This window comes from Sturnira hondurensis, unplaced genomic scaffold (genome assembly GCF_014824575.4).
Source record: "Sturnira hondurensis isolate 20B ecotype Veracruz unplaced genomic scaffold, ASM1482457v3 Scaffold0003874, whole genome shotgun sequence".
Lineage (NCBI taxonomy): Eukaryota > Metazoa > Chordata > Mammalia > Chiroptera > Phyllostomidae > Sturnira > Sturnira hondurensis.
The window spans coordinates 2,598,200-2,713,231 of NW_028076505.1; the positions used below are offsets into that span (position 1 = coordinate 2,598,200).

The window sequence follows — 115,032 nt, forward strand, 5'->3', positions numbered from 1 at the left end:
GGGGTCTGATGCTCATGCTAATTCAGGGGTAAAAGTGCCTCCTTTCTTTTGCACCCCAGTCAGAGGTGTTCTGAGTTGGGGGCAGAGTTCGTCATTACGTTTCCCCGAGAATATGTAGTTTCCCCAGTGCCTACGTTTCTGCAGGCACTTACCCTAGAAGGGGGACACCGTAAAGGTGCTCAGTAGTTGCAGAAGACGTGCACACCTGGTTCTATCTGGGGCTCACAAAGTTGGGGGTGACAGCACATATGTTGGAAGACATGACTGCCCCCATTCTGTAGATGGGGGAACTGGGGTGCAGGAAGGCTTGGGTTGCCCTGGGAAGGTACGTGCATTTCTGGTAAGCCCCCTCCCTGTGATGCTGACTGGGGTGGTCCTCACCGCCCACCCCACCCCCCCCCCCGAGGCACTGTTTCAGGTACAGAGGGCAGCCTGGATTGTGTGGGGAGGGGGACAAGACTACTTCAGTGTCTCCCAAGTCCAGCATTTTTACATTTTATGCAGCTCCTCTGAGGCTCTTTGTCACGACATTCCATCATTGCCAGTGTTCCCTGGAAGTAACCGGGCCCGGGCAGCCCCTTGGAGGTCAGGGCGCATCCCCAGCCCATCTGCAGCATCATCACCATCTATTGGCAAGGAACAGAGCGGTCCCCAGACCTCATGTTATCCCCACCCAGAACCACCCCCTTCCCATTCCCACATGCCCCTGAAGCCAGGACACCTGGTGGTGGTCTCACTGTGGGTTTCCATGCCTCCAAGACAGCCCCCGGCTGTGTGTTTCTGCCACTCATGCCTCTTCCTGTGCTCACCTCCTCTAACCAGTGGTCAGGTGACACAGGAGAACGGACAGCTCCTCTAGGCCAGCTCCGCCCGACAGACGGTAGTTGCCAGAGCTGGGTGTTGAACAGGTTTCCAGGAAAGAGGCTGTGAGCAACGAGCAATGTTACATGTGCCATGTCTACCCTAGATGACTGTTGTGAGCCGTGCAATGGCTGGCCATGCACCTCTGTCCTCCAGGACACCATCACCAACCCCCAGGAGAGCACTGGGGGTGTATGCAGTTTGGCTCAGAGGGTAACGGCAGACGTGATGTTATAGTAGAGTCTGTCAAATCTCTGTTCATAAGACGACAGAAATCAGGAGACTAGGTGAGAAAGGCCTCCTCCGTCCACAGGTGGAGAGAGCAGGCAGAGCTCAGCTTAGATATCGACACTGGAAGCAGAAAGCACAGTTCGGTTCACAGCCACAGAGACACTGGTTCCTGGGACAGGGAGCACGCGCATCCTGTGTGCTTGTGCCTGTGTGTGAGCATGCAGGGCAGTGTGCATCTGCACGTGCACTCGTGAGTGTGTGAGTATGCATGTGCCCGCATGCGTGTGCAGCATGTGTGTCTGCATATACACACCTACACACAGAAGTGTAAGTGTGCAAGTATGTGTGTCTGCACATCTACACGTTCATTTCAGTGTGAGAGAGTGTGGATGCATGCATGTATATGTGAGAGTGAAGGTGTGTGAATGTGTGCACAGGAGTGTGAGTATGCATGAGTGTGGGCATGCGTGATGAGCTTGTATGTATTTATACATATGAGAGTATAAGTGTAAATGTGTCTGTGTGCATGCATGAGTGTGAGTGTGCGTGTATCCTTGAATCTAGCACTGCACCATGGTGGCAGTCCCTAGTTTCCAGCCTTGGACACGGAGTGAACCGGGGATCTCTGCTGGGTGCACATGTGGCCGGACGCGACCTGCAAGTGATAGACAGGATGCCCTGGAGGGACACTCCTCTCCCCTTGGGGTTACAGTGCATGGTTACTTTCTCTTCAGAATGTTTCCATGGAAAGGGCAGACGTGGAAAATCCCTACTACAGTCATTACGCAGACAAACACGCCTCCGCGCTGGCTGGAGGAAGAGACCTCACTGCGGAGTAAACTCGCTCACACGTCCTTTCCCTGACTGAACGAAAGGGAGGCTGAGGGAGGACCAAGCTGGAACCAGACCACCAATTGGGAGGCCTTGTGGGGGTTTTTGGGTCCTATGAGTTATAACATAAAGAGAAAATATGTGCAATGACATTTTAGGGATCGTTCCAAATTAGCATGAAGTGCCCAGCTGGCTGGATGTCTCGGCTTGCTCCTCTCCCGGGGGCTGTGACTGGCTGTTCTCCTGGTTGGCACTGTGAGGGACAAGGAGTGGAGTGGAGCGGGAAGGACTCAGGCTCAGGGTCGAATCTCCCGCTCACTGGCTGTGTGGCCTCTCTGACCCTCGGCTTCTTTTTCTGTGCAATGGGGACAAGGCACCTCCTTCACAGGGTGGTCCTGAAGAGGAGGGGAAATGGGGCACAGCACCAATTTCCAGTTTAAAATGTATTATCATCCTTGATGTCATCTTCATATTTTCTAGAAATGGCCGTACACGATAGAAGCGAAAAGTTCTAAGAGGCGATGTAACAGAATGTCATAATACAGATTCAGCTCACATTTTTTAACAAATTCCCCTAAATTATAATATATTTTCTGCTAGGGCTAGTTAATTTTTATTTTCTTGAATATTATACTATAGCTTTGACACGTACTCCTCCCTTACTGAAACTTTTTTTAACCTCCACTCCAGCACACTCGGTGAGTGGAGCCTGCCTTCCTGGTTCCCTATGAAGGGTGCCATCCTTCCAGAAGACTCCTGCCCAGCCTCTTAACTCCGCAATTATCGACTCCCAGCTCTGGTTTCTTCGGTATTCCCGTCCCAGCAGGCGCCATTTAGCCATTAACCAGCCATGCGAATACAGCAGTGGTTCATCGCGGAGGTTAATCCACTGGGGATAAAAGACATGGCAACGTGGGTGCAAGCGCCGGGCCCCGAGCTCCCTTCGGGAAGACCTGTTTAGAATTTCTGACACTAGGGACTGAGACTTCTTAACCAACAGCCAACATGGGTCTTTGTCGCCCTATTTGGAAGTTTTCACAGCAGAATTAATGAGATGTTCATCTAACGTTAAAAGTCGTGCCTCAGTTTTCAGCCCCAAGCCCTGAAGTACAACCCAGCGGGGAATGAGAAGACAGCATGCACTGGGCAGCGCCTCACACAACATTTTAAAGTCCATTCCACAGACAACATGACGGCCACTGCAATAAAGTAGCGATCAGCCATCATGCAGTCCCCTTTCTTGGTGCTGGTCTTCATTCCCACGACCTTTCGGGATCCTGCCCACTGTTACATGGCCATACAGAGTCGTGGTCTCTCTGGGGACAGGCCTGCGTGAGCTCTACGTTGACTTGCACTGTGACACTGTTTTCCTATAGCCAGAAGTCTTCGGGTGAGCCTGCTCTGGTCTGTGGGACGTCACGGTCAGCTGCTTGGCTGTAACGTACCACCCGGTCCTCTGGCCATGGCTCGCTCACTGGGTTTCCGTGCTGAATCCTGACCTTGATGAGCATCTTGCCGGCCCCAGGCAGATGGGGCAGCAGCCTGCTCTGGGTTAAGGTTTCGGGACATTTTTTATGGCTTTTGATCTGTCCTGCCCACTCGTGGGAAGGATGCTTTTCTGAATCTGATGGACCACTTTGATTTGATGCTGTTTTCTCCTGCCAGCTCACAACGATAAGGTTCAGAGAATACTTTGGACTGGATGAGGGAGTCAGATTCAGGTCTGAAATGTGTTTTCTGCGTAACAACGAGATGGGGCCCAGAGATGCAGCCTGGCGGTTGGGTACTCATCTTTCCTCAGAGATGCCATCTGCCTGCAGTGAGAATGGGCTGTGACATGCAGGCGCCCCCCGGGGACCCGGCCGTGGCGGTGGCAGGCATTAACGAGCAGGCATAAGGGACTGCTCCCTGAGAGCACACCCCGTGAAGCCATTGCTACTCTTGGTGGCACAGGGGACAGAAGGGCCCCTTTTTCTGCCCGGGCGGCCAAAGCCCCTTTGTGCTTCTGCTCAGGAGAGGCCCAGAGCCGCCACCCCTGCCCAGCCATGCTCAGGACCCTGGGGCTGGCCCTGCTGCCCCTGCTTAGTGCCGTGGGCTCCAGCCAGGCCAGCGGCTTCACAGGTGAGGGGTTTAGGCTCCGTGTGGGTGATGCTGGAGGAGGGGCCCGCTGGGAGGGAGCCTCAGTGAGTAAGGATAGCAGCCTTGCTAAAAGCTGGGCAGGCAGAGATGCCTCTGCGTGGAGAGGTAGCATCAGCTCCTTCTCACCAAACTTTCTTGTAACCACAAAAGAGGTGGCATGTGTGCCCCTGAATCACCGGGGTGTCTGCAGGGTTACAGTGCAGAGCCCGAGTCTACGGGTTTGGGAGGGGGGAGGACCTGGAACTGCACGCGTTTCTGCCGGGGGCATGTGGGTGATGCAGGTCCACAGACCAGGCTGAGCAGATGCAGAACCGAGGTCTCCAAAATTTAGTGTCCTCAACGTAAAGAGAAGGAGATGGAGGCCCAGGTGGTCAGGAACTCACCCAAGGCCACACAGCCGGCTGTGGGGCAGAGTTTCCACCAGGGCCACCCCGACGGGGCAGCTCTCCGGCCAGCTGCCCCTCCGTTTGGGCTCTGCCAGCCCCCAAGTCCTCAGTGGTAAGTGAGGATGAAAGCGGCCCCGGGGTCTGGGGAGTGAGGGGCTGAGTGAAGGCACCTGTCCAAGGCCTTTGCAAGGCACATGGTCAGCTGCTAAAAAAAAAACTGGGTTTCCGAATCCCCAGATTTTAGGGAATTGAGATGGGAAAACTTTTAAACCATTTCCCCCCTGAAGTCTGTCTTATTCGGCTGGAACTCAAACAGATCCATGTGTTCCTATAATCAACTTCAGTTTTGTTCCAGTTTCAAGTTTTTCCACCCGTAAGTAGGATCTTGGTTTAATTGTGATGGTTTTTACATGATTTTTCCTTTGGAATCAGTGATGTGTAAACCACACAGCTCAGCTGCAGGACAGAATGGGGCGACCCCGAGTCTGGAGGAGAGAACTCAGGAGGAATTTCATGAGCCCCTCATTGTACCTGTGGGGACACGGGGGACAGAAGCTTGGGCATGCTTGGGGTCGCACACCTCTTTGGTCCTATAGGCTGGGTGTTGCCTTTTCAGGCATCGTTTCAGTTAAAGCTGTGACCCAGGGCGTAGCTAGTGCATGCAAGCGACAAGACCAGGTCCCTGGGAGGGCGTGAAATGGGCTCAGAATCACACAGCTGGTGTTTGTGAAGCTGGTGTGAACCTGGGTCTCCTGTCCCCAGGGCCCAGGCTCACTTGAGTGTGAGGATGCCCCACTTCCGAGATGGGAACCCAGGACCCCCAGCTCCCACGCTGACGGCTCTTGGAAAGATTTATTAGTGGCAGGGTCTGCTCAGACGGTTCTACTCAGGGCTCTGCCAAGAAGTCAGGCTTGAAGAGAATCCCACGGCCTCCGGGAGAATGTAAAGAGCAAAATAAGCCGCTCCCAAGTGCAGTTCTGCAGGCGCTGTGTGTGGTGTGTGTGTGCTCACGATCGTCTGGGGCCTTGATCAGATGGGGACTGGCGACTCTCCAGAGACGGGGACGTGTAACCTTCATTAGTGGTTGGCGCCTTGACTTAGGTTAAGATGGAAACAAAATCTAGGTCCGCTCGGCCCAACTCCCTGTGTGGGACATCCTTGTGCTTTGTCTCGTCAGTCAATCACTCCGTTACTGACAGCTGTCATGGGGGTCATTGTCCCGAGCCCCTCACCCAACTCATCTGTAAGCTCTGGGCCAAGTAACTCTGGTCTCAGAGGCTGGTTCTCCTGCCCCATCCACATAACAAGGGGCCTCTGGTCCCTTCCCAAAACTGATTGTGACCCACCCCTGTAGTGCAGACTGGCAGCAGGTGTCTCCATTCCCAGAGGCCCTGACACCCACAGTGGTGATGGGGAGGCAGCCACGTGGCTCGTGTGGCTGTGGGGAGGGCTTGCTCTGGGGTGGGGTGGTTCGGCACTTTATTCATCCCAGAGTAAGGCTGCAGGCTCTCTCATCAGCCCAGGCTTGAGGACCGGCTCAGTCCATTTCTTCCTGGGGATCCCTAGTACCCCCGCCCCTAGTCTCACTTTCTGCACACTTTGGGGCTGCTGTGAGGCCAAACGAGGGACCTACTGGTAGGCTGGACAGGCTCCTAAGGCTGGGAGCTCAGAGGATGAGAATCCGAAGGTGTGAAGCGTATTCAGGCCATGCATTCCTTCATCCTGCACTGAGCATCCCATGCTGGCTGCGTGAGTTCCCTGGGCCCACCTGGACAAGCACCACAAGCTGGGCGTTCGCACAGTGGAAATTTAGCCCCTTAAAGTATTAGAGGCCAGAAGTCCGAGATCAAGACGTCAGCAGGACCGCTTCCTCCTGGTGGCTGTGAGAGACTTGGTCCTGTCCTCTCCCCCAGCTCCTGCTGGTTTGCTGGCAACTTTAGGGTTCCTCAGCTTGTAGAAGTATCACCTCGAACTCTGCCTTCATCTTTGCATGGCCTTCCCCCTGCCTGCATCCCTGTCCCTGTGTCCAACCTTCTCCTCTTATAAGGACACCTGCCCTGTTGGGTGGGGGCCGCCCCACTCCAGTAGAACCGAATCTTAGCCGGTTCCATCTGCAAAATTCCTGTTTATAAACAAGGTCACATGCTAAGGTACTGGGAGTGAGGACTTCAACACACGAATTCCGGGTGGGCAGAGGACACAATTCAGCCCGTAACAGTCCTTGCTATGTGAGACAACAGAAGCTCCCCGGGCAGACGGCATGCCCCAGGGACACAGGGTCCCTGACAAAGAAACACAGGGCTGGTGGTGCTCATGGGTGTCACAGGAACCTACAGTGCCATCCTATACCCTCATCTCTCCATGGTGACGGTAAGGGTTGGATTGGCCTTCACCATCTCTAACCCCTCCAGTTTGCCTGAGACTTGTTTGTTTACCTCCCATTCATCCCATAGAGAGCTGCCATTGCCACCTGAGCCTGAGACACAGTAGACCTCCAGTACATAGTCATTGTGGGAATTGTCACTGATGCATTTCCCATGCGACAAGCTGGGCCCCATGGAGATTAAGAGGTGTGCACTCTGGCTGCAGAATCACAGACCTTGCAGCAGAAAATGGGGACCCGAGCCCCAAAAGTGACTCCTTCACGTCTCCCCTCTGTGTACCGTGTACTCCTGGGGCTGCGGGTCAGCGCGGCCCTGACTGGTGGCAGCGCCGCGTTCTGTGCAGGAGTGTTTCTTGGCGGCAGAGTCTCTGCTGACGCTTTTCCCTTCGAGTTTACATTGCTGCACTGATCTCTCAGCAGGCTGGTGGGCAGATTCCGAGGGTCTGCCCCAGTGCGGCGCAGGGCTTGGTTCCTTCGCTTCTGCAGAAGCTAAGAGAACCCACCCTCTGCAGCCATTGGACCCTGGCACTGGTTCCTTTTTTGGTTTGCCGATCCTCTTCCTCCCTCCTAGAGAAAGGCCTGTCCTTGCTGAGCTACCAGCTGTGCAACTACAGCGTGACCCAAAATGTCCAGAAAGTGGAGACCGTCCGAGTGTCCCACGTGACCTACGCCCCCTGCGGCGGATGGATCCCGTGGAGGCGGTGCCCCAAGACCATCTACAGGACCCGGTACCTGGCAGTGGATGCACCGGAGCCCCGGAACGTGACCGACTGCTGCGAGGGCTTCGAGCAGCTGGGCCTGTACTGCGTCCTGCGTGAGTTCAGGGCTGCAGGGGGCGTGGGGGGTGGGGACTGTGGGCCACCCCCTATTTCCTTCTCCCTGAGAGGCCTGCTGAGCTTCAGGAGAGTCACCATTCACACCTACTAGCTCTGAACTTCCTAGATCCTTCTGGAACACTATACTTAATCTTGAGTATTGGGATCCCTTGGGGGGCTTGTCCAAGCACAGATCACTGACCCCACTCCTAGACCTCAGACCAGGTGGGTCAGGACCGAAGTACAAGTTCTCAGGTGGTGCCGAGGCTGCGGCCCCGGGGGCCCCAGCTGGAGACCTGGCTGCACACAGAAGGGCCTGGGCAGCTGGAAGAGTGCCGATGCCTGGGTCCGCCATCAGGTTTTGTAATGGACATCACCTGGGGCATAGCCTGGGCGTGGGGGCGCTTTTAAAGCTCCCAAGCCACGGACCCATAGCTGAGTTGGAGAACCAATGTTGTAGTCCCCTCTATGTTGGGGGTCCCCCTTTTCTTTTAAAAAGTTGTAGTGGATGCTTTCTTTATCTGAAATCCTAATCTGAACTCTATTACGTGAAAGGGATGGAAGGGGTCCCCTCAGTCCCCTCTAACGGCCTAGAGGACCCCAAGTCCTCTCATTTCCTCCACGGGCTTCCGAAGATGCTTGAGGCAGTTACCAAGGAGACTGGTGAGGCTGTGTGGGGCAGCGCCTGAGTCCGTGCCCTGTATGGGTTCAGGGCTTAGCCCCTTGATGTGAACAATACTTTCCAGAAGGACCTCTTCCAGGGAAAGGGCGCCTACAGGAGCGTGTGTGGGTGGTGGTGACTGTGATATCTGAGTCAATACCAGATCTCAAAATTGAGTTTCTGAGCAGTCAGAAGGTCCCCCTGCCCCCACTCGGTCACAGAGGGGAAGTGGGTAGGGTGTGGCTCCAGGGAGTGTCTGCGGGGGTCACCCTGAGTTATGAGGGCTGCTGCGTCCAGCAGGCAGAAAACCCCAGCTCGGGTGTCCAGGAGGGGGATCCCGCCCAGGTGTGGCCTGAGGCCCAGGCGTGGACACTGCCTACCAGGGGTGCCCACCTCCTCTGGAACTGGAGGCGACAGGATGTAGTCTGTGCCCTGCAGGCCCCGCAGGCCCTGTGGAGGGCTGCGTGGGCTCCGCACGCTGAGTCACCCTGAGCCTGCCCTCCTCGGGTCCCCCACGTGGTGCAGCAGCCGATGACCTCAAATGGGAAGAGCATTATGCGGACACGTGTGATCATGTTTCTATTCTACATGATTTTTTCAATTTTTTAAAAATGAATGCTTTGGGATTGCAATGGTAACGCCTACTTTATTTTGCTTAACAATGCATCATTTTACTGTAACTACAAAGAGGGACACACGGGCCGTGCAGGAGGTCTGGACACAGAGCGGACTCACAGCGGACAGGGACACCAGAGACCCCATTCAGAGGGCCGGGCCCGGAGCTGTCCTGTCTGTCCACTCAGGGTGGCCTGTTAAAATGATGCCGTTAGCACTGACACCGCCCCCACCCGTAAAACCAGACAGGGCCCGCTGAGCTCGGGGCCGCGGCTCGGTGCCAATTGTACATGTCTGCCGACTCTCTAACGGGGTGCGCAAAGGGAAGGGCTGGCCTCTGGAGGGGCCGCCCAGCTGCCGGGTACAAGGAGTTCCTGCCTGTGCTGTAGCAGACCCTCCCTGCTTTCCCTGTCTTCAAGGGCCACATGCGCACGCACATGCACACAGGGGCGGCCAGCTCCGCGGCCGTCCCTGCGCCGGGGGCACCTCTCTTCCTGGAGGATGCGGGGGTCCCATTGTTTGTGGAGACCACAGCAGCTGGGTATGGAGCATCAAATCCAGTGAAAGAAGGCAGGTGTGGCCCTGCTCCATTTGCCTTCCCCTGTGAAGGCCACACGGCTGAAGACCTGTTGGTTGTGGTCAGGGCCAGTGAGGTCCCAGGCCCAGCAGCCGGAGGAGGACCCGGGACTGGCTGAGCCACAGCAGCTGCAGCCACTAAGGGTGACCTTTCTGTAAGGGCTGCTGGCCGGCCGAGCTAAACAAGTAAAGTCCCAAAGGAGAGGAGGCAGGGACGGCTGGTGTCCCTTCCCTGCCACCTGCTGCTCCTCTTTCTTCCCGTCAACAAACCAGCCTCCAAGAAGTGCCTCTCATGGGACATCGATCCCACTTTTAAAGCGTTGGCACCTTTAATTAGGAACTCACCGGGTGGGGAGAGGGCCCGAACATTCTCGTTAAAGAGTCCCTTGGGCAGGGCTGCCCTGGGGAGCTGCAGTGGGGCAGTGGCTGGAGTAGGGAGAGCGGGGACATGGGGGTCATGCTGAGCCCCTCTTCCCGCCCCCGCGCTCAGGGTCAATGCGTTGGCAGCTGGAACTGCCTGTGGTAAACACGTTTATACCTCGTTCATTGGCTGCACAACCTTCCCCACGTTAGCAGGGCTCCATCTGCAGGGCTCGACTGTTCGATCGCAGCTGCTTTAGAGAAGCCTGGTGACAGGCTGGCTCTTGGAACCGGCAGAGGGAAGTCTCTATAAGAGACCCCCAACCCACTGGTTGGTTCACACAGAACAGGGCAAAGGCAGACCCCTGGGTGTGGTAGCTACGGGGACAGCCGAGGCATTTGGGGAGGACAGGAGGGCCTTCGGGTGCTTCCGGGCATGGGGTGACTTGTGTCTCGGCACCTCGGTGCTCTCAGCTCGCAGGTCTCACCTCCAGGCAGCGGCGAGGCCTCAGACCAGCTTCCTCCTTCCCCTCCCACTCGACAGCCGCGTAACTGAAAAGGGAAGGGTGTTATGAGAACGTGCCCTTCAGTCTCAGTGACTTTCACTTTCTGAAGGTTTAGCATTTGGAATGCAACAACTCATACATTATTTCCTGTAGATGTATCTCTGTACTATCACTACAGAAACATATATGAGCCGTGCAGAAAATCTGGAACTGCAGACGTGAGCACAGGAACTTCGCCCGTAAGCTGCCCCCGCAAGCTTAGGTGTCATGAACATTTTCTTCTGTACTCAGAGCAGACATCTCACAAAAGTGTGGTCATCCCGTTCGAGGTTTTTCTGTAGCATGCTTACCATTTGGCAGTGTATCTGGGCCACGTTTCATGTCAATAAATATGGTCCTGCAGCAGGACTTAGCGGCCACATGGCATTACCTCATGTGGATGTGTCGGCATGGAGCAATCTCCTGCCATGTAGCATCTAGTTGGCTCCAAGTTTTCATTAGTAAACAAAACTCTGCCATGAGTGTCCTGTGGTGCAAACGCCCGCTATGCACAGGCTGGGTTATTTTCTCAGGAGGAGTCCCTGGGGGTGGAGCTGACAGCATCTTAGCAGCTGCTCACCCCCTCTGGTGACCCCTGGTTTCCACTGAGCCTGTCCTTACCACCGGCTGGCCATCATGGCAGAAGGGCCCCACTGCACCCGGAGACTCCCCCAAATCCCCATCCCCCCAGGCTGAGAACAGGACCCCTTTGGGGAAGGAGGACGCCTGGGAAGGAGGCGGGAGCAGGAATGCTGTTATGGAAGGATCGCTTTCCTCAGCCCAGGAGACCTCCGTGTTGCTGCTCAAGGAGCTCGCTGGTGGGCTGTCCCCTAGGATGGGGACTGACCTTGGGCTGCCAGGCACAGGCGGTCCTGTCTCACTGTTTGTGCTGAGACAGTGGAAGGAGAGGCAGATTTCTGACTTTCCACCGAGTTGGAACTGTTGACTGTTCTCTTGGGCTCTCAGTGAGTGTCAGCCCTATGGGAAGGAGGTGGGGTTCCCAGCAGTAGTCAGATCAAGACAAACTTGAACTTGAAAACATGTCTGTTGTGATTGACAACCATTTTTGGAAGCTGGCTGACTTTTCTTGGTGGCCTGCACTTCCCTTTCATGTATATAAGCCTCTGGTTTAGAATTATTTAGATTCTAAACTAAACTAAACAGACAAGTTGCAAAAAAAATAAAAAAAAAATAAACAGACAAGTTGCAAAGATGTGGAGGGAGTTGCTGAACCCCCTTCAACAGTGTCCCCTAGGGTTAGTGTCTTGTGTCACCATGGTGCACGTGTCCCTGCTAAGGAGCCAACGTTGGTGCATTGCTGTCAGTCCAACCTGACACTCTGTCTGGACTTTGCTTTCCTTCTAAGGTCAGTTTTCTGTCCCAGGCACCACCTCACCTTTACTCTATGTCTCCTTAGCCTTGAGGCCATTGGTTTTACAAGAGGGGAGGAAGCAAAGACCTTGGGATCCTTGCTTGGTGGCCCCACGGGGATGCTATGAACATCACTTCCATCCCAGTGGCTTGGCAGGCTGCACCACTCACCCATTTTTTTATGTCCCCAAAGCCAGTCCCCGTGTGGCAATTTCTTCAGGACGTTAGACATCGGAATGGTGCTGCCCAGGCCGTGGCATGGCCCGTGAGTGGCTGTACTGTGCACCTCCAAGAACCGCAGGGGGAGTCGGCCTTGGGAGGCACCCAGATGGGGGTCTGAGCGGCTCACCCAGGTTTTTACCGCTAATGTTGTTAACTGCTAACAACTTCCCCCAGCCCTGAATCGGTCTGAGGAGTTTGCATCAAGACCCGGGGCCTGCCCGAAGGTGGGGCAGGAAGCGGCCTCCTTGCCTTGCATCTTGGACGCCGACTGCCCAGGACTTCAGAAATGCTGCCCCTTGTCTTGGGGCCACCGCTGCGTGGCTCCCGCACCCCAAGGTAAGACTGAGACCTGGAGCGAAGGAGGTGTCCAGTTAGGCAGCCACCTGTAGGCTGGGGTCCCTTGCTGGCCTGGTGAAGGAGGGGGATGGAGCAATTTCCAGGAAACAGCAGACGTCACGATGTCACAGGGAGTCCACAGCTGTGTGCAAACACATCCTACTCAATGCAGTGTCTCTGCCAAAGTCTGGCCACTGACGTGTCGGGGGATGAGGGATGCTCACAGGTGCCCTGAGTGGGGACACGTTCCTGGCAGAGCAGCACCCCAACTTTCCCAAGTCGCCTGGGGAGACTAGAGCTCTGAGTGGCCCCTGTTGGATGCTGACCTGCTTTGTAGTGGGAAGGTGTGCAGCCGCTCCTGATACACCGACCACAGGGTCCCGAAATCCTGCTGGCAGCGTCTGGTTGGTGGGTCAGTGGCCCAGCCCTCAGGGCACGTCTGGCTGGTCTGAAGGGCTCTGGGCTTGACTGTGGCTGCCTCCAGGAGAACTGGTTGGTCAAGGTTCAGAGCTAGGGAAAAAATCATACATATATTACAATATGTTCTAGTATTATTATAAATAATGTGAAGTATTACATATCACATATTAATTATGCTATTTTACTATAAATATCACAGTATCCATATTCTAGAAGATTTGTATCACATACAATATTATCTAGTATGTGTTATCTACAGTAATATATAGTATATGAGGGGGAACCCCCAAATCGGGATTTATTTATAAGAAACTGTGTGCTTATTCTTACATGTTTAAACTTCAGTCACCTTCAAAGTCCTCTCCATTTGATGTAACACACCTATCAACGTTTTTTGAACTTGTTGATTTTGATGCCTTTTAGTGCTTCTGCCGTCTTTTTGTTTCACATCTTCCACATCGGCAAAATGCTACCCTTTGAGGACTTTGTTGCATAGAGGGGAAAAAAAGTCACTTGGGGTGAGATCAGGTGAATAGGGAGGTGGGACATGGGGGTCATGCCGTTTTTGGTCAAAAACTGCTGAACACTCAGCACAGTGTGGGCAGTCATGCTCATAAATCACCCGTCATGAAATGGCCAAATGCGTTGCAAGACTTAAAAAAAATTACTGAAGCCAAACGCAGCCTCTCACAACAATGCCAGCTGGCACACTGATGCTGATGGGTTCTTAGAACACTCACCTAGTGGAGGAAGCCAGTAGTACAAGGGGCCCACCTTCAGAAGATAATTTCAGTTTCTTGGGTCCCCCTCAAGTATAGGATTACATATATCATGTGAGAGAAGTATGAGACAGGAAGTGGGGGAAGTGTCTCACACCGGCCAGGTGGCAGCCCCTCTTACGTAGGAGAATAAATGCAGAAGGGCCAGCCTCCTGCCTCGCAGGCCTCCTGCCTGCCTTCTCACCCCAGGGCCTCTGGCGGCGCTGCCTGGTCCTGGTCCTGTAGCTCATCTGCATCTGCCCTCTTGCAGCTGTAGAGAGCACCTTAACCAGTTCCTGGTACAACGTGACCGTCCTGGTGAAAATGGACTTCCGGGAACTCCAGCAGGTGGACCCCAGGCTCCTGAATCACATGCGGCTTCTGCACTCTATGGTAGGTGAGGGGAGAGTGAGGCGCAGGCCGCCTGCCCTGCTGGTGCTTGGGGCTGGGGGGAGGTGGAGGGAGGAACACGGCGGGAACCCAGCTGACCTCAGAATGCCTAACTCTGAAGCAAATGTGATTTCTTATTTTAAAAATCAAAGCTCCAAAGAGGTATAATTTATACGCAAATAAAATGCATGCACATCGGTGTGCAGCTTGGAGTTTGACATACACAGCTCTGTGAGCCCCACCCCATCATGGTACAGGACATGGCACCCTCATCTTTTAACAGCCTGTTGCTTAAACCAAGGGTGCCCCAGCGTAGATGGCCTGGACCCAGAGCCTTGCCCTCCCTGGCCTCATGAAGACCCCCCATGTCCTGGGAAGCCCAGGGATGGGGGCCTTCAACCAGCACTGTGGACACCCAGGGCAGGGTAGCTCTCTGTTGCGGAGCTGCCCATCACCACAGAATTTCACAGCATGCTGGGCCTCTTTGCACAAGGACCCAGAAACATGCCTAACAGTTACAACCAGAAATGTCTCAGGATGTGGCCACTCATCCCCTTTTCCAGCTGGAAAGCCCCACTGTAGACACAGCTCACACCTTCTGACACTTCAGAGCCTTCCAGCCAGGACGTCTCCACCCAGTGGTAGACAGGGCGTTGCTCATCCTCATTACTTGGGGATCTCCCCAGGGTGATGGTCTGTCTGCGAGTGTCCTGTGTAGTTGCCCCAGGCTTACAAGAGCCCCACATTTTATGTTCTGTTGTTGCCTCTTGAAATACTTCCTACTCTTTGAATGCAGCCCCCCATTTTCCTTCTGTACTTGGCCTTGTACACCACATGGCTAGGGCCCTGCCCCACAGAACCACTGGCACACACACACACACACACTCACCTTGCTCTGGGCTGTTCAGTAAAGTGGCTCGAGAGATATTACGAAAGGTCACTGTCCTCTGAAAGCCTCCCTAACTGCCCCAGCTGGAGGTAGTTTTGTCTCCTCTGAGCTTGTTTGGGGCAAAGGAAGATGGCCCCCTTGCCAGTGAGAGCTCAGGGGCCAAACTGCCTGGGTTCAAATCCCAGTGCTGCCACTCATCAGCTGTGTGGCCTTCGGCAAGTTGCTTAGCCTCTCTGTGCCTTAGATACCACTTCCATGAACTAGAAGCAGTTATAATCCTACCGGAGACAGTGGCTGTGAGGTTTAAACAGCATGTGGGGAGAACTTAGATGAGAGTAAGCTGAAGCAAAAAGGATTTGTGTGAAATGAGATAAGGGATCACTGAAGCTAAAAAAATTCCGATATGCAACATGAGACCATGGCTTGATGTCCAGTTCTCCAGGTTCTGATCTAATTCTCTGTTATGAGCTGTGAGGGTGGGCGGGGACTGAGGGGCCCAGGGGTTGATCGGGGTGTTTTTCTGGAAGTGGCCGTGACAGAGGGCTGCGGGCCGGGGGCCATACGTAACAGACGTGTGCTCCCATAGGTCTGCGGGCTTGAGTCTGGAGAGTGAGGTGTGGGCAGGGCTGCTCCTTCTGAGGCTGTGAGGGAAGGGCCCCTCTCCTTGGCTTGTAGGTGGCGGTCTGCTCCCTGTGTCCCCGCAGCACTTCCTTCTATCGGTGTCTGTCTGTGTCCAAAGCTCTCCTTCGTGTAAGAACACCAGTCCGACGGGGCAAAGGCCCATCTGGATGACCTCAACTTTGATTATATCTGCCACGACCCTCTTTCCAAATAAGGACCTATGCTGAAGTCCTGGGGGTAGGACTCATAAGGTTTGGGGGTGGACACCCTTCAGCTCTTAGCAGCTGGTGCCACAGAAGTATTTATACTCTGGTTTGCAGGACTTTTACTGGGGTGATGACAGAAATAAACTATCGCAGAGGTTCCCGGCTGCAGACCAGACTGGCCCCTGTGCAATGAACTCACCAGGTCTCAGTCTCCCCATCTGTCTGATGGGGGCACTTTCCCTGAGTGATGCTCTCATTCTGGCTTCACAGGTCACCAGTGCCCTGCAGCCAATGGACACTGCTGTCCACCACCTGCACTCGGTCTGTGGGGACACTTCGACCACAGTGTCAAGGCTGCTGCTGGGCCTGCCACAGCCGGTGCCCGTGGACAACATCTCGGCCATGTTGGATGGCATCGTGAAGCGTGTCTATGAAGTGATCAACATCCAGGTGCAAGGTGGTGTTTCCCTTGACCCCCCCCGGGGGTGGGGCAGGAGTGGGAATATGATTTGGCAGGTGTGGGGTGGCTGACCCGTCTCAGCCCCTTCTGGCCCAAACCAAGTTTAATCTTCAAGTTCCCTCCCTGCATCTCCTCCACACCCTCATGCCAGGGTTTCTCCTTCCATCTAGGTGGGCTCTGGGGGACAGGGCCCAGAGAACACACAAATTTCTGTCTTCAGTTCTTGGGTCCTGCGTTTTCCTCTTGCCTATTTCCCACCCTCACCAAGAACATGCTGGTACCTAGGAGGCTTCATCAGCAGAATCTGTACAAAGATGAATTTGGTGAAGCACACAGATGTGACCTTGTTTCTGGAAGAAATTACCTGGTCCACCTTTTCTTTTTCTGTTTTTTGCTTTTCTACCTCCTTCCGTCCTGCCTTCCTGTCTTCTTCTCTCTTTCCCCCTCTTCCTGTCTTTCTTCTCTATGGCAGGGGCCCATAATTTTTTCCTGAAAAGTGTCAGACAGTAAATACTTCGGGCTGTGGGTCCTGACCACATAGTTCAGTTGGTTTGAGCATTGTCCCACTACCCCAAGGTTGTGGGTTCGATCCCCGGTCAGGGCACATACACCAAAGAAGCAATCAGTGGATGCATAAATAAGTGCAACAAGAAATCAATGTTTCTTTCTCTCTCTCCTTCTCACTCTCTAAACCTAAAAAGTAAAAAATATATTTAAACTTACGAGAAATACGTTGGGCTGGGGGCCACGTGGCCTCTGTCTCAAGTGCCCAGCTGCCAGGTGACTTGGGAGGGCCCCAGCACGTGGGGCAGGAACAGGCGGTTGGAGAGAGTCTGTTACAGAAGGTGGGCTTTGGCTGGGCAGTTTGGGGTCTGGGGAGCTTAGACCCAGGGCTTCGTTCTAGATTAGATGCTGTTAGAAGGTGAGGGGTCTCCGACTGGGTATCTCGATACATTTATTTATGGAGAAAGGCAAACTCGCCTGGAAATAAGCTCTAATGAGTAAAAAAAACTGAGTCACTCATCTTACCCATGGCAGCTGGTGACACTGTGTGGGTGACCTGGGGTCTTTTTCCGTCTGGCTTCGGTGACTGTGCAGTGGCATAGCTCTGTCTCACGTGACCCCGGCCCAGGCGTTGCCTTGTGAATTCTGTGAGACTGTTCCTGTTGGTAGGAGAGTGACCAAGGCCCCAGTGTGAGTGACAGGCCACTTCTGAATGTCGGGGGCTGCTCTGCTTTCCTTCTCAGTGCAGAAAGGTGCCTACCCACCAGATTGGTTCTCGGGTAGGGTGTTTGGACCCCCTCGTGTTGTGACCCATCAGACTCAGTGCAGCCCCAGAGCGACTGGCTCAGGCAACAACAGCCACCCAAGCGCCTGTGATGGCTGCAGGCGAGTGCATCGTGGGCCCAGAGACGTGGGCCTGGAGACGTGGGCTCGGAGACGTGGGCTCGGAGGCGGGCAGGGAAGCCACAGGCTCTCTGAGACTGAACTTCGAGAGGCACCTGGGGCTGCTGCCAGTTCACTTCCTTGGCTCATAGGACACACTCTTGGAGGTTAATGAGAATGACCAGCTGGTTACAACTCACCTGTTCTTTTCCACAGATGTAGATGAGTGTTTCCATGAGGAACTCAACACCTGCTCTGAGAGGGAACTGTGTTTGAACGTGGAGGGCTCACACCAGTGCGCCCGCCACCCCGAATCGCCGGCCTCTTCTCCCCAGGAGCCCAACTGCACCTGTGAAGGTAAGGCGGCAGGAGGAACATGTTCAGGCCTGATGGCCCACAGACACAGAGGCCCTCTCTGCTTGCAGTGAGGGACGGGCTGGCTCGTGGGCTGATCGCCACCTGGCTCTGTAGATGGTTCTTAATCTCACACCAGGCTCTTCTCGCCTTCGTTCTTTGAACCAATGTTTATCGATGTGCTGCCCGCTGGGTGACATGCTGGCAGTGGAGACCTGTATGAATAGATCATCATCACCGCTCTCAGGAAACTCAGTGGAATCGATGGAATCGATGGTGGTTCCTCAATGGAATCGATGGTGGTTCCTGAAGAGTTGGGGGGAGACTAGGGTGGTTATTTTGATTTTTGACAATCACATTTTAAATTGAGAAGGGATGACATTGCGTGGAGAGGCCAGGATGCTGACTGAGCTGGATATTGGGTGCTGGGGTTCAGGGGGACTGGGCTGCAGTCTGAGGTCATCAGCGTGCAGGTGGCACTTCACTGTGGGCAGGGTTGGGGGGTGGCATGGGGCCTGTGGCTGAAGAACCCCCCTATTTAGAAGTCAGTACAGGGGGAGGGGCTTGCCAAGAGACACATGAGGGGGAAGAACAGCAGGAAAGACAGCCTCAGGAGTCTGTGTACACAGAGGAGGCACTGAGATCAAGCAGAGCCTAGAGGAGGGACGGACTCCCAGGAGGGTCTCTGGGAGCACGAGTGATGCCAAAGCAGGCTTATGTGCTGCTGGGAGAGACCCTGGCTAATTCTCACAGCTCCAGGGCCCAGTCAAGCCTTCTCTCTTTGGGGAAGCTGCTCTTGAACTTCTCCCCTAACCCCAGGACCTCTCCAGCTAGGGGTGCTAGTCACCTGCACCTGCTCCGGTGGCCAGCATGTGGTCAGGGGAAGGTCAGTGCCCACAGACCGCAGGGCTGTCTGTAGGTGAGCAAGGCTGCAGGCGCAGCTGGGGTGGTGAGCAGGAGATGCTCGGATGGAATCTTCCAGCAAGCACAGGTGGGCGGGGAGCATCAGGTTATCATGTATTCATTTAGTCACTTATGGGACATATTTTGATGAGTGCCTACTATGTGCCAGGTACTGTTCCTACTATGCTGGGCGAAGAATAGACTGTGTTCTGACTGGTGTGGTCCAGCTGATTGGGCATCATTCCACAAAATGAAAGGTCGCCAGTTCTATTCCAATCGGTGTACGTGCCTGGGCTGCAGGTTCTGTCCTTGGTTGGGGCCCATGTGGAAGACAACCAGTCAATGTTTCTTTCACACACTGATGTTTCTCTTTCCCTCTCTTTCTCCTTCACTTCCCCTCGCTCTAAAAATAAATAAATAAAATCTTTAAAAGAAAGAATACCATAGAAGGATCACGGCAGACCCCAAACCTACTTTTTTTTCTTCAGTGACAGACTTACATTGAGTTTTGTGTGGAAATATGTCAGGTGAAAAGACTATGCTTCCCTACCTTTTTTGCAGGTAGGATGGTCATGTGACTCACCTTAGCCAATGAGATGTAGCAGAAGTTTCCATGAGTATCAGGAAGGCTGCTGAATGGTTGCAGGCCCTGCCGAGACAAGGCTGGCATAGGACTGTGATGGCCAAGGTCCCATCTGCCATCTCAATAATGGCATGGCCTTGAGGATAAGGCTCAGACACTCGTGATGGGGGAGCCAAGACAGCGAAGGGCCCTGGGCCTGATGTACCATAGATGTTCCCTATCAAGGGGTTTCCTGTTATATGGAGCAGCTGACCCCAAGCCAAGTGACTTGGGGCATGGCAGGGGGCAGGGAGGCACCGTTCCGGCTGCATCCTGGGACTGGAGGCTGGTGGGGGCACAGCAGGCATGGGGGGCGTGTCTGCTAGACAAATACCAGGCCTCCCGAGGAGGCCTCAGCGTAAACCCCAGGCAGGAGGTTGGTGGGAGAGGAGGCTGCCACATGGGACTCTGATGGACCCAGCACCTAGAGCAGACACCTCTTAGTCAATTTGGCTACCAACAGTTTCTCTTGTCACCGCAGAATCTGCTTTATCCTTTTAGCACCATTCTAATAACAGTTGGAAGATAAGTCACACCAGTCTCAACATGCTGGCAAGCTGTTCTATTTTTCCTTGTTCCCTTCCAGGGTTTCTACCCTGTTTAATCCTACTCTGCATGCAGTCGTGTATGTGCTCTCTTCACTCACCATTATGTCATATAAAGGTTTCCAAGAAACAACCTGGTCTTCATAACTCTAATTTTCGATGGTTGAGTAATAGTGATGTTGTATAGCAGTGATACGATGTCTCAGCTATTTGCCTCATGGGGGGTATGGAAGTGGCTTACAACATTTTGCTACAGAAACTAGAACTTTCATGAACATCATGAAGCAGTTACAGGCAATATTGTTATAATCGCATTTGAATCACTTATTTTAATTCTCACGTCCTGTATCCCCTTTAAAGGACCATAATAGTGAGGACCCTCCCTTTGTTCATAACAATACGGCCAAGAGCTGCTTAGCACTAGAGTCACAAGCGCTTGTACAATGTCATCTATTTAATCCTTAGAACCGCCCCACCAGGCAGCTGCCCCACAGTGCGTCCCCCACGGGCTGCCCCTGGTCACGGTGTGGTGCCCTTTCCTCCCCAACCTGTGAGAAGGGTCAGGAGCTGAGCAGAGGTCTGGAGCCATGGGCCTTCTCCTTTGGCGATCCAGAACTGAGCAGTGTACCGAGTGCAAGGTCCTTACCGACCCCTGTTGCTCTGCCTTTGAGGAGGGAGGTAGAGGGTCGAGGCTGCAGGTGATGCTGGGGAGGAGCTGGTTCCCAGCACCCCTTGAGGACCCGGGGGGGGGGGGTCCGGGGTCAGTCTTCATCCACTGGAATGCTCTGCCTCCTCCAGGACAGAGCTCCGAGGGGCAGGTCTCCTGGTCACTGCCAGAGAGTCCCTGTACTTGCTAAAGAGTAAACATTCGACGCATATTTGGTACTAGTGAAGGAACAGGGAGAGTCGGGTGGCAACATCTACCAGTCCACCTCAGCAACAAGACACTCCACTGTGCAGCTCATGACTTGGAGGGTCTGTGTAGCACTGTGCCCGCAAGGCTCTGCCCAGACCCCCACTAGACCATTCTTAGAATGCCTGCACTGTGCCCCCGGGGGCAGAGTCCGGTCCCTCGTGGAGGGTAGCAGATCAGAATCCAGCTACTGAAACTACGCTGCTCAGCTACTGAGTTGGGAGGTTCCTTCCAGATAAAGGGCCGTCCTGCAGGTAAGCACAGGCAGAGACCGCTGTCCCCCCCCACCCCCGACTTCACCCCTTAGAGGGCAGAAAAGGCGGATCCCACGTTGCCAGCTCAGGAACTTAAGGGTGAATTCCAATTGCATATTGCTAAGGGAAGCAGCACATGTTTTAAATTTAGAAGCTAATATAAATGAGCAATCTGCTGGAATGGTTTAGAGGTACAAGCCCGTGGAAAATACAGCACAAATTTCACATGCTTTTCTTGTGAAATTAGTCATTCAATGAGTGACACGCAGGGCAGCAAGATTCTTGCCCAAAACAGAAACCAGAAGAAATATCGCTCTGTTGGCATGTAACATTCCAGGAACACACTCTGCTTTTAGGACAGAGTGGAACTGTCTTCAGGGTCACCCAACTGCCTCAGACACGGCCCCCTTCCTTCAGCTCCATGAAGAAAGGTCTGCTGAATTTGCACTTGGCCGGGGCAGGGCTACCCACTCCGGAGGCAGCCAGGTTGGCAGAAAGCAGTCTCTCGAGCCCACCAAGGAGCCCAGACTCCTCATCCCCAACAGAACGCTGACTTTTGGCTCAGATCCTCGGCATTTCTACCTTTACAAGGGTCAGAGGTCAGGGGGACAGGCTCAAGGTTAAAGAGGAACAGCCCGACACGGATATCCTGGGAGAGGCAGCATCCCCAGTAGGACTCTTCCTCCTTCACCAGAGACATGACAGGGCTGCCCAGAAAAAACAAAGCCCAGACCCACGAGTGCAGGAAACCCAGTGTGCTTCACCGAGACAAAGGTCAAGTTCCCAGGGGAAGGATGGGGAGGGCCGCCTGGCAGCGCTGTCCTCAGATCACAGAGAGTCCAGAACTGGGTGTTATTTCCTAGGATCACATTTTAAGAGGGTCGTGAAAAGGCTAAAAGGGCCTTGAAAGCAGGGTTTCCTGACTAACGAAGGATTAAAATCCAAGTTCAAGTGTAAGGGGCAGAAGGACTCTTTCCAGTTTAACAGGTCTCAAGCTCTGCCCTACAAAAGAGGGATTAGCCTTCCTATGCCTGAAGCTGGCTGATTTTGCCCCAACACGAAGAACTTTCCGAGTTGCTGTGCAGCCCATGGCTGCCTTGGAAACTAGGTAAAGGAGACGGGGTGGATTTGTACCCTGTGGCTGCTGTTTGAAAACGCCACACCGCTGGTGGTGGTGTGAANCAGGGGAAGGATGGGGAGGGCCGCCTGGCAGCGCTGTCCTCAGATCACAGAGAGTCCAGAACTGGGTGTTATTTCCTAGGATCACATTTTAAGAGGGTCGTGAAAAGGCTAAAAGGGCCTTGAAAGCAGGGTTTCCTGACTAACGAAGGATTAAAATCCAAGTTCAAGTGTAAGGGGCAGAAGGACTCTTTCCAGTTTAACAGGTCTCAAGCTCTGCCCTACAAAAGAGGGATTAGCCTTACTATGCCTGAAGCTGGCTGATTTTGCCCCAACACGAAGAACTTTCCGAGTTGCTGTGCAGCCCACAGCTGCCTTGGAAACTAGGTAAAGGAGACGGGTGGATTCGTACCCTGTGGCTGCTGTTTGAAAACGCCACACCGCTGGTGGTGGTGTGAAACAGCAGAAAAAGGGGAAAAAGAAAAGGAAAAGAAAACAATCAAATCTATTATTAAAAAAAGAATAAAACAGCAGAATTTTATGTGTTCCCTCCCGTTCTGGAGGGCAGAAGTCTGTCCAGGTCAGCTGTATCTTCTTCAAACACGCTCTACGCCCCCGTCCTGGGGGAGGTATCAGGGAGCAGCGCAAATGCAGACGGTGGTCCCCAGTCCTGTCCACGTACGGCAGGGGAGGGAGGGCTGGGCACGCTGTTCTCATAAGCCTCCAGTAGTTCATCTCCACCTGCTCTGAGGGGGACCCGCCGGGGTTCACAGTAGGGAAGCATGTGTACACAGGGCGTCTCCATTTTTAAAAGGCAGTTCAGGGCTCAGTTGGAGGAGGACAAAGGGCGGAGTCGAAGGACTAGGGTGAGGCACTAAACCTGTTCTAAGCCTCTTGACAGCCAAGGTGAAAATGGAAGAGGGTTGAATTATACAGTTTTTAGGTTTTTTTTTTTTACTGAAAGGAAACATATACATTTGTCTGGAAAGAGATTTTTTTCACGCTACTAGAAAACATGTTTTATGAATTCTTACATGAAGAATTTGGGGGAATGTCAGGCGCTTTTTAACTGCTTCCTTCTTACTGTGGTTTTGCAAAAGATTTTTTTAAAACATCCTTGTGGCTAGCTTTTTATAGAACTCGAATTCTGATGTACAAATTATTGTGCCTGGACTGAGGGCCAGCCTACTTTTTACATAATTCATATACCCCAGGTGCCTCTTGTAGGCCAGCATTTTCCTTTCAAAAAAGAGATTTAATTACATTTGAGTGTTAAAAATATATACTAATTGTTGTAGTAGAGTATTATGTACTAGAGTGCTTATGGGAATATTGCTCCCCCAAACACCGATTTCAGTATAAAAACAGAAGCCTCAGCCTGTCACCTCACTTTGACTCAGCTGTGTCCTTAAAGACCCCGTCTCCAAATACTGTCACATCAGGACGGACTGGGAGTTAAGACTGCAACCTACGAATATTGGGAAATACAGTTGGGCCCCTGACACACCATAGCAACCCAGCTGCAAAAACAGCTGAGGCTGTTCCCACGTTGGCCTTCGTGGATGCTGCTGCAGTGAGCGCTGAGCTCAGGGCGGGCTTTGAGACGGTCGTTTCGTTTCCTATGGATACATTCCCGGAAGCGGAATCGCTGATTTTTTGAGGAACTCCCACGCTGTCTTCCACCGGGTCCGTACCAACAGTGTGCACAGGGTTCCCTCTTTTCCACACCTCGCCAGCACGCACCTCTTGTCTTACCGATGGCAGCCATTCTGATAGGTTCACAGTGATGTCTCGTGTGGTTTTGATTTGCATTTCCCTGATGGTGAGTGACGTTGAGCATCCGTTTTGTGCTTGTTGGCCATCGGTACATCTTTGGGAAGATGTCTATTGGATTATTCGGGTTTTGCTATTGAGTTGCATGAGTTCCATACATATTTCGGACACTAACCTCTGAGCAGATATATGATCTGCGGATACCTCCCCCCACTCCGTAGGTTGGCTTTTTGCCTCGTTGGTGGCTGTACAGACACAGCGAAATGTTTCGATTTGGGAGCCCTCCCTGTTGATTTTCACTTCTGTCGCCTCCCTCTGACGCCCCCGAAACCTTCTCTTCCTGTGCGTCCGCAGACAGCCCTCCCTTCAGAGACTACATGATCCGCAATGTCACCAGCAGCAGCTTCCACGTGTCCTGGCGTTTAAACGGCACGCAGAACCGCACCTTCCACGTGCAGGTGTACCAGGGTGCAGAGCTGCTCAGGAGCGCCAGGACCCAGGAGACGGCCGTGGAGGTGACTGGACTGGAGGCTGGAGTGCTGTATGGGGTGAGGATGAGCTACCAGGCGTGCGGGACCAACGTCACCGCCACGCTGACCGTCAGAACTGGTAAGGCACTCGTCTGAACGCCAAATGCCACCTGTGAGCTGGCCTTTCTATCCCGGTTCCGCTGGCCCCAGGGACTCAAAGCGGTGCACCTCTTATTGCCGGGCAGGGGCAGCCATGGGCCTGCCCCCCACACCCCCGTCCTGATGGGGCCGTGGCGCAGTGTGTCCTCTGCGCAGTGTCTGAGTGGTCAGAGGCTCCCTCGATCCCCTCCACCACATCCTGCCGTGGCCAAGTCAGACACCTGCGCTGCTGAGGGCACCCTGGGACCCCTGCTGCAATACAGTCTAGAGGACTTGTAAAGCAGTCAGATAGTGTGAGGCCGCAGAGTGGTGAGGTAGAGGCTGGTGGTGATTTGTACTCATTGAAAGACTTCTGTCACACTCACCTCCACAGGACTGAGTGTGCATAATCTCCCCAAGCCAAGGCCTGAGCACCATGCAGCATCTTCACAAAGCACACCTCATTCCGTGGACACGCTGACGCTGTGCCCGCCATGCCGGTGCTGTGAAAAAGCCCCCCCCCCCCCCCGCACCTCTGGGAACAAACACCATGTAGGAATGGGCTGGGGATCCCGGTGTGCAGAAGGCAGCTGGCGGGGCCCGTGTGACTCTGCCAGGCGGCTGACTCTGCCCCGCCCTGAGGCTCCAGTTCCCCTTTGCTCAGCCACGGTGGCACCTGGGTTATGCAGGACTCAAGCTGTTTTTTGAAAATCACTCCTGAAAGAGGAGGCTTTATGAAACACATGGACAGAAAACCGGGGGATGTGGGATCACTGGATTTCAGCTAATTTGCATGACTGTCTGTCCCAGCTGCCCGTGTGTTTGGGGTCACTGTGAGGATCCTGAACCGCACCCTGACCGAATCGTTGCTGACCCACGACAGCCCCGAGTACCGGGGCTTCTCCCAGCAGCTGCTCCAAGAGGTAAAGCCAAGGGCAGGCACAGTGCTCCCCTCTCCATTTATGGGGAAATCAGTCCAGACTTGGGGCCGGACTATTTTGGAATATGTGGCTTTGATTCAAACAGTCGACACCACTTGGTCCCGCAGCTGGGCTTTCTGTTGCACTTCCCTCCCCGGGGGCCTAGGGGGGACTGTCTGCCCACTTGGGGTAGCTTTATTGAGGAAGCGCTTACCAGTGGCCGGGCACCCTTGCGTCCCTCTGGCTAGAGGCGGACATCAGCACACAGCCTGGGAGAGCCAGCCCGGTGGCAAACATTACACCCTCAGAGGGTGAATTAGAGAAAAAAGCGACTTCGTAAACTGTAGGGAGCCATGAAGGGTCTAAGATTTTACCCTTCTTGCGAACTAATAAGTTAGCCTGTTCCTGGGGCCTGGATGCTGGCGGGAAACACACAACACCTGGGTCAGAGGCAAAGGACTTTTTTCCAGCGGAGCAGGTGGCATGAGCATTGGTGCCCGTTCCCCTTCTGGTCCCCAAGGCCGGCAGGGGCGACTCTGAGGGGCCCAGGTGGGTGAGGCACACACAGTAGGTCTGCATCACAGCAGGTGATCCCCAGTCTTAGGGCACCTGAACCTTTGTGACGGGCTATGAGCAAACTTCCCCCCCTCCGTAAAGAGACATTATCATTAGTATATCAGACAGTGAACCCATGTGCCCTTCATTCAGGAGGGGGCCTGAAGGCTCTCTCCCCCCAGGCCGTTCACCATGCAAATGTCTTGGAAAGATCTTCTGAAACAAAAGAGCAGTTAGTGCTTCTTCTGGCAAAAAGAGTGGAAATACAGAGGCCAGAAGGAGGGGCATCTCTCAGCACTCACTTACTGGGAAACCTGGCTTCTCCGCCGCCTCAGAGAATCTGCTCTTCTCCGTGGCACTCGAGAGCGTGCCTGAGCTGTGTGATAGGGAAGTGGGGTGAGACGGGTGTCTCCCTCCCTCCGGCAGAGTGGACCCTGAGTCTCTGGCTTGGCTCCTGTGTTTCCTGGGGGGATACAGCCCTGTAAGTGGGGGCAGCACCAGATAGCCACGAGATTGTTCCTTGGCGGCCCCTGAAGGTCACCTGCCCCCTCCATCATGCCACCCAGCAGCCCCTCTGCCTCTCTGTCCCATCGATGACCTTCACACCGACTTGCGGGGCCCCCAGGATGCACTGTGCATCTGTCCCAGGCTCCACGGCAGGTAGGCTGGCTGCCGTGGCCCCGTGAGTCCCCCTCACAAGCACCCAGTCTGCTGCCCCAGGGGAAGCCTGGTTGGGGTGTTTGCCCCAAGAGGTTGGTTGCCAGCTGCCTGTTCGTGGCTGTGAAGGGGACACATGGATTCTGCGCCCCATCTGTCAGCCTCGTTTACGGTGTCGCTGGAAGAGCAGCCCTGACGAGTGGCTGCCGCCCCTCCTTGGCCAGGTCGAGAGTGCCTTTCCGCCGGCCGTGTCCGACTTGCACAGGAGGGGGAAGCTGCGGCTGCGGATTGTGTCGCTGCAGGCCGGAAGCGTGGTCGTGAAGCTCCGAGTGACGGTGCAGGACCCCGAGTTCCCCGTGGGTGTCTCCACGCTGGCCCCCATGCTCCCGCGGCTGTGGGCGAGCACGGTGTTCCACATTGACCGGACGGGGACGCTAGTGCAAGGTAGGTCCCCTCCCCGCGCCCGAGTGTGCCTCCCAGATGTGCGCTGATGCCCATGCTGCAGTATTTGGGGTCAACATTGACTTTATTCCAAAAGAAAGATAAGGCTAATGAAATTCGAATCTTTATTCTGTATTACTGCCCCGAATCCGGGGCCCAGGACCCGGGTCCTTCACACTTGCTGTTCCGGAAGGGAGAAGTGACCCAAAGGGCCCACGGAGCTTATGCACTCAGAGGTGTCACTTGGTCACCATAGGCCCAGAGCTCCGAGTGCAGCCGGGCTGCAGGGCCCATGAGGGGAAGAGGACGGGAGCTTACTGTGTCTGTGTCAGCCCAGGCCCCACCTCGCCCTGTGTGACTCACCGACAGGGGGGTCTGTTCCATTAGGCCAAATGTTGCACAATTGTAGTTGGTGTTGCCTCAAGGCAGGAAGTCAGAGATGAGGAAAAGAGACTGAGAGAGAGAGGTGCAGAGACATTGAAAGAGACAGAGATGAGGGGGAAAGGGAAGGTGTGAGAGAGACACCAAGGGACAGAGAGAGATGGGGGAAGAGGGGAAGGGAGGGTGAGAGGGAGAGAGGCAGAGGCAGAGAGAGAGAACCGCAGAGTAGGGAAGGCTCTGCTTTCCAGCCTCAGAGACATGGCTGCCTGGAGCAGCGAGGACACCCTCACTCCCTAAGTCAGGGAGCCTGTCTGGGGCTCAGTCTGTGGGAGGGGCGTCCGCTGGCCCCCAGGGGAGCTGGAACCAAGAACTGTGTCGTCTCCTTGGAGCACTGTCCTGTGCTGGCTTGCTGTCCCCCGGCCCCCAAGAATGCAGGGAAGGCCAACCCTGTATTACACTTGAAGCCACGCCTGCCTGCTGAGCCTAGGGCTTGCTCTGTCACTTAGCCCCTCGGGGATGGAGATGACAGTGGCTCTTTGCACTTGGCAGGCTCTGGGTGTGCTGTGGGTGGGTCCTCGGCCTGTGCCCCTGGGGCCCCCCTGAGACCAAATAGGAGCTATCCACCGCTTCCCAGAGATGGCCTTATGCCCCAGGGCTTGGGTTATTCCAGATCTTTGTCAAACGATGCAGCGTGTTGAATGGTGGCGTCCAAAAGAGATGTCCACACAGAGCTTCGGAATGGGACCTTCTTTGGAAGAAGGGTCTCTGAGGTGGGGTCTGAGATCATTCTGCATCTGGGTGGGCCCTACATCCAGGGGCAAGTGGCCTTAGAAGGGTCAGAAGGCCACAGGGGTGTAGGGACACAGGGAGGAGGCCATGTGAAGATGGGGTGGTGTGGTCACAAACGGAGGAACCCTTAGATTCCCAGAGTGGGACGAAAGGACCCTCCCCAGGAGCCTTCGGCAGGAACCTGGCCCTGCTGACGCCTGGAGTTTGGGCTTCCACCTCTAGCACTGGGAGAGATGTTGTTTAGAGAGGAGGGGAAAAGAGGGAGAAACAGAGGGAGAGACACATTGACATGAGAGAGAAACGTTGACTAGCTGCTGCTTCTATGCACCTTAACCGTGACCAAACCCGCAACCCAGGCATGTGCCCTGACTGGGAATCAAACTGGTGACCTTTCATTTCATGGAATGATGCCCAACCCACTGAGCCACAATGGTCAGGGCTGAATTTTGCTGTTTTAAGCCAGGGTAAAAGCTTGTGGTAACTTGTTGTGCAGCCTCAGACAACTCCCACAGAGGAAGAAGAGGCACCTTGCATGGCTGACATGCTCGGGTTCTCAGCAAACTGCTTTGAAGGAGCCCAAAGTGGAGCTGCAGGGGCCCCTCAGATGGGAAGAGCCCAGAGAAGACCCGTGCCCTGCAGCATTCCTGACCGACAAGGGGCTGCTTGCGTAACTCATGCTGGAGCTGCGGGGAGGCTGGGGGAAGGCTCCCCTGTGCAGGCCATTGTCCTTGGCCCCAGACCAAGAGGCCTCGGGCTGTTTATTGGTGGGGGAGGTGTCCTGCCTGTGCAGATTTTTCTGACCCAGCTACCACTGGCTTCTGACACCAGAGCCCGCAGGACTGTCTCTGGGCCACAATCCCTGCAGTGGTGGCAGCACAGGCCTGAGCCCACGTGTGGGGAGGGCACTGTCCCCTCCCAAGAGGCCCAGCCCCGAGGGCTGGGAGCAGGGGGAGAAGCACGTTTACTGCCAGTCTGCAGAAAACCGGTGAGGAAAGGGCACCCTTCCTCTGTGGCTCGCACAGAAAGGGTGCTCTTGGCATCACCAGAGCGTTCTGGAATCATTTGGGGGCACTTGCTGCCTGTGAGTCAGTGTGTCCCAGCAGTGAGGGGGTCACGTTGTCCTGATGTCATCGTGTCCCTGAGGCCCCTCCATCCTGGGGTCAGTGGGGGGCCATGTGTCAGGAGGGGTGACCCTGTGCTGGGGGCCCAGATGCTGAGCATGCCCAGGTCCTGCTCAGTGTGCCCCGAGGGAGGTGGTGTGACATGGCAGGTAGTTCCTGGCTTTGCCGTGAGGCAGGAAGGTTGTAATCCCAGCCCTGACACTCCTTCACTGTGGAGCCTGCCCTGGAGACCTGACCTTCCTGGACCTCTGTGCGCTCACCTGGGAAATGGGAGGACTGCCATGCACCTGCCTCTTCGGGCTGCTGTGTCAGTGAAGGCACAGTGTGGGTGCGGGATTTAGCACAGGGCGGGGCCTGCAGAAGGTGGCCACATCTCAGGTCGGCTCTTTTCTAGGACCAGTTTCCACATCACAGGTGAGTTCTCAGGCCTGGAAGGTCCTCCCGGGTCCCCTAAGCCCCCGCTGGTCCTCCCACTCAAGGGGCTCCTACCTGCTGCCTCCCATCATCCCCCATTCTCCTGCCCCTGCTTCCCCTGTGCTTTGGGGTCTGCTCCCGGGAAGGACCAGGCTGCGCATTTGCTCTCAAGTGACAATGACCAACTGGGCCTCCGTGAGGCCTCCATGAAGATCCCTGTGCTTCAGGGTTCTGTGCGGATGGCTCACCAAAAATTGTAACCAAACGCAGGTCCTGCTACCTGCCACAGTGAAAGCCAAACGGGTGAGCCAGGTGCAGGTGAGAGGAGGGAAGTTATTCATGCAGATGTCAGCGACCTGGGAGATGGGGGACTCTCGTCTCGAAGCCCATCTCCACCTCTCAGTGCAGGCAGAGGTTTTTATGAGGAGGGAGAGGGAAAGCAGAGCAAAGAGATCAAGGGAGGGGGTTGCAAAGTTCTCTACGTGCAGACGAGCACAGTCCACTCCGATAAGGAGCGGAACTGGTCAAGCGATGGTCTGGTGTGCATCCTCCTGGCCTATGTCATCCTGGCTTCCTGCCATCCTGGTTTTGTGGTCGAAGGTCAGCAAACCTCCCGGAGCTGGAATGACAGAAGGTCAGAATCCATATCTTTTGAAGTTAGTTCCTAGGATTCTTACACAAACATGCTATTTATAAGCTACATATTAGAGTCAGCACTTACAGAAACGATGTCAGAACACTGTGCTGGGTTGCAATTCCCTGCTGTTACACAGGCAGCGGGGGAGGGACATGAGCAGAGGGAGGTGGCCCTGAGACTGCCACTGTCCATAGTGCCGCACCCCGCCGGTCTGCAGCTATGGGCTTTCTCTCTTTACGTTCAATGGCGCTGCTTTTGTCCAGCTTCAGGGTGTGGTGCTGTTACAGCCAGGTTCTCCGTGCATGCATTTCCCCTCAAGTGGGGATCTGATGCTGGTCCCCAGGGGAGACAAGGGTTCTGGCCCCCACTTCACCTCCAAAGGGGCACCTGGGCCCCAGTGTGAATGCTTGTGAGGAGCGTGCCCCTCCCAGGACCCAGGGCCTGGTTTTAGACCTTCCCAACTCATTCCTGGGGGTGGGGGCACATGTATCAGGAGTCAAAACTTTGAGGTGGCTGTCCCCTTCTCATGGGAGGTGAGCCACACCCTTGTCCCAGCCTCAGGGCAGCAAGAGCAGAGCACAGCCTCCTCCCTGGGACTCCTGGCCAGTCCAGGAGGTACAGGGCCGCTTGGCAGCTCTGATCGAAGACTGGCCTCCTGCCTCTGACCTGGAGAACCGCCTGGCCTTGGGCTTTGATGAGAGGCCAAAGTGGGGCCGCTTTGCTCGGGCTTGCTGGTGAACTGTGTGCCATGGGGGGGGGGGGGGCAGAAAGAGGCTACAGAGGTCACCAGCACTAAAAATAGCCACCAGGGGCTCAGCAGGTTTGAGCCCAGGACTCGACTGGGACCTTGCTCTCCTCAGGGCCCTGCTGCTGGGCAAGCCTGGCCCTGTCCCTGACTTCCAACTCCCCAGCACCCTGGAGCTGCCTGCAGGCTGCAGGTCAGGCAGGGTTTCAGTAACATCTCGGGCCGGGGCAGCAGGGCCCTGTCTGCAAAAGAGCCCAGGCCAGGGGTGTGCGTGTGTGTGTGTGTGAGTGCTGCCTCAGCTGATGATGAGTGAGTCTGCTGGTCTCCAGGGAGCTGCTTCCATGAAGACCACGTGAAGCAACTCTGAAAACCAGGAAATGGGCGTCTGAGCCCTCGGCTGCAGAGTTTTCTTTGCACAGAACTGAACTCATCCCTTATCTTGACTTGAATCCCAGCCAAGCCTGAGCCTGCTGGGTGTGGGTCGGGGTGCTCAGCCTGAGGCTCCAGCGAGGCATGTGCAGAAGGGGCTTGCAGCCCACTCCCACCCAGGGAATCCAGTCTCCTCCTGGGGCCCCAGCTTGCCCTGCTAGCAGAGGTGACTCTGTTCAGGGCCACCTGCTTCCTTGGGGGGAGGGGAGGTGGGCCAGGCAGTGACCCAAAGAGCTGGCTCTGGGTTGAAGGATGAAATTCTAGGGGTGTGGGAAACTGCCCCCACCCCAGCTCCTCCCAGCTGGAAAGTCAGTTTGAAATATTCCTTTGAGTCTAGCATCCTTGTTGCATGTAACACTTCATTAATGGGTCATGAGCGAAAATGCACAAGCCCATCAGATTCTTTCTTAACCCAGGTGCAAGGGTGGGGGGGGGGTGGTCCCAGGGGTCCAGAAGAGGGGAGAGGAGAGGGTGAGAGAAAGAAGGGAATGGTGTTCCCGATGAGTTTTGTTTCTCAGTTGGGCCTAATGCAAACCCTGGCTGCCCACTGACTGGAAAAGGTGGGGCTGGATGGGGTACAGGTGGCTGAGCCAGGGCTGGGGGCCGTGGGGCATTTTGCAGGGGTGGGGACTTATCTCACATTCTTCCTTGCCCAGATCAGAAGGGTCAGGGCTTCCTGGTGACATGGAGTCTGTGGGCCTTTACAGTCATTTCTCAGAGCAGGAGCTCAAGGGCCATTCCTGTCCGTGTCAGGGAAAGCTCAGGTCACATGCAGCTGGACATCTGGCTCACTCGTCTTCCTATTTCTTCCTCGAAACACTAACTGTTAGGGGATGTTGACACACCACAGAGATTGTGTCTTAGAACAAAGAATAAACAAGGAAGAAACACGTTCTCCTGTGGGTGCTAATGCCTCCAAAAGAAACCAACGACCCCTAAATTTTGCTCTCAGTTCAGCCAATGGCGAGAGTCACTGCAGTCAGGTGCTTAGCTTGTGGCCTTGGTTCAAGCTCAGGCTTCTGGGGAAGGGTCTGTGCAAGGCCTCCTCCCAAAGGTCTTGGACACTATGGGCACATCCCTCAGTCCTGGCCTCATCCCCTGGTTCATTTGCTGCAAAGACAGTCAGGAGGAGCTCTGCTCTGTCTCCAGCCATTGTCTAAGCAGCCTTGGGCCCTTTTCTCACCGGCTCCGGTCCTTCCCTGTCCTCCCCGGCAGATTGGGACGAGTGTGCAGACAGCCTGGAGCATGACTGCTCGCCGGCCGCCCAGTGCATCAACCTGGAGGGCTCCTACACCTGCCGCTGCCTGACCGCCAGGGACGCTAACCCCTCCCACGCTGGCCGGGCCTGTGCAGGTGCGCCCTGCACCCCTCCCCTCCCCTCCCCTCCCCTCCCCTCCCCCCAGCTCTGGGCTGCCCCTACTCCCACCCAGGGACCTGGGCATGGGGTGGGGCCCGCTTCTCCATCAGGCACGAGGGGCACAGGGCCCAGGGCCCGGGGCCCACCATACTGTTAGGAACCCATGGAAATATTTTCATTTTAATTTCTTTTAAAATCAGAGAAAAGAAATTAACATAATAGCCAGTATCAGCAATGAATCCAATCTTTATACCAGTGCAGTTTTAAGACATAATTTTTCTTTTTTTTATGGACAAATGTGCTCACGAGAGTCATAATGCAGCCCCCAAGGAGGGGACCCCTCCCCGGGGTGTCTGGTGCCCAAGAGGCTGTAGAAGCCCAGGCAGGTGTGGAGAAGGCCCTGATGTGGGACCAAAAAGCTCTTCCCTGAGTTTGTTGGAGGGCCCGTTCTGATCACTTGGTGGGGCTGCCTGGAGGGCTAAGGCGAGAGGCAGGAGGAGGCCCGAGCCGATGCACAGGGCTTGGGGGGACTGGCCACGTCTACCCTGGCTGCGGGCGGCGGTGGGGGCACTCAGCCCCCTTTGCCAGCCCAGAGAAGGCCTGTAGCTGGAAGCTGTGGCCTGACTTGCTCCCTGGCAAGGAACGCTGCTCCTCACCCGCTGTGCATGTGGTCCCGCCTCCTCCCATCCAGGAGGCTTCTCTTCTCCCGTCTGCTTCTTAGTCACGTGATGTCCAGCAGGCGGGTGATCCCATCCAGCACCACACCCCCCCCCCCAAGCACACATTTGGGGACGTTGCTCCCCTTCCCAAGGGCTGGTTAAATTTACTGGAGGCCTGCAGGAACCAAGGCCTGCATCCCTGTCCTGGTTCAGCAGCGACCCCCGTGGACCCCTGCTCTCGGGGTCTCAGTGTCCTCATTTATTATGTGGAGAGGCTGCTCCTGGGTCTCCACGGGGGTTGCTTGGGTGACACCCACACTAAACGTTGAAAGTCACAGACTGAGACAGCGTTTGTTCCCACTCAGGGCCCACTCGGGACCCACCCAGGCGGCTCTGGCTCGTGGGCGGTGTCTGGTGGGCTTTGCTCAGATGTGTCTGGACAAGACGCCCCATGTGAGAGTGGATGTCTTTCAGCAGGTGACGTGGTGAGCCCCACGGAAGGCGCACAGTCCCTGGTGACAGGGGTAACAGCCCCCGCTCTCAGCACAGAAGCGGCAGTCCTTGGCCTGGAGACCCCTGCCTCGTCACCCAGCCCTGGGCACCCATGGGGCACCCCTGCAGCGGGCCAGGCCCAGACCCCAGAGACCCCGCCCCAGAGAGGGGACAGTGGCATGGTCAAGCAGGACAGAAACAGCACAGGGCAAGGTGTGGAGGAGAGTGAGCCCCGTGAGGCCCCAGGTCTGGGGACGAGCCAGTGGGCGGCCAGCAGGGCTCCCAGGCCAACCCTCAGCTCCGTTCCTGGGGCCGTGGATGGCCTGTTGGACACCCCCAAATGGCTGCTGAGGAACACCACCACGGAGCCACATGCCTGGCCCAGCTCTGCCGAGGGCCCCACGGGCCACGTGTGGCACGCCAGCCTCCCCACGTGGGGCACACTGCCCGCACCTCTGGACCCCACAAGGCCACAGAGCACAGACCCTGGACGCTCCAGCTCCCCAGACCTGCCCTTGGCCTCCATCCCCGCGTCTCTGAAGCCCCCAGCCTGTGGTGAGTGCCTGGAGTCCTAGGGACAAATGGGACCACGTGGTCGGCATGAGCTCCAGGGGCACAGATGTCGGGCACAGATGCGTGCCCTTGTCGGGTCAAAGCTCCTTCAGGAACACTCAGGCGGGTTTGTCAGGTTAGGGCTCTGTGCCCCCAGGCGCAGAGCAGCCTTGTCCCTGGGCAGCTTCTGGTCCAGTCAGGACAAGACTCCGTCTCTGTTCTCTCCAGCCCTCCCCGCCCCTTCTGAAGCCACACAACTGCCAACAGCTGGGGCAAGAATTCAGGCATCTGGAGGGGATGTGGGGCACGTGTCACCGTGAGCAGCAGGGCACAGCCTCCAGCAGTGTTGGGCCCCTCCGACATTCCTGCACCGCCCTAGCCTCGCTGACCCCAGCTCTGCAACCCCCCCACCGCTGTGCAGCCCCCCAGCCGCGCTGACCCCAGCTGTGTTGACTCCAGCAGCTCCACGTTACACGTTACAGGTTACACGACAGGGTTGGGGCATCGCCAAGGCCCCTGGGTGACAGCTCAGGAGACAGGTGACAGCTCTGTGCAGGAGAGGGCCTGGCGGCCTTGCTGGCGGGACTCTGGCTGGCGTCTCAGTGATTGGAGCTGTCAAGCCGTCTCCTCCCCGAGCCGTGCAGCTTCCAGGACGGAATTGTTAAGCCCCAGTAAACCTGTGCTCTCACGCGCCCCCAGGCCCCCGGAAGAACGGTTCTGGAGCCAGTGACGCCAGCTTGCTGACTCCTCAGTGTCTGCCCAGGGCTTGAGGGAGACAGGGCCTCTGGAGGAACCGCCCACAACCTGCTCAAGAGGCCTTCGTTTCAGTTAGTCCAGGGACCTTAGAGACAGACCCCCAAACCGAAATGTTGGGGTGCTATCCAGGCATCCTGCATCATGTGCTTGGCTTGCAGCGAGAAGACTGCACAGGACTGCTTGGGGCTGGTGTCCTCTGAGGGCGTCTTAGGTCCCAAGTGGTGCATTTGATTCTCCCCCTGGGTGAAGCTCCTCCTCTCCTTTCTCTTCAGAATGTGAGTTTTTAATCTTGGCGTTTATGTCCACTTCCCAGTTCCTGCCCCCATTGGAAGGGTTACAGTCTCCAATGTGACCAGCACTGGCTTTCACGTGGCGTGGGTGGCAGATCTCGCCCTGCGCCCCATTTTCCAGCTCACGCTGATGTCCACTCGGAGCCCCACTGTGCACCTGGAGACCCGGAACGCGAGTCTGCAGCTGTGGGGCCTGGAGCCCGGAGTCTTGCACCTGGTCGAGATAGTGGCCAGAGCGTGTGGGAGAGACAGTGCCACAGCACACCTGAAAGTGAGGACAGGTAACGGCTTTCGGAAACACTAATCGCCATTGGCTCTTAAAGGGAGGGAAAATGCATGGAAAAGATGTTCGAAGGGGCTGGATTTACTTGCGGGCTGCTGACTGTCCATTGGCTTCTCAACGAGGACACAGCTGGCTCACTTCACACTCGGCTGGCATGGGATGTCAGATAGTAGGTGGCTCATTTTAGGAAAAGGGGTTGGGTGATGGTGGGCAAAGAGTCAGGGCTACAAGGAGCTCCCGACACTGCCCGGGAGTTGCAGACACCTGCTGCGTCCTGCGTGTGGGAAGACGTGGGTGGTGCAGATCTATCGGGTGTCGCCTGTTCCTTCTGACCTCTGTCACTCTCAGTGGACCCACATCTGCTTTTCAGGAAGAGTGAGAGTAGACAGCTGGACCCACAGCAGTCTGTGAATGATGTCCCCAGAGCCTGGGGGCCGCAGAGCGAGAGGGATGGGAGTAGAATCGGGCCAATCACGTGTAGGCTCTGATAAGGTGTGGCTGATGGCTGACCATGGTTATACATCCAGATAAAGCTCCTCTTTTCTCCTCATCAGCACTGGTCGCCCGGAGAGTTTCTTGAATGTCTAACTTCCCTGCACAGCCAAGGGCAAGCCTGATGCTGCCAGTCAGTCCTCAAATCTGGGTGGCTGTCTGGGAGTCCATGGCGGCCGTCTCCGAGGTGGGGTGCGCACCTGCAGGGGTGCACTCAGAAAAGTTTAGAATTTTTGTTTATGTGCTTTAATGTTCTAATTGGCCATGACTGGGAAGCAGAGGGAAGGTGCTCAGTGTGCTGTTGGGTGAGTTTGTGGGAGCTGGACAAGGGGAGGCCACCGTCGGCCGGACAGTCAGGCAGGACAGCCCCGAGTCAGCGTCAGTCTGCCCTCTGAAGGTCTCACCTGCTGGAGGGAGGGGCTCCCATTGGGAGCCCGAGGTGGAGCCATGTCCGCTCACACCCATGCACCTGTCCTGCTCCAGATGTCTTTACGATCAGGCCGCACATTCCAGTTGTTGGGAGTCTGGAGTGGTGGCCCTCAGTCACAGCGGTGGCAGCGATGCTGAGGACACAGGGTTTGGGCTCAGTCTGGAACACGTAGTGAAACGGTGCTGTGGTTTGTCTTACCACAAGCTCCTGGGGAGGGGACTCTCAGTTCCTGATGGGAGAGCCCGGCCCGTGGCAGGGGCTTCCCAAATACCTGGTGAAGGGCTGAGTAAGAACTGAGACGGCTTTTGTGCCGGAGCGGATGTGGCCAGGCTGCGTTCCCGGGCCAGTTCTGTAACAGGCACTTCAGGGAGTCCTACACGGAGGAAAAGATGCAGGTGGAACTGGCCGGTGCCAGAGTAGCCGCTGCCCGGACCCTGCCGAGGGGCAGGGCCACAGGGAAGGGAGAAAAGGCGCAGTGTCAGGACCCCGGGCCCTCTGTCGTGGGCTGTGGGGTCTGAGTGAGGCAGGTCAAGGCCACCAATGTCTGGGTTTGCCAGGGACGGCCGGTGTGCACCGGGGCCCTGGCATGATGAGCTACTAGTGCCTTGTCTCACTCTCCAAGTTGTCCTCCCTCGCTGGTAAGTTTCCGGGACACGCTCTGCACAGATGATGACACAGGCAGGGAGGAACAAGCTGTGGGGGCTGAGCTGCCTCCAGGGCTTCCAGAAGGTTCTCCTTCTGTCCCCAGGCTTTGTCCTGGTGTCCTCCAGTCTGGGCGCTGTTCCAATTCTCTGCAGAGCCCAAGTCGGCCTCAGTTTAATATCCTTCCCGGCCAACTTGGAAATGCTGCCATTAAGACGAACATGATCATCTCTCCCCCAAGTACATTCCTGTTGCAAATGAGTTTGCGCTTCCTCCTGCAGCTGGCCAGAAGCTCAGTGGAAAGGTCAGAATAGCGAACGTCGGATACTCAGAATCCTTCCGAAACACCAGCAGCAAGGAGTCCCGGGATTTCCTAGCACTCTTTTTTAGGATGGTGAGTCAGTGAAATTGCCCTTATTTTTTTGTGGGATGGGAAGGAGGGAGGGAGGCGGGTGGAATCCTACCTGCAGCTAAGCAGGACTTCCACCCAAAGGTGAGGCGGACGCCTGTCTTCAGAAGGAAGCTGGGACTTCCAGCTCTGGCGTGGTGCCTGGGTGTCCCAGGGGCTGTCACCAAACAGACAAATCAGCAGAGGGGGCACACTTCAGGGGCTGTCACCAAGCAGACAAATCAGCAGAGGGGGCATACTTCTTTCCTCCACTGCACCCTTGCTCACACAGCTCCCTGTTGGGGGGAACCTTTATTGAGGTGGGACCCCTTGAAGCAGACAGCCCCGCCCCTGCCTTACAAGAACACTTTTTTGAAAATTGAGATTTCTTTCAGAAACCACAAAACTCAGTTTGGTATTTGCAAAATTGTGCAGCTGTCACCACTTTCTAATTCTAGAACATTTCATCACCCACCCACCCCCAGAACCCCGACCCATTGGCAGTCACTGTCTATCCCCCCTTCCCTCCGCCCCTGGCAGCCACCAATGTGCTTTCCGTCCCTGAATCTGCTTGTTTGGGACATTTCACAGAAACCGAGTCATCCAACATGTGATGTTCTGTGTCTGGATTCTTTTCACTGAGCATCGCGTCTCCGGGGTTTATGCAGCAACATCAGAACTTCGTTCCTGTTAGTGGCTGAATAATATTCCATCATGTGGGAGGACCACATTTTGCTTGTCCATTCGCTCCTTGATGGACATACGGGTGTTCTCAATTTTGGACTCTTGTGACCAGTGCTGCCAGAACCCCTGGGCTTAAAAAAATTACTTTTCCTACTCTGCCTTGGGCTGTCCTCTGCCATCCCGTTAGCATTCTTCAGGACACTGTGTTGCTGCAGTGTAGTCAGGTGACATTCTCAGTGTCCTTTTTGTTGGAGGTTAGATTACCCCTGGGTGAATAGGGAGCATACTGGTCATAGCCTAGTGATCTTATTTGCACAGGGAAAAATCTCATGTGTTTCAGCTTCTCCTTCTTCTGGGAGTTTACGACCCAGAGGAGCGGGAGCTTGGCCGCACTGTCTCGTGGTGGGGTGTCCTGCCATGTGGCAGCTGAGCAATGCAAGTGTCCCCACCTTTGGCTCTGTTCACCCAGCCAGCGTCGCTAAGTGATAAAACAGTCGCGCCGCCTCCAGGAACTGTCCAGCCGAGGCTCCTGGGACCTGGGATTCCACTGTTTATCCTGGCCCCGTGCGTGGATTCCAGCGTTGGCGGTGGTTGGATGCATTCGTGCATCCGTCTCCTTTTGGGTTAATGATCGTTACCCATGATGCTAAGCAAACACTAAAACCCGTCCACTGTGCTCTAGTGGTCTCGTGCGGGAGCTCTGTTTCTGCTCTGTCTCAATTAATCTTTCCTCTTTAAACCTTTTCCTCTTTTGCCTATTTTGGGTACAGGCTTTTTTTTCCTTCTTCTTTTTTGTTTGTTTATCTAGAATTTCAGGATAGCAAATAATTGTGCCACTTATATGTAGGATTTTAAGACAAATTTTGAGAAGTTGTGGCATAATTTAGCATCCTGTTTTTTGTAAGTTTCTATCAAGGAGCTTGGAATTTGGTTTGAGATTGGTTTGAAAATCAGCTAAAGGTAACAGTAACATTAGTCCAAGACTGACAGGTGACTCTTAGGAAGTCCCAGAAGAGCAAAAGAGACACAGAAAGGGAGGGAGAGATAGATAGATAGATGATGGACAGATAGATAAATAGATACAGACAGACAGACAGACATAGGTGGTAGGTAAGAGCTGACTGACCGAACGAATGGTAGTAATGTCAGCCATCTGCCTGAAGGCAACTCTTGGTGTCTGGGCCTCTGCAGCCTCTGATGGGTGACAGGGGACTTGCTCGGGTTGACTGTCCCAAGACTGTGCCTTGAGCACCTCCTACAGTGCAGAGGTGGCCACGTTTTCTCTGCGAGCAGAGCCTGGAGGTGCACTTTGCCACAGAAGATTTCCATTGCACGGACTCCTTACTGGGCACCACTGTGTCGTGTGTCTCCATGGACATGTCAGCCGTGAAGGGCCACACTGGAGCGATATCGTGGTTGGTGTAAGGTGCTATCCAAAGTGATGGAGTAAAAAGCAGGCCTCTGAGAGGCAGGAACAGGCTCTCCCAACAGGGCTGCTTGTGAGGGAGCAGTTTTTAGAAAGGCAGAGAAGAACAGAGGGGTAACGTTCTAGATTGTTCTAGAAAAAACAAAGCAAGGGAGGTGGTATCCCTCCCTATGACTGCTCATTCAGCCCCGGGCCCCGCCGTGGCTCCAAGCTGATGGGACAGATCCTTAGTGGTGCTGTGAGCCCCCTGTAAGTGACAAGCCCCAGGGCAGGGTTTTTATACCCAGCCCCACCCTGACTGGCTGGTTCAGGGCAAACGGGCTTTTCTCAGTATCTCAGACCCCACAGGCACAGGGAGTGGGCCCAGACTGCCCTGTGGCTTTGACCTTTTGGCCAAGGCCAGCCCTGCTGGCCCCGGAGGAGCCGCCTCGGGACAAGGGCCCTGTTTGCTCTCAGGTAGCTCTTCTCACCAGCTCCATTTCTCTACAGGTGCGGGAGTCCTTGTCGCCCACCATGCGCCAGCACCTGGACACGGGCGGGGTGCAGGTGGAAGTGACCCGAATCTCCAACGGCAGTGTGGTGGTGGAGTTTGACCTGCTGATCCTCGCGGACCTGGAGGTCCAGGAAGTGTCTGCCGCGTTCCTCGCTGCCCTTCAGAATGCCTCTCTGCTGGAGGTGGTCAGTGGGGACACCTCCCTGTGGGGTACGTGGAGGTCGGGCCTGGTGGCGGGTCACTGGGGCTGGGGTGAGAGGCCGAGGGAGCCCAGCGACTGCCTTTGTTTCTGGAAGGTGTCGCTCACGTGCCTCCTCTTCAGGGCTTCCCTGCCTCAGATGAAGGTGGGGACAGATGTGACCCTCCTCTCACTTGCTGCCACTGTCTTGCTTTTGTGTGTGTGTGTTTTGTTTGTTTGTTTGTTTGTTTGGAGGTTTAAGGGTTGAGAACACCTTCTGGTGAATTCGCAGAGATTCACGGGGCGCGGCTTCCTTGTCGCAGGCTGCCCCTGCCCCCCTCCTCTGCTGCCCGTTCCCGTGGGCCAAGGGCAGATCCATCCCTCTCCACAGCTAGACTTCCTGCCAAGCACAGTTGCCAAGGAGATCGTAGAGAAAAATCACTGAAAGAAAAGCAGGGAGAACCATCAGCGTAGATTCTTTTCTCATATTGTCGTAGCTCACGCGGCCATGACAAAACACCACGGACGGGTGGCTTAACCCACAGACGTTTATCTCCCAGACCTGGGGGCCAGAAGGCCCGGATTCAGGGCCCAGGGGGTCTGGTTTCTGATGAGGGTCCTCTTTCTGACCTGTGTCCTCGGAAGGAGAGCTTCTCGGTGTCTCTCCTTACAAGGACATCAGTCCCATCACTTCCGGCCCCGCCTCCATGACCTCATCTGACCTTAATGAGCTCTGCAAGGCCCCACCTCCAAACACAGTCACCCTGGTGCTTGGGCTTCCGCAGATGGACTTGGAGGGGGCACAGTTCCGTCCACAGCACGTATCGTACAGAAAATAAGTGATACAAAGCTTCTAGTCGCAGGTTTAAAAACATCAGAGACAACACAGATGAGTATTTTTCTGAGTTTTTGAAATGAGAAGGGCTTTCCAAGTTTAAAAGCAGAAGGGAATCAAGCCCACAGAAGAAGAAGCTGGAATATTTGACTCCATAAAATTGTAAATTTTTTATGTTAAAATAAAGGCACCATAATGAAGCAAGTAATGAACCAAAATGTAATTTCAGTAATTTGATGAAGAATAATACTCTACATACATGGAAAGATCACATGCATTGGTAATAAAACGTTACGAACCTGACAGATAAATGCAGAGAAGTCTCAAACGGACAGTATGCGAAAGAAGAGATGTAATGACCGAAGGCAGCCCACTAACACAAGCCTCTCTTCTTTCCCACCCAAGAGCACTTTTTAAAAACGATGACACTGCTGAATGGGTCGTGAAGGTGGGACTAGAATAAGCTTGCGCTCCCTGGACACCAACTCCAGTGTGTTCATCAAGAGCTACAAGAATGTCCCTCCACTTTGACTTTGGAAGGTCACCTCTAGGATCCCGTCCTAAGGAAATAGGTCACAGTGAGACCATAGTTTACACCCGAAGATATTCACCTTCACTGTTTCTTCAAAAGGCAAAGTTTGGAACTCTCCCATCGTCCCCAGATAGGGAAGTAAAGGTTAAGTAAATCGTGGCATTGGCCGTTCCAGGGCTCTCGGGCAGTGATTGAATATGGGGTTTGTGAGACAGAAGAATTTCCGACAAAGGGACGAGTGAGGAAAGCAGGACTCGCGTTTGTGGACAGAACACACTCTTGCCTGTGTCATAGTCTGCGCTTTATTCAAGGGATGAAATACGCAGCAGCCGTGCGAACAGGGTCATGTTCGGGAGGGGATCTCCAGAGTGGGCGTTGTTCTTTGCGAAGCTGTTCTGCTTCATTTCCATTTTCTTCGGTAAATCTGCTTTACTGTCACCAGTGAGTGAGTGAGCGTGGAGGTGGGAGGCAGGTGCGCCGAGGGCCTTCGCCCAGGACTGCCTTGCCGTCCAGGTCCCCCACCCGAGACCAGGAGTTCCCCTCCTGCTCCCTTCAGAGTGGCTGCTCTGAAGTGACCCTGCCCAGCGTCCCTCCCAGCCCCGGGACCAGGAGTCCTCCTTCCAGAACAGCTCCCGAAGCCTTCCTGACACCTGCCCCCACCCCACACCTGTACCCTGAGCTCTCTCTACGTGGCTAGCTTTGTTGTGGTTTGATAATTTCCAACTTTCGCCGAGATGCATGTTCCGGAAGGTGGTCTGGAAACGACCGGCTGGGCTACCCTCCCCCGCAACCCTCCAGCCGACTGAGAAGTTCTCCTGTTTGTCCCCCAAATGCCGCACAGACTACGACGAGTGTGAGAGGAGGGAGGACGACTGTGAGCCAGGCACGTCCTGCCGCAACACCCTTGGGTCTTTCACCTGCAGCTGTGCGGGCGGTGCCTCCGACTTCCCTGTGGAATATTCCGGAAGGCCCTGTGAAGGTAATATCCTCATCGCCCCCTTTCTGGCATACTGTTGGGTAATCTGTTCTTTTAAAAGAATCAACGTGCTTCTTTTCCAAATGAGGTCAGCCTATTTTTGTGTCCTGGGCTAGTTTCCTTACATGTGTTTGTGCACATGCGTGTGCGCGTGTGAGTGGGTATGTGTGCATGCTTGTGTGTGTGCATGTGGGTGCGTACATGCTGCCCCCTCACGTTCTCCCATTTAGCTCCAGCCTTCTGGGTCGTGCCCCACATCCACAAGTGCTTTTTCCAATGACTGAGGTGAGAACACACACACATGACCTGAGGGGTGTTCTCTCAAAGGCTAAAAGATCCTGCTAGATGCGCAGCCCATGGGACAAGCAACACACATGAAACATTTCCACTCAGCCCCTCTTTCCACCCAGCACTGTCCCTGTTCCGTGGGGCCTTAGTGGGTTCAGCAGTGACTCAGAGATGATGCCTGTCACCCAGGGGTCGATGGTCAACTGAAGGGAGACAGATGTTTATACAAGCAAACAGTTGTCACAAGGAATATGGAACAGGCATCATTTGAGGTAGAAGCAGGAGGCCCAGAGGAGACTAAGTTGTTTTAGCCCCATGTATGTGGTCAGGGAGGGCTTCCTGGAAGAGGTGTCCTAGAGCTGGTCTCAAAGGATGGCTAAGACAGCACTGGGCAGAGGGGCCTGTGGTGGGGCAGACTGTGGTGGGGGGGGCAGTGATGAGTACCGAGCTGTGAAGGTGTGACGAAGTCACACAGCTGGACTGGCTGCAGCGTTGGTGCCTGCAGGATATGGGTAGGAGAGGGGGAAGCAAACTGCCAAGGGCAGTAGGTGAGATCAGTGGAGAAGGCTGCAAGCTCCGGGAGCAGTGGTTCGGACCGCATCCTGGAGGCTGGGGGAGCTAGGTGGGGCAGCATAGTGCTGGGCGAGTCCTCCACCTCCCAGTGAAAGCAGGCACGTGCCGGGGTGGCAGGCCATGGACCCAGCCTGTGAAGGAGGGCCCCGAAGTGGGCCAAGGGGTGGTCCAAGTCTGCTTCATGCAGACCAGGGAGCCAGCCCAGGGAGAATGGTGGGTGCCTTTGAGGAGCCTCTTCATTCTCCTAGAGGGTGAAACCAAGTGCCCTGGGGGACACAGAAAGCTGGAGCAGGAGCAAGGAACTCAAGGATCCTGAGAGTAAACTGTACTAACTCATCTTAGAGAGAGGACTCGGGGACTCCCAAGGGCAAATGGCCTGTTCCAAGTCCACAGGCTTGGCAGATGGCCAGCATTGGCCTGGAAGAGGCTGGGAAGGCAGAGGGTGCCTTGGTTTCCTGGCCCACAGGGGCCCATGGGGAGTTGAGCCAAGCCCAGCTGCCTGGGCTGGCAGAAGCGAGCAACAGGTGTATGCGTGTGGCCATGGCTGGACTGTGCAGTGCCCAGGGGAGCTCCTACAGAACATAGGTGGTTCCCGGTCTGCTCTTCACCTATTGCCCCCTGTGCCAGCCTCGCTGTCCAGGCTCACATAACAGCTCCAAACACAGAGTCGCACTTTGCTTAGATCTCCTTGTGCCTTGCAGGTGACTCTTCTCTCAACACAACCCAGGCCCCCACTTCTTCTCTGGCCCCCAGCCTAGAGCAGCCCCCAGGCCCAGCAGAAACTAGGGCTGCCTCCGTGCAAGGTGACCGGCCAGCCGCCCAGGGCCTGCCCCCGAGGCTGAACCTGACAGGCGCGGTCAGGGTGCTCTGCGAGATCGAGAAGGTGGCCATTGCCATCGAGAGGCGCTTCCTGCAGCAGGAGTCTATTCCTGAGTCCTCCCTGTACCTGGGACACCCGTCCTGCAACGTGAGTGACAGCAATAGCACACACGTGTTCCTGGTGGCCGGATGGAGCGAGTGCGGAACCCTGGTGCAGAGTGTAAGTCCTGGGTGTGGGGGGTGTCCAAGCTGTCTGCACCCCGATGTGCAGAGGGGCCCAGGGAAGACTCTGCACCCCAAGGTCTCTGACTCTGGGTGAGGGACCCAGCCAAGGAGTCGGAATAAGGCCACGTTCTCACAGGAGAGTGGGCTACACCCTAGCATGGGGGGGGGGGGCGGGGCTGAGGGCCCAGCCCTGCAGGAGTCCCAGGGCAAAGGGCCTGGGGAAGGTCTGAGAGTCAGGGGTCACAGTGTCCTCTCATCCAGTCTGATGCACAGGCAGGGCCGCCAGGGGAGAAAGAAAGGCAGGAATTGTGGAGCCTGTGTGGGAATGTGGCCGTCCATGTGCACAGGTGTGAGAATGTGGATGTGTGTGCGTGTGAATGTGGTTGTGTGTCTGTGGGGGGGTGTTGGTGCAGGCTGGGCATGGGCAGAGCTGTTTAGCTCCTGCCTGGGCTGTTCCTGCAGGTGGCTCCCCAGGGGAAGTGCCGCTATGGGGGGCGAGGGCCTGGAGTTGAGGCTGCAGGCGTCAGCTCATTGCCTTTGTTTCCCTGAGCTGGGCAAATGCCTGCTGTAGCAATTATACTCGGTCGGTCCAGGAACTGGTGGAGCGAATGGAACTTCGTCTCACATGAGTCATGCCACCCCTGGAATCTGCACAAGGTCTTGCTATTCTTTGACGTTTGTCCACAACCCTTTTGCCTTGAAGACTTATTTGAACAAACACAGCAGATTACATACAGTTAGCAGGTCCCGCCTCCCTTTTTCGTGGTTAAGAAGTTTACGTTTTACTGGCCTCCGGGTTGAAAACGAAAGTTAAATTTACAGTCCCATCTCTGTGTTTGATGACTATAAACAGACCATGACAGGGAGAGGCAGAAATGCGTCCCTGCCCCCAAAGTCTTGCTAGAGCGCAGAGTCACTTTCACATGTCCCTGTGAAACCCTTCTGAAGGCAGAAAGGGGCTCTCCCGAGACACTGTGCACAGCCATTCAAGGCGCCCCCCTGCACCACTGTGAATTCACATTCCGGACCTGGCGTGCCTGCTACGGCCCGTGGGAGACTTGGCCACGTGCCTGCTAGAACGACACCGAGTGGAGTGAGGGTCTGCTCCTCGGCTGAGAAGCCACAGGGCCCGTGAAGGTCAGGCCAACAGTCACTCCAAAGCACGGAGACACAAATACAAGCCATTTCTTAAAAGATGCGAACACCAAGAGGCAGGAATGCAGAAGTGTGTAAAGGCTGCTGTGGGGACAAACCAGTACAGAGTTGTACCAGTTCGTTCACAGAAGCTAATGTATCTCCAGTCTGTACAAAGGAAAATGAATTTTAAAAATGAACACGGAGGGGGCCCTGGTCGGTGGGCTCAGTTGGCTGGAGCATCAACCCGTGTGCCAAAAGGTGGCAGGTTTGATTCCTGGTCAGCGCTCATACGTAGGTTGTGGGTTCAAGCCCCAGTCAGGGCATGTACCAGAGACAGCACATCAATGTTTCTTTCTCACATTGGCATTTCTCTCTCTCCACCTCTCTCTATCTAAAAACCAATTAAAAAACATAAAAATTAACACAGTTTTCAATAATTAAAGTGCCGCTATTTATATGAAAACCCAGATCAATAATATCTTCTAAAGATAATCTCATGGCCCCGATACAGTCAACTTTACCAAAGTTTGTCCAGGTCTGTTTAATACATGAGGAGGGTACATTTGTTCTATATTTCATATAAAGTAGCAAGCAAAGCAGAAGGAGAAAGAGACTGCGGAACCCCCGAAAGCGGCCACGCCCCTCACACCCCTGTAAGCGCTTCCTACACACCGTGTTTTCTTCTCAAACCGTCTCCGTCGGAGCCTGTTGGGCCCCTGGACTCCTCATCTGTCGGATTCGTGGGTCCCTTGATAAAGTTAGCCACAGAATTCTCATTGTCAGCAAACGCCGAACTGACGACCTTACCAGGGTCAGATGTTTTCTCTGACACCCACCGTCCATCTGCCTCGCCCTCCCGTCCCCCGAGAAGTCCAGCAGCTCCTCCTGTGCTGGACTTGAACTTTCAGCACTTCTGCTCCCCTTCTCCCCTGTCGTCAATTTTCAACCCTGCCCCTCGAGTCCTCCTCAGTCCCTGGCTCTGGTGTGCTTCCTCCCCACACAGTTTCCCTTCTGGAGTTCCGAAGGGGCGAGGCCGGCGAGGCGAGCGCCCTACAGCGCCCACGGCTAACCGTCCACCCTGTGCGTCCCACCGTGGGGCACCCGAGCTGCCCTTGTTGCGCCCTGGGCTCTGTTCTGGTGACAACTTAGGCAGTGGCAGTAAAGGGGCATTGGAAAGGCCACCACCATAGTGGCCAGACTCCAAGCCGCTGACCAGCAAAGCGATACACACACAGAGCTGGCACTTCAGGTGTTTTGTCAAACAAAAGCCTTCAGTGTAAGGACAGGAATTTCCACAGACAGGCCTGTCTTCTCCTGGAGTCCTTCCCATGGAAGCCCACCGGGCAGTGGCCCCTCTTGGGGTCTCCCTCTCTGTTTCTGCCTGCCTTGACCTTCTCTGAGCAAGGCCTGTCTTCTCAGCCTAGTCCTGCTGTCTGGAACCTTCTCTTCTTTCTGCTTAATTTCCACGGTCCCAGCAACCAGACCATAATATACCAGCTGACATTGGAACGTTTGTCTTGATGCTCGAAACCAGTTTGCTCCGCACCTTGGTTTGGGGTTTCACCCCATGAACACCAACGGGCCTGATCCCTGAGACTCAGGTGTGCAGTGTTAGCCCAGGGATCACAGCTGAGCCCTCGCCCCACCTCCAGGTTGCCCTTTGATCCTTGCTTCCTTGCCACTTCCCCAGGCTAGAGAATTGAGAAGGAGTGCTGGCTCACTTCGCCCCTGACTCCGCCAGTCTGGCTCCCGATCCCTCTGGTGAGGGGCTCGCACCCTCATTTTCAGCAACGCGCATGGGCCCCCCTACCTGGGCTGTCTCTGGTTTCTTCCAGGGAAGAAACCGGCACAGAAAACGGACTCCAGTGACATTGGGACTTCACCCTCTTTTTGACTACTTACGATGGAAAAAAATCATTAGGGTTTTCATGTTTGGGGGGGAAATTTTGCAAAAAGTCCCTTCCCCAGCACCCAGAGCCATGGTCCGCAGCCGTGCTGGGGTCCTGCTCACACCCTGCTTGGCTTGTGTTCAGAATGTGACGAACACTGTGGTGAGGACCACGCTGCGGAATGACCTGTCCCCTGGGGGCATCATCCACCACCCGAAGGTCCTGAGCCCCATCCACTGCGCCTTCCAGAATGACCTCCTGACCTCGTCCGGCTACACTCCGGAGTGGGGGTGAGTGGAGAGCGCCCTCCCCCACCTCCCCAGCTCACGTGCCCTTCCCTGAGGATCCGTCCAAGAGGTTGAATATACAAATGGGTGATGGCCAGGACTCGACTCATAACCGATAGCTCCCCTAATGCTTGACTCAGGACCAACCGCAGAAAACCATATGTATGCTCCCCTAGTCAACTGCATGGGACAGCCCTCTTCTAGTGAGCCCATCCCCAGTTTCCTCAGGAAGACACCCCCGTCAGGGCACCCCTGCGGCCCCCTTTTCCACTAGGAAGCTGCCCCTCCCCTCCGCCGTCCTTTAAGCGTCCCACAGTGCAGGGGACGGAGGCTGAGCCAGCTGGGGACAGACTTTCTTTGCTTGTGCTCGCCGGGGCATTCTCTCCTCATGTACACACTTCCTTGCAGGGAGGAACGGGAACGAGGGGGGTCGTAGGAGGCAGCCTCCTGCAAACTGCTCCGTCTTGCAGGGTTTACACCATCATCGAGGACCTCCACGGCGCTGGGAACTTTGTCACGGAAATGCAGTTGTTCATCGGAGACTCTCCCATACCGCAGAACTGCAGCGTGTCCGCCAGTGACGACATCAAGATCGAAGTGGGGCTTCACAAACAGAAAAGCAATCTCAAAGTGGTCCTGACCGAGTGCTGGGCCACACCGTCCAGCAACGCCCGGGACCCCGTCACGTTCGGGTTCATCAACAACAGGTAGGGGCGTGGGTGGGGCCTGGGCTCCATTGCACCCCTTCCCCCGGCCCCGCTTGAGGCCTGCTTGGGGCCCTTGGAGTTTCCAGAGTCGTACAGGTCTGGACCTGCATTTTAGCTAACACCCCACAGGAGACCCTCTCCTCTCGGGAACTGGCGGGCCAGCTGTCCTTGCCTCCCACGGAGCCGGGTGGGGACGCTCCATGTGCAGTCAGGTGTACTGTGACTTGATCCTCTGGGAACGAGGACGGGAGGGCCGGTTTAGAGCTGATGATCCACCTTCGCTCTCCTCCCAGCTGCCCCATCCCCAACACGCACACCAGCGTGATTGAGAATGGGGACTCCAACAAGGCCCAGTTCAAGCTGAAAATCTTCTCCTTCATCAACAACTCCATAGTCTACCTGCACTGCAAGCTTCGCATCTGCATGGAGACTGCCGGCACCACCTGCAAAATCGTAGGTGCTGGGTGTTCTAAGCCTCTGCCTGGACCCTCCCTTCTTGTCACTTTCAGGACACCGGGGGCATGGGTGGCTTGGGTGGCTCTGACTTCTGGGAAGAGGTGCTGGGCTCGGCAGACATGGCCCCCAAATGGCAGGAAATGGATTTCAGCAGCAGGATTTCAGCAGCAGGCGGCCCTCGGGTAGAGGACAGATAGAGTCGGAAGGTTCCCTAAGTCCTTCTTGAGGCCGCACTCTCCAATGACCGTCACATCACAGCTTCCTTGTCATGATGCTATTGTGCTTCTCCCCAAGGTCACTTAGTGTATATTCAGGGTTAAAAATCTATTTTAATTTAAATCTGTTTTCAGCTATACTTGTGGAATACCACTGAGTCAGCTCCTGTGATATTTCATCAGGTTTTTTTCTTTCTCTATGTGTGACATTGCGGCTGAGATTATGAATAATTTTACATTCTCATTTCCTTACACCTGTGAATTCAAAGTATGCTCTGCGGTCCTGAAATTGGAAAGCTCTTCTTGATACCAGTGACAAGTATGAGAAGTGACTGTCACATGTTGTCTGTGGCCAAGGACAGTGTAGAGATCCCTGCTGGCCATTGGCTTGGCCCCTGCGTGTCCCTCTGTCCTTTGGGGGGATAGGCCTGTCTCTTCGTTCCTTCTGAACTCCCGAGGCTTTCCTGGGTGACCCGCCTCAGAGCGTCAGTAGGTCACAGATGAGAGAAGCCCAAGTGTAGTTGGTTTCGCTGATGTCACTTTTGTTCAAACTGTCAATCTTCTGGGAGAAAGGAACACAGACCCCTGGTGGCTGCCGGCTAAGGGCACCTGGGAGCCTCAGCTGGTCCCACGGGACCCTCAGAGATGCTAAGGGCAATGATAGCCACAGGGACCCTTCGCTTCTGTGGGGGCTGCCAGTCCCCAACTCTTTATGATAGGAGTGTCACACACTTCTACCCAAGTCCCCTGAGGAGGGGTGTTGTAGTGCTTTCCTGTGGCTACTGTGACACTGTACCATGGAAGGAGTTGGCTTTAGCAACAGACACTTGTTGTCTCACCGTCTGGGGGCTGGGAGTTTGAGACCGAGGTGTTGGCGTGGTGGGTCCTTCTGAGGCTGCGAGGGGGAGTCTCCTCTGGGTCGGTCTCCTGGGCTGGCAGATGCCCCTCTTCTCCCTGGGTCTTCCCAAGTCTTGTCTCCATCCCTGTCTGTGTTCATGTGTCCCCTCTGTCTGCGAACACAGTCGTATAGGAACAGGGCCCGCCTGGTGAGCTCATCTCACCTGGAACATCTGCAAGGACCCTGTCTCCCAGTGAGGCCCCAGGCACCACTTCTGGGGGTCAGGGCTTTGACGTCCTTTGGGGGACATAGGCAGCCCGTAGCGGGTGCGTAGGAAGCAGATGCCATCCCGCCACTGAACCTTTCTGTGAGGCAAAGGCGTCACACGGAGCAAGTGGCGGTGCAGCACAGCACTGCGGGGAGCGCAGAGGCGACCCTCCGAAAAGCTCCCGCTGCCACCCACGGGGCGAAGGGACCGGTGCTGGGAGCTGGAGGCAGCTCAGGGCGCCACGGCCTCTCGCTGCTCTTGCACACCTCTTTGTAGCCAGCCCCCCCCCCCCCCCGTCACACTGGGCAGAGCCCACGGTCCAGGGAAGCTGTCCGGGCCTCTGTTGCCCCCCTTCTCCCCATCTGAGCTCATCTGCCATGATTTCATGTCTCTGGCAGGAAAAAAAAATCCACGAATCAGAGTAGCATTCCAGAGAATGGGTAAATTCCTCATGAACCTTGTTCAACTAATTTGAAGTTTCTCTCCTTAAAAAAAAAAAATGAAATAAAACACAGAATTGCAATGACTTCCGGTCTCTGAGGAGTGGCGACCCATCCGAAACACACCAGATGTCCTGGGGACCCCTCATCCGCTCTAACGGTGAGTTGGTGACTTGGTTTCGACAGTTAAAGAAAAGGTGTGGCCAAGGCCAGTTCAGCAGCCTGCAGACCAGAAAGTGGTTCTTTGGAATGTGGAGCTCTTGAGGGTTTCCCGGAAGACTCCTAATAGCAGTCACAACGGCAGCGCACACCCCGAGAGCCCGGCCCGCTTCCCAGAGCCGCGGTACCTTCTTCGGTGCAGAATGCACTTCCGTGAGGTCGGGTCTCCTCTTGGCAGATGAAAAGACCAAGGCTTCCGGGAGCCGGTTAGATGATGCGGGTTTGACCAGGGCCAGCGACAAAAGGTCCTGACCCTAGATCAGCAGGCGGCGGGTTGTGTCGGGAAGGAGTGCAGGCTCCAGGCAGGTCAGGTTCTGTGTGTGTGTGCGCACACACACACACGCCCGTGAATGGGGACTCGGTTGCATTTCAAGCTTGGCCACATCACAGGACGCAGAGCGAAAACAGGGCCTTGCTATCCTCTCCCAGTGAAAACCTCCCCTCAGCCAGTGACGTTCCCCGTGTTTTTGAGACTTGCCGTGAGTTTTTCCAGGACAACATTTTCTTTTCTTTGTCATCTATCCCATTTAAAAAATGGTTTGGGGAAATTGTGTGCTTTGGGTTAGTACGACCAAAGCTGCTGGCTGTCCCGCCCCCCTCTGTTCTCCTCTCCTGGCATAGGAATGAACCCCCAGTTTTTAGCCGGGAATAAAGAACTATAATTTTTAAGTATATAACCAACCTGGTTATATAGCAGGTGGTTATATATAGGCCAGGCATGGCCCTCTGAGTAAGTTCTGGCCAAAGAAACGCGGGTGGGATTGTCAGTGACAACTTTCAGGGATGCTCTCCGTGGAAACACCTGCGCCCATGCTTCTCCCATCTCCATTCCCATTTCCCCGTCCTGCCACCCGACCTGGCCCAGAGACCGCTGCTGTCAGCCGCCATCCCGGGCCAGGAGGACCACAGGGACAGGGGCTGGGAGAGCCGAGGCCCGAGGACACTGCAGAGCAGAATAGCCGAGCCTGGCCTGGGTTCTGACTTCACCAGTTTTTATGCGAGAAAGAGAGATTTCCGTGTTCCTCATCACTGCTATTCTGGGGTTTCCTCGTTCTTTGCAGCTACACCTAAGCCTCCTCGCTTTTCTTTTTCTGCTGTTTTTCTTTCTCACTTGGATGGCCTGGCTTCCTCTCAGTGTTTTTCCGTACGAGAACGCCTGTGTCTGGATGCAGGGTCTAAGCCAGGATGTGAATGCCGATCAGGACTTGGCCAGGGATTCTCAGCGGCTGGTTCTCTCCAGAACGTTTGGGAAATGTAACCCTTCACAGGCCCCAAGCAACACCCCGGCCCAGGGCAGGGCCCTTGGAGCTGGGCGCCCAGCCCTGGTGTGTGCGCTGGACCTCAGGCAGCTAGGGCAACATGCCCTAGTACAACATGCTTTGCTTACCCTCTGTACCTTCTTAAATTGCCAAGGAGAACCAGGGCCCTAATATACAACGGAACAGAGGAGGTCGAATTTCCATTTCTAGGTGAACCCCTTCTCTTTATTCATGGACACTGCAGACAGTGTAAACCCCAGCGTGGAGAAAGCACTTGGGCTGGGAGTTGGGAGACATGAGCCTGTTTGTAGGTTCTCATACTTACAAGCTGCGTGGTCTTAGGAAACTTACTGAGTCTGCTGAATTGTATCCATCCACTGATCCATCCATCCATCCATCCATCCACTGTCCTCCCATTCATCTGCTCACCTACTCACCTGTTCATCCATCTATCCAACATTTCTTCTTACATCCACTCATTCATTCGTCCATCTATTCATCCCCCATCCCTCCCACTTAATTATTATTTCCATAAAGGAAAAGCAGGCAGTGCTTTTTTTCATTAACGCACAGGTTCGCTACAATGTACTTTATTTTCACTCATCCATCCTTTGATGGACACTTGGGTTGTTTCCGCCTTTGGCCTCTGTGAATAGTGCTGCTATGGACATGGGTTTATGTGTGTTTTCGTGAGTCCCTGTGGTCAGCCTTCGGGGTCCACACTCTCCTGTGTTTCTTTTTTGCCCCTCCTTGGGTCTGTGGCAACCTGCGCGCCTCTGCACTGTGGAGTGTGCGCGCCCCATGAGTCTTCCTGTGGGCGGTCCTTCTCCACCCAGAAGGCCTGTGGCTCCCTCCCGGGCCAGTGCTTATCCTGAACGCTGGGCAGGCCGACCTGTCCCGGCTGCTGTGCTCTCCCTGCCTTGGGACACCTTCCTCGTCACCTTTGGGGACCCACAGGGACACAGACTCACACTTCACTGCCATGGTGCTTCCGATGAGCCACTGTCCAAGGAGAGCGCCACATAACAGCCGGCCCCTGTGGGCAGCGAGCTCTACCCAGGCTCAGTCCTGCGCCCTGCGTTCCACACACAACCGAAGAGGTGGGGTTCCTCCTGCCTCGGGCAGACCTCTTACCTACGCCTGTCCCGCCCCCTGCAGGCGAGTCTCCAGGTGTGCAGCCCGGCCTGAGACCCAGCTATATCGTCCTCATCGTGGTGGCCGTCTTTGCTGTGGTGACCGGGGCAGCCGCCCTTCTCATCCTGCGCTTCCAGAGAATGACCGGGAAGTACACCTTCAAAACCCGGTCAGACAACTTCAGCTACCAGGTGTTCCACGACTAGGAGGCCCGGCTGCCCGGAAGGTGGGTGAGGAGTGAGGCACCAGGCGCGTCTGGCACACGCGAGTCCTGCCTCTGCCTCCGATGGGGACTGCCTAGTGTGTCTCGGTGGCTTTGGCAAAAGGTAGATTTGTGGCTGCCAGCGTTTGGTGCCCGTGATTTATAGTGAGAAATGTATATTTGGTGTTTGTTCACCGTTCCCGCACAGAGCTCCCGAAACGCTGGGGTTTCCTGCGTGATGGGAATGGGAAAGGTATCCTCTGTTACGGAAGGCACCCAAGGATGGGGCCTGGTTGCTAGGAGAACCGACCATGCGATTGGAGGGTTGGCCGTGTCGGTCCCACCCCCTGACCTCTGGAGACAGGTGAAGGGCCTGGAAGTCGAATCAATCACCAACAGCCCAGGATTTAATCCAACAAGCCCTGTAGTAAAGCCTCCATAAAAACCCAGAGTGACCGGTTCTGGGAGCAGTTCTCTAAGATGTCCACAAGGTGGGGTACCAAGCATCCGAGGCAGGAGGAAAGAGCTTTCCTGGGGTCTCTGAAGCCTTCTGCTAGTTGGGGTCCTCTGCCCCTCCCCTGAGAGTCCCAAAGAAGGGCATTGGCAGCAGCGCATTCCAGTTCACCTTGACACCTCACTGTGAAATCTGGCCTGCCTCAGTGTGGGGTCTTCGTCTCTGCTTGGGGGCCCACGACCCTTCTGCTTACTGACCCTGCTCCATCTTGTCCCCTGTCAGGGGTACTGTCGTGCACATAGGCCCCACAGTGACTGGTCACTGCCCCCCATTTCCTCAGGGGGGCTGCAGCTTCCTCGGTCAAGGACACCTTGCCCGTGTTGGCTCCTTATTCTCTTGAGGTGGCAGATCTTCACAATGGCTCAGCAAAGTGCAATATGTACTGGTCACACCCTCGAAATGAGGAAACTGGTCCCGAAGGGTTCACGTGCCTCCCCCAAGGTCACACAGCGGGACCGGGTCAAAGCACATGTCTCCACAGGCTCACCCCCTTGCCCGGGTGCTTCATCTCGCCCGAAGGCGAAGGAGCTGTTCGGGAAGCTGGTTCTGTAGTCCCGGGAGAGACCACACCTCTGCTTTGTCCTGGCCCTTTGCTGGGAGGACGCCTGGCAGCTAGGGACCCACCATCCAGAGTCTTGGGGACTCTCGCTGTCCAGATGGAAGGGCTAGGCCAGGGCCAGCACCCCAGGCCAGTCGCTTCCCTGGGGAGACGGACAGGAACTTCCATGGATTTTACCTAATATTTGAAATGGGAATCCCAGCAACAGGCCAACGCTTGCCCTGACTGTCCAAGGCGATGTGGTGTGTTGGCGTTAAGGCCGCGCTGCTGTCCTGGAAATGGAGACTCCAGACGGCCACCGGCCCCTCTTCTTCTGTTTTTCTCCCGGGCTTCTGTCTCCCACAGTGGAAATGTCTAGAACTAGGTTTCAGGTTCCTGCCAAACTCTGCTCTTCGAAGCATGTTGAACAACCATCCTTCCCCCTCACCAGGCTGGTGCTCCGCACAGGAGCTCTGCGTCTGCAGGGCGGGGTGGGGGGGTGTGCCACAAATGACACAAAGTCCCCGAGGATGTGTGTATCCGGTTCCAGTGTAAGTGCCAGGCACACCTGCCTGCTGACAGGGGGCGCGTAGCTCCCAGACCCCAGGCCCCAGGCCCCAGGCACCGCAATTCCACTTCCTCTGCGTCTCCTGGGAGTCGCAGCCCTGTTCCTGGAGTGCTGCCTGTCCGGCCAGCACGGAAGTCCCGTCCGCATCCAAGGGCCCTGCTGCAGCCCCGGCTACCTGCACTCCAGGGGTTTTCCTGTGTGGGCCTCTCCTTTCCTGCATGCAAACTGACCCAGTGACCCCCTTTCCTGCACAGGTAGCCCTGACCAGAGCTCGGTTCCTCATTCATCAAGCGCTGACCGAAGCCTGCTCTGCCCCACATCCAGGCCTCGGGGGAGCCCCGGAGACCGTGAAAACGTCACTCTACCTGTCTCCAGGTCCAGTGACTCTGGAGGTCCAGACAAGCAGGAGCTGCTGGAGAAGTGGGCAGGGCGTTGGGGGCACCTGGAGCCGTGGACACAGGGATCATCAGCCCGGGCGTGGACACAGCTCGACTGTCACCCAGGTCACCTCCACAGCCCCAGAGCTCCCAGACCCTTTACCACCGAGTTTGGTCCAAGTGGCCCTTCCTGGCTTTGCTCACCATTGCCGTCTGTCTGTCTGTCTGTCCATCCATCCATCCATCCATCCATCGTCCATGTCCAGCCAGCCTGCCATTCAGCACGCTTTGTCAAGTACATAATAGTCTTAGTTTTCAAAGATATATTTCACAGTGCACTTGAAGTTCTTTTAACACTATGTCGTCAATAACAAGTATGTTACTGACGTCATGTTTGGCAGGTGGGTGCACTCTTTAACTTTTCTCCTGCTTTAGCAGGCCGGTATTTTTATCCCTACAGCGGTGACTCAGAAGGTACTCTCTTAATACAAACATCTTCATGAGCAGAAACAACATACCATGTATCATTCTGTTACCCTTCTCCGGACATTTCGCAGCCATCTTAAACACCCCCCCGCCACACAGGGAGGTACCGTGTAACCGCATGCAGTGGGCACCCCAGGACGAGGTGGGGGAGGTGTTTCCTTAGGTTCACAAAATGAGTTACTGAGGCAATGGGCCTAGAACCTAAATAGTTAGTTCGGCGTGTTCTCCACTAGACCGTGCTGCCAGGCGATGCTCTTCACTGCATTCGAAACAAATGCAATTGTATTTGATAGTTAACACCTGAAAGTAGAATGTTTTTCCTTGAAGACCTTAGAATTATAGCATGCTCTCTAGTTTTTAATTTATGAGATTAATTATGTTGAATATAATGGACTACCACAAACACAAATGTTTGGGGGAAGTGAGGTGTTTGATTTATTGGATGTTCTCAGAACAGTCAGTAAAGAATAGCAGTGTGTTGCCCTTGCAGATAACCGATGTTGAATGAGTAGAATAAATTGCCTACGGCATTGAAGTGTGGTTGTGCTGGGAACTCTGTTGGGTTCAGGCGCTCAGGTAGCGCCCGCCGAGGGCGCTGTGCGGGGCTGTCTGGTCTGGGGAGACCAGCCCGCGTCTCTGGCTCTTCCCAAGCTGCGTCCATTTGTTCTGACACCCGCCCAGGAGCTAGGACATGTCTTTCCTGAAGAAGAGACGAAACCCAGGCACATGCCCACGGCTGCGTGGGTTTGGGTTCCACAGCCGATATGCATCTTAAAACTCCATCTTTAAAACTTCATCCACAGCTTTTGTCCCATTCAAGGAGTGTGCTAGCTTTATTGACTTGTGGTCTGCATAATGATGAAAATTTGGTCTTCCCTCTCCTTCCTTCGCCCGCTGGCTGCAGCCCTTTCTTTGACAGCCATTTCCTGAGCACACACCGCTCTCCAGGTCTTGGACTCAGAGCTGCTGGTGAGATTGTGAGGGAGCCGACTGAGTCCTGCCCTCAGCACACAGTTTTGTTGGGGGAGAGACACTCAGTTCGGTGGACGATGACAGCCAGGATGAATGCTGAGAGGGACAAATGCGGGTGTTCTGGGAGGTACCGCTGTCCTGGCCCGTCCACCCACTCGGCTAACCGTTCACCACTCTCCTCCCCACCTCTCCATCTGCCCACCCCACAGGCATTTGCCCAACCATCCATCTGCCCACCTACCCTCTCACTCATTCGTCCATCCATCGCTCATGCATTCATCTAACGAACAAATGTTTCCCGAGCTCCGGTTCTTCCACTGACATCAGGAAGACAAAAGCATGCGGCAGAGCCTTGCCCTCATAGACCGAAGTCCACCTGCAGAAAAGTCCCTGTGACAGACAGGGAGGCTGGGAAGTGGAGGAGAGACACTGAGTAGGGCACACATGCACCCCTGGTTGTGCCAGTTCTCTGGGGGGGCCCCGGGTGCTGCTGTGTAGAAACACGCTCAGTCTGCACATTGCTTGCGGGTGGAGCCCCCTAACCCTAGACTCGTCCCGCTGGCATGGCTCAAGAAACTCCTGCTGACAGAGGAGGAGGGAGGGAGGAGTCCAGGCATGGCCCGGACGTGGGTAGAGGTTGGGCAGTGTTCCTGCTCTTCAGTGCAGCTGTCCCCCTAGCACTGTGCAGGGCACCCCTGGAACGCCGCCCTGGGAGTCTTGGAAGCCCCTTTCACAGGCCAAGAGAGCTCTGGAGCATCCTGCTTGTGCCTGGGAGGGGATTTTGTAGGAGCTGTGCATATACTTTGCAGCTATGACCTTACTCCTCATTACAAGCCTTCATGTGTAGTTATTCTCACTGCACAGTCGAACGGAGCCGTGCAGCTTTCTCAGTGTCAGTGAGTAAGTGGAGGAGCCAGAATAAAAGCTGAGCCTGGCTGACTGCAAAGCCTGCAGCCCTGCTTGCTGCCTGCCACAGGCTGTGGCAGGACAATGAACGTGGCCAAGAATGTTCCCCTCTCACACATCTAATTGTTGCAACAATCTTCACAGTGAGAAGTTGCTGATCCCATTTTACAGGCAAGCAAACCGAGGCCAGAGGTTCAAATGACTGGTCCAAGCAGCTCAGAATGGAAACTCAGAACTTCTCCCTCCCGGTTCGGGTTCTTCTTGCTCCTCCCGGGAAGCCCTCCTTGATCCACAGGCAAGGAAGGGGAGGGAGGGCCTTTGAACACCTTAGAGCTCAGACTACCTCTGAGACATGGAGAGGTAGTCTGGTGCTCCCCAGGGCAGATGGCCTCAGGTGGCTGAGTTTCTGTGCCCGGAGTAGTTGCCACATTCCAACTCCTCCTGGGGCCCCGAGGTTCCTCTCTGCCCAGGAACCCAGGCTGCACTACCTGTTTCTGACCACTAGGTGGCGGGGCAGACCAGGGCAGGAGGTCCCTCTGTTTCCATACCCTCCACAGTCATGTTTCTCTTTTCTTTTGCTCAATTTGGCCTCTTGCAGGCAAACAAAGGGGACTTTGAAATTATTCCACAGGGCTTTGGGGGCCCGGAGCACCTCTCTGCTAGGGCGGGGCCCTGAGCACCCTGGAAGCAGCTCAGAAAACCATGCTGGTGATTGGTTCAAGGTGGACAGGCCTGGCATCTTCAGAACAAGGTGCTATTGGCTGCTCTGGCCAATGTGACCAGACCAGCCGAGGGCAAAGCCATCGTGGGCTCCCAGCTTCCCACCCACCCCGTCTTCCCACTGTGGGGGGTGGGGAGTTGCCTCCTTCCCCTCCCTCTCCGTGTCTGGGACGAAAAGGGCAGCCTCACCAGGAAACAGGGTCTGTGTGCAGTGGGACCCCTAAGACTGGGTGGGTGTGGCAGCTTCCCTGAGCGAGGACCGCGGGAGGGGACAGTGGTGGCTGCTTGCAGCAGGTCCTCAGGTTGGAGAGACCAGGTGAGGACATGAGGAGGCCGAGTCTGTGTCAGAGTGGAGGCGCTTCAGGCTGGGCTCCGACTTTGTCACTGCTGGAGGAGCGACTCTGACACGGCAGGGGGAGCGAGTGCTGGGAATCAGGGTCATGCAGGGCAGGAGGTTGCAGGGCATGGAGGGGAGCTGCAGCCTGCCGGGTGCCCCCCCCCCCGCCCCCAGGGATGTGGAAACTTGGTTCAGTGGGAAGGGCCATTCTCATCATCAGGGACTATAGATCTCACTTGGGAGGCCCTGGACGCCAAAGTCATTCCAACGGCGATAGATTGACATTAAGGACTTCGCTCAGGGGCTCCTTAAACCACAGAATATTTGGAGTTTGCACCCCACAATGTAGCATGTGATTGTGGGAGGCAGGGTGGTGTGGAGGTTAAAGGCACCGTCCCTTATACGTGGGACACCGATCTCCCTGAGCCTCAGTTTCCCTGCCCACGAAGTGGCAATGGTGCTTGCATGGACTGGGGGACTTTGGGCTGCAAGTAATGGCAACATCCACTTCTGCAGGCTGTGACGTACAATGAAGAAAAGTTTGGGTCTCTTGTAAATGAAAAGCCCCAGGCAGGGTGGGCTTTCGGTGAGGTTCGATCCTGCTGCTCTTCAGGGCCCTGGTTGTGTTCATGTATTGTTCCCCTGTGGTTTCAGCTTCAACCAAAAGGTCCCCTGCAGCCCCCAAATAGCTGTGAGCCTCCAAATAGCTGTGAGCAGTCGCCTGGACTAAACGCTCCTTTATTCACATCTAGAAGGAGAAAGACGGTGTCTCCCCTGACTCTTGATCAAAGGGGCTTTGATTGTCTCCCTATTGAAGCATCCTGGGTCATGTCCCCAGCGCTGAGCCCGTCACTGGGGCCAGGAGGGTGTCCTGTGCTGGCTGACTGCTGGGATCCGGGCCGAAACCCAGCCCGGAGACACTTCCATGTGGGTGGGGGGTGGCGGGGAGAGAAAGCATCATGCCCGTCGGTTCCAGCCACTTGGAGGCCACAGGAAATGAGTACTTTCAGGAAAGAGAGTGGACTCCATGTTTCTGACTCACACTGCCCAGGCCAGCACCTGAGCAGGGAGGACAGGACTTGAGTTTGAACGAGTCTGCATCACTGTCCCCCCTCTGCCTCCCTCTGGGCTGGCCAGGCTCCCGGCTCTGTGGGCTCCATTGCCCCGGATTTTCTCTGGGAACTGGGGAGAATAATGGAGCCTCAGCAGATGACCCCTGGGGAAGACTTTTAGTGGGCGAGTGATGTCTTCTCACTGAATTGTTTGTGCTTCCATCCCACTCAGCAGCCATTTGCAGGGACGAGGGGGGCCCAGCGTGGTTGCGGGGGGGTGTGAGGGGCTCTCTCTGGGGGAGCCTGGGTCAGCTGCGGGAGTTCTCCTTTGAGACTGGCTTTTGACGGCCAAACCGAGGGGTCACCCACCCTTTGGGGTCGGGGCTCTAAGGCTCGTCCTCTGAGTTAGGTGATGAAGGCACTTACACAACGCTCACTGGAAGCCCTCAAGGGCTGGGGGCCGGACACACATCACCCACTTCTCGGTGCCACCATCTTGGGAGGCAAGGCCGTAGGAAGGGCACAGAGGCCCTGAGACATTAGGACCTTCCTCCCACGATGCAGGAAGTACAGGCGCTGGACCTGCGTGAGCCCGGGGCTTCCTCACCGTTCCCCCAAGTGTGGACTGCAGAACAGCAGCCCCCCAGGTGTGCCTGGGTGGTCAGGAAGAAGGGGGTCTATGTCCAAACAAACGTGAGAAAGGCAGCTAAACAAGGCTCACAGATGGGCTGTCACAGGACCTCCCTGCCACTTCCCCCGATGGTGGCCTGGCCCCCACTGCAGGCCTGACCCTGGAGTGGGCTCGACCTGTACTTCCCATCTCTGGGAATAGAAGTTTCGATGAGTCAGGGTGACAGTGGGGAACAGTAACGACGTGACACAAGGCGAGTGTGGTACTCAGCCACCCCAGTGGAGCCGAGTAAAGGTTAGCTAGCCTCTTGCTGCCCTCGCCCTGGACCTGCTCCCCAGGGTGGAGGGGGTGGCGATCAGTGCCTGGCCTGACCCCTCAGGGGTTGGGATGGAACCCTCCCGGCAGCAACCCCTGGTCTCTCTCGGTGGCTGTCAGAGGCCACCCCTGCTGGGACTTGGTCTCCTGGGGCCTCCAGTCGCCCAGCCACTGTGGGGAGCCCTGGTTGCGGAGGAGGAGGGCCAAGGGAGGAAGGGGGGCACCTCACTGCTCATGCCCTCCACGGAGTCAAGTCACTGTGGTGGCCGACGGCCTCTGGCTCCTGCCATCTCCCCTCAACCCCATCCCCATGCTCTGGAGCCACCCGTCACCCCTGAACTGGCCAGAGGGCCCGCCTGTCCTCTGGGAAGGACCGGCTCACTCAGCATCCATGAGTGTGAGGGCCTCACTGGGGGCAAGATGGCCCTTGCCTAAGGTGGGGGTCTTCCTGCTCCTCTCCCCTCACCGGAGTGGGGCACAGCGGCCTAGCAAGCGTCCTGCGGGGAGTAGGCTTTCCCACCCACGTTGGAGTCTAGTCTCCAACTCGAGCCATCTCCTCAGGGGCCTGGCCCGCCCACAACACGTAGTCAGAAGCAGCGGATGACCCCCTCCCCTTCCCTTTCCCAGGAAGGCCCATGGGATTCTTCAGACGCACAGGGCTGGCCCCAGGCTCCCTGCCGAGGCCAGGCCCTCCTCAAAGCTTGGTCTCATGGAAGCTGATCCTTTTGTCCCCTCCTCCAGGAGGGGTGGCAGGACTGGGTGGGGGTCTCCTGGGCAGCCCAGGTGCCCAGATGGCCTGGTTTTCAGACCCTCACAGAGCTCTCACCCACTCCCCACACTACACCCCAAGGGAAGCAAGTGTTGCATGAGGGATGAGGGCGAGGCCTTCTAACCAGTGGGGTGCTCTCTGCCAGGTGCCTCTTTCACCCATGGGCCTGCAGGGTCACCCAGGTCACTCCTGTGGGAGAAAGGGAATGAGATGGAGGCCGGACAGGAAGCAGCATCAGGTTCAAGGTTGCTGCCCTGGGTTTGTGCACTGTCCACTCTGGCCCTGGCCTCCTCAGCCTTCAGCTCCTGGGGCTTCCTGGTTCTATACCTGAAGCCGGGGACACGGTCTGGGGGACCAGCACGGCTGTGGGACGTGGAGTCTTGTGTCATGTGACTCTTACACAGGTCTCCTCAGGGGCCTGACAGAACCACCCAGAACAGCTGCCACCCCAGTTCTCAAATCCAGACCCAAATCTCTCACACTCCGAGAAGGCAACCCTGTTCTTGCTCGGGGGCTGGGGGTGGGCACTGCCTTTGCAGCGAGAAGCTCCTACTAATTCCAGGAATGTTTAGAATCGACGCAGACGACAAACCTGTCGTAACATCACCTTCTCGTTGGCTCAGGGAGGGTCTGAGTGTGCTTCACAGTGATCACGACCTTGGGGGATGGAGACCCCCCACTTAGCTTTTCAGAGTTTACCCCCCCAGAAGAGCTCACTCTGGGTTAAAAGGCGCTGCTCCTTACGGGCTGAAATCCGCGTGGAGAGGCGTCAGGGAAACAAACCAAGTGTGTGAACACATCGTTCCCAGGAACCCGAACCCGTCTCCACGCTCCGCCGCCGCCTGTGCCCGAGCTCTCCCAAGGGTGTGTGCGCTGTACCGCCGAAGCACCTTCCGAACGAAATCCAGTGAATTAGATTTGCGAATGCAGTTTAAAATGCCCAAGGAAAGGCCTTCGACAGGAGGGACTGGTGGGCGGGCTGGTTACAAGGGTTTTCATCACGGGCATTCATCAAGCTCCAATGGCCCCCTTGGAAAACTGCTAGAAGTTCCCAGGTGTGTGCAAAATATAAATAACTAAGTAGGATTCACAAGCTGAATTTACTTAAGGAAAATAAGTTGTCTTTAAAACATTAGCCTCCATGAATGAAGCGTCACCGTGTCGGTCGGTAGCTGTGAAGGTGCTTTCAGTACCCAGCAGCCTCCTGGAACACTGAGGCCCCCAGACGGGCCCTGTCACTCGTTGGCACGACTCTGTCGGGTCCCTGGTGAGCAGAGACACCCCTCACGGGGAGCACGTTCCCGGGAGCCATGGGGGCCCGGGGCTGTTTTCCAAGGTGCAGGGTTTGGACAGCCCAGCCCTGCTGAGTTAGCCCTCTCCTGCCTGGGGACTTGTGGGAGGGGGCAGGGGTCCAAGGGTGCCCGTGGGCCCTCGGAGCACTGAGTTCTCGTGAAGAGATGTCCTGGCTGCTGGGAGGCTGGCCCCTGCCCACGGCCAGTTCCGATTCCCTGGCAGAGCAGGGGAGTCACCCTGGGACCCAGACAGACCTGGGCTGAGGGCCACGGCCAAGTGAGGCTCCCTGGTGGGAGTGTACAGTCAGGAAGAGCTCTCCCTCGTCGTCCAGGCTGCATCAGGTCTCACACATCTCTCCAGGTGTTTATAAATACTCTTTCTGGAGGGGCCAAATTGCTACCAGCTTGGAGCAACAAACATTCAGGTAACCATGGTGACGTGGGCATTTTGGCACTGGGCAGAAACAGCCCCAGGCAGACTGGGTTTAACGGGTTTATCCAGGCTGGCTGCAAGGTGACAAATCAGATCGGAAACCCTCAGTCTCTGGTGAGCTGTACCCCTCATCTCTCGGCAGGTGCCTGTCCCCATTTCACAATCTCTGAGGCCCAACAAGGAGTTGTGGTCACTGGCACCCAGGCCGGGCTGTGAAGTCACGTTCAGCTCCCCCATCTGGGACCACACCCATCAACTGGACTTCCTTTCCCACAGCCTGGACGCCCCCACCATGTTCCAATTTCTTTGTCACAAAGTTGGTGCCCAGGTAGTATGAAATTCACCAGTTTAACCCTCTCTCTGCGGATTTTGCGATTTAAAAAAAGAGGGAGGGAGAGAACATAACCACAAACCCCCAAGAAACCCAGAGTGAGAGAAAATTAGCATGCAGAGCTTCCAATGAAACATTACCCACAATTCCCCGATATGTGTCTCGCCACCCGCTTTGGAGCTGCGTCGACACCTGTGAGTAAGGTCATCACTAGACTCCAGCCTTGTCCCCGAGAGGTCAGGTGAGAGGGGAGCGGGTCTCCGCAGAGAGACTCTGAGTTTGGGGGCCACAGCGATGCTAAGACGGTCCCGGTCCTCTACTCCTGGGCACAGGAGACCAATGCAGGGATGTGTCAGATGGCCGAGGGGCCAGGAAGCCACAGGACAGACGCCACTGAGGCGGAAGGGAACCCCCCGCCCCCAGGGCAGTGAGAGACCATGGTCCAGAGAGAAGAGAGGCACCCAAGGCACGGCCAGTGGCCTGTCAGGCGTTCAAGTCCACTCACGGAAATGTTGTCCATGTGCACTTAGCTGCGATTGGCTGCATTAAAGCAAATGCTGTGTGAAAACCCCCTAAGGATATTTGGGAAACTCAGACAAGGCCCCACAGCCTCCTTCCTGGGCCTCTGTCCTCCTCATCTGATGGAGCCCAGAAAGGAGGGGCCGCCGGGGTCCCTGTGCCTGTGGATGGACGCTGTGCGCGGGGTCCTGTCCATACGTCCCAGACTTCAAACAGTCTAGGACCTCGAGCAGTGCTGTCCCAGCCTGGGCTGCCAGGGCCTGATGTCTGCATGGGAACCCTCCCAATGGCCTCTGAGATAGGCCCTTGTCCTCTCCCTGTGGCCCAGATTTCCTGGGAGAGAGCCATCCCCAGGGTGGCTGGTATGCAGCCGGTGGCCCCAGGTCCTCAGCGCCTCACGCTTGGGCCTCCTGGCTCATCCTCCCGCCCGGGTCTGCCCAGATGCCACTGGGGCTGGAGAGGGAGAGGCAGCAGGTGGGGACCCCAGACCAGGAGGTGGGGCAGGAAGCACTGGCAGGAAGGGGAGCCTGGCACCAGCTGCCCACTTTGTCCTCCGTTGGCCCAGTAGCAGCAAGCCCATTCTGGGGGTTTTCCAGACCTTGAAGCCCACAGCTTTGAACTTGGGAGCAACCTGGCACCTCTGACCTGGAAGGCTCGGATGGTGAAGGGTGAATTCTGTCAAGGTGGGGTGTGGGGGAACCCCGACGCCGCGAAATAGTCTTGCTGTGTAATCTCTACCCCTCCTTCTCCGAGCGGGTACGTCTGTGAAAACGGTCCTCCGGTCCGTGCCCCAGCCATCACTGTGCGCCACGTCCCCAGTGAGAACAGGGACAGGCTGCAGGCCAGCACCGCCATGGGAGGGCTCAACTGGAAACCCGGGATGTAGGCTCAAAGGCGGGTAGCCCCGGCCCAGCTGCGTGGAGAAATGGGGCATTCTCTGCTTCGCCGATCAGGCTGAAGGACTTCACGCCCGAAGATGGCTTTCTCCCAAACCACTGAAGGACAAAGGCAAATCGACACCATGCTTGCTGGCCCAGGGCCACACCACGGTCAGGAATCGGACGCCGAAGCCACATCTGCCGTGAAACAATGCACAGCAGCCCTTGTCCTGAGGGCTGGGCTGGCTTCCAACCACTGTTGTTTCTGCAGAAAGAGCCCAGTCTTCCCAGAGAAGGGGCGTCATAAATTCTCAGCCCTTCCTGCCTCTGGTCCTGCCGTAGTCCTGCAGCGGTAAAGACAGCCCGCAGAGCGCCACCCCGCTCTCCCGATCTCACGGAGTCCCCATAACTCCCCGAGGAGATCGAGGTCCTTTCTCCTTCCTCTTCAGTGAAGCTAAGTGACCGTCTGGTTGGGCTCCCGAGGCCCTGGCTGTTGCCCCCCAGGGCTAGGCATGGACCAGTGGCACTGTAACATTAGCGTGGACTTAGCAGTTTGAAACAATACAATGGGTCCCACACTACTGGAGGTCAGAAGTCTGCCACACGTCTCACTGGGCTGAATTCGGGGGGTTGGCAGGACTGGTTCCACCTGGAGGTTCTGGGAGGCTTCCATTCCGTTGGTCCCGGCTCCCAGAGGCACCCTCATTTCTGGGCTCAGGGCCACTCCTCCGCCTTCCAAGGGAGAGGGCTGGCCGGGTCTCTCTCACTTCATAGCCCTCGAGGTCTCTGCCTCCCCTTCTCACATCTAAGGATCCTGGCGAAGGCTCTGGGCCCACCTGGAGGACCAGGTTAATCTGCCTGGTGTCGGGCCAGCGGATAAACCACTCCAGCTCCATCTGCCACCTTAATCCCTTTGACCTGCAAGAGAATGTGCTCACGGGTTCCAGGATTAGGGCCTGGACAGGGTCTTAGCTGGGGTGACTCCAGACCTGTGCCCCCCGCAGGGCCCCCTTTTGCTCTGTAACGCAGGCTGGGCGTCCCTCCGAGGTCCAGCCTCTACCTGTGGGGTGCACTGGGGCTGGCTTCTCCGGGCTTTCGGGGGTCAAGAGTTAAACAGCTATTAGTAAAAAGTTACAGAAACACACGAATGAATGAATTGTAGTAAAACGAAGGTGACACATGCTCCAATTCATTCCTAGTTACTTTACTACCAGTTACTGTCCTCTACACACTTGCAGTTATTTTCCCCTAGTACATCTCAATGGCAGAGATTTTTTCTTTAAAGATTTTATTTATTTATTTATAGAGAAAGGGGAAAGGAGGAAGAAAGGGAGGGAGAGAAACATCAATGTGTGGTTGCCTCTCGTACATCCCCCAACTGGGGACCTGGCCCGCCGCCCAGGCATGTGCCCCGACTGGGAATCCAACCAGCGACCCTTCGGTTGGCAGGCGGGCTCTCAGTCCACGGAGCCACGCCCCAGGGCTGAGTGGCAGAGATTCTAACACCTCACATCTCTTTCCAAATCTGGGTCCAGTGACGTCGTGGTGGCAGCTTGAAACTGGCCACGATGAGAGTGGTTCCCCCCGGGCGGTGAGCAAGCATTACACACCGGGCTTTTGATTTTCGCCGATTATTTCCACTTAAAGTAATGGAGGAAATAACAATGCAGATTAACCGGAAAGCGTGTCATGTTCGTGGCTATTACATCGTGACCAGCACGAAAAATGGTCAAATCACAGCTGGAACTGCAACGATCAGTCGGCTACAAATAAAACAGTTCAGCGAAAACCGTACAGAAAGGTTCTGTGCAAATCAAGGGGCTACACGGAGTTCACCACAAAAAGCACGGTCTGTTTCATTATTATTTGCGAACCGCACACTGCTTTTCCCTGTGTAGCAATGACCTGGGGGCAGACTGACGTCCGGATGGAGGGACACGCTCCGCTCTGCACAGAGCTGCTTGTTATGCCTGCCCACCACGCCTGCCCTCCTGCAGCCGCGACTCCCAGCAGCATGCGCTCTGTCCGCAGAATCTGCACTCGCGGGCCCAGATTGCTCCCTGCTGGTCCCTATAGTCTTTGCTCAGGGGGCAGGACCCGCCTCACTCCAACCCTGTTCCATCTGCTGCTTATCCTGCTTGTCCTCAGGCACAGCCAGCAGCCGTCTCCTCTGTGAGGACCCCGGGTTGGGTAGAGTGACACCCCTAGGTTTTCTCACCCGTCCCCCGCGTCCTCTCCACCCCAGCTCACACCAGACACCCCGCCCAACCCTCCGACCCCAGAATCAGGCTCCCTTCTCCATGCACAGAGTAGCCCAACTCGTGCATAGTAGGTGCTCAGTGAACACTCGCTCCATGGAATGAGTGGGACGTCCACGGGAGGAGCTGGAGTTGTTCCCGACTGGGTGGGGATAAAGCCTTCACATCTCTCCCAGGACAGGGAAGGAAGCAGAAGAGGAAAAAGCAAGCCCAGATGTAGACACAGGTCTGACGCGAGCGACTTCCAGCAGAAGGGGCCTCTGGGTGCACTGAGGGGCCACGGGGAGTGCCACCCACCAGCCCGCTGTGCCCGGAGGGCCAACGTCCCTGACAAAGAGTTTCTTCACACAGATCTGCGAATGGTGCGGAGCACAGGGCTCAGGGCAGATCAGTGTCCTTCCCAGGGCATCCTGGGGGCGGGGTCCTGCTCCAGGTTCGCTCAGAGGATAAACAGCAAGGGTGAGGTAGTTAACAGGGAGACAGTGGCCCAGAGACCCCCGGCACAGTCCGCCCTGATGCTGAGGCCGTCCTCCTGGGCCACCCTTTCTCCCCCCTAGCCAGGGCTCCTCAGCACACAGCCGGAGATGTGCGTGAGGGCAACGCAGGCCCTGCTGGCTTCCTGGGCCCCCCAGCCCTGATGGGTGGGACGATGCGGGGAAGTGGAGGAGTTCCCAGATAGGGTCTCAGGAGAGATGCCTGGTTGGGTAGCAGGAACAGTGCCCGCGCTGACCAGAGCCCAGCCATGCCAGGCCCCGGGGTTAGCCCCTTTCCCTACACTAGCCCTAGGGGGCAGCTCTCAGGGTTACCCCATTTTATAGTTGGGAGACCAAGTTCGCACCTGGTGAATATCAGCACCAGGACAACCTTGACCCAGACCCTGAGGTCACAAAACACTTTCTGACCGTGCTCTTAACATATTGACTGCCACTGCTAGTCACTGAGGCCGCAGAGCTGCACGGGACACCCGTGATGCTCTCTGTCCTCACCCTCTCCCGTTTTGCCCGGCTCCCACGGGGAGGCATTTATCCTAGCCCCTCCTTTCACCTTACTTGGACTTTGGGGACTGCCCTGGAGCACTGGGAGGGCAAGGGGGGAGCCGGACCCTCCCAGCTGGGCTCACACCAGGAAACGCCCACGGAATGCCCACTGCACAGCTGAGGCCAGTGCCCGACAGGGGCAGGCCTCACCTGGCTCCTTCCCCCGCCCTGGGAAGCAGAGGAAAACGTCCTGGCCTAGGGTGGATGGGCAGGAGAGAAGGGTGGGGAAGCGGCCCTTAGCGCCGACACCAGATACACTGCGAGACTTCTGGGTAGAACCAGTGCTCTGAGGTGGACTTCCTCTCTCCTTGGGGAAGGGCCGCAGACGCAGAGCAGGAGAGACAGGACAGCGGGACCAACGTCACCCGTAACGATGTGGCGCTCAGGCCTTGAGACAAGGCAGGGGGCCTGCAGCTGCACATTTTGGAAAAGGTGCTGACAGAACGCAGGGCCAGTCAGGGTCTCTGGAACGGAGACTGGGCCCCATGCAAGCACCAGGAGGGTCTCTACACCAGTTTGGCTCTGAGAAGCAGAGCGTGCGGGGCTGCGTGAGGAGTCCACAAACCACCCAACCAGGGAGCTGTGTGTGGGTATCACAGCGTCTTCATATGAAAAGAGAAAGCGTAACCTGTATGAACACGAGAGAACCAGAGGGGCACGTGTCAGGTGTATTTCATTGAGTGTGAGTGGGTAAACTTGAGTATCAGAACCCCAGCTCCGCGGCCCACCCAGGAGACAGACAGCCTACACCTGCTGAAAGGTTGGCGACCTGAGGACGGTGGTTAACGTCAGGTGAGGCTGAGTTTCGGTTGAAAAGCGTAAGGCAGGACCAAGAATGGCTCTTCGGAAAAATAAAGAATTCTACTCACGATGAACTTGTCCCTGGTGTGAAAACGTGCGTACCAAATACATTTCATCCTGTGCAGAATAAAGACCACAGGAGACAGGGGAGAGTACATACAAGGACGAGGTGCTAACAGAAGACTTTGAGGGAAGTAACAGCTGTGGTTTATTTGTTAACTGCTGTTTTTGTATTTTACCCAATATTTCACTATGGAAAAGTTTCGAATACCCAGATAAGTAGAAAGAACTGTGCAGTGAGCCCTCACAGACCTCCTCCCCCCTCCAGATCAGGGGCCAGCCAACTCTGGCCCGGGATATGACTTAGAAGCTAAAAAAGGCTTTATGTTTTGTTTTTAAGATTGTATTCATTTAGTTTTAGAGAGAAGAGAAGGGGTGGAGAAAGAGAGGGAGAGAAACATCAGTGTGTGATTGCCTCTCGTGTGGCGCCAACTGGGTACCTGGCCCGCAACCCAGGCACACGCCCTGACTGGGAATCAAACCAGTGACCCTTTGGTTCACAGGCTGGTGCTTAATCCATTGAGCCACCAGGCAGGGTGGCTTTCTGTTTTCAAATGGTTAAAAATAATCAAAAGGGGGAGAATACTTTGTGACACGTGAAAGTGATGTGAAATTCAAACTTCGGCATTCAGAAATGGAGCTGAATGGGAGCACAGGCTCACAGGTGCGCTGCCCGTGGCTGGGTTCTCGCCCCAGTGGCCGAGTGGAATGGCTGAGACCGAGAGCGAATGGCCCGTAAAGCCTTCACTATTTACAGCCTGGCCCTTCACAGAAAGGTTGGCCAACCCCTGCCCTGGGTTCTAAAATAGACATTTTTCTCTAATTCCTTTGTCACACATCTGTCCCTCCCTCTACCCATCCGTCAGTCTGCTCCGTTTTGGGTGCATTTGAAAGTTGTAGACATCAGTCACTCCATTCTTCAAACGCTTCAGTGTGCATGTCCTCCATCAGAGTTCATGACTAGTTTATGGGTGTTTATAAAAGACAAGACGTGTAATGGAAAAAAATATAATGAAAATGAGCTATCAAAGAAAAAGGATAAGATGTACAAACAACAAGATGTATAAAATTTAAATCTAATCCTCTATCAAGATAAAGTTGCCTTATGGCCTTTCCCATGGAGGCAACCACAGTCCTAAGTTTTTTTTCACCCCAGGTTGGTTTTGCTGGTTCTGGGCCTTCCTACGAACGGAATCGCACAGTCTTGTGTACAAGGGCTGTTACACTGCGCACGGTGGTCTGAGAATCGCACCGATACACGGCGGAGGGGCAGAACCCTTCTATGGAAGGGCGTTACTTCATTGCACCAATGTGCCAACATTTGCTTGTTCATTCTGATGACACCCTCCCAAGCTGACCCTCCAGTGTCTGGCTGGTTTTGGTGACTCTGTGTCTTAAACTATCCTTATGATGCTTTTACTTCTTTGGGCAAAAACCTAAGAAAGGAAGTTTGGCTCATGGAGCGTGTGAATGTTTCATTTTACAAGAACTGTCAGACTTTGTCCAAAGTGGTTGGACCATTTCACCTCCCAGTGGTGGGAATTTGAGTTGTTCAGTGTTTTTACCAACAATTGGTATTGCCATTCTTCTTGGCTTTGGCCATTCTGGGAGGGTGCAATGATGTTTTGTGACTTATTTGAATTTCCCTGGTTACTAATGATGCTGGACATTGTTTCATGTGCTTTTTAGACATTCCTGTATCTTCCTTGGTCAAGTAAAAAAAAAACAGGCTGATTTTTGTCAGGTAAATATTTTGTGTGTCCACATTTACTTTCTCGCAGATAAATATCGTAAGACTAAGGGTCCAGTACTGTGGACGTTTTTGATGCCGAAATAATCAGTTACAAATACACAGCTCTTACAAGTTTTCACTTTGTTGTGTGGTAGTTCACATAGCCAACCACGCACCCATTTTAAGTGTCCCCCCAATGCATATGCTGTGGGGTGAGGTTTGAGGTTTGTTGATTGTCACACGGCGTCCTGTCATTCTCGCCCCATTGACAGAAAGACTTCCCTTCCCCACTGAATCACCTCCGCATCCTTGTTGCAAATGCACTGGCCGTGTGCATGAGAGTGTGCAGGATTCTTCATCTTCCCGTGTGCGTGAGAGTGTGCGGATTCTCCATCTTTCCCCAGGAACCTGTGTCTGTCTTTGTGCCAGGTCTCCAACGTCTTCTTTGTCGCAGTTAGCCTTTTTTGTCAGTTTTAAGATCAAGTAGTGTAACTCCTCTAACTTCATTCATTTTTTAAAAATGGGCTCTTCTAGGTTCTTTGTATTTTCATATGGAATTTTATAATCAGCTTGTCAATTTCTACAGAAAAAGACTGCCAGGATTTGGGCAGCACGTCCATACAGAAGTGATGTTTCTTCCTAGCATGTTCAGTAGAAGTCACCAACAGGACCGTCTGGGATCAGCGGTTTCTTTGAGGAAAGTTTTTAACGACAAATTCAATTTCTGTAATAGCTAGAGGGATATTCTGGTTATTTATTTTTGTTGAGTGAGCTTTGGTAGTTTGTGTTTTTCAAGACATTTATTCACTTCAAGTCATTTGCCTAAGGTATTGACATAAGTTGTTCATGATATTTCTTTATTATTCTTTTAGTGTTTATTGTTTCCACAGTCCCATTATAATTCCTAATATTGATGATTTATGTCTTTTTTTATTTTTGATTTTTCTGGCTAGAGATTTATCAATTATAATAATCTTTTCCAAGAATTCAGTTTGCTTTCGCTGATTTTTCTATTCTTTTTCCATTTTCTTTTTCCATGATTTCTGCCTATTATTTCCTTTTTTCTCACTCTGGGTTTACTCACAGTTGCCTTTCTAGTTGCTTGACTTGCACACTCAGACCACCGATGTGAGGCCCTTGTTCTTTCCTTCTGTGAGCACCGAGAGCTGTGCGCTCCCCTGTGGTGACTTTAGCTACATCCCACGATGTGATGGTTTGGGATTTCATTTTCATGCAGTTTGATGTGTTCTGATTTCTTCAGTGATTGTTTTCTTTGGCCCATGGGTTTTGTTTTCTTCTTCTTCAGAAGCATGCTACTTAATTTCCAAATATTTAGGAGATTTTTTTTTCATGTACTTTTTTGTTATTGAGTTCTAGTTTAATTATTCCATGGTCAAAGAATAGACATTACATAACTTGAACCACTTTATGTGCATTATGACCTTTTATGGCTTGGCCTACGGTCTTTCTCGCTCAATGGTCCATGGGTCGTTGACAAGAATGCACTGTGCTGTTGTGCCGGGCAGCCTTTACAGGCAGAAATGGGGCAGGTTGGTTGATACTGTGTTCTTGAGTAAAGGCAACATTGTTGCTAACTTTCTGTCTGTCAACTATTGAGGGAGGAGCATTTGAATCGCCACCTACAATGGTTGATTTGTCTCTTTCTCTTTTGAGGTCTATCAGCTTTTCCTTCGTGTATTTTTGAAGCTCTGTGATGAGGTGCATGCACATGTAGGACTGTTACAGCCTGGTGATGAACTTAGTCCTTTTTCATCCTGAAATCACCCTCTTCATCCTGGGACAGCCCTTGTTCTGAGGTCTGCCTGGTCTGATGTGAGCACGACCAGTCCAGCTAGTCTCACGCCTGGTACATGCACGACTTATCTTTTTTCACTCCTTTACTGTTTGTCTGCCTGTGCCACTGTATTAAAGGAGGTTTCTTTAAGTATTTAGGTTCTGGTTTTGGTCTTCTTAGACCATCTCTGTCTTCCAGTTGGGATGTTCAGCCCATTTATAGTTGGGAAAATTGGGGGGATGGTTGGGTTTAAATTGACCATCTTGTTTTGTTTTCCCTTGTTTCATGGGTGGCAAACACAAGGCCCATGGGCCGAACCCACCCCTCCACCTTGTTTTATCCAGCCCAGCACCTTGTTTCTACCCAGTGGTGGCGCCAAGCACTCACTTAACTGTTAAGGAGTAGTTACATTTATACAGTCCTAAATTACATTCAGCCCTTTGAAGGCAACCATGAGACTGATGTGGCTCCTGGTGACAATGAGTGTGACACTCCTGCCTTATTTGATTAAATGTGCCTCGAGAGTTTGCATGTGTGCATGTAGTAAAATAAACAGAACACTTTAAATGGAGGACTTTCCAGTACTTCCTTTTATCTCCGCTTTGTCTTATTAGCTGTACTTTATTGCTTTGTCACTTAGTAGTAACCGTATTGTTTTCAGTGTTGTGCTCTAATGCACCTTGAACTTGTCACAGCCTGCCTTTGGGTAACACTACACCGCTTCACCTAGAGAGTGTGAGAACTTTGCAATGGTGGCTGCACCACCGTTTTCCCCATTTCCTTCTTCTGTAATACCGTCTTCATCTTGTGCATTCCACTTTTACACGTGTTAGGGATCGCAGAAGATGTGGTCACTTTTTAAAGCAGTTCTTTTACAATCACAGGTAAAAAAACTACTTTTCAAAGGAAAGTATCATAAAATACGCACACAACACAGCAAGCACATCGCCGCCAGACGTGCTGTTCATAGTGCGATTGCAGCATTTTTATGCTCTCCGTCTGTATTTGTCTTTCTCCTGCATTAGACAAGAAAGTCCTCGAGAGCCAAGACGATATCTATTCATCTCGCAACCTTAGCCCAGTGCGTGGAGCTCGGAGGAGTCAACAAACATGGCACCGCTCATTAATTTCCTGACACCCCTCGGCAGCCTGACCTCTCGAATGGAGGAATGGCGAGAGGCGGACGTGGGAAGCACAGGAGGAGCACGCTCCCGCCCGCAGGCGGATGCACGCTGCCTCCTCCTCACTTTTATGTCTATCTTCTCCCCTCTGTGCTCACACTCACCATCCCACTCCCCCTCCAAACCTGACGGGCAGGAAGAGGAAAGCCAGGACTTGAAGCACACTTCACAGAGACCTTGAAAGGTCACGCAGATCGGTACTCGGGGTGGCCCCTGCCTCTGGCTGCATTCCCAGAACTGCTGGGTGAGGCCCCAGCGGGTATGTCGTTGGTCAGGAAACCTCGGATGGATTTGTGTTGGGAACAAATGTGACATGAGTGCGATCTGGGAATGGGCAGGGGGTCACTCCTGGATGATGTCATCGCTGGCCTGGGAAGTGGCCCAGAGCTCCAGGTTTGCTGCTTGCGTCTTTGTGGCCCTGGCTGTTGCCAGTCTCACTGGGCAAACCGTGGTGGTAAGTTTAACAAGGGCAATGTTTTTCTGCAGCCAGACTAGAGTGTCGGCTGACTAGTGAGGTAGAGGGCATCAACGCTCTGGGACGTGGAAATTCCGTGTGTACACCTTGGACGTCGCGTATAGAATGCATTCTTAGCGGATGGGTGCCCGGGGATCAGTGCGAGCTGGCTCGCCACAGGCAGCAGAGAGTCCTTCCGAAAATGAGGAGATAGAAACATCTCTCTCCCGGCATTGTGAACTCGGAACAATTGGGGCATTGTGCATTTTACCCCGCTTTGCTGACCTTTCTCTAATTTCCCAATCCATGAAATGTCGAGAGCAGTATAAAAACGCTCACAGTGTGTTTTAAAAAAAATTCTACATAAGTAAATAAAAAAACAAAACAAAATAATATTTCTCCCTTCCAGCTAGTGTTCACCTTCTAGGAGAGGGCTTATTTCACAGAAGGACCTTTAGGGCATACATGAAATTTTTTAAAAATCCAAAAAGATTCTTTCAAGTATAAAATTAAAATTAAACTTAGGTTCAACACTCTTCCTGTTTCCTTGCTCATCAATCTAACACATACGAATTGAGCCCTGTGGACGGGGTGAGGAAAGTGGGTAAAGTGGGCGCACCCGCCACAGTGGAACGAGGCGGTCAGCGATCACACTGAAACACAGGGAAGGAGCAGTGTCCTCTGATAGTCACCAATTCTCTCTAAATCAATTTATTGATTCATTTTGAGGTCCCATGGACCAGCCATTGGCCTCCCCATTCACTGCATCACGGGAACTAGAAAGGCCTTTGGGGATCCTGTACTGTGGTGACTCCCAAGCTCTTTTCTTGTCCCAGCCAAGGAGCCTGATGTCCGATGACTCAGAGGGAAGAGGAGCCACCTGGCTGCAGGTAGGAGACTTGCGGCTCTGCCCCCTCCTCAGCAGCCCACCGCAGGGAGAGGACGGGCTGCCTTGGGAAGTGACCAGCCTCTCTGGGCATCTGGAAATGACCTGGCAAGCTGCAGTGGGGGTGACCTCCTGAATCAGTGGCCAGGACTCCCATTGGCCAGGGGGCCTGGGGAGCAGGGACCTTTCCAAGCCTGGAGGCTAGGACGGAATCCTGCATCAAAGTCCATTTGGGGTCCACGTGGGCCCCAGCCAGCATGGAGAGCTGCTGGCAAACCTAGAGATGGTGCGGAGAGGGCAGTGAGTCTAGGAGACCCTCCCGGGGCATTGGGGCGGGGCTTTTCCCTCAGGAAACAGCCTGGGTGGCCCGCTGGGAAAGAGAAGTTTGCAGATCGTCATCTAAGCCCTCCAGCGACTTCAGCACAGGAGATGGTGCCAGCATTGCTGTCGCATTTAAAATGGGCGTCTCTGGCTGGAGCTTGGTGTTCTGGGACTATCAGCCTGATTCACCCTTTCAAAGCTGCTCCAAGAAGGCGAGCCAGGCCTTGACTTACAAGGTCCACAAACTTCCAAAACGGCAAGGTGTCATTCAGGAAATTACTGCCCTCTGGCACTTAATGGTGTCCTAGCACCTGAGAAGGTAAATTTCATCTCCCAACACTCTCTAAAGTGTGTGTATGTGTCTGTGGGTGTGAGAGGGACGCACACACAGGGAAGGAGAGGGAGGAGAGAGTATTTTAGGAACTAATGGATAAACGCAAGGGCTTATCTGTAACTCTGAAATATGGATCATTCCTCTCTCAATGACCTGAATGAACATCCAGTTCTATTTCTATTTGGGGCAATTATTAGCTGTAACTTCCTTAAAACGCCGTTTAAAAACTATTATCAGAAAGTGGCTGTATTTGTCCGGACTCTCTGAGCAGCAGCTGCCTCCAACTGTTCTGAGTGAAGCACAGTGTTCACTGACTCACAGAGATGGGGAGTCCAGGGGACGCAGGAGGCTGCTGGCAGGGCTGTAATGACATCACCTCTCAAAGGCACTCAAGGCCAGGCTGGGGACAAGGCTGGCAGGGCCTTGACTCATCACCGGTGGACACAGACAGCTTTCCCATTGGCTACAGTGGCCATGGCCCAGGAGGGACTCTGACTGTCCCAGCCTGTGTCACGTGAGCAAGCCTAGATCAATCCCTGTGGACCATGTGGTTGGCAAGAAGTCAGCCCTAGGACTTCCAGCCAAGATGGAGGCGTAGGTGGAAATACTGTACCTCCTCGCACGACCAAATTTAAGGACAACAAATATTTAGAAACAAAAACACAACCAAAACAGACAGAAAATTGAACTGTACCAAAGTCTGACAACAAGGGACCATTCATCCAGACTGGTAAGAGGGGTGGAGTTGGCGGCCAGTGGAGAGGGGTCATGGCAGGAAAAGGCATGGGTGAGGGGAGAAAATGAGCAAACCCAGTGAGGCATGCAAGGTGGCTGGCTGACTACGGACACACATTCACATGCAGATAAACCAAGCAGGTTTAAAAACGGTCAGTGAGACAGACCGAGCAACCCAGGGCCCCAGCAACCGAAAATAAAGCCTAACAGCACCGATCAGAAAAACTTCCAGGAGTTGAGGTGCTGGGAGAGGGACCTAGCCTCACAGGAAAGTTCACTGGAGAGACCCACAGGGTCCTAGAATGTACACAAACCCACCCACCCAGGAACCAGCACCAGAAGGGCCCAATTTGCTTGTGGGAAGTGGCAGAGGGGACTGAAATCTGAGAGAGGGCAGAACAAATGCCATTGCTCCCTCTCTGACCCCACCCTCAGTCACAACCCAGCAACTTGGGTTACCACCCCACCCCCCCGTGAACACCTAAGCCTCCACCCCCCACACATAACAGGTGTGAACAGACCAAAACATTATGGCTCAAGCAGAAGAACAGCTCAAAGCTCCAGAGCCAATACTTCTAAGCAACAAAGAGATAGCCAACCTAACAGATACACAGTTCAAAATACTGGTGATCAGGATGCTCACAGAACTGGTTGATTTTAGTCGCAATTAGATGAACAAATGAAGGCTACACTAAGTGAAATGAAGCAAGTTGTACAGGAAACCAATAGTGATGGAAAGAAAACTGGGACTCAAATCAATGGAGTGAACCAGAACAAAGAAAGAAACAATCAAACAGAAAAGAATGAAGAAGCAATAATTCAAAAAAAATGGGGAGAGGCTTAGGAACCTCCAGGATATCTTTAAACGTTCCAACATCCAAATTATAGGAGTACTAGAAGGGGAAGAGGAAGAGCAACAAGTGGAAAACTTATTTGAACAAATAATAAAAGAGAACTTCCCCAGTCTGGCAAAGGAATAGACTTCCAGGAAGTCCAGGAAGCTCTGAGAGTCCCAAAGAAGGTGGACCCAAGGAGAAACACACCAAGGCTCATCATAATTACATTAGCCAAGATTAAAATGAAGGAGAGAATTCTAGAAGCAGCAAGAGATAAGGTGACAGTCACCTACAAAGAAGTTCCCACCAGACTGTCAGCGGATTTCTCAAAAGAGACCTTGCAGGCAAGAAGGGGCTGGAAAGAAGTATTCCAAGTCATGAAAGGCAAGGAACTATAGCCAGGATTGCTCTACCCAGCAAAGCTTTCATTTAGAATGGAAGGGCAGATAAAGCACTTTTCAGATAAGGTCAAGCTCAAAGAGTTCATCATCACCAAACCCTTATTATATGAAATGTTAAAGGGACTTATCTAAGAAAAAGAAGATAAAAAATAGGAACAGTGAAAGGACAGCAAACTTATAGGTACTAACAACCACACCTAAAACAAAAGCAAACTAAGTGGACTGCTAGATCAGGAGCGGAACCATAGAAATGGAGATCACATGTAGGGTTAGCAACAGGGGAGTGGGAGGAGGAGAAGGGGGGAGAAGGTACAGTGACTAAATAGCATAGACGGTGGGTAAAAAATAAACAGGGGGAGGGCAAGAATAGTAGGGGAAATGTAGGAGCTAAAGAACTTGTGACACAGGGACATGAACTAAAGGGGGGGGGGAACATGGGTGGGAGGGGGTGTGCAGGGTGGAGGGGAATGAAGGGGGGAAATGAGACAACTATAATGGCATAATCAATAAAATATATTTAAATTAAAAAAAGCCCTAGATCGGGCCAGGTAGGAAGGACTCCTGCCAGAGCAAGGGGGGGCGGGGTTACCTGCAAAAAGATACGGCAGCTGCTGAACGTGCAAAAGCCACCAGAATTGGACCCTGTTTTTCAGACTCTTCAGTATATTTTTAAGGATTTTATTTATTTATTTATTTTTAGAGAGAGGGGAAGGGAGGGAGAGAAACCTCATCAGTCGGTTGCTTCCGCACACACCCTGACTGGGGACAGAACCTGCAACCCAGACATGTGCCCTGACGGGGAATCGAACCAGTGACCTTTTTGGTTTGTGGAATGATGCCCAACCAACTAAATCACACTGATCAAGGCCAGACCCTTCGATACCGATAGGCCCACCCATACCACAGATTCTACCATCCAGTCCTTTCTGGGACAAAGCTGGGTGTCAACCTCCACTGTGTTTCATTCGGAAACCTTCCCATCTGCTGTCTTTGTCGATAGTGCTTTAATTGGATAATACTTAGCTTTCAGTCTGGCTGTGCTTCTCCATACAGAGCCCGCTCCTCCTGCCAATACCCTTCACCCTTGATGCCCAGCATGCGCACGGTGTATCGGCGCCTCCATGTTGGGAGCTCTAAGTGCTGGAAGGCCTGCTGCCCTTGGCTCTTCAAATTCCCGGACCGCTGACCTTCAGACCTGCCAGGAAGGGGAAGCTCTGTGGATATTCATGCTCTTCCCAGCAATGTTCTTCAAAATGTCTCTGCATTTCCCCGTAAGCACTTGTTTGCATGCCTTCCCCTCAGCCATCCCCTGCCATGGAAACTTCCTGACTCTGCTGACGGGCACTCGCAAGCTTCCTGGCTTCTCCTCGCCCACTGAGATATTTTAATCTGACAGATTTCTGAAAGAAATGAGCTCAGAGTGCAGTGTTGAGGTTGGCTTTGTACAGCAGTGACAGGCCCATCTACACTTTGAAGCAGGCCACCGTCTCCTTGGTTGTTTCACGATACCGCAGGTGGCTTCTTCACTATGACGGTGGGATGCTGGTGAATTTACCTCCAGTGCATGCCGACACACTTCTTTCTAGAAGCCATCCTGCCGCATCACCTCCCAGCAAGTGCTTTCCTCTTCAGGCTTCTACAGAACATTGGCACTTCTCAAACACTGGCTGTTTTGGGTGCTCGTGAGCACTGGTGCGTGCCTGTGTGTTCACACGCACAGGTGCCCAACAATTGCTTTTAAATGGACTCAAAACTGATTTTGACACTTACAAACATGTTTTTTCCTTTCTGGGTTCTCCTCCCCAGCTCTGCAGTTGCCCCAACACGTCAGAGCTCACAGTCTCCCACCCATCGGTCTGCCGTGACATCCCCTCAGCTGCCAGCGGCCACTCAGTCACAGGGTGGAGGTGGAGTGGGGACGATGGCACAGCCATGGTGTCATTTTCTGATCCTACGAATGAACAGCGCCCCATGCTGGGTTACGTCCTAGAGGAACTCAGGTGCTGGAGCCTCCCCTCCCAGGTCACTGAGAAAGATGACTGGGTGGCTGGGGCGACACGCCAAAGTCTCCCTGACAATTGCAACAGAAGAAATGACCGATGTAAAACCAGGATCCAGGCATGAGGCTCCCACCTTCCTTCGAGCTGAACAGCCCGGCTCTCAGGAGCTCGGCATCCCGTTTGCGTGCAGAACCAGGGGCAGGGGTGGGGCGAGGGGAAGAGTCCCTTCCGAGATGTCATTCCCCTCAAATCCAATTTGACTTTTTTTAGAAATGTGGATTTCCTCCAGCAAAATACCCTTGGCTGCCTTTCAGAAAGCAGGCCAGTTATATGTCGTTAAGCATTTTTGGAAACATTCTCACACGATTGCTCCGAAGTTTTGCGTAGCGTGAAGACTAAAAATACACCCACTGGTTTGTTCTCTGCTTGCTATTTTGACATCTCGTATCAACACACCCAAGCAGCTGCCACTTCATTGTTAGATCTTCTATTCGGATTAAACACTTTGAAAGTTTTTTAAAGGTATGAGACAATCATTAGAGTGAAAAAAATCTTGACTTATTAATGTCCAGCCCTGGCTGGTGTGACTCAGTGGACTGAGAGCAGACCTGTGAAGCAAAGGGCCGCCGGTTCGATTCCTAGTGAGGGCACATGCCTGGGTTGCAGGCCAGGTCCCCAGTAGGGGGCGCATAAGAAACAAGCACATGTTGATGTTTCTCTCCCTCTCTGTCTCCCTCCCTTCCTGTCCCTCTAAAAATAAAATCTTTACAAAAATGTTCAAGAGCCACCAGAGAGTGACAACAGCACAGAGAGATTCTCCTTTTATTTGGGAGGTGGGTGGCTCGAGGGACCAGATGGGGCACTGCCATGGGCCGACCACATGACCTAGTAGTGCCTGAACCTCAGGCCTCGCTTTCTTTAGCTTTAAGCGGATCGGGCTGTATGTAGGGGATGGAAATCTTCAAGCTCGCCAAAGGCTGCCAGACTGCCCTCCAACATGGTTGTGCCATTGTCCACCCCCACAGAGGGGACGCAAAAGGTCCTGTTTCTCCGCATGTGTGGGGGCCCTCGTCATTGACAGACTTAACACATTTTCCGGTCCCAGGATTGTAATGTGGAATCTTACTGTTTCAATTCCTAGTTCCATGTGGACTGACAGTTTGAGGCATCTTTTCATACATTGACTGGATGCTTGACTTTCTTCCGGGAGTTCTTGTTCATCTACTTCGCCCATTTTAAATGTTAGGTTGTTTCATTTTTGTGCTACACCAGTAGGATTCCTGTATATAGTCTATAAATTAAGTCTGTGTTTAAGTTTACATATATATCTTCCCCACCCAGTTTTATTTGCAAACTTATATTAGCTTCTTAAAATGAGCTATGTAACACAGCCTCTTTTTCTACTCTTTGAAACAGTTTGTGTAAGAGGAAGGGTGATGTATTCCTTAAAGATTTGAGAAAATGTACCTGGAAATCGGTCTGGGTGTTAGGGAAAGGGGGAGGTTTTGACTACGCATTCAATTTGTTTATAGATTCATTCAGGTTTTTGTTTCTTCTTGATTCAGTTTTTGTGATTTTTACTTTTGTGAAGATTATCCATTTTAACACTGTTTTCAGATTCATTGGATAAAGTTACTTACAGTGTGTCTTAAATACATGTTTATTTTTCACTGCAACTAAATCCCACTTTTCATTCTTATTAGTCATAACTTATTCCTGTTCCCCTTCCCCTCTTCCCCCCCATCCCTCCTCTCTCTTCTGTTGCTTTATGGTGAGCAGTGGCTCTATGTTCTTAGTTTTTACAGAGAACTCACGTCTAAGTTTGCTGATTTGTGGCTGCTGTTTCTAGGGATGGCATTTAGCTGTTATAAAATCCGGAGTCCTTGCTGGCCTTCCGCTTGGGTGGAACCAGCATCTCATAACTTTTATTGTCATTTCCTCACCCCAGAGCCATTTCAGAGAGCATTTACATCTTCCAAACATGCTTTTGAGTTTCGTATTATTGATTTGTAATTGAATTGCACTTAGGTCTGAGAATGTGTTCTGTCTAATGGCAATTTTTTAAATCTGTTGAAACTTAAAAAAAATCCTTTGCTAATAACTAATGAACTTAATTTCATGCACCCTTGAAAGAATGTATGTTTTTAGTTTGCGGTGCTGGCTGCTGGCCACTGCCATGGGGATGAGACCCCCACCAGACTGGGGCCAGCTGAGGGGAGGGTAGAATTCTCCCAGACTCTCTGTTCCTGCGGTGGGCGGGAGGGGGCTGGCGCTCCTGCCTCCCACTGGTGAAGTTGTCCACGGGGCACCAACCTCCTGCACTTCTGGGCTGCTCAGGGTTGAGTGCTGAGGGGGATCCCACTGGTACCCTGCTTCCATGCATCAGTGAAGCTGGGGGGGGGGTGGGATGGTGGGCAGGACATAAGAGATGTGGGGATGGGCAGGCTTGGGGGGACAGCCATCAGTGGGGAGGGAACAAACCACACACCCCTGTTTCTGAGGTCACCGCTGCACCAGCGGGGAGCCTGTGGGTCTGCACCTGGGCCAGTTTGCTTTCTAATTCGCTAATGTCTGCTTTGCGTTTATCGGCTCCCTCCTTGTTCCCCTGGCTCTCCCTTGCTTGTTCGTTTCCTCACTGCTTAGGCTGGAAATTTAGTGCATTGTTATGTTAACCTCTTTCCTCATGTGAGCCCTTGGGTTTTAAATAGCTCTTTAGGAAACATTTTACCTGCATTCCTCAAGATTTAAGATGTAGTAGATGTAATACGGATATTTAACATATTTTCTAATTCCAACAGTTTCTTTTTTGCCCCATCAGTTATTTAGAAGCGTATTTACTAATTTCCAAGCAGTTGCCCCCTTCCCTAAGTTATTTCTATGTATAGATTGATTGACTGATTTTTTGCCCTCATTACCTTTTATCCCTGTTATACCTCCTCTCCCACTCCCACGTTACCTTTGTGGTGAATTATTCACTTAACTGGGGACAGTGAATGTGACCAAACTTGAAAATTTTGTGAGACTTGCTCTGTGCCCCAAATGTAGGTGAATTTTTGTACATGTTCTGGGCGCGCCTGAAAAACACCTGTCCTCTCTCCACTGAAGATGCTCTTGGTGACTGCCTAGCCCCCTCGGGCCCTGTCATTTTGGGATGTTCTGTCCAACTTCCAGTTGCCAGTATCTGCGTCTCTGTGTCTGAAGGCTTTTCCGGGACGAAAGAAGGCAGGGCAGGCCTTTGGTGCCTGGGAATGGCCCCCCTGGCTGTGGGGCGGGAGGGCAGCAGTTGAGGGGGCGGGGGCGGCGCTTGTCCAACAGTGAGCATGGGAGCTGGGAGCTGTCCCTCCCCTCTGCAAGCTGTGAGTGACCTGTTGTCCAGTGCAGGACCTGAGCTAACACTTCCCTCCTCTCTCTCTCTCTCATTCTCTCTTTCCTTTTCAGTATCAAAATTTCTAAGCATAAAATTAGAAGAGTGTAACAAAATACTATGTGCGTCCTACCCAGCTTTCAGAACCATCACCGAAACTGATTTTTATCTTCTGCTTTTAAAAAATAATTAGCTTGTCTGTTGGTTTTTCTATTCTGGCAAATTTTTCAAAGGTGCAACCCATTCACTCATTCTATAAAGAGTCTGACTTCTGCCCAGTAATTTCTACCTTTATTTATGTTAATTTGCTGTTTCCATTTTATGCCAGATATGAAGTGTTTTGGTATTTATTTCAATAACTCTATCCGTCTTCTACAAAATGGCTCAGTGGTGCTTTTATATATTTGCTGTTGTTCATCTAATACTTTTTTTTCTTAAAAAATTATTTCTGCCATAATTGCCTATAAAATATTTTTCGTTTTAAACATTTTACTTTAAAAAATTAATTGCAATTGACATTCAATATAATACCAGGTTCAGGTGTGCAGCGCAGTAATGAGACATTTATACAGCTTACGGAGTGACACCCCCCAACACCCATCTGGCACCACAGTTATCACAATGTCCCTGACTATACCCCCTGTGCTGCACTCACCACCCTTGGGGCTATTTTGTGAGCACCAACATGCATTGCGTAATCCCTTCTCCTTTTTCATCTGGTCCCCCAACCTCCCTCCCGTCTGTCGACCATCGGTCTGTTCTCCGCATCATTGAGTTTGCTTCTGGCTTTTGTTTGTTTATTCAGTTTGATTGAAGTGAACTCATGTGCCGAAGGTTGGCTTTGTTGGCTAATCACTGTTGGGCATTCAGTTTCTTTGTGAGTTTTAGATTTGGGGCTGCAGGCTCATTTGAGGCGAGAACTTTTCTGTCGCTCTGTGCCCCCACTCCTCACTGATCAGAAATTCTGTGGCTGACTTGCATGCCCACGGCCACACCAGGCCAGCCTCCTGTCTCTCCCTAGGGTGGGGGTCTCCTGTCCACAAGTGCCAGCAGGGCCGCCACATGCACTGTCCATTTTGTCCTTCATGTCCTTGTCCCAGCAGCCTCAGCCCACATGACCCTCCATGGCCACCGTTCCTCACTGCTTTCCACCAGCAGGGCTGCTCTGTCCCCTCCTGGGCCCTAGGCAGAGACCCGGCTCGCTGGCCTCCAGACCCTGCCTGCAGTCCCAGATCCCCTCGGGGCTGTGGCTGCACGTCCGTGCCCTTCCCAGGCCGAGAGTGTTTCATATCTGGCTTTGGCCACCACGTCCTCTCTTCTCGACTTTATGTTTGGGGCAACATGAACTTCCTGCACCATTTTGCCTGGAAATCCCGGTCTTCCTTTCAGCTGAAGGGCTTCACAGAGATGAAGCTGTTCGGAGAGATGAAGAGCTTGCTTGAAATCACATGCCCCTTAGTGGAGGGACAAGGAGTAGGGCTCCCATCTCCACCGTCACGCTGGTCACTCTGCTACAGGATGCCACAGTGCGAAAAATAGGCTTTAAAGTCACTGTGAACTAAGCGGACAACTGCAAAAATGTACATGCACTATTATGAAATGGTTTAGCAAATAAACTCTACAAAGCCTTTTTTAAGTTAGGAAAGGTGAAAGTGATTGTATGTGCACTCACTTGTGTGTTTGCGTAAAAAATAATAAATGGGGGAGTCCCTGAGTTAATGTATCAGGGAACTACTTGAAAGTTGAGTCTAAGATTATTTTTTTAAAACATTCATGGGTAGAAGTTGAGGAAGTGGTTTTTTTAAACCATAAGTGATTCTTGTGTCCAGAAGTGAAGAATCCCTTGGGCCAGTATTTCACTGTCCTGGCAAACCTCCCGTGATGCTCTTGGGAAGAAGAGGAGACGGGGCCGATGATCCAGCTGCTGGCGTGCCAAGTTCAGGGTGGGCTGGAGTTGGCTTCTGTCGGCCAACCAGAACCAGTTGTTAAAGTCAGCCACTACTCAAAATTAAAGAATTTTTTTTAATTTTACTTATTTATTTTTAGAGACAGAGGAAGGGAGGGAACTAGAGAGGGAGAGAAACATCGATCAGTTGCCTCTCTCACGTCCCCACCTGGGACCTGGCCCGAAACCCAGGCATGCGCCCTGTCCAAAAATCAAACAGGCCAGTGCTCAATCCAATGAACCACACCAGTCAGGGCCAAAGTTATATAATTTTAAAACCAAAGATTATAGACATGCAAACTACATCACTTCCTAATTACTTTAATGTTTTCCTATTATTTGATGACCTGCTATGCACATCTCGGTGGGTGCTGTGTTCAGTGAAATCACGTCAGTAGCTTAAGATTGGTCAATGGTGAGAGTATTTACATGGTGGAAATTGGCAAGTTCTGCAAGTCAGAGATGTCCCCCTCCTCCCAAAGGCCAGTGGTCACACGGTGACCGGCACGCAGCCGTTTAATGCTATGGCTTTTTGGTTTTCCACATCAGCAAGGTCCCGCTCATCCCTTCTCTCCCTGTCACTTCCATTGGCTCCCTTCTCTCCCTGTCACTTCCATTGGTGCAGTCGCTTAGTGGTCACTTCGCCAGGTCACTCTGTTCTTATTGGAAGGGGAAGTGTCTCGGGGTCCCTGGTGAATGAACGGACAGAAGAGTCCTTAAAAAAAAGCTACTTCAAATATAAGAGGGAAAATTAGAAAGATCAATGTAAAAGAAAAGTTGCTCGTCAATTCCTTAGAAACAAATTCTTCAGGTAAGGAAAGGCACGGCCCATAGAGAAGCAAAACAATATCATTGATCATTCCCAGAACCCAGCGAGGATGCAGGGACATTTAGATTGACTGAGAAGAACTGAAGGAAAAAAGTAGCTGAGTTTACCTGTATTAGCAAAAAAAAAAGAAAGGAAGGAAGGAAGGAAGGAAGAAGATGAGCAAAGTTTACATTGAACACGGAATAACTGAATAAACTGTGGCATTTGCAATTCAAAGAAAGATTATATGGCTAATAAAATAATGGTTAAGTTTTTATACATTGCCATGAAATACTTTCATGTTAAGGAAAACAAGCAATGTGGCCAGGATTATTCTATACTTATATAAAAGAAAGCAAATTACCTTGCATGAATCACACACCACACACACACACGCACGCACGCACGCACGCACGCACGGTTGCTTGTTTTATGGCTAAAGAGAAATGTACGGGAGGAAGTTGCCTGAGTCAGCTTGGGCTGCCATAACAAAACACCAGAGTCTGAGTGGCTTCGCCAACGGGAATTTGTCTCTCATGGTCTGGGTGTCACACTCTGAAGTCTTCCCTGGTAAACACGCTTCCTCATTTCTTACAATCTGGATAGCCTGAGAATGTTCCAGTCTTTAAGTTCTGGTTTCTTTTTTGCTTCCGTTTCTTCTCAACTTCACTTCCCACTTCCCACGTTTTACTGGAAGCCGTCAGGCAGGAGCGAGCTGCTGCCTCAACACTCAGTTCCACATCCAGGTTCCGAGCCTGCAAACTGTGCCATCCCCAAAGCATGGGACACAGTGTGGCTGAGCTTCCTGACACTTGGTGACACAGATCGCCTTCCCACCCGTTTCTGACAGGCCCCCAAAACACGGGACACAGTGTGGCTGAGCTTTCTGACACCTGGTGACACAGATCGCCTTCCCGCCCGTTTCCGACAGCCCAGCCCTCACTTCCACCAGAGCGCACCAGCCTGCAGCAAGGCCCGGGTGGCAATCCCAGCCTTCTCTGGCCCGCAGCTCCAATCTCCACCAGCCGCTGCCCACCCCCTGGTTCCAAAGCCATCCCATACTCTTGAGCGCTGGTCACACTAGCGCTCTGTCCTCTCAGTACCAACCTCTTAGTCGGCTTGGGTTGCTCCAACAAAACGCCATAGGCTTATAAGCCATGGATGCTTATTTGTCACGGTTTTGGAGGCTGGGACGTCTGCAGTCAGGGAGCCAACATTGTCGGGTTCTGGTGAGGACCCTCTTCTGGTTTGCAGGTGGCATCTTCTCATTGTGTCCTCAGACTGTCACTCCCTCTGGGGTCTCTTCCTATAAGGGCACCAAGGCCATCCTTCAGTGCCCCTCTCATGACCTAAGCACCTCCCAAAGTTCCCACCCCAGCACCATCACACTGGGCATTAAGTTTTCAACATACACATTTCGGTGTGTGTGTGTGTGGGGGGTGGCCCACGATTCAGTCCACAGCAGATACACACCAAACTCTTAACACTGGCGTCTTGTATGTATGTTGAAAAATAAAAGGCCAGCCCTGGCTGGTGTAGCCCAGTGGATTGAGCGCTGGCCTGGGAACCAAGCAAATGTGGTTCGATTCCCAGTCAGGGCACATGCCTGGGTTGCAGGCCAGTTCCCAGTGGGGGGCGCACAAGAGGCAACCATACATTGATATTTCTCTCCCTCTCTCCTTCCCTTCCCCTCTAAAGATAAATAAACAAAGTCTTTTAAAAAATAAAATTAAAAAAAGGCCAAAGAGCGAGGCAACAAGCATTTACTGAGATCAAAAAGAATTCTATTCTAGAAGCACTGATTCGAACAGAAGCCCAGACAGTGTTCTGGTCAGGAGACCAAGGCAGCAGGTGATCAGCGCGGGGCAGGGGAACGGCTGCGCCCATGGAAGGAAGGCGCTGCTCTCAGCGCTGACAGCAACGTCGTGAGGCTAGTTCGCAACGATGCTTTTAGTTTTCAGTCCTGCTGTCGTCAGTCCAGGAGTCATCATGGCCGCATTCTTGTTGCCTTTGCAGACGCTTCTTTGGGGCACAAGGTTGCCCAGGCTCAGTCAAAGTTTGTTTTGTCCTGTTCTTTTTTTTTTAATTTATTTTTTCAAAGATTTTATTTATTTACTTTTAGAGAGTGGGGAAAGGGGAGAAAGAGAGGGAGAGAAACATCAATGTATGGTTGCCTCTTGCACACCCACAACTGGGGGTCTGGCCCGCAACCCAGGCATGTGCCCTGACTGGGAATCAAACCAGTGACCCTTTGGTTCACAGGCCAGTGCTCGCTCCAGTGAGCTACACCAGCCAGGGCTGTCCTGTTTTTTCCCCCCCAAAATACATGTTTTATTGATTATGCTGTTACAGTTGTCCCAATTTTTCTCCCTTTGCCTCCCTCTGCCTGGTTGCACCGCCCCCCCCAGGAAACCTCCCTTAGTTCATGTCCATGGGGCACACATATAAGTTCTTTGGCTTCTCCATTTACTATCCTTAACCTCCCCCTGTCTATTCTGTACCTACCATTTATGCTTTTTAATCCCTGCACCTTTCTCCCCCGTTCCCCCTCTTCCCTGTCCCAGCTGATAACCCTCCGTGTGATCTCTGTATCTATGATTCTGTTCTTGTTCTGCTTGTTTGCTTAGTTTGTTGGGTTTTTTTAGATTTAGTTGTTGTTAGCTGTGAATTCATTGCCATTTTACTGTTCATAGTTTTGATCTTCTTTTTCTAAGTCTCCATAGCATTTCATGTAATAATGGCCTTTAACTTGACCTTATCTGGGAAGCACTTTATCTGCCCTTCCATTCCAAATGAGAGCTTTGCTGGATGGAGTCATGTTGGATGTAGGTCCTTGCCTTTCATGATTTTGAACACTTCTTGCCTGTCCTTTCTTGCCTGCAAGGTTTCTTTGGGAAATCAGCTGACCGTCTTATGAGAACTTCTTTGTACGTAAGTCTCTGCTCTTCTCTTGCTGCTTTAGAGATTCTCTCCTTATCTCTAACCTTTGGCATTTTAATTGCAATGCACCCTGTTCTGACATTCCAGGGTCTGAGGCATCAGAAGCGCAGGGCATTTCCTCCAGGGTGGCAGCTCCAGCTCCAGCTCCACTTTAAAGTGGTTCCTTTATTATCTTTTTAAAAATTTTGTATTTATTTATCTTTAGAGGGGAAGGAGAGAGGGAAAGGAACATCATGTGTGGTTGCCTCTTGTGCATCCCCTGCTGGGAACTGGCCTGCAGGGAACTGGCCTGCAGCCTGGCATGTGCCCTGACTGGGAATCGAACCACGATCCTCTGGTTAGCAGGTCCGCGCTCAATCCACTGAGCTACACCAGCCAGGAGTTTATTATCTTTTTAAAAATCTTTTTTAGAGGTCAAGAAGGCTATAAGCATTTTTCAGTTGTGTTTATTTTGTTATATTAAACATGTATACTTTTTCTTATTTTAAAAAGAGATAGATCTTCCTCTTCTTTTACTTTTTGAAAAATTCAGTCCTAAGGGTGTTAGGTGGGCTGAGCAGGGTGGGAATCTGCCCTGGGGTTGGGGGTGCAGTGCCAGGGTTCAGGGTAGGTACTGGGGCTTGAACGGGTGAGGGTTGTGCACACAGAGGGGAGAAGTGGCCTACAGTGTCAAACTCAGAGTGAGGTGCCCACAGTGAGGGGCTGACATGAGGAGTGAGTGTCAAGCTGGGTGAGAAGTGCGTCCTGCTGGGGGGCTGCTTGGTGCAGCTTCCTGAAACAGGGCTCTTTTTTTTTTTAAATCTCAATCAATGCTTGTGCCTGTTTGTTCAGCCCTTTACTTTTCAGTTGACGTTTCCAACCTACACGTGAGACATCTGTGTTGAAATTCAGTGGGTATTTGCTGCAAATTGAATTGCAGCCCCCCAAGATTTGTGTGTTGAAGCCGACCCATTTTCTGCTTCTATGTCTTCAGGAATAACCTGAGACTTGGAAAGAGACACCCTCGGCACCCTGGGCTCCTGTCTAGGCTCCTGGGAGAGCCACTTGGCTAGTTGTGCACAAGTAGGAGCCTGCCGGGAAAGCCTGTGGTTGGGCAGCTAGGAGCACAGGCCCCGGACTCAGAGTGGATGGGACCGGGAGCCTCAGCCCCACTTTTCTGTGCCCTGGACACACCATGGACTCCTCTGGGTCTCGGTGGTTTCATCTGCAAAATGGGGGTGATATAAGGTCACTAACTCACGCTGGTTTTAGTGCTGAGGGTCCCATGTTCCAGGAACTCCTCTCCCTGCCTCTCCAGGCCTGGGTAAAACAGGACAGCTGGTCACCCTAAACGACACCCCCATCTGTAGGTTGTCATGACAGGTGAAGCTCGGGAAGCTGGGATACAGCCGAGCAAAGCACCAGATTTGCGGCAGATAGATGGACGGATGGATGGATGCGTAGACAGACAGATAATGGTTTTCATAAAAATGGAATCAGTTTATAGACATCTGCTGAGAGACGGTGTAAGACACTAAAACCTGGTGTACAAAACAGATTAGGGATTATAGACAAGCCAGCTTTTGTGGCTGATCAGCAGTCTATATTTACATTTTACTTAGCTGGGCAGGCCAGTGACAAACTGAACGGGTGGCCGGGCTCTGGCTGCCAGGCTGCTCCCCACCCCTGCCTCTAAGTCTATTTAACGGCTGCAGCTGCTCATCGGGAAAGTCATGGGGATACACACAGCGGGGACCGCCCTCCAGGAGGGCCCGCGTGCCCAGCCGCCCACAGTCAGGGAGTGCCAGCCTTGTCCAGGGTGCAGGGGCCTGGTCATCTGTCTCCTTCTCCTTTCCAGGTCGAGAAGGGCTTCAAGGAACATCAAAGCAGCAAGGCCAAGGAGAAACGAGGGCATTTTCCGTGGTCAAATCTCTCAGCTGAGGCCATGACTGCCAGGCAGCCAGGGAGGAGCTGGGCAACCAGATGTGACAGAGTTGACTCTTGAATTTGAGCAAACCTGTGACCAGGAACAGGGGAAGGCAGTTAAAGACCAGGAAGAAGGGGTCTGGGCTGAGTGTGTACTCATTTTAAAGTCATGTATCTATCTATCTATCTATATCTATCATTTATCATCTATCACTCATCTACTTATTCAAAGAGATGTCTTAAATGTGGTTGCTTTATATGGATTGTGCTCACTTATATTAATAAAAAGGTATCTTTTTATTTAAAAGCCCTGGAAAATTCGCAGTGGATTTCAGTGGAGACAGGACCTCTGCAGGGGTCAAAGAGGTAGCTGGTCCTTCCCACCGAAGCCCCAGGCACAGTGCACACGGCTCTGCTGGTCGGCTGGGTCGCAGCCACGGGAAGACTGTTTAGCCAGCAGCCCCCATCTCTGTGCTGAGCTGTGAGCTTCCACCGGGGCGTCACGAATACAGAAATCCCTTCTGTGCAAGGAGCCCCCACACCCCCAAGTTTCACGAGGTACTTCCTCAGACCCATGGGCACCCGTTTGCATCTCAGGAATTATCTTAGGGGAAATTCTCAGATTCATCAAAACCCATAGTTTGAGGGGAGTAATTACAGATGGAAAAGGCTTTAACATGACAGCAATAGAACTTACCACTCTGGAGATGAGACAGCCTTTAAATTATGTTGTAAACCAATCAATAAAATATTATTTTACTCCCCCAAATATGCTAATACACCATTGGAAGGACGGGAAGTATAGAGAGATAAAATTAAAGTACAAATTCAGGGACAATGCACAGAGGCCACATTTTTCTGGGCCCTGGAGTAGGAAACCTGCAACCTTCCACAGGAGTGACCTCAGCCATCCAGGCTACACTCAATTCTACATATGAAAAAGCAGTTTCTTTCCCTTGAAACCTGACCACTTCCCCCCTATATTACATAGGCATTGTCCGGTAGAGAGTATTTTTAGATTTGTGCCCAGCTGGGTAATCTTGGACAAGTGATACTTCTATTGTGGACTTTGGAACGAGAGTTTGCTTGCCTTACGAGAGCACATCTTTCCTGGGAAATTCTGAAAACATGGCCGGTTGAGACAGCCCCAGTCAGGGCATAGCTGGGATTGGGACCCCCTCCCAACCCCCACCCCGCAACTGCCCCTCCCCTTGGCTGGCATCACTGATCTATCAGGGCACTGGGTCCTGCGGAGTGTGGACATGACCTGAAAGGAATTAAGGTGATGACATCCTTAATGATTTAACCCACGCAGGCAGCCCCCACAGGAGCTCTGGCTGCCTTTTCTTTATGTGCCCACCTTGCTGGTGTCGGAGGCCAGAAGCGCTGGCCTAACACTCAAGGCCCCACCCTTAGACATAGTGAATCATCTGATATCTTCAATCTGTGAGAGGTGGTCCCAGCTCTCCCCACCTCTTCCTGCTTCCCCTGCTGGCCCTGGTGGCTCACAGCAATAGCCCACCCTGTAGGTAACACTGAGCTACAGTAGCCCACACACCAACTCTTACCTGGACCCAGGTGGGCACCCCAGGGCCCACCTCACTGAAGAACTGACCTTGTGCAAAAGACCAAGCCTAGGCCCCACCTCCTAGAGGTTGGAGGCTGAATTTGGGGTATTTTCTGACAAATGCAGCGTTGTAGAGCTCTCTATACTGAATTCTACAGTTTAATACCAAGAAGAATTGCAGTAATGCAATTTATCTACAAATTAAACAAAAACGGGCTTTTATGGACTGGCCTGGGAACCTAACCCCTGTGTCTATGGGAAAATGCCATCTACGTTTTAGACAATAGGCCAGAGAAAGTGCTGTGAGGACTGCCAACACTCCGGATGTGGTCCGTGCCCGTGGACTGGGGCTCAGCACTGTGCTCGAGCTGACGTGCCATCCGCCCCGTGAGCCCGGGAACCCTTCGTCCCCAGCGGTGTGGGGCTGAGGGAGGGGGCTGGGCTGCCACCGGATTAGGTGTGAGATTCTAGTAGTCAAGCCTTCCCCCTGGGGTTCGATGGCCCCAGAGGGCACAGCCTGTGGAGTTGATGTCCTGATACCGAGGCCACATTTTCATTCTGGGTCTAGTGTGACAGGAAGGGATGGCGAGCCCACCCCAGGAACAAGGAGGCTGACACTGAACAGCACTGTCCATCCCCTTGGGTGCCCTCGAGCTCAGCTCTGTTGGGGTAGGACTAGGACGGCTCACTGCCCCAACGAAATTTTCTTAGAAGCTTAGTGATCGAGGTTGACTCTTATGGGTGTTGGACATATGATGATATTTATGTGGCCCTGTCCACAAGCTGCCCCACATTTGATGCCACCTTGCACAACCCACCCTACCTGGCCCAGCTCTCCACCCCCAGACCCCACTGTCATCGCCCAGAGACCTGATTGCGACAATCACCCTCCCACAGTTGATGGTGACCATGTCGGTTGGGGTTTGCAGCATATTAGACAAGGAACACTCACACGGGGCTCCGGCCACCGACACTCCTGCCTTCAAAGTCCTCTGGCCCTGAGGGAGGGGCCCGCCAGGTTTGCTTCCATCTCTCTGGGCTCCCAGGTTGCAGAAATGACCTTTCCCACGGTCACTGGGACTGCCCCAGCCTGTGAACAGGACCGAGGCTGCTTGATGAACAGGCTCGAAGACGGAAGGTTTGGCCAAAATCCTTGTGATTTTATTACACACACACAGTCATGAGGTCTGTCTGGAAAATGTCCAGCCTTGTTAATATAAGGAAGAACGGTTTGCACGGCATCAGTGTAACCTGGCAGCCAAGGAGAGCAGACTGGAATGCACAGGTGTGAACAGTGACAACCTCACTGTACTAGTCAGTGGGGGCGGGAGATGCCATTGAGTGAGCACGTGTCCTGTGTGGCTGTCACATCAAAAATGATTGAGCAAGTAGAGCAACAAATCTGCATCAAACTTCGTGTTAAGCTTGAACGTTCCTCCACGGGAACTATGCAGATGATTCAAAAGGCTGCAGCTGTGGGCAACCGGTGACTGGCAGCTTCGTCATGACCATGTTCCCACTTATGCATCACGTCTGGTGCAGAGTTTTTTAGTAAAACATCAAATCACTCAGGTGACTCAGCCCCCTACAGCCCAGATTTGGTGCCCTGCCACTCCTGGCTTTTCGCAAAACTAAAATCACCTTTAAAAGGGAAGATATTTCAGACCATCGATGAGATTCAGGAAAATATGATAGGGCAGCTGATGGACACTTTCTAGACAGATCTTGTGTGTGTGTGTGTGTGTGTTTCTATACCAACTATCTGAGATATTCTGATGTGGTTTTGCAGTTGCTGTGTTCTGAATTATTCGCCAGATAGTGGTAGCTATCAGAGTCTCTTGTGCCCAGCTGGAAACCTCTTCCTGTGCTAGGGAAGGAAATGCTCAGCCCTGCTTCTCTATGTTCTGTTCTGTTTCGGGTGTCCTGTAATTATTCTCAATTCCACTGGCCCTCTGGCATCCCAGGAGTATCCTGGGATCATCTTTTTGGGAGAACAAACAGGCAGTTGACTGGGGTCTGTGCCTCGCTTCTCGTTTCTCATCCCAGGGTTCATCAGGGAAAACAAAACAGAATGAAACATGCTTACCCTCATGTTCTTATGGACCTGGGTCTATACACCAGAGCCCGGCCCTACAGTGACCTCCAACCACAATGCCATGAGGGGGGACACTGAGGACCTGGACAGCTGGACAGACTTAGACCAACAGGCTAAGTCAGGGAAGGACAGCCACTTCCAGCAAAGCTGCAAAGTGACTCGGTGTGTGAGTGGGGTCTTTGGTGCAGGCTTGTGAGACAGGTGGGCCAGGTGGGGGTCTCCAAGGGCTCAGGATCGGCTCCAAGCCATGACCTCCTTCCTAAACCCCACCCTTTGGTCCTGATTCATGGAGTGTGGGTGATGTGGAGGCATCAGTATCTTTTATCAGTCCCTCCCCTAGGGGATGAGAGGGCAGCCTGGCTTTAGAATGACTTACTTCCTTGTGTGCAGCCACCAATGCAAGGGACAGGAGGCCAGGGCGTGCTGGGGGATGGGAGCTGGAGGGGTAGGTCAGCAATGACGTGACAGGGAAAGGAGTCAGCAAGCTCATTGCCCGAACAAACTTCACGACATACCATGTTCCCGGGATACAGGCACTGGGAGATGCTAGTTGGAAATGCAGTGTCTGCTTGACAAGCCCCCAGGTCACACTTATGCACGTTCAAGTTCAGGCCTAGGGCACTTTTCTTAATTTCGAATGCAAATTTAAATCACCTGGGAGCTATGCACACTCCTGACACTAGATCTTTTCCAGCCCGGGTTGGGGAGGAGCTCGTGGCAGTCACCCATATAGAGCATGGGGAGGGGCGAGGAGCTAGCTCATCAGGAAAGGGCCGAGGAGCATGTCGGCCAGGTCATTGCTGAGGGGACAGGGTGGGTCCGGAGTGGCTGGGCTTGGATCTGGAAATTCACGTATAGAGTCCAGCAGAGGTGAGGCCTCCTTGAGGGTGGCTGGTAGGGTATTAATATGGGTATAATAATGTATAGTTTTAATTTGAGCATTTCACCTAAAATGTCATATTGTGTGCTTGAGTGTGATATTGTTACGTTACAGAATTCTGTGCTCATGATTTTGTAATAAAAGGTTTTGTAATAAAAGATTTTGTAATAAAACATGGGCGTTATTTGTGCTGGACCCTGTGTATGAGTCACCACCGGTTCCCAAGACAGTAAGGCAAAGGGGCAGGAAGGCAGCCTGGTCAGCTCTCTCCACGCTCCTGCAGCCCTGCAAAGGCCCCACATCTCTGTGATCCTGTGACCGAGCGGGCAGGTGCCCACACTCACCTGCTGCACTGCTGGGAACAGAGACGGGCCCTGAGTTCTGACCTTGGCCTCCCTTGGCAGGGAACTCGCGAGTGCCCAAAGCAAGTTAACACGGCTGGGCAAGGTGAGTGGCTGAGGGGGCCCAGCTGATCGCAGGAGACAGCAACGGTGTCCACCTCAGAGGTATGTCCTGCTCCTCTCAGGCCCCTTGGGGGAGCATGGGGCACACACAGCTTCATTTGGGTGGCCAAGGGCCCTGAGCATCTTGGAGCAAGGGGACCAGAGACCATATCCTGTGAGAAGCAGATGAAGGAGCAAAGAAGGTTCTAGTCAGAGACCTCAAAGGCTGGTGCATAGCCAGAAGGGGTCAAGATGGCAGAGGATGAGGTTGGCTGGACAAGGTGGAGCCAGAAAATCTCCAGTGACAAGAGCGTCACCAAGCACACCCAGGCTGCCCTGGGTACACAGGGCCCTCAACACAACTCTCACGCCTCCGTTCCAGATCTAAATCCCCGGCTGGCATTGGCTTTTCCCACTTATTTTCTTCCAGTCACTGCAGCTGACAGCCCAAGAAGCTCTTCTGATCTCTCACAAAGTTGAGCTGAAAACCTGATACAGTTGGACTAGCAAGTCTCCACATTGCGCCCCACCTTCACTTGCACAGCTGCTGAGACAGCCTTTAGACACACTCGCACGTTTTTCCATGGGGCAGTTACCATGGGAACCTCAAGGGCACACACCGGCTTGTCCACAATTGATCACAAACCTTTACAGAATCCCTCCAAATCCTCCATCAACAGGGGCAGATAAAAATCCCTCGTGAGCTAGTTACAACGTCCACCAGTTGGCTTTGTGTGTAAGAGAACAGAGGATTATACACATGCCACATGCTTCTCTAGTTAAACTTCCATTATGGTCAATTTCAGCTCATTGTTTAAAAAACAAAGAACGTTTTACTCAAGGCGTGGGCTGTCGTCGGATGAATTAGCGATCATCCACGTGGAAGGGCCAGTTCAAGGAAAATGGGGAAAAGGATTTTTATCTAGAGACCTGCCGTTGCCCAAGACAGCTTCCCACAGTGTCTGTGGGTGAGAAGGCACCGCCTGGGTGCCTGTGGCAGCACGGGCTGGGCTGCTGCGCTGGCGCTGTCACTGGGCGAGGCAGCGTTCGCCTCCTGCCTCGAGCCGGGCCTGCAGCAACAGGCCTGGCAGACACGCCCGCCCGAAGGGCCAAGCTGTGGGTGAGAGGTGAGGCTCCGGCAGGAGGGGCACAGCGGGGACAGGCTTCCTCCCCGTGGGAGTGGCTCTGGTGTTTAGAGTCAAGTGTCAGAGAGCGGAGTTAGCGATCCACCTCACAGTAGGGACGGTAGACATGTCCAAATGGCAGAATGGATGCCGGGGGGCATTTCCATGGAGGGCCAGCATCTACAAAAAGTATCAAACGGACATGCTAGAAGCACAAAGAAATATTTTGACATGGCTTTTCAGTTGACGTTAGCAGCAGACAGGATACCAGAATGCAGATGAGTACATTTAATGACAGATCAATAGAGAATATCCCAAATGAACCACGGAAAGGGAAAAAATCATGTAAAAATAAAGCAAAGGTAAGACATGCAGGACAGGTGACCTCATACAGGTGCATCTGGGGTCCTGGGAGAAGGGGGCGGGGAGGGGTGAGCAAGCCATAGCTGAAGAAATAACGGCCAAATATTTTCCAAATCTTGTCAAAAATAGCAACTTACAGATTCAGGAAAATAAATCTGAACAGGGTGAATAATTTTTTTAAATCAAATTTAAGCACATGATAGTCTAGCTACATATAAATGAATCTATAAAATATTAGTATTAATAAAGTATCTTAGTAAATTTGGTAATATGTGGAAATGAAACAGCACCCTTCTAAACAACCAGTAGTTCAAAAAGGAAAAAAACCATAAGGAAAATTGAATATACTTTGTGATGAATGAAAATAAAACACGACAGACCAAAATGTATGGGATGCAGCAAAAACAGGGCTTAGAGGGCAATGTATAGATCTAACGGCCAATATGAAAAAAAAAGACCTCAAATAAATAACTTAAACTTCCACCCTGATAATCTAGAAAACCCAAAGCAGCAGGAGGAAGGAAATAAAGATTAGAACAGAAATAAATGATGTCAGCAAGGTTACAAGATACAGCGTCAATATTGGAAAATCAGTTATATTTTCCCATGCTAGTGGCAAACAATTGGATGAGATGAAAACACATCACTTGTAATAAGATGAAATATAAAAAAGGGTAAGTCTAGCTAAAGATTTACGCAGTGGACAAGAGCTCTTCACCGAAGACTCTACGGCACCATGGAGAGAGCCTGCAGACGCTGGGTGACCCTGGAGACGCTGCGCAGTCATGGACTCGCGAAGGCAGAGCTGTGAGAATGTCGGTCGGCCTCACATCCATTTCTGAACATGGCTGTCCCAGTTGGATCCCCAGTGGGTGTGCTTTCTTTCTCCTCTCCCTTTTCTTGGTGACGATTGACAAGCTTATTCTGAAATTTACACAGAAATACAAAGGATCCAGAATGCGATCATATTTCAGGACTTCTTTTAAAACTATCCCAATTAAGATGGTGTGATATTGGTATAAAGACAGGCAAACAGACCAATGGAAAGGAACAGGTAGTCCAGAAATAGATCTTCCTCCCGTAAATAGTCGCTTGATCACATCCCAGTGCTGGTGCGATTCCGTGGAGAAACGATGGGTCCTCGGTAAACCAGTGTCAGAGCCATTAATTAAACAAACGCACGGAAAAATGCGCCTTAACCCCTGCCTTCCAACACACATAGAAATTAATTCAAAATGAATAAACATTATGAATTCAAAACTCCTAAACTTGTTCCCTAGACATGTTTTGAAAATGAAAACAATGGCACTTCTAGAAGAAAATACAGAGAAATATTTTCATATTCTTGTGATAGGCCAAGATTTCTTAAAAAAGAAATAAACGCCAAAAAACCTTAACCTATAAAGAAAAATACTGGTAAATTAGATTTAACTAAAACTAAGAATTGCCATCATTAAAAAAAAAAGGAACTGGCAAGCTGCAGATTGGGAGAATGCATTCTCTCTCTCTCTCTCTTTTTTTGCTTTATGAACATCTTTCATTTTTTTTAATTTTAATTGTTGTTCAAGTACAGTTTTCTGCCTTTTACTCCCCTCCAGCCCCCCCAGCCCTTCTCACCTCCCTCCTGTTTCCACCCCCACCCTTGTTTTTATCCATGTGTCCTTTATACTTGTTCCTGTAAACCCTTCCCCTTTCCCCCCGAAATTCCCTCCCCTCTCCCCTCTGGTCACTGTCAGCCTGTTCTCTATTTCAGTGTCTTTGGTCATATATTTTGCTTGCATGTTTATTTTGGTGTTTAGCTTCCTGTTAAAGGTGAGATCATATGGTATTTGTCTTTCACCATGTGGCTTATATCACTCAGCATAATGTTTTCCAGTTCCATCCATGCTGTTGCAAAGGGTAGGAGCTCCTTCTTTTTTTCTGCTATTTCCATTGTGTAAATGTACCATAATTTTTGGATCCATTCATTTACTGATGGGCACCTAGGTTGCTTCTAGTACTTGGCTATTGTAAATCGTGCCGCCATGAACATTGAGGTGCATAGGTTCTTTTGGATTGGTGTTTCAGGGTTCTTAGGGTATAATCCTAGCAGTGGAATTGCCAGGTCCAAAGAAAAATCCATTTTTAGTTTTCTGAGAAAATTCCATACCGTTTTCCATAGTGGTTGTACCAGCCTGCAATCCCACCAACAGTGCACTAGGGTCCCCTTTTCCCCACAACCTCTCCAACACTTGTTTGTTTCTTTGTTTATGATGGCCATTCTCACCGGTGTAAAGTGGTATCTCATTGTGGTTTTAATTTGCATCTCTCTGATAGCTAGCACAATTGAGCATCTTTTCATGTGTCTCTGGACCCTCTGTATGTCCTCCTTGGAGAAGTGTCTGTTCAAGTCCTTTGCCCATTTTTTAGTTGGGTTGCTTGTCTTCTTAGAGTAGAATCGTGTAAGTTCTTTATGTATTTTGGAGATTAAATCCTTGTTTGAGGTATCATTGGCAAATATGTTTTACCATATGGTTTGTTCTCTTTTTATTTTAATACTGTTTTCTTTAGCCTTGCAGAAGCTTTTTATTTTGATGAGATCCCATTTGTATATTTTTTCCTTTATGTCCCTTGCTCTAGGGGACATATCAGTAAAACTGTTGCTGCATGAAATATCTGAGATTTTCCTGCCTATGTTGGGAGGGCATATTCTCAATACATCTATGTGACAGGCACACACCCAGATTATCTCAAGAAATCTTACAAATCAATACTTACAAAAATCCAATTTTTAAATGGGGGGGAAATTGCACAGGTACACCATTAGTCAGCACAGAAAGGCAAACTGAACCCTGCAGGATGTAATCACCATACATCTATGAAGCTGGACATGAGGTGGTACATACAGTATTCCAACTATATGAAGGTCAAGAACAAAGCAAACTAAGCTGGGGGGACAGAAGCTGGAGTAGTGTTTACTCTAGAGACAGGAATTGATTGGGACCAGGTGCCAGGAACCGTTCATGCTGCGGAAATGTCCTACAGGGTGACTCATCTGGGTGGTGAATAGGCAGGTGTATAGATATGTACGAATCACCAAGCTTTACATTAAGATGTGTGTGTGGTTCAAAAAGAGAAGAATAAACCCTTTTTACAGGGAGAAAAAGCCCATGTCACCTCTGAAGCCAGACCTGACTGGTTTGGGCCTGAGACTGGGTACTTTCTCGGTGTGATCTCAGGAAGTCAAGTAACCTCTTTGGTGCCTTACTTCCCTGTGGTGGGTAATCACAGCACCAGGCCCGCAGAGTCGTGATGCCAGTGAAGTGAGTTGCTGGCTGTAGAGTTCAAAGCGCAGTGTCGGCACCTGCAATCACCTTCATGGTTATTAGTCCTTGTCACCAGGTGGTGGCCAGCTGCTCTCAAGCTCTGAGGACTCAGACACTTCATCATTGGCTAGTGCTCTCCTAACACGCTATCATTTAAGTCATGCTAGAACTCCCGCTAGGACACACTCAATTATGACTCTGTAGACCCTGGCCAATTTCCGTTTTATTGTTGTCAGTTCGTGTTATAAAAATAAACAAATTCCACCATGTTCACGAATGCGAAATCTGCCCTCTTCCCCCAAGTGGCAAGTCAGTAGGTCTCATAGCTGGCCAGTCTGTGGGCAGACAGGTGGCAGGTGCTCTGTCATGCCAGTAACCTGGGAGCAACCAGACTGCCCCTCAGTAACCTCTGCAGCTTCCTGTTTTCTGCAGTAACAATTGCATTGGGCAATATTATCACACATAAGATTGCATCATTCCTATTTTAAAACTGTTCTTCTTGTAGCATAAGACAGAAACTGAAACACTGTGGTTTGGGGTTTTTCACATGTCTGCCGTGGTGAAAGCCCAAATTCTGTCCTGCCTAAGGCAGGGGCTTCTTCCCTTTATTAATTGCAAAATAAATCCACTCCACAGCCAACCATCTGTTTGCAGAAGAAGGCCTCCTTGGGGGTGTTCGCAAGTGAGCCTGTGGGTAAGTCACTGACATAACGCTTTTCAGTAAAAAGATATTTTTAAATGTAAACGTGTGGAGTAAATGTAACAAGTTGCAGATCCAAGAAAATAAGCCCTGTCTCTTGAATAGGCAGCAAACAATAATTTGGATTTGAACTGTGATGTCCAGGTCTGAGACAGTAATTAGTCAGTCAACAGATATTGGAGAGCTAGTCAGGACCAGGTGTCTGCTAAGTATTGGGGATCAGTGAAAACACATCAGAGATTCTGCCGCCTCTGGGCCCAGACACTAGCGAGAGAAATACAACGGATCTGTAAATTCAGATGGGGGAAAACTGCAATGCTTTAATATTTCTTCCAGTGTTGTTGAGATGTAGTTGGCATAAAACGTGGCATTAGTCCAAGGTGTACGCATGACCTGAAATATGTTTATATGGTGGAACCATCACAGTGATGAGTTTAGTTAGCATTCATCACCTCACATAGTTACAATTTCCCCCTGTGATACGATGAGAACTCTAAGATGAGTGTCTCAGCAACTTTTAAATGTATGATACAGTATTGGTTAACTGTGGTCCCTGTGTGCTACTTACATCCTCAGGACTTATTTGTCTTATAAGTAGAAGTTTCTACATTTTGACCACCATACTGATGTCTTAATATTTAGCACTGAAGTACCGGTACTCTGAGGTTGGTGACTTAGAAGTCCCTCTGTATCTATATCTACCCATTTTTCCTTGCAGAGCGTCTGACACACGTTTCATCGTAGGAAGCAGAGAGGAGGAAAGCCATTGGGAGATGGTGAGCCGTGAAGACAGTGGGGGCGGGGCGGGGAAGGATATGGACTCGGGATGTGGAATATTGGTGTGTATGAGACCCCTGTCCCTTCTCGGCTCCCACGCACCATAACTGCCCATCCCATTCACCGGTCACAATGGTACTTCTTCCTTTCATTCCCATTTTTACTGGTGGAGACTGAAGCTTTGAGAGGTTAGGAACTGGCCCAGATCACCGATAGCTGGTGAAGGGTCGGCACCCCACCCACTACAGTCTGCTTGCAGATGCCTGGGCATGCTTGCTCTTTCTTGAGATAATGGCAGTTTCCATGCAGCTGTAAGCGAGATCCCACGGGCCCTTTTACCCAGGCTCCCTCAGGGGTGACTCTCATTCAGGATCACATCCAGGATGTGGACATTGATACGGTCCAGATACAGAACATCCCATCCCCACAAGCATCTCTCCTGCTGTCCTATTATAGCCACACCCTCTTCCTTCCACTGCACCCCCACCTCAGGCCCTAGTGGCCACTACTCTGGTCTCCATTCTATAATTTCAAGAATGATACATAAATAGAATCACATAATATATACATAAACCCTTGGAACTGGCTTTTCCCAGGAATCTCTGGAGACCCATCCGGGTTGTTATGCGTATCAGTAGTTCGTTCCTCCTCATGGCTGAGTCAGGTTCCGTGTTCCGGGTTCCAGGTTCCGTTCACAGCTTGTTAACTAGTGACCCACGGAGGGGCAACCGCATTGTCCGCAGGTTTGGGCTATTACACAGTAAATTGCTGCAAACACATGTGGGTGGATTTTGGCGTGAATGTGCCATTTTATTCCTCTGAGGTAAATACCCAGGAGGGCCATGGCCGGGGTGAATGTTTCTGAAGAAACTGTCAGAGTGTCTACCAGCCTGGCCGTACTTTTCGCATTCCCACCGGCAACGGACTCGTCCTCCAGTTCAGTGACACCACCCAAAGTGGTGGTGTCGCATTATTTTTTATTTTAGCCGTTCTGATAGGCATGCAGTGACATCTGATTTGATTTTAATTTGCATATCTCTAATGGTTAGTGATGCTGAACTTCTGTTCATGTGCTTATTCGCCATCTCCTTCAGGAAAATGTCTGTGTCTTTGGCCTGTTTTCTAATTGGGTACTTTAACTATTTTTTCAGTGTTGAGTTTCGAGAGCTCTTTTGACCTTCTAGGATAAAGTTTGTAAGTCTCTTCTACTAACCAGTTCCTTGTCTTTTCACCTTTGTAATCAAGTTGTGCAATTTGATGCAGTCTAACTTATTAATTTTTAATCTTATGGATCACGCTTTTGGTGTTTAAGAACACTTGGCCTGGCCCTGGATCTCAAAGATTCGTTTCCTTCCACTTTTGCCCTAAAGAAATGGTTTTACATTTAAATCAATGATCTGTTCTGAGTTCATTTGTGCTCGAGGCATGAGATTTAGGCCTGGGCTATAATTTTTTTTTCTGCCTGAGGATGTCCAATCACTCCAGCACCATGTACGGAAAAACCTCTTTTCTCCATTGACGTGCTTTGTGCCCGTGTCAAACCTCATATTTTTGGGCACGTCTGTGTGAGCATAATTCCAGACTTTCCATTCCGATCCATTGATCTTCGTGTCTATCGCTTTGCCCGTCTCAAAGCAGGCTTGATGACTGCTATTAATCTTGAAATCAGCTCATCCAATTTCCCTTACTTTATTTTGCTTTCATTAGATTGTTTTAATTATTTTAATTCCTTTGATTTTTCAAAAAATTTAGACTACTCTTACGTGTCTCTACAAAACCCTTGCTGGGATTTTCATTAGAACTGCATCGAACTTGTATACCAATTGGGGTTAACTGACATCTTCCCCGTGTTAAGTCTTTCAATCCATGAACCGAGTATGTCTCTCCATCTTTAAAGATCTTTCATCAGCATTCATAGTTTTTAAGAGTCTTGTGCTCTACTGACTGAGCCAGCTGGGTGACTTGTCTCATAGTTTTTAGTATATAAGTCCTGAACATGTGTTTGATAGGTTTACCCCTAAAGTATTTTCTTCAGTTTGTGCAATTGTAAATGATACAGTTTTTTTAAATTTCAATGTCCATTGCTAAAATATAGAAATAAAGTTTACTTTTGTATGTTTATTTTAAATCTTGCAAACTTGCTGAATTCGCTTATTGTTCTAGGAGTGTTTTTGTTGATTCTTTGGGATTTCCTATGACGACAACGATGTCATTTGCAAATAGACACAGTTTTACTATTTTTATTCCAATGCTTGACCTTTTGCCTGACCACACTGGCTAGAATTGATTCCCAGCATTACATTCAATCAGAGCGGCGAAAGCAAACATCCTGCCTCATTCTTCATCTTTAGGGGAGAGTATTCAGTCTTCCACCATTCATTATAATGTTAGGGGCACGTTTCTTATAAATGTGCTCTATCAGGTTGAGGAAGTTGCCCTTTATTCCTATTTTTCTGAGTTTTTTTTAAAATCATGAATAGATGTTGAATTTTGCCAAACTGTTTTTTCTGCAAATGGTATATGTGATCATGGAACTTTTTTTCTTTAGTCTGTTAATATGATATACTACAATGACTTTCAAATGTTAAATCCATCTTGCATGCCTGGAATAAACCTTATTCGGATGTAGTGCATAAGTTTTAAAATATATTGTGGAATTCTATTCGTTAATATTTTGCGATGGATTTTTGCATCTGCATTTATAAGGGATGATTCTTTGTAGGTACCTTTTTTCTTACTATTGTTGTTCAGGATGAGGGTAATACTGGCCAAATAAAATGAATTGGAAGTATTTCCTAAACCACCTGGGCATGGAGAGTTCTTTATTTGGAACTTAAAATTATGAACTCAATTCCCTAAAGTTATAGGGCTACTCAGATAACCTATTTTATATTCAGTGAGTTGTACAGTACACAGGTTTTTGAGCAGTTGGTGCATTTCATGTAAGTTGTCGAAATTACATATGTAGAGATGTTTACAATGCTCCCTTACTGTCCTTTGGATGGCTAGGGGACCCCTAATGGTACCCTCTGCTCATCTTTCATATTGGTCATTCCTATCCTCTCTCTTTTTCTTTTGTCAGTCTTGCTAGTGGCTTGTTCATTTTATCGATTATTTCTAAGAACCAGTTTTGTGTTTTATTGATGTTCTTTATTGTTCTTCTATTATTAATTGCATTGGTTTCTGCTCTTTATTTTTTCTACTGTTTTCTACATTTCTGAAGCAGGGGTTTAGATTGTTGACTTGGGACTTTTCCTCATCTTCAATTCATACGCATTTAGGGCTGTAAATGTCCCTCGCTGTATTGCTGTAGCGATGGACATGTGCGCTTCCATTTTAATTCATAACTGCATTTCGTATTGCTCCTGAAGGCTCCCTCTTTGACTCATGGATTGTTTAGAAGTGTGTCGTTTTGGTCCCCAGTCTTCAGTGATTTTCCCATTACCTTTCTGTTTCTCATTTCTCATTTGATTCCATTTGGATCTGAGAACACACTCTGTATCATTTCAATTCTTTTAAATCGGTTGAGGTATGACCCAGGATATGGTCTATCTTGGTGCACATTCCAAGAACATTTGAAAATGATGTGTATTCACCTGTTGGTGGATGGAGTGTTCTGTAAGCATGGATTGAGTCCTGCTGGTCAGTGGGGTGGTTGGGTTCTTCTGTGCTGATTTCCTGTCTCGTTGTTCTAGCACGTCCGTGAGAGCGGCGCCGCAGTGTGCGTCACGTGGGTTATCATTTCTCTTCCAGTCCCATCAGATTTTGCGTCACACCTTTTGTAGCTCTGTGGTTTGGTTCACACAGGGTGGGGAAGGAGCAGATTTACAGTGGTTCATGTGGAAAATAACATAATAGTTAATACATAACAATACAAAAATGAACTGTTTCATGCACTCACAACCGTAAAACTACTTTGCCCCACCCTGTGCTCAGGATTGCTATGTCTTCGTGGTGGATTGGCCTTTTGATATAACGTCTCTACCTCTGATCATTTTTCGCCTGAGGTCTACTTTATCTGGTATTAATATAGGTAGCTACTTGACATTTCTTTTGATTAATGTTTGCATGGTATATTACTTTCACATTTTTACTTGCATGCTACCAATATTGTCATATTTGAAGTGAATTTCTTGTAGACAGAATTTATTTAGGGCATATTTTTCATCCACTCTGCCAATCTCTGCTTGTAATTGGTTTAGTTCATCTACACCTAATATAAGTATTGACATATTTGGCCTAAGTAGGCATTTTATTTATTTATTTTTCGTTTTCACTGTGTTTTTTTCTTTTCATTTTCCTATTTTCTGCTTTCTTGGGAGTTACCTGAACATTTTTTGAAATCCATGTTGATATATCTATGGTGTTTTTGAGTGTAACTCTTTGCATAACTGTTTTAGCGGTTTTGCTGGGTGTTTTATCACGTATCTGTGATGGTCGGGCTACGGGTGTCACAGCTTCACAAGCTCGAGTGCCCTGCAGTAACCTTGCCTCTGTATCTCTTTACCCCCTTTTGTTTATAATGTAATTGTGTCAAGTACTTATTCTACAAGCATTGAGAAGCATGTCAGTCTTAGAATTTTTGCTTTAACCATCACACACAATTTAGAAAATTCAAAAGAAAAGTCCATTTTATATACTCATATTTTTACTTACTGTGTAAGTAAGTGTAATATTATTCTCTTTGTTCTTATCTGCAAAGTTTCCCTGTTTGACCTTTTTCTTTGTATTTAGAGAACTTCCTTTGGCCAGTCTTATAGGGTATGTTTACTGGTGACAAATCTTGGATATTTTTTTCTGGATATAGGAATCTGGGTTGGCAATTTTTTTCTTTCAGCAAGTGAAAGGCATTGTGCCAATTTTTTCCAGCCCCACTGTTTTCGGTGAGGAGCCTGCCCCCCCTTGAATTGCCGTTCTCTCCAGGTGAGACGTCTCGTCTCTCTCACTGCCGTCAAGTCTCTTCCTGCTCCTTAGTTTCCAGAAGTTCGACTATGGAATTCTTGTAGATTTTCTGGAGTTGAACCTGTTTGGAGTTTGAACGACTTCTTGAATGTGGAAGTTTCTGTCTTTTGCAAAATTGGGGGAGTTTTAGCCATTATTTCTCTGAGTCCCCTCTGGGACGGTCAGATCTCTGGGAGACCCTTTGTTGTGTTCCCACGGGCTCCCTGGGCCCTCCCTGTTTTGTGTGCGGCCCATCTCTCCTTTGCTGTTCAGACTGGGCACTTTCTGTTGTTTTGTTTTGTTTTCTAGCTCATTGGCTCTTTTCTGCCCTCCACTCTGCTGTTCAGCCCATTTCTGAGTTTTCAATTTTGGCTACTGTATTTTTCAGTCATAAAACTTGCCTTTTATTCTTTCTATCTTCTTTTTCTTTGCTGAGACTTCCTGTTTTTTTCATTGATTTCAAGGGTGTTTATAATTGCTCATGAAACATTTTTGCGGTGACTGCTTTAGAATCTTTGTTAGGTAGTGTGACATCTTCGTCCTCTTCACGTTGACATCTCCTGATTGTTTGGTCATTTGGATCGTGACTTTCTTAGTTCTTGGAGGATGAGTAGTGTTTGGTGGAAACCTAGATATTTTGGGTAGTGTGTTATGAGACTGCAGGTCTTACTTAAGTCTTTTGGCTTTCTCTGAGATCATTCGGGCAGGGGCACTTCCTCATTACTGTCCAGTGAGCGTACAAGTGCCAAGTTCCCCACTCAGCCTTTCTTGACAATTGAGAGAGTGGCTCCTCATTACTGCTGAGAAGGTCGGAGTTCAGCCTGCCACTCGGTCACTGCCCAGACCTCTCTGACTAGGGCACAGCAGGTATCATTGCTGCTCTCCACGAGAGTAGTGTCCTCGTGAGCACTGGGTGGTGGTGAAAGTCCTGATTCTACTGGGTGACCTCTGCCACCACCCCAGGGAGGAAGGGGGGGCTCCTCATTACTGCCTGGGGGATGGATTCCAGTCTCCCTGTTCGGCCTTCCTGACAAAAATGAGTGGGGGGTAGGAGCAGGTTTGGGGGCCTCATTCCAACCCGAGGGAGGTGGAAACCCGAGATCCTCGCTCATCGTTGCTGGCATGGGTCAGGTGGGACCACAGTTTATTGGTGTGGGGCTGGAGCAGAGCAATAATTGTCTAGGATTTTCTGTATTTCGAGGTTGCTCCTTTTCCATGTCTCTGACTAGAGGAACCAGTCTTTGGTTGGGCCTTTGTTTGTTTGTGCCTGTTTGCATTTCAAGGTTGCTGTTTTCTTTCCCTGAAAGTCTTGGATGTAAGAGGCAAAGAGAAAACCCAGAGACCTCACCACAGCGGGGTCTCTTGAGTCCCGAGGCCAGACCTTCCCTGTCCTTCCCGCCTTTCAGAATTCCCTCCCGTCTGTCCCGTGTGATGTCCAGAGTCGGGCTCAGGGGGAGGGGTCGTGAAAAGCATGTCTACTCCACGTCCCCACTATCCTGCCCTGTGACCTGTAATGGGTTGCACTGGGGGCTTCTTGTAGCAACCCTCTCCCTATTTGAAATCAGTTCGGCCTACTCCCCCACACATGCGTGATGACTGTGGGAAAGCAGGCATGAGCCCTGGGTCCTGGCCTGGGCACTGTGGCCCTCAGCAGGTCTCAAACCCCACAGAGCCACCCATTCTTTATTTCCACGTGCCAGGGTAATTTATTGAGGTAACTTCCCATTTTGATTTTCTTGGTCTAGCTATTTTCCCCTCCCCTCCCTTAAAAGAAAATAACTAAGTCTTTTTAAAAATTGTGTTTTAGTTGACGTGTTTCTTTCTCGCCTTGGGAACTTCTGAGTCACAGGAATCTGCCCAGAAGTTTCCAGGCGTGCAGAAGACAATCTGCCCAGCACAAGTTTTGCTTTCACAAGCTGGGGCTCCATGGGTTGACCGCCCAGATCTGCCTGGAAGGAAGGGGCTGGCGATCGGGGTCTGAAGCAGAGAGGAAGGAGACCCAGGAACTGTTTGCCAGGCCAGGGATGGCAGAGGCGGGGTTTGCAGGTCCCAGGAGAGCTCAGCTGTCTCTGGGAGGCAAGAGAACTTCTGCAGCGGTGACCAGGGTGCTGAGCACCCTGGTCTGGAGCTGTGGTCTTTGCAGCCAGGAGCTGATTATTGCCAGAGATGGCATGAGATGGAGGCGCTGCCTCCCGGGGACCAGAGGCAGGCTGATAGAAAAAGCAAAGCATGGCTTTCCCTGCACCTGGTCTGGGGACTCCAAATCCCATGCGTTTCAGTGACAGCAGCTGCCCTCCTACCCCACGGGGCTCTCCGAGTGTAACACGGGTTAATTTATGTCACAGCGCTTTTCGAGCCACTGGCGGTTTTCAAATAGAACTCATGATTTTTATCAAGCACCTACTCTGGCAAGAGGCCATCCTAAGAATGATGTTGGAGGCAAAGAGTTATCTGAGGGATGCTGGGGTTTAGGATCTTCCCGGGGAGAGAAGGCATGTGCAGGCGGGGGGAGTGAGCAGAGGCGAGGGCCATGAGGACTGCCAGGGTCGACCTGCAGACTGTAAGGATCTCCCCCCAAACTGGCCCCTGGCCCCTGACGTTCAACAACGTTGTCAAACTGTCTTCATCAGGAATTTTGAAGCTACAAGTGCCTGAAACCCAATCCATGGTAGCTCAAAGTCAGAGGGAAAGTACTGGGTCTCACGTAGTAAATAAATAATGAGAATGATCAATATCTATTTATAAGTCATATTGAAATACTCTGAGCTAGATATGATTTTCAAAAATGGACTCACTTAATCCTCACAACAGCCCCATGAGAGGGGCACAGTCGTCACCCACTTCACAGCAGAGGTCATGGAGGCATTGGGGGATATGAACTTGTTGGAGGAGGTGGCCACCTGGCTCCCGAGGCCTGTGCTTACCACCAGGCTGCCCAGCCTCTTGGAAAGTGCTTGGCGGTGACTTTCCCTGGCCCTCAGCCCCGCCTCCTCCAAGTGGTCACATCATTCTCACCTAGACACTCTCCTTAGGGCAAGAAATATGGCTACAGCACACGACCGCCAACTCGCGAAGGGAAAGGAACCCTCCACTTCCCGGGCCCAGGCAAGTCTCACTGGGTCTGTAAGTCCTTTCTCAATAGAACCACTGCAGCGTCCGGAGGGTGGACCGTTCTGACTGACCGGGGCTGTGTCCGTGGGTGGATCACATGACTCAGGGGATAGTGCTTCTCAGAGGGAAAGTGGGGAGCACAGAGACATATGGGAGACGGGATGGGAGGCTTTCACGGTGTGGATGAAAAAGGGGGCCGCACACTAAATGTGACCCCCCCCCCCCCGGGGAAGGCCAGCATGGCGAACTTACAAACTCAGGGACCTGAGGTAACCATAGAGGACGGTATGAAATCAGTACTTTCTGACGGTTAGTACATGAGCAGCTCATGGCCGGTTGACCTGTCCAAGGGCAGTAGTATTTCCTGACCAAGGTCAGTCTTTACCTTAACTGAGCCTATCTGCTGTCCTCTCGCATTTATGATAACACACCTTTGGAACGTCAGAGTAATTTCAGATTTTTGTCCCCAGACCCCTCAGAGCCCAGACCAAAGGACCTCTCATTGCCACGGTTATAGCGCTGTTACCTGTTAACGGTCCTGTGTCTGCCTACGGAGGAAAAGCATGTGTCTACCCCGTTTACTTTTTATCCAGTCCCAGAGATTCCCCTCCTGTGTTCTCCCACCTCCCCAGTCTATGACCAGTGAGTTTCAGGTAACCCCTCATGTCTTCCCCTTTGACCTGATTTATAAAGTAAGTGGTAAAACTAATTTCCTAGGGTGTTTTCTCAGTCCCTCAAGATTTTGCTTCCTGGCAATTGCCACCAGTTTGATTCAAATAAACTCATGAAAATTCTCTACAGGTTTGGATGTCTCTTATGTTTCTGTGTGGGAAGGAAGCCTCCAGTAATTTTCCATTGTCTGTCTCTGAGACTTCTGTCCTAATCTTCAGCTTTGAAGGTCATCTCAATGCCAGATGTTATTTCCTCCGTGTTCCTTTGTAGAAATACTTTTCCTAGATCTTTCATGCCACTGCTTAATGGAAGAAAACAGAAATAATCTGTTTGCAATACTTACTTTGCCTCTTCCTAACTTAGTTTATGAACTAGTCCCTTGCATTTTTCTTTCCCTGTAAACATCTCTCATTAATCTTGTTTTTTCATCTGAGCCTCTGGGCACTTCTCCTCTGGCTCCTCCTCTGCCCAACCTCCTGGAAGGCTGGGGAGGGAGGGGCCCCTAAAGGGCACAATAGGGTAGGGACATCTGGGCATTGGAGACAGAACACCATGGTAGTTAGGCCAACAGCACGATCCCCAAACCAGAGAGAGTCCTCAGGGTGCCCCGGCTCCCCTTCATTTCCCAGCCTCAGTGGCTGGGCATCTGCAGAGGTAAAGTGGACATGCTTTACAATTGGACCTTGGGAGATACAATGCAAAGCAGGCAAGTGAAACTACATAATCATAAGGGAAGTGAGTGTCGCTGACTGCCGATGGAGTGCACGCACCTGCATGCACAGGGAGGCCTGTCCTGAGGGATGATGGGAGTGGCCCCGGGAGAGTTGCTCATTAGTGAGGAGGGAGTACCCTGAATAGGCATTCAGTGGTACTCCCAAGCTTCACAAGGGACACTGAGAAAGTAGAACTCGTGCAGAGAAAGGTAAGCAGGAAGAAAGGGCATCTCTGTGAAACAAGGCTGGAGGAGCAAGGGATGTTTAGGTCATGGAAGCAAAGGCCTCCAGAGAAACATGGTGCCATAATTGATTAGCTCAAGGCCTGCTGTGTGGAGGAGGGGCTAACTGACTCTAACCGTGGAACCCAGAGCACTGGGGGTGACAGGGAACTTGATTAGTCACTGGAACTGCTTGCTAACAGTGACCACTTAATCCTGGAACAGGCTGCTGGTTGAGGCAGGGGGTGCCTCCCCACTGGAACTTCTCGAGCCCTGCCCAGTGCCCCGCCCCCCCTCCCCCCACTCCCTGGTCAGTGATGTCTTACCAGAAATACCTACTGGGGCTGGGTTCTGGAAGGGACAGTCCTGGGATGAGCGCCTCTTGTGTTCACATGCTTAGCACCCACTTCTCAGAGTGCCCTGAAATGGCCTGAGTGCAGCAGCCATGTGCCAATCTCTCTGCAGGGTTCTGTTGGGACTGACTTTCCCTTTGGCTCTTTCAGCGCATGTGACTCATGCCAGGCCATTGGGTGTTTGGCAACCCCCTGGACACAGTGGCCAGCTGCCAGCTGATAGGATGCAAGCATGGACCTGTTGCGAGGGAGGTGCAGAGACAGTCAAGCTGAGGGGGAAGCCAGCAGATGGGCGGCAGAATCATGGAGAGAGCGACAGACCAGGGGCTGAGGACGTAGAATGGGGACTCAGCCCCCGCAGGCCTGAAACCTGTGTACCTGGAAACTTGGATTTCTGTCCTTTACAACAAAGAGTCCCGATACAAATGTTGCATATCTGGCCTACTCTACCGTTTGTTTATCCCCTAATTTGGCACAAGAGGGTAACATTCGTGAGGATTAAAATTTGAGTGTTTGCTGTGTGCCATGCATGGTGGGGAGGGCCTGACATGCATTGTTTCCCATGGGGCTGAGGTTATTATTACCACAATGCACAGACGCAGAAAGGAAGAAAGGGCATCTTTGTGAAACGAGGCTGGAGGGAACGGGGATGACACAGATGAAGGCTCCTTAGGGCCTGTAACCGAAAAGCCAGCAGTGTGAGGCACACCAACAGGGAACCACGTTTACTCCCTTCCCTCTTGGGCTTCATCCTCAGCCTCTCCTCACTGTGTTCTTGGCCGTCCCCAGGAGCCCAGCACGCTAACATCGCCTCACATCTCCGGTTCCTTACCACTCATGGCTGCACATCACATTGCATAGAACCGGGGTGGGGGAGGACAGGGGGGATGCCCAGAAGGAATCTCTGGATGTGCTCTTAGGCATGAGGGGACTAGATACTGGACAGACACTAGATGCCAGCACAGCAGGACCACAATGCCATGTCACTCGTCCTGTCGCACAGCTGGCAGTGTTCTGTCAGATTCCCGAAGACGCCCCCTCCCTGGCTGCGTTCTGTGTCATCCTCTCCTGCTTTATGTCCTGTCTGCCCCTGGAGCAGGGCATGGCAAAAGGGTGGTCCACAACTCCAGGCCCCAGAGGTGAGGCACCCTGGTCTCTGCTTTTTGGCCTAAACTCTTGACCAAGATGTTGTGGATTTTAATCCTCTTTCCAGAACATTCAGAGGTTGCCGACCTCCCTGTTCAGTATATTTAAGGCACCACACGGCCTCCTGGGCCTGGCAGGTGGAGAGGGGCACCTGGAAATACAGCAGGCAGACAAGTAGAGGTATTGCATCAACTCTTCAAGTGAAACTCTTCAGGCGAGAGCAGAGCTATTTCCCCCTAGAACTCATACATCATAACTCTTTTGATTTGAGGGGAGAATCTGGTTGTGGTCATCAGACCTTTGGGTATGAAGTCTACCTGCCTGGTACGAAAAGCTGTACCCTCGTTTTAGGTGAGAAGACAGGCTCACTTATCTGAGGTGTGGTGGGGAGGGGAGACCCAGTTGTGCTGGAGGTGAAAATAAATACACTCCTGTGTGCGGTCCCAACATGAAAACTACTGAACAAAAAAACTTTAGCCTCTGAGACTGGGAGTAAAGAATGCCTTGCCACCATGGTTACCAAGAAATGGTCCCACTCATATATAATAAGGGCTTTAGCAGATGCCAGGCCATCTGATATTCCAGTCTGGGGCCAAATGAGAGGGTGTCTGCAGTGCCATTCCTTATTCAGTTACCGGAACACAGCAGTGTACCAGGTACTGGGCCACGCGGTGGAAACACCACTCTGCAAAAGCAAGCCTATTTCTCATCGTGTTGCGGGGCAGGGTCGGGGGTGGAGCAGGAGGACAGAGGGCTGGACCTCTCCACCTAAGTTTCCAGCCCTTTCCTAACAGCACTTAGCTCTGCAACTGGCACAATGCACGAATTTGCCTCAGTGTGTGTGTAGGGGTGGGGGGTAATCATCCCAGATACGGAGCTGTAGTGGAGAAGAGGGAGACAGAGAGGTCATCTCCGCATTAGTCTTCAAGGTCTTACCCGGCGGACACAGGTCCAAGAGCGGAAAAAAGAGAAGATCCCCTGTCCTTCTCCTCCCTCCCAGGACTCTTGAACTCATACATCCGCGCAGGCTTGGAGGTGGCGATCCTAGAGGGGGACCCAGTCGCCTGTCGGAGCTCTGGGCCTCAGGTCTAGCGCCCGCGAGTTTCCGGACTCGGCGGCTCCGGGGC

General features: G+C 52.4%; 1 protein-coding gene across 2 annotated transcripts; it reads left to right on the forward strand.

Annotated features, from left to right (window-relative positions):
- Positions 1-3,862: 3,862 nt before the first annotated feature.
- UMODL1 (uromodulin like 1) lies at positions 3,863-57,081 on the forward strand. Of its 2 annotated transcripts, none has more exons than XM_037043022.1 (22): positions 3,863-4,044; positions 7,403-7,645; positions 12,171-12,332; positions 13,782-13,903; positions 15,887-16,073; positions 17,679-17,819; positions 24,300-24,554; positions 25,364-25,476; positions 26,910-27,129; positions 32,858-32,995; positions 34,133-34,705; positions 35,772-36,029; positions 37,877-37,989; positions 40,583-40,796; positions 42,973-43,110; positions 44,670-45,007; positions 48,183-48,328; positions 48,796-49,032; positions 49,326-49,485; positions 51,325-51,409; positions 53,886-54,087; positions 55,938-57,081. In XM_037043022.1, exons 1-21 carry the CDS (start codon positions 3,969-3,971, stop codon positions 54,065-54,067), a joined length of 4,101 nt encoding a protein of 1,366 aa, XP_036898917.1. In that variant the 5' UTR covers positions 3,863-3,968; the 3' UTR covers positions 54,068-54,087; positions 55,938-57,081. The 2 variants fall into 2 exon arrangements, with proteins under 2 accessions (XP_036898917.1, XP_036898916.1); XM_037043021.1 differs by having other exon boundaries at positions 3,880-4,044; positions 34,136-34,705.
- The last annotated feature ends 57,951 nt before the right edge of the window (positions 57,082-115,032 follow it).

Coding starts and splice junctions, on each gene's coding strand:
- UMODL1 (XM_037043022.1), top strand. CDS start 3,969: ATGCTCAGGACCCTGGGGCTGGCCCTGCTGCCCCTGCTTAGTGCCGTG. Junction 36,030..37,876: donor ACACCTGAAAGTGAGGACAG/GTAACGGCTTTC, acceptor TTCCTCCTGCAG/CTGGCCAGAAGCTCAGTGGA. Junction 49,033..49,325: donor TTCGGGTTCATCAACAACAG/GTAGGGGCGTGG, acceptor CTCTCCTCCCAG/CTGCCCCATCCCCAACACGC.